This window comes from Ixodes scapularis, unplaced genomic scaffold (genome assembly GCF_016920785.2).
Source record: "Ixodes scapularis isolate PalLabHiFi unplaced genomic scaffold, ASM1692078v2 PGA_scaffold13__105_contigs__length_92229423, whole genome shotgun sequence".
Lineage (NCBI taxonomy): Eukaryota > Metazoa > Arthropoda > Arachnida > Ixodida > Ixodidae > Ixodes > Ixodes scapularis.
The window spans coordinates 53,878,373-54,022,551 of record NW_024609839.1 but is presented as its reverse complement, the minus strand read 5'-3'; the positions used below and the strand labels follow the sequence as shown (position 1 = coordinate 54,022,551).

The 144,179-nt window shown below is 44.8% G+C and overlaps 3 protein-coding genes across 3 annotated transcripts in view; 2 read left to right on the top strand and 1 right to left on the bottom strand.

Annotated features, from left to right (window-relative positions):
* The window catches only part of LOC8035835 (gamma-aminobutyric acid receptor subunit beta), a 246,812-nt gene extending 191,340 nt beyond the window's left edge, over positions 1–55,472 (top strand). The window contains exons 7-12 of the mRNA XM_042289637.1: positions 30,598–30,735; positions 33,845–34,302; positions 42,359–42,436; positions 49,425–49,538; positions 51,393–51,467; positions 55,218–55,472. Coding sequence (XP_042145571.1) covers positions 30,598–30,735; positions 33,845–34,302; positions 42,359–42,436; positions 49,425–49,538; positions 51,393–51,467; positions 55,218–55,472 — 1,118 coding nt within the window. The remainder of the gene's footprint in view (positions 1–30,597; positions 30,736–33,844; positions 34,303–42,358; positions 42,437–49,424; positions 49,539–51,392; positions 51,468–55,217) is intronic.
* Positions 55,473–77,709: 22,237 nt separating this feature from the next.
* Positions 77,710–122,634, bottom strand: LOC8035838 (gamma-aminobutyric acid receptor subunit beta-like). The gene is made up of 9 exons (XM_002411521.5): positions 122,392–122,634; positions 107,270–107,376; positions 105,523–105,590; positions 103,164–103,384; positions 99,639–99,721; positions 92,753–92,887; positions 84,302–84,454; positions 81,954–82,195; positions 77,710–80,813 (listed from the first exon to the last, which is right to left on the bottom strand). Exons 1-9 carry the CDS (start codon positions 122,451–122,453, stop codon positions 80,433–80,435), a joined length of 1,452 nt encoding a protein of 483 aa, XP_002411566.2. The 5' UTR covers positions 122,454–122,634; the 3' UTR covers positions 77,710–80,432.
* Positions 122,635–130,331: 7,697 nt separating this feature from the next.
* The window catches only part of LOC8035839 (gamma-aminobutyric acid receptor subunit alpha-6), a 94,933-nt gene continuing 81,085 nt past the window's right edge, over positions 130,332–144,179 (top strand). The window contains exon 1 of the mRNA XM_042289903.1: positions 130,332–130,726. Coding sequence (XP_042145837.1) covers positions 130,590–130,726 — 137 coding nt within the window. The 5' untranslated portion in view covers positions 130,332–130,589. The remainder of the gene's footprint in view (positions 130,727–144,179) is intronic.

The window sequence follows — 144,179 nt, the reverse complement described above, 5'->3', positions numbered from 1 at the left end:
CGTCGGGTGTCCAGTGTAGCTTGTCGGGTTGGTGCTGCTCTAGCGTGAAACTCAAACAACATTGCCCTCTTTTTTGGTTTTGCTATAGTGTTTTATATTCTCTACCGCGTTATTGTTGGCACAACGAGGCACTGTCTGATATGTTCGGATGATGGCATTCGTAGTCCCTTTGAAAAGATGTATTAACGTGTTCTACGCTTTGCGCTTTATTTTCTTTTTTTTTTCTTTTTTGCACTTAGAAGAACAGGGCTTAAACAAACGGAAAAGACAGACGAGTAGAAGTTAAATTGACTGAAGTGACGAGCAAATACATCGAATGCGTTTTAGAAACGGAGGCAAGGCGCACTTAATTGAGGACAGCCGCTGTGTCAGATGATGATGAAACAAGCAACGAAACGATAAAAAGTAAATGTTTCCGAATGCCCAATAGTACTTAGAATCTGAAATTGGCACGTAGCTTTTACATTATTTGCCGTGAAAAGCAAACCAGAATTACTGCTATCGTTCATTCACCGCGGTCGATGCAGCTGATGTAGCATTTTCTTCCGTGTTTCTTTTAATTATTATTAGGATTGTCACTTGCTTCGCCTGTTTGAATTAATATACAGGGTGTTGTTTTATTTTTTTCATTTTCTATCAAATACAAATTAAAAAAAAAGTCTTGGAAGCTACACAAATGCCGTCTGCGCAAGTGAGTTATATGGTCCGGCGGATGTTATGTTCGAGAGAGAATGCAACTACCAGAGCAGCAAGCAACAAAAATGATCTAATTACGTTGTTTTTTTTCGTTTTTTTTTTTTTTTTTAGTTAGACGTTATGTGGCACATCTTTATATTGAAAAAATGAAGGCAGTCAATATTCCAGGCCCAGCCCAGTTTTTAAAAGTCCTGGATCGAGCGCGCATTTCGAGTTATTCGTTGTCAAATTTTGTTTCGGAAATCTATCGATACCGAAACCAAACGCGCGATGCTCCTTCGCAAGGGCAGCCCTTGTTTGACGCCGGAGGGTCACGTATTAATGTCGAAATTCGCGTCACTTTTACGTCAAAACGCGTGGAAGTATTCGCTTTTTCTGAAATAAATTATGTTCGTGATTTTTTTGTTTTGCTTTTTAAACATAACTCGCCTTAATGATTAAGACGTATTTTAGTGACATTGCCCAGCAAATGAAAGCAACTTGTAGTGACCAATAAGTTGGCTTATCGCTTCAGTTCGCCATCTACGGGACGCAGACTGCAATCAGCGCCGGCGTGCTGTGACGACAAATAGCGACGCAAACTTCGTCATTACCACGTGACCCTCCACCGTCAAACGAGGGTTGCCATTCCGGCGGGCATCGTGCGTTAAGGTTCAGTACCGACACATTTTTAGAACGAAATTTGACTATCAATAACTCCAACTTCGTTCTGGATTCAGGATTTTCAAATAAACTGGGCTGGCCTTCAACATTGATCGACACAGATTCTTCGATTTAAACTTGTGCCCTGAAACGTCTTACTAAAAACAAATTAAAAGACGTTTACAATTGCCTGTAGTGCCGAATCAGAGCGCAGCTCTTGAGGAGGAGGAGGAGAGAGTGCGGAGAGAAGGGTATTCCCCTCCTCCTCTGTACCCTGTCCTCCTCCCCTCCTCTTCCTTCCCCTCCTCTCATTCTCCTCCCCTCCTCCTCCTCCTCTCCCTCCTCTCTCGTGACATCACTCGTGGACCTAGTGACCCCCGTGACGTCACCCGTGAAGGCCTCGTGAGGGTCGTGACCTTCATGAGTGAGAGTCACGTGAAGGTTGTGACCTTCACGTGACCTTCGCAGTAAAGGTCGTGACGTTCGTGACGTCACTCATGACCCTCGTGACGTCATACAGGACGTCCCGTGTAACGCCTTTATGGGAAACGTCCCATAATGCAACGCGCGGTTACGCCGACAGCGACGGCGGCGGCGCTCAAGCCGGAAACGCGCGTCTAAGAGCTGTGCTCTAAAAGTAATTAGTTAATTTTTGTTAATTACTCATCTATTGCATTTTCTCTTGAACATGATGTCTGCCTTTCATGGTTTATTTGTAAAGCGAAGCTGTATATGACTCGTTGGTCGGGCTTTTTCGTGTCCGTCGGCAGAACAGTAGTCAAAAGAATAGTAAACAGAAAACTATCGCGCGCGACTTATCTCTTATCAATGCAGATTGTTGGGCTAGTTTGTACTGAGAATTTGACGTCATGATGGCGCTTAAGACAAGGACAAAAGGAAAACTAGACAACACGGAGCGCTCCGTGTTGTCTAGTCTCCCTTTTGTCCTCGTCTTAAGCGCCATCATGCCGTCAAATATCTCTTATCATGCGGTTTTGACACTTGTTTCAATGAAAAAACCACAAAACAAGGCCAAGACCACGTGATAGATGATAAAAACGTAGCGCTTTCCGCATGCGTTTCGCGGTAAAGATTGCGGTTGCAGAAGCTGCCGCGGTAGCGGCAGCTTACGAAGTCTTTCATATATAAAAACGTTTTGCTTTAGATAATTTCCTTTTCTTCCGTCAATCATTTAGTATAGACCCTTTTGCTGTTTATAAACATGAATTGCCGCTTGCGTCCTAACCGACTTCCGGTCACACCGTCTTTGCAAGCCTGTTGACCTTGCTTATGTCACCAGTGCTAGAAAGCGTAAATGCCACACGGACAACAAAGTTGGAGATTTAACGAGGGCCTTCGGCTGTACAATATTACATCTTGGAGGAGGCAAGTTGGTTTATAAGAATACCCGAAACATTTTATCAGATCTCGCACTGCCTCGTTCTTTTGGCGTTCACCTGGAGAATTGGTGGTCAATCGTTTCATCTACACTTTAAGCAGCGGTGTTAAAGGGATTGTTCGGTCGAATTTTAATTAATTACCATATGAATGCGAATTTTAAATTCGAGAAAACAATTGAATAGTATTTTTATTGCCTCGAGACGCATCGTACGTTTGATATTTAACTTTTATATGCCCTTCTGCGTGAGTAATTGAATTTATACTGCTCCAATCGCATCCTAGCGTAAACGTTGATTTCGTTGGCCACATTGGAGCTCTCACGTCACACAACCCAAATCGAGCATTTCCGTCTCGTCGTTTGTCTCCGAGTGAACGCCGCAGCGTGCTTCGTTTTGTTGTTGCGCTCGACTTGTTTCGTGGAAGGGGGAAATTTTTGTCGCGCGGTTGGGTGCCACAACCGCCAGGCAGCACCTGCGAGCCAAGATGTGACGTTTCACACTTTTCCGTGAGACGTGCAGTGACGAACGAAATGAATCGTCACCGTACGTAAGGACTGGGTTCCCTTCATGGTCGAGATCCCGCTTATGCAGCAATCATCTCACAGAAGAGAGCTACGACCTGAGCTCTAAGCGGACAAAAGACTCATAAGCTGAGGTGGGATGCCTTGCTGCAGTGTTATTAAACTACGTCCACCCACTCCTACCCAAATCAGATCACTCGGTTTGATTATACAGCAAAAACGAAACCAACAGCTAGGCCATCTGGAAACGATTCCAAAAGTTGTATTCAGCACGCATGCAGTAAAACACTGTTTGACTCGCGTGTGAAAATGGAGCGTGGCTACGATTCACCGAGCTCGTCCAAGTCAAGTGACGACATGCATTTGAACGATTCGCCGTTTGCCTTCGACCAGCGGATATCGCCTCCGAAGAAACGGCCCGCAGCCTCATCGCCTGTCCAGTGGAACCGTCGATATGTGTACCGAGATGCCGCTTCGTGCACCTAGGTGCCGCTTCAGAGGCAAAATCTGCATATTTTGCTTTGCAAGCGCTCCTAGTTCGATCGGTGGCCGTCATAGCTGTGTTTGCGCGAAATGGCATACGTTTGCTCGAAGCATATGGCTGTTTTCTGGTAATATCCTGCTAAAATGTGACACTTTTTTTCTTTATTTTGTTTGCAAAAGGTTGGGAACTTGATTAAAAGTAACGTATTTCTGTAGGGTACCGCCTACGATTCAAAACAAAACACAATACATCCATTGACCAACGCTTATTATCCCGACCATCCGACAAACCTTGGAGTTTTGTGACGTCACACAGTAGCTACAGATGTCAGCCATTGACACTGGCGAAATTCGGGGTGCAGTTTCGTACATACGTTCATGAGAGGTTTAAATAATAAGGGGAGATCACTTATCGAAATAAAAATGACGTTTGTCTATATGAAGGCTCTCTCGACGTAACGAGCGCAAAAACTTAAGTAGTTCCGCTTTCGACCGTTCATTCCTCATATAAACCGGAAGTTCTTTGGGACGTCAAAAACTGGAGCACCACCTGGTGGCGTTTGCCATAAAAGGAGTCTATAGTGCAGTGGGCAATTGTTACAAGTGATATCACAGCTTCGCTGTCTAACCCCCTTCACGGCGTAGATTGGAGCCTCAAATTTTTATTAAAGACCCTTATTCGATAAAAAAAATAACAAACACCCTGTATATCAGGAGAATAGGAACAGTGACTAAAAATCGAATAGTGGTGTTGCATTCCTATAGACCTTTTCAGCTTCCGTCGCATGGGCACTGCCATCTTGAAATCAAGTGACGCGGCCGCCATAGAGGGCTTCAACTCGTCGCTTCGCTCTCCCGACCGCGCCTCGGCCAAGGCGTCGCATTCGCGTTTTTCGTCGCATTTCACGGCGATTGCCTTATTGTGTAAAGTTTCGCCCGACGCTTACATTTACAACTGAATCGCACGCCCTTATTATGCGAACGACGACATCGGCTGTTAATTTTGTAACACGTTTTGATTATTTCCACCGTCGGCTTAATGGATACGTGTGAGAACGGAGGAGGTACTGGAATCAGCGTCAACCCTGACGCACATTAAACCCAGTTATTTATGACAACTAAAATTTGCTGAGTGATAGTAGCGGGATAGCCCTCTACCTATAAGGGCTATACCGCCACCTCCGGGCTATACTTCCCTGCTATACCTCCTGGCTATACCAGGAGGTGTAACCAGGAAGTAATATGAGGTATAGCCAGAAGATAAAACGGTATAGCCACTATACCTCCTCGCTACATTTCCTGGATATACATCCTGGCTATACCAGGAGGTATAGCCAGGAAGTAATACGATGTGTAGCTAAGACGTATAGCCAGGAAGGAATCCGATGTGTAGCTAGAAGGTATATCCAGGAGGTAAGGCGGTATAGCCACTATATCTTCTGGTTATACTTCCTGGCTATTCTTCCTGGTTATACCAGGAGGTACATCCAGGAAATAATACGAGGTATAGCCAGGAGGTAAGGCGCCTAGCATTAACTGGTGTGAAGCAAAGTTTCGGAAGAGTAGAGTAGAGTCATTTTCAAGGTACCAAATGTTACGCGTATTCTTCTTTTTCAACCTTAACACGACCAATTTATTTCTATATCCTCGCACCGTGGCAGGAACATTTCCTCGAGGCCCTCCAACATTACTCGCACCGTCATCAAAAACCCCAGCTGTTGGGTCGAGGCGCGATGAAGCAGAGATACGGCGACGCATTAGAAATCTCTCCGGAAGTCGTAACAATGGGAATGTTCCGCGCCCTTCCCTTCGCAGTTTTTCGCGTTTTTCGTTTCCTTTTCCATGCTCAAGGGTGCACTTTAGCGCGCTCTTTTCTAGCGCCCCGTCATTAGTTCTCGAACGCGCAGCGCGTGCCTGTAGACCTCGTAAAATAGCCCATTAAAAACCCGAATTTCGGCGACAAGAATCGCGTACAAAGTGCTATCTCGGTTTCAAACATAATCTTTTTTTTTTCTTTTTTTTGTTAATGGCTCACGTTTCTGTTTTCCGTGGACGTCTGCGTCGCGCGTATCATCCACAGGCTTCCGAAGAAAAATTAAGCGACGTAAAATGTTGCGTGAGTTGGTAAGCTTTTCTCGTCGTTGCGGAGTCGAACATTTCTATATGCGACGCGTTAGATATTAACGTCGAGGCTCGCAGTATTTAAAATAATGGCCATAGCGGGCTCTCTGGTCGTTTCTTCATATGTCTCTCCTCGTTGTTATAACGTCTTGTTTCTAGATGAAATTGCAGCGTAATTAAAGTTGTATATCATTGCAGATTTTTGTTATTAGTAGATTCTGTAACAATTTTGTTTTCAGCCTTGATTTATTTGGGTTTAAAACTATAAACTACAAAATCTATCTGAAACCGAGTTTCACAAAACATCTTCCATTAAGGCATTGGGAAAAACTAATACACTATAGCATTTATTCGTATCAATTTACAGGGTGTTCAATTTTGATACGAACAAACTTTCGAAAAATAAGGGGTGAGAGCTAGACGAATTCTGTCGTCATCATGTATTTATCATATAGGTATTATAATATAATGTACGGTAGAGGTTCAACTGGTGCTAGTGTCGATGGGACTTCCGGTTTCAAACTTAAGCAGGCAGCAACCAGCTCATTTTGTGGTGCTCCGGTGCATTTTGGTCGGAAAACACGCGTGCATTTTGTCTTTTCACCGGAGAATACCAGGAATTACTTCTGTTGCTTGGGTCGTAGCGAATAATTGGAAACTTTAATAACGTTATAAAGGTAAAACCGCTTTAGTTACATTATTTTTCCGATTACCGAGCAATTTCTGACTTCCCAGCGTCCCGGTGCGCGCCATAGAGTCCACATAGTCGTTCCGTATTAAACCGAGTAACACACTGAACGAAAACTCCATTACGTTTTGGAATTAATGAGGGTGTATTAAGTAGTGAGCATTTCGTGAACCAATTAAACAATTTTGTTGGTCACAGACTGGGACTACCTTGTGGTGATGGAATAACACTTCGAAAATGGCGCACTTAAGTTTAAAATCCAGAAAAGGACGAAACTGCCTGTGCATGTGCCTGAGCCGTACCTTGTCGTTTGAGTGGCTGCCTAAACGTCTTATGCGATGTAATTGAACACAAACTAACGACGCACTGGGGTCACTAAAAAACGCTTCCAAAGTCGCGCATTCAAGTTTCGAGTGTTGTAGCTCCACCTAATTTCACGACCGTGGTTTCCCCTGCAGCTAGCCTTATTCGCTTTATCGCCCGAAAACCTTTCTTTGGCATAATTAGCGAAAAACGATTTGCTTTTATTGCTTTCATTATCAGCAGTCTCATGTTTACGTTCCTAAGTGCTGTCATGGTATCACGTGACGGTGTATTGTCACGTGACGTCTGAATGTTGCGTGACGTCACAGTATCACGTGACTCACGGTGTCAGCGTACGTCATCAAGTCGCGTGGTGTCACTGTGCAACGAGACTCGACATTACAAACTCACGCCATGCTCTCGGTAGGCAACAGGTAACGTGATGCGCGGCATGACGTCAGCGGCGTTACGTCAATGGAGAATGTTTTGGGCCAGTGCCGAAAATGGCCCGCGTCGATATGGAGCGCTGTTGACGGCGTAAAACCCGCGAGAGTGTCCCGCTAACTGCTACCCCAGTAAAACAAAACAGAAACCTGTTCTGGAGAATCTACGCCGCCACTTGGCAGACGACGATGCGCACGTGGTGTGAAGTGCTGGCAAAAGATGGCGCAGGGCGATTTGGTTTATGACAGCTGACTGCCAAAAAGAAACCTAATCGGCCTGCGCTCCCTCAACACGGCGTACGCCATCTGTCGGCAGCACTTCTCACTACTTATGTATTGTCTGCAAAGTGGCGGCGTAAATTGCCCAAAAGAAGTAATAATTGTTGTTGTTGCTTTTTGTTTATTTTTTTTTTTTCGTAAAGCAAGTCGATTTTTTTGCTGTAATTTTTTACTATCTGTATTCACCTTTCTAGTAAATCACAGCACGATAAGTTGAGAAATAGAGTTTTGCGGGACGTCTAACGTGCCTTCAAAGCGTTAGCTTACACGCTGTAGTTGACGTAAGAAAAAGTGAACTGCTCACTTATACTAACTCGCAAATTGAACTGTACTAAAAAGAGGGTCGTATTGCCGTAATGACTGGGTGTTGGCATCAAGCCTAAGCACATGCGCTCCCATTAAAAAAGTAAAACCAAGATAAAAAAAAAAAAAAAACATAGTCACACAATCGTGCCGAATAGAAGAAGCCAGTCTTGCTTGCGAAACGGCAAAAAAACAATCCACTGACTCCAGCTCATTTAACCTCCAGGATCAGACACGCGGGCCGCTCGGGGTCAGAATGGTAAAAACGGGCAAGGGGGGGTCTCGACGTGCCATAAACACTGTCGGAGTCGCTTTCGCCACGATTGCACCAGCTCTCCGACTTTGGCTTTGTCCCTTTTCGACGCTTTTATTATTCCGTCGCATTATGCCTTCTCCTCTCTGTCTCCTTTCGACGAAGGAGCGACAAAAGAATGAGAAGAAAATCCAAAACGAGGCCGGACTCCGTCTGTATATTTCGGCGAAAGCCCGCGATCGTTCAAAATGAAAGTAGGCTTAGCGAAAGACCCACGTTTGCCCTTGCTAGGACTTTTTTTGCCTTGGCGGTTTTGTGTGTGTGCGTGTGTGTTCTGTAAGGGGGGATTGGGGGGGGGGGGGCGAGGACGCGCTGCGCGGATTCGGCTTGGCTTGGCCGACTGCTTGGTCGGACGCCATTGGCCGTTTTTGTTTGTGTGTGTACATGTATGAGACGTCAGCCGGGGTAAGAAGGCGGGTCCCCTAGGAAAGGGAGAAAAGAAAAATATTTGGCCGGAGTCCAAGGCTTTGGCGAATTCTGGCCCTTTGTGTCTTATGACCTTCGTGTTTAGCTGGTGACAGCGCCGGTCCGACCCAGTAAGAAGGAAGAAACGGCAGCGTGGAAATATCGGGTGGCCTGTTTTCAGCGAACAGTCCATGTTATGCTGTTTCTTTTCATCTTCTTTTTTTTCTGATCGCGTATGTGCGCGCGGGATTTTTTTTTTTTCTGTAACTAAAGATGTGTGTTAATGGCGAAACGACAGTTACAGTAGTTTGTTATGTTTGTGGGGGAATGAAAGAGACTCCGTACTTCTTTTCATATTCTTTCGTTATCGCAGCAGTGAAATCGGTGCGGTGTATATTGTGTTCAGCAGTAATCTAGTGGTGTCGTCTTCGAATGTGATGGCAATTTCAGCACCTTTGACGATGAGGAAAATAAAAGGGCCAAATAAATGTCGTTTTTATTCTCTTTTTTTTTGGGGGGGGGGGGGGGGGCGACGGAGGTTTTAAAAAGCTGCCTACGATGCGTGAACGAAAAAGGGCCATCAACGCTTCAACACCGCGCAAATAATTTTTTGGTGAGCTAGAAAAAAAAATTCAATGATCCGTGATCACTTGGAGAATATCTATGTTAAGCGTGTATAAATATATATTATACCCGTCGCTAAATAGCTAGGCCATTAGGTGCTCATGAACGCTTTCCGTCATTTTGGGCTTAATCTGAGTTTCTCAAAAGCGCGAACTTCTCGAAAAGTTTAACCGGCTTGCAACATTGCGCGGGAGCGCTGCATTTTTTATACGTTCTAGCACAAAGAGAGGCAGACCGATTTAAGATAATCGGAAATCCTACTATAATGTGTGCTATTTGATTTGGTGCTTATCTGCCATAAGTGTTTTTTTTAGGGTCGTCTTTTGTAGTCCGGTAATTAAACTGTTTTACACTGACTTCTTTTCTAAAAAATATATTAAGGTGTTTTTAGAATTTTATAATATTTTCTGGTGTAACAGAGCAATAACACAAAACGTATCTCGACATACGACAAGCGTCTCTGGCATGTGGACTGCTGCAAACGTTGGAGTCCTACACTACGCTTCGTTGGTGTACACAATACTAAGTATAGGGTGTTTGTGAAAAATCCGAACCCGGCTTTACACACCGCTGAAATAAACTACACATTGCGGAGAGCTCAAACTCCGTCAGAACGTAGTCCCAGCCCTTTGAGCAAGACGCAAAACTTTCATCACCAACCGTTATCTTATACAAAAGTTATAAGTGATTTTTATTACATTTTTTATGGGTAAATGGGGCCCACATGTTTTCGGTTTCCGTTGAAATAGAACTTCATATATCACTAAATCGCTTATTACTTTTGAATAAGATAACGGTTGGTGCTGAAACTTTGATACCCTTCTCGAACGACTGGCGCTATACGTTCTGACAGGGTTTGAGCTCTCCGCGGTGTCTAGTTTATATTTGCGGTGCGGAAGGTTGGGTTCGGATTTCTCGCAAACACCCGGTATATAGTATTCGCAATAGTAATGCAAGCATTACATAGAGCCGTAACTTATTGCTTATTTAGGGTGTGCTCCGCCGCGAGGCAACGCGCTAAATAACTATAGGAAACTTCAGAAGACGCGACGCCGCCAAGTGGAAAATACGTGTCCTTTAGAAACGAGGGGATGCGTGTGCCGAGAGGTGCAGCAAACACGTCCAAGGACCTGGCGGTGAAGATGTGAAGTAGATGACCCGAGATTGAATGCACACTATTGAAATCGTGAGTATAGTGTGAACGAGAAAAGTTACGTTTTGCTCCGCCGTAAGCAACGTTACTAAAACACTCAGTTGGGAAACTCGCCGTCGAAACCGGGGCCGCTGGCGTCCACCGAGACCGAGCTAAATACGACGACAGCGCCACTCTTTATCATTTGTCTGTACTGTGGTCCCCTTGAGCTTTTTGAAAAACTGTTTTTGCGTAAAAACAAACGGAAAAGACTCTTTTTGTATGGAATTTATTGGAGTTTAGTACCAAATGATGGGCGCGTGATGTTTTTATCATCTTCAGTTTGCAAGGTTTTGCGGAACAATTAATATTGTTTTCATGCAACCATGCCTCAGCGCGCCTTTCAGGTAGCACGTCCTGACCTAGGTGCATTTTAACGTCAGTTGTTGAACGCGGCGCGTCCGCCGGGGAGACGGGGGTGGCGCCCCTGTAACCTCTACCGCTGTATCTCTTCTTAAGCCAAAATAGAAGTCACGTGCAGTTCTTCGAGAGGCCGCTGCGGGAGAAATGGTGGCGTTGTGTTCGTCATTAGCTCGGTGCTCGGAGACAGATTGGGGCCACTTGTTCAAAGCTTTCTCTATGGGAGTTTCCCAACTGAGCGTTTTAGTAACGTTGGCCGTAAGCGTTTGATAGAACATTGTTGTCAGATTCAAATATAAACACGCGTTTGAAATGTAGAAAGCTAAAATTATAAAGCGCGACGAATCTTTTCCTTCTTAGTTAGTTCTAATTATGAATCATTTCTATGCCTATATAAATTTTTCAAAATTCAGAAGTTTTCTTTACGCTTGGTCAGTTTTTAATGGAGAACATTCTGAATTCTCAAAAGATAGGCTATAAACATTGTATATTCCCCTGGTTCTTTGGGGGGGGGGGGGGGGGACATTTCCAATTCACGCGTATTTTGTAATTTCTTGCTCATCATTCTTTTATTCTAAACGCGAATTTAATCTGACAATGCTCTAAGTGGTCATTTCCAAAAGATGACGTGTATCTTTGATTTGGCAAATACTGGCAAATCTTCCACCTAGTTCAGAACCGGAAGTGGCTGGGGGCCATTCGCACACTGGAATCACCACGTTTCAACTCACGCGAGAAAGGGCGAATACTTTGTCTCAGCGTGTACGCCGGATGCTGCAGACGCTATGAGCACATGGTACCGACTGAAGTCTTAAAAACGCAAATAACTCTGCCTTTCCCATGCATGATTCGGTGGAGGGGGGGGGGGGGGGGCGTAGCACGATTGCCCCGCGTGCAGAATCCCTGTCGCAAAAGCCCTGCTTCAATAGCCCCACGTTTCAAAAACCCCGCGTTCAATTACCCGTCCCGTATTCCTCCCCATGCCAAACGCCCTGTCCCACGCTCTTCGTGCTTCAACCAGCATTGTTCTGTGCCTTAACCTAATCCGCCAAGGGGCCTACAAAGCGTCTTTAAAGTGAAAGGAACAACAAAATAAGGTTAATTTGAACCGCAGAAAAACTTAAAATGACGTACTATACCCGTTTTCACCTCAAGAACCGTAGTAAAAAAAAGTTCGGCTCCACGCGGAGCATTACTGATTTCCCCCTTTATATTGATAATTAGGACATATGTAGGTGAATTTTTGGACAAGATATAAGTTATCTTATCAAGGCGTGCACTTCTATAACACCAAAAGCATCGCTTTTTCCTCTGATAACCAAATCTAGTGAGAACTACTTCGCGCCGCGTATGAACAATGAGCAAAACTTGGTTTTTTCTTGAGGTGAAAACGGGTATAGTAGCAAATTGCATAAATCTACGTCACCAGCGTTGCACTCCGCAGTAATAGAGGTAAACTCAGGCGTGGAAGTATAAACTTTATCTACCTATAGATGGATTCAAATATTTTAGTTCGACGTAAGATGAACGGAAGTGGTGTTTCGTGCTTAAGTATGGCGCCAGGAGTTGCGGGTTTACAGTTTTGACAGAAGCCATTTCATCGGAACTGTGAATCCGCGCGTGCTTCAGTGTCGACGAAAGCTTTGGTGCAATGCTTATTCATTAAAATGTAACATTAATTTTTTTTTTTTTTTTTTGCCAGTGACTGGCATTATTTCGTGGTTGTTTTCACGTCCGTTGTTTCACGACGTAAATGTCTATAGCGCGCGCCTGAAGAACGGGTAGCTTTATTCAGTTATTTTTTACTTCCCTCCCGGGTATGGCATGATTACGCTACACAAGCTCGCATGCACACTTACTGTCTTTTAGTTAAAAGCAGAATCCTACACCTTCACGCTGAAGACCCGACCACCTGACACGGGGGATTCGCGTCATGGGCTTCTGAAATTGGGGCTTTTGAAAATGGGCAAAATGGGCGGGGAGTTTGCTGCGGGGCATTAGACACGAATCTTCTTTTTTTTTTTTTGACCTCGGGTGTTTTCGTACAACAATCGCACGATTGGTTCAGCGATGAAGGAACAGGTACAGAAACACGAGGAACACCGTTATGGTGCGCTTTCCGCGCTGTATGACTGATTCCACCAGGTCATAGACTCGGCTGCTCGATGAGGGCCGGACAGTTCCAAGCTCGATCATATGTTCGAGCTCGTTATTTGCGACTGTTAAGTTCTCCGGTTAGTGAGCTCTTCGCATGGTCGCCATCTTGGTCCGTGAAATGAGCAATTTTTGCTAGACCGCTTCGTTTTTGGCGACCCGATTTAAATTCGCTGGCGACGGGTAGCTTCATGGAGGCGTTTCGTGTATACCAAGCTTTTGCTATTCACACAACGGCGAAACAAGTGTATGTACATCTTCATACCACCACCACATGCTATGTCGGTGCTTGAAAGCACTAAAAATAATTTTACTGTTTTGAAATTTTTACTATCTCCAAAAAGCTACCCCCCCCCCCCCCCTCCCCCCGTCTAACGTTGGCCCTCGGCCTTCCCAGTGTCGACTCTCTGGTCCCTGCGCTCAAATGAGTTTGAGAACACTGACGGAGGCTATATAGACTGGCCTGAAGGGAAGCCAATGCGCCGCGCCAAGAGCAGCTCCTCCGCAACAACGTGACATAAGGGCCTGGCAGGTATTTCGCGAACCCTTTATTCATTTCCTATTATTTTTACTGTTCATCTATATTTTGTTTTATGCTTATACTTTGTAGGGCGTTTAGGAAGTTAGCAACAACCGAATAAACGTACGGCATCGGCCGGTTTGGTCGGCTGGCATCTGTCACTAAAGCGTTGCTTGCGTAACGGTCGGTCGTGCTACTCAAACTCTTTAGACTATGATCATAAAAGGGAGCTTTTAATGTAGCCCTTCACTCGAATACATCAACTGCCTAACGAGTTTGCTATGCAACCGCCCTTTCATTTTATTAGTGATCGATCTTTTATGGATTGTTTTACGATTTCAATATTTAGTTTACGACCTTGGTTTTTAGTTGCAGAACCGCGGGTAATTTTCATTAAGGAAGAGTTTCTATTTTTTTTTTGAGTGACATTTTTATGAGCGGGAGACGCAGTTTTAGTAATCTGGCTTAAGGGCACCTTGAAGCTCTTCGGCTCCATAATCCTTGGCATGGCGGATATTGTGTCGAAAGTCCTTCTGGGTATGGAACATAACTTTCAATCTCGTACTCTTTCGAAACACTCGGCATTTAAGTGGGCCCGTGGCGAAATGCTTATCTGCGGGTTTGTTCTTCTCTTCATGCCGAAAAAATGACGTGCGGTAGGGTTTGGCTAGTGGAGTGTAATCCACGAAGATACGCTGGAATCATGAACTAGAAACTTCGTGTATCCAAGTTTGTGCTTATATATACCACAGAAGTGAATATAGGGAGTGTGTGACTTTCGGGTTATTAAAACCGACCCTCAACTCCAAGCATTGTCTGATCAAAAAAGATTGGTGGACGAAGCCACAACACTACTGTTAATTCTTTGAAAAAAAAAAAAAGGAAAACGCGCGTCGGATTATTAATGGTTTCTTGTTGCTAAGGGTGCAAGTCGTTTTTTTTTTTGTCACACCTATTTACTTTAAGCGTTTTGTTGTCGCGTATATACACTGGTGGTCGCTAGGCAGGATGAAAACAACAGGAAAGTCTTGCAGCTGTCCAGCTTTTAGCACCATCTTGTGACCTGCGACATTACTTCCACGTCACTGGTGTAGTTCGGGCTGAGGTTTATAAAAGTTCAAAGCCTATAATTAATTTTTTTGTTGTTGATTGCGTAAGACGTTTTTGTTTTTTTTGACCACGTACCAGTTAAAAGAAACAACGGTCAGGCCACCCGCACACGCAACAGCGGAAACCATAATGGGTTTTCTCCGTCTCGGCACAAATTTACGGTATCCAGCGTCCTTGCCACGAATATTTGGAATGAAGTCAGTCAGTCGCGCTTGAGAATGAATCGCCACTTAGGACCGAATTGCTAGCACGGCTCCCTGTGACTTTGTTCCGGGGCTAAAAGGATTCGCCGCTTCGAATAATTTCAAACGGCGTCCGCAGTTTCAATCCCTAGGGGGACGCAACCACGCGTTCAAATCTGTACAGTTTTTTTTCTTTCGGCACATCACTAGGTTTGGAGAGAAGAAGTTATAGGCCGCTTTATTGCTTGACTCGGCAGTTTTTATTATCTTTCGCTCTTTAAAACAAAACAAAAATGCGAGCATGGCCAACGGAAGCGAACTTACAGCACTTGCGAAGTTTCCCTTTGTGTCAGAGGTCCACAGGGAGCGCTTTTTTTTTTCTTTTTTCTTGCTTTACATTTCTGGTTTTGAGAGTCGTCCAGCGCCCTCTGCCGACTTTACGGTCGGTGTAGAGCGGATTCATTTCCTACAAACCGTTCTCTCGAGGATTGAGTCGTACACGCCGGGTTTTCTTCACGACTCCGAGAACTTTCTCGAGTGTTCCGAAGAACAACCCCGCTATGGTAAATCGGGTGATAATCTTCAGCTTTCGCACTCCCACCGGGAGCGAAGAAGGAAGGAAAAAAAAGCGGAAGAGTGGGAGGAATTACGAAAGATGTCGTCGATGTAAGAGCAGTAGAAAAAAAATTGCCTTTAAAAAAAAAAGAACGATCACCCGATGGGACGCCGTGGGACTACACTTAGGCATGGAGGCACGTTGTAAATGTTTCTACGTGGGTTGGGGCCACAAAATGGTCTTTGTCGAATCGCTCTTGCTGTTCCCTCCTCGTCGGGTGCCTTGCTGCTGTCTTTCTAGTTTCGCCGAACAGCCGAACAACAACAAAAACAAACAAATAAACAACGTCGTCGAGGCCCTGTTCGCACGTGGGGCTCCTCTGGACAATCCAAGGATCTTGATGGGTTGTGGCGGAACATAACGGATTTCGTAAATCCTATCTTGTACAGGCAGCGCGATGTATGTGCTGCGAATCCAGATGCTTCCGTTTTATTACCACTTCGCTTTTTGTCACCTCAAGGAGTTTTTTTTTTTCTTTTTTTAGCACAGATGTTACAATGTAGCCAGAATGGGAGCGTAATAAACTGGGGAGCAGTCATTTTGGGATGATACAGTGCTAAGCGTATGAAAGATTGCTGGCGTAAATCTTAAAGCGAAGCTGAAGAGGTCCCTAAACTCGAACAAAGAGTAAAAGGTGTAATGTAGACACTTTAGAAATTATGTATCTTAAGTTTTCTTTCGATTTCAGTAGTAGAAGCATCGTAATAGGTAATTAGAATTTTGACGTAGACCTACCCGTCCGTTGCGCGAGAGCGAAGAGCGAAAAAAAAAAAGCTTAAAAAAAGTGACGTCATTAGCGGGGTCAGGTGAGCCTTGCTCGCCTCTAAGCTGTATCGGGGATGCGGCCGATTACGTCACGACGCTCTGGACCAGTGTTGGCTGTTACGCGTTACATGCAACGGCGTTACCGATGACGCGTTACTTTTTTCAGTGACGTTGTAACTTACTCGTCACATTTTCAAAACAGTGATGGGTAACGAACTTACGTTACTTATTTCAAGTAACGGGTAACGTAGTTACGTTACTCGTTACTTCCTTTGCGACTTTACGTTACGACCTGCAAAAAACTACGCTTAATTGTGTTTCGTGTTTCTATACTTGACCGACAAACAGTTCTTGCTTTCCACTTTCTCCTCGCTTCCTCCCCTCCCTTCTTCTACCCTGTCCACCGTTGCCTCTTTCCTCCTCCCCCATGGCGAGGAGGATCCTCTGCCTTGCAGAATCTCGAGTCTGGTCGTGGGCCTTTAAGTCCAGAAGCAGCCGATGAGCTGATGGGCTTTAAGGCCAGACGCAGCCGACGAGCTGATGGAAACAATCAGACATCGTAAAAAAAAGAATGCACCGCCATGGTGCTCGTCAGACTTGTACACGGTACTGAAAAATAGTAAGGAATTACATTTACAATCGCTCAAGGCTAAATTGTAATTTATTACAATTACAATTACACTTCCATAAAAGTAAGTGTCCGTTACCTGAAAAAGTAATCCATTACTTTCGTGGCGTTACTTTCAACAATATTGTCTTCAATTAAGAAACAAAGGGAAGAGGGTTATTCGAGTTCTTGTTGTTGCCACCTGTTCCATTTACTGAACTTAATTATTTTGTGCAACAAGTGAATCTCCAAAGTCTCCTGAGAGATTTTGCATTATCTCTTACTCAATATGTCGACTGCTACACTGAACACCCTTTGAACTGAGGCACTGGATGGGAGTGCAATGTTGTTCCTCAGGAATGCTTCATGCTCTGCATTGAGCTCTTTGAGCGAAGCAATGGATGTACTATTTACCCGGAAGATAGAGCAAAGCTTCGTCATTGCAGTCGTTGCCTGATATTCGAGAGTTTTAGTAGATCTTTCCGATACCTCCAGTGCCCCCGATAACGATATGATGAATACTCAAAGGCGGCGGCGGAGTATCGGGTATCGTTATTGGAGTCATCGGAACGATCTACTAAAATTCTCATTTGTCGAAATCGCAAAGCTGTGGAAGTCATCATACATCTAGCCAAAACTAGAATAAGAATTGATTTAGGTCCATCTTACTATATCGTCATATATTGCCAGATAATAGCCAAACATAGTTCTAACAGTAAGGTGATAATTAAATATTAAATAAGGTTTGGCTCGACATTCTTCTTCCTTTGGTTGTGGACAGGTCGAGCCTCGGTTGAGACGTTGGTGAATAAAAAAAGGTTTCCAGTGTATAAATATAAGTAGTCGAAAAAAAAAAACTCATAACAACAATTAATTAGAACGTCGGCTAAAACAAGGAAATGTAAACGCAAGTTTGCCGTGTGTACCTTTCTTGGTGCAGTTGAAAAACCCACGGAGCACGAACCGACTGCAATTTACTCCGGTGTTCTCCAGATAGGCGTTCGCTGATGCCACGGGCACCGAAGGGCAGAGTACTAAATAAGCCGCGCTATGGCCCCACTCATGAGTTGCACTCTCTCCTCAAGTTCAGAATATCAAGTCTACGTTATGTTTTATTTGTAAAAAATATCTGCTTGAGATAAGATGCGTCCTGATGGGGTAGAAACAGGAAGGAGAAGAAAGGAAGAGTATTAGCATTTTTGAAATGCTCGGAAAACGCTGGCTCACAAAAAGGGTGACTGAGATGCAAATATCCAGTGGGCCAACCCTAGAAGTTGGACTACAAAAACGTAAGTAGATTTTGAAACATAGTCAGATAAAGTGAAAGAAGCAAAAAAAAAATAACGCATCCTGTTTTCTAAGAGAAGGTGATAAGTGTGCATCGGCGAACGAGGATGCTTGTGGCAATAACACCTTCACATATTACCACATCTCTTTCAGTGGATTTTAGGGTAGACGGAGCGTTGTCTCGTGTTGTGACATTATAAAAATGGTCGTCGTAGTCCAGAAGGACATTGTTAATTATTGTCTGTGCACTTACCTCCTCGTGCTCCTCGAAGAGGCACACAACCCCTTGGTGTCCTCCTCTCCCCGTTTCTTTTTTTTTTTTTTTTTTGTAAAAATGTTTCTTTTTTGTTTGTTTTTTGTCATTGTTGTTAGGGGCTAAAAAATAGATTCATGGTCTTGGTGTTGCAAACAAAGATTTTGCGGAACTGAGGATTGGCAAGCCTTCCTTTGGCGCTGGTCAATTCGCGTGACAGTGTCACTGCGCTCGACTTTACCAAAATAAAGAGAAGCCTACCTTTAGAAAAAAGGGGCCCCCCCCTTTTTTTCTAAAGGTAGGCTTCTCTTTATTTTGGTTGGTCCTGAAAAAAAAAATGTAACGAATTACAAGGAATCAGTTACGTAAAAAAATGTAAGGAAATTACGTTAAAATTACTCTAGAAAATATCTAATGATTTCGTTACTAAATTACTGATAAATGTAAGGAATTACAAGTAATTCCGTTACTAGTAACGGATTACGTACAAGTCTCGTCATGTTTCAGTACGTATCCTATCTTCGTTGTACCCATCATCAACAAAAAAGGCCCAGTCACATGCGCTCTGGACGCTGTTTGACTGGTCCTATTTGCTCGAAGCGTCAGCTGCGTCTGGACTTTAGCTGTAACGAAATAGAATGTGTTATTTGTGGTTTGTCGGTGTCACCCACTCGGAATCGCACTGTCTTGTTTTTAATATTTTTTAGGCACTCTCATTGCACTCATTCCACATGCCTTCGAATTTGGTATATCTTTTCCTCACGCAAAAAAGTCCCACTTATAAAAGATAAAAAAATAACTCAACGCTCACGCCCTGTGTTTCCATATATATATATAAATATTAAAAAAAAAGCTTTCGCCAAAAAAACAAGAAAGAAAGAAAAAAGCTGTTACCGACTATTTTTAAATAAAAGGTAACAGAAGAGTAACGTGAAAGTATGCATGCTAGATACTCGGTCAAGACCGCTTATAACGAAATAGTGGCTACAGCGAAGCGATCACAATTTCCCATTCTCTTTTGCACTTTGTTATAACCGAAGTCAGTTATAACAAAATAGCGGATACAGTGAAGAGATTTCCGATCCTCGTTGACTTCGTTACAACCGTTTTCGACAGTACGTCGTAGATTTGATCTGTTTACACAGCCAGAACCACCTCACGACCGATCTCGTCGGCTCTTGCGAAAATAAGTACACAAGCAGAATCCTGTGCGACGCCGAATTGACTTTTAATTTGGCCGATATTGATTTTGAAAAAAAAAAATATATATATATATATATTCATTTTACGCACGCATGTACATATTCTTGCGTAAACATTGCACTTGCCTCTTGATCCCTTTGCTTTTAGAGTTAACCCAAGGCAACGTTAGGTTTTGAGTCAACTCTAAATTTAGTAGAGACGAAAAGCTACGATCCCAAGCTTTGGACGCGATAAATTTCCCCCGTTAGCAGATTAACCATGGGACTTTGTAAAGTACACTGCGATATTTATAATTGCTCTAGATATATTTCTGATCAAACACGCAAAACTTATTAAGAAAGCTAGCAGACACTTTAATAAATGCGGTCACTGTAGATTGCGAAGAATTTGATCTAAGTTAAGATCAATTAAGTTCCCCTGTTTTTTTTTTAAGCTGTGTGAATACAATAATTCATTTGAAGCTTGCTTTATATGATCATGGTAGACCTTTTTTTTTTTTTTGCTGTACAATAAAAAAATACATTTATACATTTTGTACTACGAAGCTTTCTGGAAACACATAATTTGCGCATGAATGTGAGCTTATGCTCAAAATGATTTTTTTTTTTTGCTAGAGTTTGGGTCGAGACACGTTTTGTGGTGTCAGACGAATTCAACAACAGAGAACGTTATCAAAGGCTTCAGTTGTCTTAAGCTGAGATGAAACTCCTTTAAGTTAAGATATGCCCTCCCTCCCTTGAATGAGCTTTTGTGTATGTTTTTTTTTCTCAATTAATACACATTAAAAAAAACATTCCGGGAAATCTGTTAAACGTGTACGTTGACTAAAGCTATGATAAAATACAAAAAAAAAGACACAATAAAGGAACCTGATATATACCCGAGACTGAGAAAAGCTGACTAAAATAACAAACAAACAACAAAGTCTTTGACGTGTTTTATCAGTCCTAATTCTACCGTGGCCTCGAATGTTCCTGTAATTCGATCGCATACCTTGTTTCTTCTTCAAGGTTCTGGGTTTTTTCAATCACAATCCGTTTTTTTTTTATTTACGCTGTTTTTTTTCTTTAATACCCAGACAAGATAAACGATTTTCACGGTTTGCGCAACACTGTCTATTTCTTTTACGAACGTCAAGGAAATCTAAAACAGAAACCACAATGTATCCACAGCAAAAAAAGAAAAAAAGCAGAGAAGGTTGGGGAAAAATAGATAAAAATGAAACATCGTCCTGTTCAATTTGTGCGCAGATTCGGGTTGCCACCCCTGTCTCCGCTCCCCCATCACTTCCAGAACACAGTTAAAAAAAATAATACCTTAGGTCAAGATATTTTCTAAGCTTACGGTATTTCTCATAGCGGACGTGACAAAGTAAGCGCAGCAGGAATACCGACGTCGCGGCTTAGAGCGTGAAAAGGAAACTGGGGAAAGGTGGGGGCGAGTGTTTCCCCTTTCTTCCCCAAAACTCATAACTTACTGCCCATTCTCACCCTCCATCTCCTCCTCCTCCTATCCCTTTTCTCTCTGTCGTTTTTAAAATCTTGCCAGAATAATAAACAGCGGAGCGACTGCAATATTTTCCTAGTCGACGGGGATGCATAAAGGACCACGTTGAAGGATGCATAATTTTTAGCAGAGCTTGCAGTTTCTTGTTCGTATTCTTCTTCTTTGTATTTCGATATGTTCGTTTATTTTCTGTTTTGCTTTTTTTTTTTGCCTCTATATTTTTCTTTTCAATGCATCTTTCTATCTCGGAGTTGCTTTGATATTTCTTTTTGCGAAACCTCGTCTGTGGATGTTTGTTTTGGAGGCTTTTTGAGCGAGGATAAAAAAAAATGGAGCAACATTATGATGGCAAAATGCGTAATTAAAGAATGTGAAATATTTTTTTTTATTCTGACAGCCTTTTGACAATACGAAACTTCCCCAAAACTTCACAGCCGCTAAGGAATTTCGGTTTCACATAAACGGAAACTAAAATGCGCTTAGAAAAGTCTCTGTTCAAGGAATGCTACGTTTTCGTCGAAAGGGATACGCGCTTTTAGAGCGGAGCTCTTATCTTAGGAGCCCGTTTCCGGCTTGAGCGGCGTCGGCGTCGCCGTCGCCGTAGGCGTAACCGTGAAGTCACGTGACCCCCCAAGGTCACGTGAACCCCCAGGTCACGTGACCCCCCAGGTCACGTGACCCCCCCTCTTGAGAACACGTGACCTTCAGCAGCCTTCCCTCCTCCTCCTCAAGAGCTGCGCTCTAATTCGGCATTACAGGGAGTTGGAAACGGCTTTCATTTTTTTTCCTATCCTGAACTCCGTGATTATTTTGCCTAATGAGCAAACGCACTTTCTTACATCGACGTGCATATTCGCTTGCCTGGAGTTTATGACTTTTATCATATCGGTTTAACTACACATGTGATGACGGAGGTGAACCAAAAAGGGAGAGACATATTTTGGGGGGCTAGCTCACTTGCTCCGCGATACTTAATCTTTTTTTTTAGGTGTCGTATCATCATTTTTACAACATTTAGTGTTCTTGATTAGGCGAATACGTTAGTAGACGGATAGAGAAATTAAAGTAAAGACGCAGGCGAGCTGGCGACGAATCATAGCAGAAAATCCCTGAGACAAGGAGCTACAAAGTACAAAAAGAACACCGTCTCAGACTTATAGACGGATAGACACTGGGGAAGAGGAAGGGGCGAGAGGGCGCTGCGACGTCGGAACACCCAGCTAGGGGGGCAATTATTTATTTATCTATTTATTTTAAAATTCCGCAACCTCCATGAGGTGATCGCAGGAATGCAAAGAAAACATACATGTACATTAAAAAAAAAATAAAGATGTACACACACTACGGAACAAAACTTAGAAAGTCAAGAACAATGCCATATAGTTAAAAAGAAGGGTACAAAACCAATCACATACACTTCAATAGCACACTCACAGGCACCATAACCAGAACACCTACTGTATTTCTAATACAAATCTATCAAAATCGAGATAACAAAATGATCCATTTAAGTTGTTCCAGTTTTCTATCGTTCGAGGAAAAAAATAATATTCAAAAGAGTTAAGGTTGTCTCCGTACGGTACAAGATTTAAAAAAATGCAAGCTGTGAGTGCGTGATTGAGTAACAAAACCAACATATTTTTCCCGATTGAGTGCACAGTTATTATTCATTCTTTTGTGTAGGACCTTAAGTCGTTCTACAGCGCGTCTGGAATCAAGAGGCGTAAGTCCTATGTCAGTCATGGAAGATGTAGGAGGAAACTTGCTGTCATATCCATTACAAATAAATCTAGCTTAATAATGATTTGTGAGTAGACGCTTCGAACGCGTCAAAACGTCGAACGTCGGCGTCCGCCGTTCGAACGCGCTCGTACGGTGAGTAGAAAAGAAGTCAGCTAGCTTTCCGTCTACCTACTAACCGTTCCAACCAGAGCTCGGAGTTCCCACGTCTTTCCAACTCCTGGTTAGCTCAGTTGGTAGGGCGCTCCACTGGAAATGGAGATGTCCGTGTTTCGATACCAGGACCAGGAGGATTTTTTCGGTAACGTGCCAGTCGCCTAGATATGTTTGGAGATGTGTGTTTGTCTTTGTCCCTTTTGTTCCAAGTCTCCAGGGATTATTATTGTCATTCGTTTCCAGCTCGCTTGCACCTTTGCATTAATTGCTTTATGATCATAACTTGGGCGTCTGTGGCATTTATTTCAGGCCGAAATACCGGGTTCAATTTTCTCAACCGATCGGTTGTTATCAGCTGCGTCTACTTTGCGGAAAAGTAGGCGCACTGGACTTTTTCTGTAGATAGAAGGATGGCAAATCAAGTTAACCATGTTGAATATACCTGAGTCTGGGGTAGACAAGAACATAAAAGTCGATGAAACAGAACGGGACAGGACGACGTCGTCCTGTCCCGTTCTGTTTCTTCGACTTTTATGTTCTTGTCTACCCCAGTCTCAGGTATATTCAACATGGTTAACATCCACCAGCTCGCCTTCACCCTTACTATTGTATGGCGAATCAAGGGAAGTAATACAGCGCTCAGCATACTGATACGGATCGCGCGAACTGTGTCTATCTTGTGGGAGTGTTATCCTGGCGGCCGCCAAAGAACTGCTCCATAACGTAGCACTGAAATTGACACTGAACCTATAATACAATATAATATTTAAGCATGTGATGGAATGCCTCGAAACAAATAATATTTTGGGAATTTCAAAGTGCTTCCAATTGCTCGACCAAGTTGATGTGGCTTCCGGGCCTCGCTTGCGAAATGAGCTGCGGGGATGCGACGGAAGTGTTGCTCCTCCGCAAACGGCTCCACCTCTCCGACCGCTGTTCTCCTCGCCACGCGAAAATGCAGCGCATGCGCAATGGCGAGCAATCTGCGCGGGAGGTGACTGCCATTAAGTTGCCAGCGCTTTCCATTGCTTGCTATTGCTTTTTCTTTTAAGTCTAGGCTCTATATATTCGTTACACGGACGGCAGAAACCTGCCATCAAACTTAATGACATCTAAATCAATGCACCGCGGCAAACCTGCGGCCCCTTAGTGCGTGCTACAGTACAGGAGGATGAAAACACCGCCCACTCTCGCCCTCCCACGACTCGGCCCTAACGAAGGAAACTCGTTCGAGTCTCACGAATTAGTTGACTGATTGCCGGAGACTGCAAACAGCGAGTGGTCCGTTTCGTTTGGAGAGCGCTGCTGGAATGGCAGTACCTACTTGGACAGCGTCGCGCTTTTAACCGGACGGCGCTGTCAGTCTCGTTTAAGTCCGAAAGTGCTGTTGACCCTCGTGGAGAAGACAGTCCAGCTTGATTTGGCAGGTAACTCGACCCGGCGAAGAACTTGCGCAACATTAGAAAGTTCTGCGGAAAGTTTAATTGGTTGCTCTCGTGCGAGATCCAGGTTACTTCTCTATAGTAAGTCTTCGAGCAAAACGTTGCTGTAGGCAAGAGTTTACATTTTTCGGGGCCATTGGAATTTATCCAGGCTGAATAACGGCACAAAAACCAGTAATTTTCAAAATGCATATTTGTTTTACATGCCTGGTATGTAAGCATTAGTATACTTTTCTGACTCAACTCTCTTAAGCTACGCAACGCTCGATGGAACACACTTAAAACACCGTGGCGAATCGCTGGGTAGCATTGACAGGCTACCTCAGTGTTACACTTTTTGCCACCAGACGCGGGCAGGCAGGCAACAGTGGCGCCCCCTGTGTATTGCCCTCGGTCTGTATGAGTCGGTGAGGATTGTACGTGATCTGAGCGCCTTGCAAAGCCCGGGGAAACGCAACCATCGTATTTTCGAACGCCTACAGTGGTCGTGAATGTTGCAATATTTCGCTGTATAACTGGTTATTTGCTTCTATTATTCATTCTTTTATAGTATAAACGTTTTTGACTGCTTTTGTTTAAAGAACGCCGTTGGCGACCCTAGCCGTGGTGCGATAACTACCAATGGTGGTTCGTGAGCGGTAGGGGACATTCGCACGAACGCAGAACGTGAAACGGGCCTTTACGAATACGAAATCTCGTCATGATGGCGCGTACGTGATTGTGGAAGCAGAGCTTGATGGTGCTTTGCCGGTGTCGCTCGATAACATCAAACGAGGATGGCGATATTTTACTTAAGAATCATTGCCTTTCTCGAGTATCCTATTGTTTCCTATTCAATGAAAATACAGAACTAACCGACAATAACTCCAAAGAACAAATCAGGACGCTTATTTAAATTTTCCCTGCCCGGTTTGATACTCCCCGAGTCTTTTTTTTTTTTTTTTTTTTTTCTTCTTAATATCCTTCAGCCAATAGGAAAAAAGCGGAAATAACTCTACCTCCGACCAAGGCGTCCCTAGGGGAAAACATGTCATCGGTAGGTTATTTTTGGCCGCTGCACTCAGATTACGTTCGCTCAAGTTTTGCGCCACGGGAAAGCTCGCGGAATTTCTAAGAATCTTAAATCCAGTCGTAATTATGACGGGCACACTAGGGCCGCGCAATTTGTCGCAATTGCTTCCCGACGAGTAGGCGGCGACAACCGCTAGGTGGCAGCGAACAATTACTCTGTATTGCAGAGAATTTCCAACTGCTCGATTGCGGTCACGTGGTTTATGCGCAGCGTTCGCAATACAACCTACAGGTGACGAACGCGTCGGTCCTCTGCGAGCGTCTGTGCTTCTTCGCCTGCTTTCTTCCTGGCCACGGAATAACGCAACGCATGAACACTTGCGACCAATCTCCAATGGAGCCGTCTGCCATTAAAGGGCAAACGCTCCCCGGGGCTTGAGTTGGACCCTCTCTACAATCTAGGCTCCCTATGAATAGTCAGAACCGTAAATAGAGGAAGCTTGGCCAATCATTGGGAAGTATAAGGGTCAAATGAGGAGACGCCATTGAACGAAAGCGGGCTGGGGGTGTTCGAGGGCGTCTTCACTAATTCTAATGTGGCCAACCAGAACCCGAAAATAATACCCTGGAGGTGGTCGCGAGAAACAAAATTATTAAGTGCGTCGGAGCAACTCTCGGTGACTGAAAATATGGTGAACGTGATGCTACAATGACGGTCATCCAAAATCATGGTAGAAAAGCACGACTAGCGGAACGATCGACATAAATCCGTACGCCAGGCAGCGAGGGCCGGGAATCTGCCGTTTGAGCGGTCACACTCCGTCCGAGCAAAACAGAGTTCAAGCGGCACATTCGTTTCTTACATCTTTTTGCATGATCATAATGGAAACATCACGTGCACCCAATTTTCAACCACGAAGAGTTACTACATATAACCCTTATGCTTTTATTAAATATGTGCCTCGCTACCTTTTGCTAGGGGATACTTTTTAGCTTCTGCTTGGCCAAGAGAGCATGCCAAGCAATCTATTTGCGTGAAGTGCACGTCAGCTGCGCTCGCACTTAATAGGGAGTTTTAGTAGATCGTTTTTAAATGCCCGCTAGGGCGCGCGCTTCGCAGCACGCATCAAAGTGGCAGAGCGAGCTCCCGCTACAAATAGCGTGGCCTGAAAACACAATTTACTAAAGCTCTCTAGTAGGAAACGGACTATAGACGACTAAGTAAGTTTGAGAAAAAACAAAAACAAAAAAACAATGAGATGTGCTGCACATCTGATAGTTGAAACGGTTTCAGGTGACGTAAATGAACCGCACTACTTATGACTTATGAACTGCTATTTCTTTTTCTTTTCGTATGAATACAATGTTACTTTCGTAAAATTAAACCAATATGTATCGCCCCCCCTCCTTTGTTTTTCTTTTATCCACGGTTTCGGGTTTTTAAGACTCTGAGATTTGATCTTATTTGGGTGAAACTTGTACTTTGGTACGCAAGCACTGCGTCAAATCGTTGCTATTTATTGCAAAAAAGGTGACGCAAGAGAGCGAGGAGAGACTGCAAAATATCTTATGGGCGTTGTTTTTTTTTTTTTTCAAGATAAATAAAAAAAACTCACATTTCTCGTAACTGGCTTCCCTCCCCCAGAAGTACACCATTTTCGATTTTTGGTTCTTTTTTTTGTACGTCGACCGTCTTCTTGCGCCACCGAAAGATCGTCCTATAAAAATTTCCGACGTGACATTTTTTTTTTCTCAGCACCTGCCATGAATCTTGAGAAAGAAACTGCAGAAACCTAATCGTTTTGTTGAACGATTACCTTCGCAATAGTCGTCTGATTGCAAGTTTCTCAATCTTTTACCTTGTTACCTGTACCGTTTCGTCCATGTCTCAACACTTGCTTGTAACTATAATAGCTTTTAGTAGAACGCTTTGTGTATTATTTTTGTATCATAATAGAGTGTTTTAGGGAACCGTGTTTGCACATCCGATGCCGTGCGATGCACTCTAAAAAAAAAAGGGTGTCAAAGGGTGTATGGTTACATCCTTTGTCCCATATAATACACCCCCAAACTTCAATTCGACACACAGCCCACTACAGTCGAACAGACGGCCTGAAATCTTACGAGGGGCTTGATAGCCGTGTGGTACAACTTATTAAAATAGCTAATGCACGTTTTACTGAGAACGAAAAAAATAATTTGGGTTTTCTTGGCCCTACTGTAAAAGCTCGGTGTTTTCTTTATGTGGTCTTTGATACGTACTTTAGCTATTTAAAATGCTGTACCACTCGGCTATCAAGCCCCTCGTAAAGTTTCGGGCCCAATGTTCGACCGTAGGGCACTGTACGTCGAATTGAAATTCTGGGGTGTATTATATGAGACAAAGTGTAAAAGAATACACCATTTGACACCCTTTTTTCTTGAGAGTGTGGGTCTTCCAGTACGCACTCCGCATATGGGAGTCTTCTGTGGAAGCGCATGCGCAGTTCGTACAGGAGGACGGATCGACCGTATCAGGTGTGCATGATGCATGCCGAGATTCCGGTGTACGATATTCTTCATCTTCTAAACGTTTCTCACCTACAAGCCGAACGAATAGCTTTGCCTAGGCTATTCACTGTTTCGCTTCTTTCGCAGGTGTTGGATTTGTATGTCATTTCTAGCACGTACAAAAAAAAAAATCACACGTCAAAATACCATGAAGACAGTGATATTAGGATCTCTAAAGTTCTTGAGGGAAATAATTATGGGTCAGCTCTGCTTGTTACCCAATCTTGCGTCTTGGGTGAACGCACACGTTACTTGGCTGTTCCGATGGTGGCGTATTTTCGCAATAATTAAACGTAAAAATATATGGCTGTTTTTTTGCTTTTTTTTTTGCGCATATGAAGGTTAGCTTTTATGGAACTTAATTCGTGGCGTAGCCAATGCAAACCAAAAAAACCTGGTCTGATCAAAGCACCCTTTCCTCCATAATCAGAGTTGAATTACTTTGTTATCCAGAGACGGTACTCTGTGAAACCACTATGCAGCTCGCTGCTGGAGAGACTATATGCGGGTCTCTTAACTTTAAGGTTACCGGAGTGTGTGTGTGTGTATATGGGGGGGGGGGGGCATGAACACAGTTAATCCGCAACTGACATGCTTATTGGCAGTAATGGCAATATGTTCTCCCCGATGGCGGAAAAAAGTCTGAGGTAACGGCGCCGCATTTATTGGCGGAATCACCAGTCAGAGTCCGAGCTGCCCTAATAGGCAAGTTCACGGGAATCCAGTGGCAGGTGAGAGTAACAGTGACGTTTAACATCACGTGTACTCTTGCTCAAACCGTGGATGCCTTCAACGCACCAACAACCCCGGCAGTGAAGAGGAGGCGCTTCGGTCTACCGCTAGTCCGCGCGGCTGGTGGCCAAAAGGGGCAACAATGGGAAACCCTAGCCGCCAAGCGATGGGACACGGGCACTGGGTCACAGTTCGGGAAAAAAAAAAGTGAAAGCCGTTTACAAACTCCCTGTAACGCCGAATGGGAGCGCAGCTCTTGAGGAGGAGGAGGGAAGGGAACTGTGGGGAGGGTAGACCCCTCCTCCTCATCCTCCTTTTCCTCCTCCTCCCCTCATTCTTTAATATGCTCCGGGGGGTCACGTGACCTCGGGGGGGGGGGGGGGGTTGAGGGGGGGGTCACGTGACCTCGGGGAGGGGGCCACGTGACCCCTTGGGGGTCACGTGACCTGGGGGGTCACGTGGGGGTCACCTTGGGGGTCACGTGACCTTGAGGTGACCTTGGGAGGGGTTACGTGACCTTGGGAGGGGTCACGTGACCTCAAGGGTCACGTGACCTGGGGTAACCTGGGGGTCACGTGACCTTGGGGTGTCCTTGGGGGGTCACGTGACCTTGGGGTGACCTTGGTTACGCCAACAGCGACGCCGACGGCGACGGCGACGCCGCTCAAGCCGGAAACGGGCGCCTAAGAGTTGCGCTCTAAAAAAGCGCTCGGAGATTTGAGCTTGAGATCGGGTTCAATGATTGCGTCCACGGACCCGGTCGCAGGGTTGCGAATAATTCCCATATGATGGCGACACCTGTCAAACCTAACTTCATTGCCCGGTAGGCATACTAACCAGACTTGTACGTCACGGCTTACAGGTAACGTGTTAGGTGTGTAGTGATTAAAAACACGTCAAGTTACTAGGACCCAGGAACGTGTTAAGTAACTAGGAACATGTAACTCGTTACCGTAACGCGTTATTGTACCTAGCTAGTTTTTTGTAATGAAGTAACGATTTATCTACGTTTTAAGAGAGAAGAAGTAGCGTATTTTTGTTACTTTTTGATGAGGGGCACGTATACAACGCAAGTTCCCAGCAAGTTCTCAGCCCAGCTTGCAGGTATAATGTGCATGACGAGAAAACGGCTAGATATGGGCCAAAAAAAGATGTGCACAAGGTACAGTCGGGAGCAAAAGTTTGCGGGGCACCGGAGCGCGTGCCGAAATGCATCGCCGCGCCGTGCAACGGCGCGCCGCCGCATTAAAAAGCCGCGCTTTGCGCATGCGCGCCCTTCGTGCTGGCAGTGATGTCTCTTTCGCTCGTTTTTTTCCGACTCACTCCTGATAACCGGAGTCGGCGCCAGGGGCGCAAGTTGCCGTTTCTCTGGCTGTCATGCCTATCGCCCTCTTCAGCCGCCACAGCAGCCGCGCTGGGTGACGGAGCGCCTGGTTAACCCCCTCACCTTCCCTACGCGAGCTCCGTGACAAAGCGCGGCAGCTGAAGCAGACGCCCAGCATGACAGCCAGCGAAGCGCTAACTCGCGCCCCTGGCGCCGACTCCTGTTATCAGGAGCACGTCGGAAAGAAACGAGCGAAAGAGGCGTGAATGCGAACACGAAAGGCGCGCATGCGCAAAGCGCGTCTCCTTAATGCGGCGTTGCGCCGTCGGACGGCGCGGCGATGCATTTCGGCACGCGCTCCCGTGCCCCGCAAACTTTTGCTCCCGACTGTACGTCGGCATAGCCAAAGTTATCTCCGAATGAACGCGTTTAAAAAATATTACCACAAATATTGCTAGCGGATGCTGCTTCAGAAAAACGGCACATTTCGAGTAAGCGCAAAACTACGCGTTACCTGCGAGCTGCGGTAACGCGTCCCTTTTGAGTCGCAGTAACCAGTGACGTGGTTTGTTACTTTTGATTGGGTAACGAGTAATGGCGTTTAGTTTCACTAACGTGTACGTGTCTGATACTAACGCATCGACGACCCCCTTCTCTGCCTTGCAGTTGGTTACACAATGAAAGACATCCGGTACCGGTGGTCGGACGGAGACACATCCGTCCGCATCGCCAAAGAAGTGGAGTTGCCGCAGTTCAAGGTCCTTGGACACGTCCAAAAAGCCAAAGAGGTTGCCCTCACGACAGGCAAGTTCAATCAGTCCTCCTCCGACACGCCGCCGCCGCCGCCGCCGCAGCCAATGTCCCTAGCACACGCACACGTCCCGATGACTCCCCTTTTTCTCCCCTCCGTGCCTTCCCTAGATTAGACGTGCGCGTTTCCATCTCTGTGTCTGTATGTGTGAGTCTGAGGAAATATGGGAGGGATTGGTGCTGGTCCGGTTCGCTCGCACAAACCCTGCACCTCCAAGGCGCCGTCTGTATCGATCTCGAGCTCGCCCGCTCGTCTTCGGCTGATTCCCACTTAAGCAGCCGGGAGGGCTCACCTTTGATGAGCTGAGCAAAAGGAATGGAGCGCTCTCTCGCCGAAACTCTGTTTCTCCTTACGACCCTTGTTCGTTTATATGTTTTTATTTTAGTTCATTCGCGTTTGTCGCCTGAGGCTATTTGGCTTCTTTGGGGGGGATAGGAGGGTGTTTGCATTGCAGACTCGCAAGACCTCGCCCGTCAGCGGAAGGAATAGTTGATGAAACAGAAACAAGGACGGCGCGGGGAACGTGGTATCTGACAGTTTCTCTCTACATGATATGGACTGGAGTGGGGTATCTGCTAAATCGAGTTCTGTCAAAAGAGGTTTATGTCGGAAACCAGCAAAGCGTATTTTCAACGTCGCTGGAGAGCTCTTTTGAAGTTGTCCGACTCTCGGGACCGTAATGCGGAATAATTTTACGGCGTCACGTTAGTGCCTTCAGATTCAACGTGGAGTTAGTAACGTAAGATTAAAAATAAGACTTAAAAAACTAGATTCGCTTTAGGAAAGACATTTATTGGGTGCATTCTACGACACGTAGGATGGTGATTATAGTCGCTGAGCGCTTCGGAAGCGCTAGACGTACTGCGTCCGGAGCATTCTATTGATTCCCATCGTTCAATAGCACCCAGAAATTAACCGAGAAGTGCACTGAAGAACAGATCACTGGGCTAAAAGACCTAACTTTTTTTTTAAGGTCAGCTACTGTAGTTTTTTTTTAACTAATGTTATGAAGCAGCGTCAGAAGAAATCGGCAGTCGCTCGGTTTATTTGTTTTTTTCCCCTGTGTTTTTATTCAAATGTGAAGTTGTTTTCCCCCGGCCCCTTCTTTTTTGTAGTGTAGTGAGCAGTCTTCTCAATGAAGCGGTGAAAGTATAACTTTTTTATAGCCCTCAAATGTATATTTGTAAGTTCCCTCTTCTATTTCGGTCACTGCGAGTCTAGCAGCCCCCCCCCCCCCCCCCCCCCCCCCCCGTGTCAAAGTATTATTGGCAAAACGTGTATTTGTGTTTCTTTAGGTGTGTCTGCATGCATCAAGTAGAAGGTGAACAACATTAAATAAGGATTTGATGCGTTTGTTTTGAAGACTGTTTCATATAGAGAGGGATGATTTATTAAACGTTTTTGGTAGGCATTTCTTAGTGTACGTGAACTTAATGTGTTATCGTACGAGTTACGAGAATGTTATTTTATTTTGTTACAAGGGGTTTGAAGTTGATATTGCCTTCTAATTTAAAAAAGCATATGAAGTTGTTGTTGTTTTTGTTTTCATAGTAAATCGGGATTTTAAAATCTTCAGGTTTTTGTGTGCAGGCCAGGTATGAACTAGATATACCGAGTGACGTCATGCTTGGGGCTGTTGGTGCATGCTAAAGTGGTTCAGAGCAGCTTCGAAAACAATTCTCTAGAAAGTCAACTTTGCCAAGTTAGAAGTTTCTGCTTCTAAAGTTTGTGCAGTCACTGCAAGTTCTGCAGTTTCGTCAAGAAACTAACATCTATTAGTGAAACGTTACCTGTCAGTATTGAGCGCGGTTATTTGTCTGAAATTCTTTGAGGCGTTCTTTCTTCCATTTGCTCTTTCCAGCTTCCGGTGGTTTTACGCTGACTTGAGGTCTACTTCAAAAGAAAGTAATATAATTTCGATGCGTGCTTTTCTTTCCAAAATTAGACAAACTAGAGGTATAGTGACGCCTTACTGTACGGTGGCAAAGCTTTGGATAAATGTAACGATCCAAAAATATTAAGAAAAAAATACACCTCAGAAATAACAAGAAGCCGTTGATGGGTCTGCGTAACGCTTTAGAAGCAGTACAGTTAACTGTGTGGACAAGAGTGCCCATTTAATTAGCAACTTTGCTGACGCATGAAAACAAACTGACGGAGTACAGCTGGAGTAACTTCAACCCTAATGGAAGTTTACTAGCGCACTTACTATTTAATCTATTTACCAAAATGCTTCTGAAGACCAGGAGCGTAAATATAGCCATTAATGTTTGCTGGTATCATCTCTGCACTTTGGAGTTGCAGGGCGAGTGCGAGCTGCTGAATATAACAAATTCTAGAGTCCACAAATCCATTTGTGTTCACGAACGCTTAGAGTATCGTCAACAGCAACTTTCAGGTCACATGAGTAGAAGGGCTTTGGGGAAGCCAGAGCATAAAGGTCAAAAGCGAATTGGTGCCTGAAACATGGTAGTTAAGTTGAAAGAGGAGGAGGGGTGCAGATCAGTCATTACTAATCCATCAAGCGTCCCAGTTAGGACTGCATCTCTCCCTCCAGGTAATGTGGTCACTTGATAATTGGCTCTTAAAGTATATCTACAAAATGGATTGCCCTCAGCAAACTCAGCAGCAAACACCTATTCGGGGTGTCTCTAGTGCTCCGCGCTGTTTTGAGGTGTGCATGCGTATTGCTGTTGAAGATGTCCGAACGGAAGTTTTTCGGGCGAACTTACAGTTGCGTATTAGTAGTACCCGCTGAATGTACCGACGAAAACCAGTAAAAGGCAGCACTCGCCATCTAGAGAAAAAAACAACAACAACAAAAAAATGCATGTATCGTTGTCCGCTTCTAGGGCAACTCAACATTTCGAAGCTGAACTTCCAAGCATGTTTGTTCATCTCAGGTGGTGCCTTTCAGCACCTGAACGTCGCGCATCTCATTGGAAGCGCGGTTCTTTCGGCTCAATCGTGCAAACAACTATCACTGTCCAGTAGTTTGCGTCCTTGAGAAGTGGCGGGAGCCTTTGCATGCCACGACCAGTAAAACATGGTTTCCCGCCCTTTTCCTTTCCCGTCCTCTTCCACTCCCTTTGTTGTGTGTAGGAAACTACTCCCGACTGGTGTGCGAAATTCGGTTCGTCCGATCCATGGGTTATTACCTCATCCAGATCTACATCCCTGCCAGTTTGATCGTGGTTATTTCGTGGGTGTCCTTTTGGCTCCACCGTAATGCCACGCCGGCTCGCGTGTCTCTGGGCGTCACCACCGTGCTCACGATGACCACACTCATGTCCAGTACCAACGCAGCCCTGCCTAAAATTTCATACGTCAAGAGTATTGACATCTACCTGGGGACATGTTTCGTAATGGTGTTTGCTTCGCTCCTGGAGTACGCCGCGGTAGGATATCTTGGCAAGAGAATCGCCATGAGAAAAGCTCGCTGTCAACAGCTGGCAAAGCTGGCCGAAGAACACAGACAAAAGCGCATTGCGGCCTCCACCGGCGAGCCCGGTTCAGAACCCTTGCTAGCCAGCCCCGAGGTCCCGGTGGTCAAGACGGTCGTAAGTACACGCCTCCTATATTTTCCCTTTCTCTCCGTCCCCGTGTGGTGCTCTCACGTTTAACCTGGTACTATGCCCTGCAAAGACGTCCACAGCGCTCCGTTTCTCAGTATCAATCCACCCAACCCTACCCTGTGCTTTGTTTGTGTCGTGTTGCTCGACCTGTGACATGTCCTTGCCATTTACGTCATCTCTCTACTCTCGCTCTATTCTGCTTTCCTAAGAGGCCATATCTTTTGGTCCTTGGTTGCTTACTCCTAAAGGTAAGTGGATTCAATCCTATCTTACTACTTACGATCTGTTTGGTTGCCATTTTGCGTTGGCATGGAATCACTTCTGATAGCGGACGCCTTTCTGCAGTAACCGTAAGTGACCCTTGCTTTGATTGTGCCAAGCTGTTTGTATGTTTGATGTTCGCGCAACCGCATCGTCAAGCACGGAATCGTGTTTTACTGGTTCGCCCGTTAGGTTGACTCCTCTGTCTCTTAGGATAAAAGCATTGAATTGTGATCTCGAAATCATGATTGTGAAGACTAGAATCGAATGCGAATCTTCCCTCTGTTCTTTCACCTACCGCTGGAGCGATTGAGCCGAAGGAAATCTGTAAGAGTTTGATTTCTCACCCGCTAGCGCAATTGTCTTGCACAAGGCACAAAAGTATCGTTGCGCGGATTCCAACCAGCCTTGTATGGACTTTGTGCTCGCCAACTCAAATTCGAGCTTTCGGTGCTAGCACGTTGGCGGTGTCAGTGGAAAAGAGCTCAATGCGTGTCTTCTCCCATCCCAATATTCCGCGAACCCATCCTCCCATGTACGTTCTCAAGCGTTCTTTATTCAACGTCATACAAATATCCATCATCTTCGTTTTGATAAGGGACGTTGTTGGTACGGCTCAAAACTCACAAATATTATTTTTTAATGATTATATTCCGCGATGATTCAGTGAGCAGCGCGCTCAAAGATGTATTCCGCTGTCATATTATTATCTTGGTTTTGGAGTTTGCACTTCTGTATAGCACCATATGATAAAATGTTAAATTAACTCGCTTGTGAAAACGTGATAACTTGCTATTTGCCCGCTCTTATTCACAATCCCGACACACCACGACAGATACTAAAGACGTAAAAACCCATTCTGCAGATTACTTACACTGTTGTTGTTTTCTTCATTATCGAGGTACTTGGACCACCCTTGACACGATAGTGCATGACGTCTTCTGCCTGTTGCACGGCACTTACGGCGCTCTTTTTCAGGCAGTGTCACTCGTGCTTGCGGTCGAGTCCTGTGGTTGATCTCTGGTTCCGTGTTCCTCCACTCGTAGGAAACTACTCCCGCTTGGTTTGTGAGATACGGTTCGTACGTTCCATGGGCTATTACCTGATCCAGATGTACATCCCAGCCGGACTCATCGTCGTTACCTCCTGGGTGTCCTTTTGGCTTCACCGTAATGCTAGTCCTGCCCGTGTGGCGCTGGGTGTCCTCACAGTGCTCACGATGACGACGCTCATGTCCAGCACCAACGCAGCGCTACCTAAAATCTCGTACGTGAAGAGCATAGACATCTACCTCGGGACCTGTTTCGTGATGGTGTTTGCCGCCCTCCTGGAATACGCCACGGTGGGATATCTCGGCAAGAGAATCTCCATGAAGAAGGCAGAAATTCAACAGCCTGCCAAACCGGCACAAGAAATTAGACCGAGTGAACTTTTGGGGAGACCAGCTACAGAACCTGCTTCGGAGCCTGCCCCGGTCAGTCCAGAAGAGCCGGTTGTCAATATGGTCGTAAGTACATCTCGCCTCGATGGTTGTCAGTCTATTGTCTCACATGTTAGAGTCAACCTTGGTTTCTTTTTCTGTCTCTTCTGTGACTTCATTGCCTGCACATCTATTTTGTCCTTCGAGGAGGAGACGTATCATTGCCCTGTTACTTCGCCGTTTTTATCCCGGTAACTCGTTTTTAGCTTTATACGTGTGCTCCTCCCTGTGCCACCTTCTTCTGGGGTCCCTCTGGACAACACGTCAACAACCAGGTTTGAAGTTTGGTTTTATTTACTTTCTTGCCGGGCTGTTCTACTTAATCTGCATGTGCCGTTTGCTTTGTACCTCCTAATTCAAGGATCCAACTGGACTCGTCGGCAGTTCAAGGTAAAGTGTACCAGCGTAGGAACCGTGGGCATCATCACAAACACATGAAAGGCAAAAATTCAGAGGCAGAGGCTGCGAGCGTATTACAGCGCTAAACGAATTCAAGCATCTTTGCCGTGGGCGGGCAATTTCGCCTGCTCGCTAAGACGCAATTCTGTGGCACTTCCAGTTTCCGCGTCTTGAGTTTGCGGACAGGCGACATTGCTTGATCCAATTGGACGTGAGTGGAGATCAAAGAGACTGCGCCGCCCTACAAATAACCACGATTCCGGGTAGGATGTCCCAGACCCCAATGCCGCCGACGGCGGGAAAGGAAACTCAATTACCCGATCTGTTCCGTCTAAAAAAATAAAGTGAAACTGAGGGGCCAGAGCTCCGCGCAACTTCATATTTCATTCGGCAAGCTTTCATGTCGAGATAGCATACATAGTCTTCAATCCCCTTCCGTGTTGATGTAGCGCTGTCGCGAGTTCATCTAGCGCTGTCGCGAGTTCATCATTCCCTACAGTTCATAACCGCGTTTGTTCGAACTGAAATTTGTGCCGTTTCCTTTGGTTGGTTCGACCCACTCTTGTGTTTTCCGGCGTGGTGTGTGGTATGCAAAAGCTCCCTTCTCTCCCGTTACTCGCCAGCCTGATTCTTGCTACGCTCATTGCCAGCCCCGAAGCGGCTCTAGTAAAAAGCTTACTACTAACCAGCCGCGGTGTTTCAGGTTAACAAAACTTCAGCGTCATTGCTGCTGCCTGTGTGCCTGCTCAAGTTTGCCGAGTGCTGCCTTGCGCTGAGTGCGTAAATTAGGCGTAGAACACCAGTGGGGTAGGGTTACGCGGTCCTCCAGTGCACCTTGCATGCATCGCCTGTGACGATTCGCGACAACATGTCACCAAATGTGACCCTCAGGCTGCGGCGGTTGGAACTACAACCCAGCTACTCTGTGGCTAAGCGCTCTCTCCTTTTTTTTTTCTTCTTGTCCTCCTTCAGGAAACTACTCTCGCCTGGTTTGTGAAATACGGTTCGCCCGCTCCATGGGCTACTACCTGATCCAGATCTACATCCCGGCCGGCTTGATCGTGGTTATTTCCTGGGTCTCCTTTTGGCTCCACCGTAACGCTAGTCCAGCTCGCGTAGCACTCGGCGTCACCACCGTGCTTACGATGACAACACTCATGTCCAGTACCAACGCAGCCCTACCTAAAATCTCATACGTCAAGAGTATCGACGTCTACCTGGGGACTTGTTTCGTAATGGTGTTTACCGCGCTTCTGGAATACGCCACGGTAGGATATCTCGGCAAGAGAATCACCATGAGGAAAACCCGCTGTCAGCAGCTGGCTAAACTCGCAGAGCAACACAGGCAGAGGTGCGCTGCCGCCTCCAACGAGCCGAGCTCAGAGCCCTTGCTAGCCAGTCCTGAAGTATCCATAGTCAAGACGGTCGTAAGTTCAACCCTTTCTTCATTCTTTTCTTTGCGCTCTGCGGGATGCGTTTCTCTTGTTTCTTTCTTTCTATCTCTGTATAAAATTATCTTATTTATCGCTCTTGCCTACGCCTGTCTCTGCCTCTTTATGCTCGAAGCCTAATGATATGAAGTGAGACAGCCTTGAGGTATCCTGATGACGTGAACTGTTCCAGACTATCTAAGGAAGTGAAAGGGAAGCTTTGTTATGAATAGATGACACCCCTTGATGTCATTAGGATGAGGTAGCTTCTATTTGATGTCATTGGAAGATAAAGAAATCAGCTGAAGTTTTTTCAGTAATGTTATTTACCTTTCTTCCTTTATATGACCTACTGTGTCCTCCAATGACTATTAAGTTTGAGGATTAAGCGTTCCGATCGCATTAAGGCAGATTATAATAAAATATCGTGGCCGATTGCTTTTGGGTATTGATATTGTCGTGTCTTTATTGAAGGAATTTGTAGAGGTGATTAGAAGTTGCAATTTTTTATTGAATTTGTATCATGATCAAATATTAGTCTTGAAAAAAGATATGTTGCTGTTGTGGTTCAACGTAGTGACCGTTGGTTTTAAGTAAACACTCTTAGTAGAATGTAGCATATCCTAATTGCACTCACACTTTACTAGCCCAACCACGTCTGCTACGCAGACGTGTGATTCAGGCCAATTTACATTACAGTCTCTTGGCGGTTTCACGCAACAAAGTAGCAACTGTAAGTGCTGACTCACTTCACATCACGGTACACTTATGCTTTATTTTGTTTTCCTGGAGCATGCCCACATTTGGAATCATAAGCAAACACTTATTTTGAAAAAAGAAACATCGGGACAGCGTCGAGCACATGCTTTGGTAGAGGCACATCAACCATGGTAAGATAAAAAAAAAAAAAAGAGTTGCACGACGTTATAGGAGACACGTCATGGGACGTCTTTGCAGTGCCGTTCTGATTCTTGCATCGACTCTTTTTTTTCTTTCTCAGTTTGTTTTGAGAGCACTTTTTCTGCAGCTTTCTAAAAGCACCAACATCACGTACGGGCATTCATTTGTGTGTCTTCGTGTGTCCGGTTCAAATCCCTGTGGTCTATGCCGACTTAGGGGTCCTCACTTATGCTTAGATTAGGACTGGATGTAATCTTTTTGTGTTTGCAATCCAACTTCGAAGAATCACTTCAGAAATGTAAACTACTAAAGAGGAACTTCCTTTTTCCAGATAAGCTGGTAAGCCGCAAAAGAAATCTATTTAAAATTGAATGAAGCCTGGTCTGGCCGAGTTTTCGGTGCTCCTTAAATTCCTCGTCAGTTTTCACGGAACGCCGAACCTTAAGGAAAATACAATTTCCTTTCGGAAAGCTTTGCGCGGAGATTATGTTTTACTTTCATGTACTTGGGACTCCGGTTTCTAAAGCAAATTGGGTCTAAAAACCTTAGTAAAATAAACACGAAAAAACACGGCTCATTCCGATTTTTAGAAAGAATGTAAAAAGAATAAAACATTATAGAGCCTGAAACATATCACCTATGGTTTGCCAGGTTGGTGGGTTTTTACCTACCAAACCTTAGTTCTTGGAGATCCAAGTTTCCTACGTACATCTTCTTAAGCAATGATTGCCGCTGTAAGACATCGGTGGAATATACTGCACAATGTGCATTACATTTGACGCGGTGCCCGTATTTCTCCAGGCGGTAGAAACGATTGAGTTATCAGAAAGTACTTTGTATTCAGCACCTTTGTGTCTCGCGTTCGATGCGGGTCATTGTGTTTCAGGCTCGGCAATATTCCTACAGATCCACACGACAAGGCTTCGTTCTCTTTGCCTTCTTAGTACCTGTTACGATTATGATTTATATGCTTTGTGAGTGCTCACGCAAGCCTTCTGCACCACCACTCCCGCTTCCTTCACCGCGCCAAACCACTGTTTTTTTTTTTTTTTTTCCTGTAGGCAAAACTGTATGAAGTTTATCTCGCAAGCCGTACTGCATGAATTATGCGTACATCTTGTAAAAGCATAGCTTTCAAACATTATAAACAGCCTAACAGTCTCTAGTGCGTACAGCGATTAGTTGTCAATGTTTTCCCAATATCGAAATAACTATGCGCGCCGGTGCGCTTGTTACATACTACAGTACAATCTTCATAATTTGGTTCCTCGATGCACAAAGTAGGCTTCCGGAAATATACAACTGCTGGTGAAGACCATCGCATTCTTCTCAAAAATAAAGCTAGCATGTTTTGATGATGGACACAAAAAACCTAATATTTTTTATGAAATATTTATCATTGTGAACTAAAGATAAGGAGCTATTAACAAGTAAAATCAGTTTGTTAAGCAGATTCGTTTTAATGTATAATAAGTATGAATCTTTACACCGAGCAGTTTCCAGACCTTTGTGAAATCGTTCATATCGCACAGGCAGAATATCGGAGAGTCACATGCAGGAAGATACAGCATTTTGTTTGCTGCTATTCAATAAATTTACAATCTTAACAAGCGAACATAGTAAACAGGCTACTCATTAGACGCAGAAACGAGGGCGGGTTAAATATGTCATGCTAAGGTCTGACTTCCTGTAGTAAAACAAACAAAAACAAAAAACACGCGCTGAGTTCATTGGGGCTCTAAAGAGTGTAAATAAAATTGAACTAATGTTTAGGAGATTGTCTTTTCCTAGCGATAACTAGATCTCTCTGGTCTAAGTGGCCTAAGTTACATTACGTGCTTCCAGCCATGTTATATTTTGCAGATAGCACGTGAACATGGACCGCAATATTTTTGTAAGAAGATTGTGAGTGCGCAGGCGAGCTGGTGGTAACCAATCATGTCATTTAACACCTAGAGCCTGTGGTGCAGAAAAGAAAAACCTTTTAGTCAAAGGAACAAACAGATCTGTTGCTTCTACTAAAGAGTTTTCCTTCTCTGCACCATAGCTCAGGTGTTAAATGACATAATTATATTTCCGTACTGCGTTTAACATAATTGGGAATAACGCACACAGGCTAAATACGCAAGCAATATTAAATTTAGACGAAGTAATGAGAGTTTTTATTCTATTATCATTTGTTTGTCATCAACTCTGCTTTCACACTGCATTCACCAGTCACGCCTGCCAGAGCACTTCATTGGCATTGTTGTTTTCTACACACCTTGCATTGCACCTGCTAGAGAAGGCTTGAAAGCAATCCACCATAAGCTATTGCGAAATCTGTCATAACTTATATGCTGACGATTTGAACATTGTGTAAAGTGATTCTAGACATACCTGACCGGATTAAACTCACTTTATTTTACATGTGATAGTTGGGAATTGCAGTATACATAGTAGGCAATAACAAAATCCAGATATTACAGGTCTCCATTCTGCTGCAAGGCTCTGTAGCACTGGAAACATTAAAAAAGTATACGCTACACTACAGCAAAGTATCTAGATTGCTTTCTCGCAAAACAGTGTAAAACATTCTACTGTAGGGTTTTGACACTCTCACTGAACAGTTTTTTTTCATGCAAAATCTGCTTTCTTATTTTCACAATAGATTGCTGCGAACGTTTAGGGCATTCATCAAAACAAAATGGCAAGACAAATCTTCAGATGATCTGTTATAGTAGCAGTCAGGTCTTGAAGAGCAGCAAATAGCACGATGTTCACTAGTCATTTTGAGCTTGAATCATCGACGTTGATGAAAATCGCTTTAGGTTTAAAACACACTAAAATTAAGACACCACCTGCGCGAAAGTTTGATCATTCGTTTTGAATACGAGATAATTATAAACAAGCAACGGAACTGTTAATTACACTGTGCGAAAACAAAACGAAGTTTTGGTCGAATTCCAAGCCCATCAGCCGTGATTTCAGCATATACACTAAGAATCCCAAGACAAATATTTTCAATCAAAACCACCAAGGCCACTCGTCACATGCAAAATTAACTTTTTCACCTGACGTATGGCATCTAAACGAGACGCCCTAGTGGTCATTTTTTCTGTTAGTGCATATAAACACTTCAATGTACACTCGTCCGGGTCTCACCGCAAGGCGTCTTGCTGCGCCTTGGTATGGTTAGAAGCTAGAGCCGTCGTTATCTCGCTCAAACCATCTTCCATCTTCCCATGTCAAGGTAAAATATCCAGATTGTATACGCTTTACACAAGAATCCGTATTTCTCACGATGGCAGTGTGTCCAAACCCGAATTTTGTATATCTGGATAATGTATTACTTGCCTAAGTTCGTCCGCTAGCTTCGTCAACAAAAACAGCCGTAAACATTCACTGCGTCGGAACCTCCGCTCACCACGGCGTTAGCAGGAACCAACTTTTAAATATGTATAATCATGTCAAAAGCGGTCCGTTATCCGAGGATTGGAGGAAGCAGAAGGTTTGCTGATGCATGCGTAAACAAAAAAACACACGATGCAAGACCCCGTCGCCGATCCTTGTGGGCGCCGACGATTTTCAGGGTTCCTGTCAAGTTTGTCCTGCTGCGGTGGCATCCCAAGGTCAACCGAGGGAAGCACCACCAACCGGATTTACGATGGTGAGTTGCGACGCCATTGGGGAGCTTTAGGGAACCGTTCCGACTGTTCCGATAGCGATAACCGGTACACTGCCAGCGCCTTTGAGTAGGCATCGTGCCGTTATGGACTATCATTATCGGAGTTATTGGAACCATATACTAAAACTCTCTAATAGTGGCAGGCTTCGAATCGAAGCGAACGTTAGACGTAGGTTGATGGCAAGGACAAGTGGATGGCAAGGGTGTGGCTTCTGCTGTCCATATTCATTGTGGCTGGCTGCGATGCACAATGGCGATGGTCTTTTTCCACTAATACATTCTTTTTATTTTCTTTCTTTTGCTGCTGCTGCTACTGAATCCGGCGTGCGTGCTTAAAGCTTAGCTTTCTTGGCCCTTGCTTTCGGTGTGCACATGCTCCGCTGATGAGATTCGGTTGGAAACCGCTGACCTTAGATTTATTTGAGTTCGGCTAACTTAGAACGGTGCAGTAGCCTGACGAAGTGCTATCTTGTGGTGTTTTGACTCGGCGAAGGTATAGAGAAACTTGTCTATTTGCCTGAAGCTCGTACATACTAAACTGTACAGCCGTCTCTTTGTTCCAGAATGAAAGCCCAAGCGATTCGTAATAACTTAAACCTTGATGCTTGTCTGGGTTCAGGCTCGAATAATTTTATCGAGAGTTCTACAGGGTAGCCAACCCCAAAAGTTTTTTAACCTTACATTGGTTGCCGCCTGCCTAAATTCTAATGTTCCGCAGGAGCATCGCCATGTCTGAGGATAAAAAAAAAACAAAAAAAAAAAAACAGCACATATGTGTCAACTCTGCCCGGAGACACTAGAAAGGCGTGACCCCAAAATTATTATTTATTGTCAAGTGTCCGAGAATTTTTTTTTTTTTTTACATTTTGATTTTATTAATTATTTTCAGCTGAAACTTCTCAAAGGCGAATTTAAATGGAATTTTGGGTACTTTTTCAAAAAGATTGTCAGTAGCGTGAATTTAACGTTTGCCTGGTAAACGTTTTTAGCCATGTTCATTTTAAAGTAATGCACCACTAAGTAGACATCCAAGTGTTGTGACATTTTAAAATGTGTAAATAAACACAAATCTAGATTTTATGCGACTGCTTGATGGCTAAACAACATGATAACTTGTTCATACCTCTATTGTCTAGCGGTATAATTTGTGTTCTAAAACTTGCAGATGAGTTGCTTAAATAAAAAAGAAATACTCTAAATAGCATTGTTGAATACACAAAACTCTCGCTCGTCATTCGGTTAAAAAAATAAAGGTTGTATTTAGTGCAACGCCGCGCAGGTCAAAATTATACTTGGGTGATTTCAGATAAGATCGACCAAAGGATGGCTAGTCGACATTTTCAAATCAACTGATGTTTTTATATGTTATTGTCTAGTGTCTGGTATGAACGAATTCAAACTTAGTTTTGACTAGAAAAAATACTTGGGGACAGGAAAAATCGTAAGGCATGAGGTGGTGGACAGTTGCATTAACGCGCACTGATGGAGGGGGCCCGTTTGAGAGTGAATAACTAAAGCGATAACATTAGGAGAACTCTAATACGTTTTAGGCGCAAACTATGGGTATAGCTTGCTTGTAATATAAAGTAATCATATTTATTTAAAATTTATTTATTTTTCTAAAAATTGACAAACATGCCTGCTCGAACGACAAATGGCAAAATTTGGAGGTCTGTATCTCATGAAATAATTTAATCATTATGATATAATTTGCAGATATTATTCTACTAATATATAGCTAATATTTAAAAAATAACTAAGGTATCTGTGTGATACAATAGTTAGGATATATTAAGTCAAACATGGAAAAAAATCAAACAAAGAAACATTCCGATGCGAATAAAAAAAAAACACCACCCTCGATTTTTTTTAAATTTAGGTAACCTATTATACTCTATTTCGGCATTCATTTCCATTAAAAACATGTTGCATCATTTTATTGAGAAAGAAGATACAACTCCCCAAAGTAGGGTCCTTTTTCAAAGCCTACACTTAGCAGTGTTTTATACAAGAACTGACTCTGAGTTCCAGTTTCATGGAACCAACACACATCTTTTATATATTTTTATTCAGATGAGGCCAATGATAACTAAAGAAACCGTTCACAAACTTAAATTAAGGAGAAACTACTGTGTACAAAGAGGTATCATATTACGGACTAGTGATCCGAGAAAAGATCATGCAGCCATCGGCCACTAGGAACTTTGTTTACTTTATTCTCCTGCGACACTATATGCTATTCCCTCTTCCGCTCTACCTTCATCTCTCTCTCTCTCTCTCTCTCATATATATCCCTGATATATATCCAGAACAAAAACATGTTTAAGCATTTCCTTTCTGCGTGGTAGTGTTCTGTGGCTAGCAAAAATCATTTCCTCGCTAAGCTCACGATTATGGCAAAATAGTTGCCGGAAACCGCAGACGACACTCGTCGCTAGTTCTGGCAAAACGGCCGATACAATCTTTTTTTCGCATTTCCCCGCTCGCTGTCAAGGACAAGGGGGTTCGCTTCAACCAGCAAAACATGGCCGCCGACGCCTGTTTACTGAGCAGTCATGCCTGTCGCCATCTCACTCGCTGGCGTCACGGGCGATAATATCAGGCACAAAGGGGCACACCAACCGGCAGCATTATCCCCAAATACTCGAGCCTCGCGTAAATACATAGAGTGTAAACGCTGTCGCCATGTTATTGTAGTAAGACCGCCCCCCCCCCCCCTCCCCCAACGGGGGACTGCAGTACGCGACGGCGTACTAACACAACGGCGACGATATCGACATCGCGGGCTCCGAATTTTCCCATAGTTCTACTCCACGGGCATTTCTCGAAACGCTTGATATTGTGTACGCCCGCCTGGAAGGATTTCAGGCGCGTAGTTAAGATAAGGCGGTTCTCCGCGGCAAAAGAAAGCAATTTCACAAAAGCTTAAAAGCGCCGGCGACGCGTGTGCGGTGAACGCTTGTAGTTTTGGTGTAGACAGGGTGTGTGTGTTCTCGTTGTTGACACCAGCCGGCGATAAGGCACTGCAGGCGGTAGCTCAGTACAGCAAGGGCTAATCCGAGTGACCATCAACGTAACCCCACCGCCAACCCCTCGCGAACCGGTCGCCGACATGGCTCAGGCTGTGTCATGAACCACGTGGTAGAAGCTCGGGTGCTTTCATATCAGCGCGTGGAGGGACGACAGTGCGATTCCGGAAAGTCTTTTTCGAAGGCCGCTGACCACAATTTTTTGTCTGGAGACTTTCCCTCTTTCTTCCTTTGACGTGGATCAAGCTTTGCCGACAGCCTCAGTTGTGACCTCTCTTTTCAAATGTACGTTTGCAGTGAGTGAGCTCCTCAGCCTCGGACTTGTCACTTGTGCACCCAGTAGTTCTTTCACCTGGCAATTATATGCCATCAGTTGGGGTTTAATTTCTATTATTTATATATACATTATGAAGATGTCCTGGAGCTCCGAACGAGTGTTTTGTGCAGATTACTTTTGCAAACACAAAAAGACTATACCAAAGCAGCGGAATTTTCGAAGTGTTGGCGAGTTGGACCTAAACTCGTTGAAGCAAATTCTTCCGCCTGACTGTTCCACCAAAGTGAGTGCGACGGACTACCTGTGCTACCATTGCTTCATGCACATCACTAAGGATATCTCGATGCGAAGCTCAGAGCAGTGCCCTGACATATTTGTGCCAGCTGAAGAAGCAATTGAAGATCTAAATCGCAGCATACTACCTACAGATGTGTCGCCGCTGAGACAACCAAGCATCGTAAGAAGTCGGGACAGGCCTGCCTATGTCAAGAGAAAGCAGACAGAACTGGAGCAGGTTGCTGTCAAGAATATACGCTCAAGGCTACGTATTGCGTACGACAGGGACGCACCATCGGGGTCGTCCGAACCAACATGCTCCACATGCACTGAGTGGGTGGACAACTTTCGGCAGGCCTTTGAAACCGCCACCTCTCTCCGGGAACGTTGTCAACTGCTTACACTCCTGCCGTCAACACTGACGAAGAATGAGGTTCAAAAGATGATTCCACAGGCCTCAATGTACCTTATCAGTAAATCCCGAAAACTCAAGGAAAAGCATGGCGTGTGGTATGAGCCGGATCCTTACACGAGGTGCAAGGTGAGCCCTGAGAACCTGTCTGCTGCCCTAGAGTACTTCACGAAAGACGAGCTACAATGTTCGCGCCAAAGTCCCAACCAGAAGGACGTCATCTCTGTCATGCTCAACGGAGAGAAAACGTTCGTGCCAAAGCGCTTCATGACACGCTCAATACGAGAGGCCTTCCGTATATACAAAGACAAGCATCCCGATTCCGGCGTTGGGCTAACGAAATTTTATTCGTTGCGCCCTAGATGGGTCCAATGTATTCCACACCAGGAAGTGTGCGTTTGTGTGCGCTGCGCCAATTATTATCTTTGTATTGCCGCTCTAGAGAACGTTACAGGCTCAACATTCAACACTGGTGAAATGAACTCGGCATTTCTGTGCGACCCAGCAACAGAACTGTGCCTTCACGGAGACTGTGATCACTGCCCAAAAGGCCAGTTTCTTACACTCCAGGAACTTGATATCCCGGAGGATGAAGAGATTGTGCTTGCAACATGGGAGTCCGGCGACCTTGTGAAAAAAACTTTGGAACCTGAGACTTTCCTAAAAGTCATCCAAGTGACGGTTGGAAGTTGGGTACTTCACAACCATATCCGGCAAACGCAAGGTAAAGCGATCTACGATGAAAAACAGTGCATGCAACGCGGGAGCATTGTCTTTCATTTTGACTTTGCTGAAAACTGGACCATCGTGCTTCCTGACGAAGTGCAAGCATATCACTGAAAAAAAAAAAACAAGTTTCGATATTTACATGCGTAGTGACGACAAGAAAATCTACAAACAGCTTTGCCATCATCAGTGAGGACCTGTGTCACGACGCCGCTCACGCTTGCTTAGCTCTAGAAAAAGTGAAGGAGTGGGTTGAAGACAACGTTGCGGTATACTCGTACGTGACGTACGTAAGTGACGGCGCCGCCAGTCATTTCAAGAATCGCTACCAGCTTCACCAATTTGCAAAGGACGATTGCCCACAAGCCCAGTGGTTATTTTCTGCATCTGGACATGGGAAAAATGCATGTGACGGAGTTGGCGGACTCGTGAAGCACCAGGCCACGCTGAACAACCTGAGAGAACGTTCAGTAAGCGCAATTCAGACGGCCAGGACAATGGTGAGCGTTCTATCAAAGAAACTGAAAGGCGTGCATCTTGTATATCTGGACGAAAATGAGGTTATTCGGTATCGTGAACAAAAAAAAGAAGAGTGGCTGACGGTGCGCGCCTTCCCTGGCATTCAGTCTTGGCACGCGTGGCGGCTCAGCAAGTCATCAACAGAAGGGACCTGTGACGTATATGTAGCACGGACAGTCGGATCTGCTTGGAAGCAACTTTATTAAATGGGTACAGCGAGGAAAACCTTAGCGTAAAGTGCCGAATTTGATTTCCCAAGGACTGCTCATTTTGAATGCAGGGACATCTTATTTATCACATTTTTCTTCACGGGGTATTTAACCTACTGTTTTTGTTGGTGGTTACTAATAATTTTTATCTGATCACTATAAAAAAAATCCCAAAATGTTATCCTCGAGCAGGATAAAATATATCGGCTTGCCACGATTCATTCATACACCGAGAGCATCGAAGCTGCTCCGGTTAGGCACTATGGCATCCGTCACCTGAAATTGTTTGTAATCGTAAATACACAGCCAACCTAAATATCTTACTATTATATCTTTGTTTTTGTGTGTGGAAGTAAAGTTATTTATTTTACTCTAGATGTAAAATATACCGGAAGGTACAACTTCACACTGCATCATCTTTTCTCAAATCATTAGTCTCTAATATGATACCACTTTGTACGCTTATGTAAAATGCTGTATATAGTTTCTCCTCCCTTTTACTGTGTGACCGATCGCTCTTTTTATCAATGACCTCATCTGAATAAATGTATATAAAAGATTTGTGCAAGTTTCATGAAACTGGAACTCAGAGTCACTTCTTGTATAGGACACTGCTAAGTGTAGGCTTTGAAAAAGGACCCTACTTTGGGGAGTTGTTTCTTCTTTCACAGTGCAATGATGCAACATGTTTTTAATAGAAATGAATGCCGAAATAGAGTATAACAGGGTACCCAAATTTAAAAAAAATCGAAGGTGGTGTTTTTTTTTTATTCGCATTGGAATTTTTCTTTGTTTGATTTTTTTCCCATGTTTGCCTAAATATATTGTAACTATTGTGTCACTCAGATACCTTATTTATTTTTTCAATAATAGTCATATATTAGTAAAATAATGTCTGCAAGTTATGTAATAATGATTAAATTATTTCATGAGATACAGATTTCCAAAGTTTGCCATTTGTCGTTCGAGCAGGCATGTTTGGCAATTTTTAGAAAACTAAATAAATTTTTAATAAATATTATTACTTTATATTACAAGCAAGGTGTACCCATAGTTTGTTTGTAAAAAGTTTTGAAATTCGCCTAATTTTATTGTTTTAATTATTCACTTTCAAACTTTCCCCCTCCATCAGTGCGCGTTATTGCGACTGTCCACCTCTCCCGGCCTTACGATTTCTCTTGTCTCCAAATTTTTTTTCTGGTCAAAACTAAGTGTGGATTCGTTTATACCAGACACTAGGCAATGTCATATAAAAACATCAGTTGATTTAAAAATGTCGACCAGCCACCCTTTGGTCGATCTTATCTGAAATCACCCACTTATAGTTAGTTTCAGTCATTGAGCCTTTTCCGATGAGGTGAAAAAATATATACTTTTTAATGTCTTCGCGAGTTTCTCGTTCATGAGCGTCTACTTAGCGAACCGGTTCGACCTCCCAGTAAGAGCGAAAGCTGGCTGTCGATGCTGGTTCCAGAAGAATCGCACTGATGGCGTCTGTTGTGCCGGTGTCTTTCGTTTTCAGGTTCGCCGAGGCGCGGACCAATGTTGCCCTGGTCTACAGGGCTCATGCCAAGTCTGTCCTGCTGCCGTTGCCTCACAAGCTCAGCAGCAGGCCCCTCCCCCTGGAATACCTATGGTGCGTCTCGCTCTCCTCAGATGGACTCCGGTACTTGGGCCAATGCCATGTAGAAGATAAGGCCTGCCCGTGACGTCATCATCCGTAGGCCCCGACACGCCCTACCCGCAAACACGCCACAAAGCGGGAGACTCGTCCGTCTTGGTGTAGCCACGTGCTAGTGGTGCACTTGTGGTGAGACACTACACGACGCGCTGTCGACTATGCTTACGTAAGCGTGGCGGCTCTGTGGGGGGGAGTCTACTAGCGGTGACGTTTGGGGAAGAAAAGTGCGGGCCTTATCTTCTATGTCTTATTGCTTACGCTCGCGGCCACTCACTCGAAGGAACTGGCGAATTATACGGGAGACAGCGGGATAACTAGGCGGGCTCCTGGAGATATATGCCTAGGGAATCAGTGTTTACTGCCATGGTAATGCCGCTGGGTCATTGCTGTGGTGGGCCTATACGGTCTGTGGGTCGTTAGACACGGCGTGTGGAGCAGAGCGCCAATCGGGAAGAAAGTATTCGCTGTAAAAAAGGACATACACGTTGATATCCTGCGGCTAGAGTATCAGTTAAATGTTCTCATTTCGTCAAACCTGTTGGCTTATTTTTTAGAGGATTGATGTGAAAGTAGGTGGAATTAATGAAGATTCTCACGATTCCTGGTGTTGAAAAAAAGGGGAAACCTAAAGAGGGAATAAAAATGAAAGACGTTTACAACACCCTGCAACGCCGAATCAGAGCGCAGCTCTTAAGGAGGCGGAGGGGAGGGTACTGAGGGGAGGGTATACCCCTCCTCCCTCCTCCTCCTCCTTCACCTCCTTCTTCCTCCCCGCGCGGTACATCATGGGAAATGTCCCATAATGCACCGCACGGCTATGCCGACGGTGACGGCGACGCCGACGCCTCTCAAGCCGGAAACGGGCGCCAGAGAGCTGCTCTCTAAAATATAAATGTCGTTGTCGTTGTTGGGCCGGTGTTTTTAATACACGAGTCCGAATTCTATGGTTTTTGCCACTGAAGGTTTAGCCAAGTTAGCTAACGCGTACAAAATACAGACTAGGCTGGAAATAAGTTTAGAGGATAAAATCTGCTATATCGGTCACCCTATCGAGGAACTAGCACTGCATCAAACGCATCTTAAAGGAGCAGTGAGGAACAATTTGTAATATTACAAACTCTGTCAAGAATGTTAACTCGATGTAGCGATATTTGGATACTCGGGTAATAACGATACTAAAAAAGCGGTTCGACCTAAAAAAAGAAAAAAAAACGTATACTTTATTAGAGAAAAGACATTCCACTCCGCTCATTTCCATGAGACAGCGCGTCTTTAACGCCAAGTTTTCCGCTAGCGGACCTGGCGTGCCGCGTCTGGGTACGCACGTGCATCGCGCTGTTGACGCTGTCGCGCAGTCTCGCGGCGTCGAGGAAGAGGATTACTGCCGGCGTACCGAGACACCGAGATCGTCGAAACAACCGGGACGGCTGTCTCGACTGGCGCTCGACGATAGATGGCACCCGCAAACCCTCCAAATTTAAAAGGGGAAACCCCGAGCCTGCGGCTCATCTATCCATTCGAACTCTGTGATCCGAATTCCGCTAGTGAAGTATTTGAGAACAGCAAGCTAATGGTGACACCGACTACGTCGTGTTCATTGTCACAACGCTGACGTGTTTCCAGTGAAAAGTTATTCCCAGCCACCTCTTTCGACAGGATTCGGATCCTATCGCCACTTCGGGTGCACCGTGCAAAAGTAGTATACTCCGGCATTCTTCCCACTGCAAAACAATCTTTAAAAGTGAAGGTTGCCGACTGGTTCTTGGGACCTGTGCGTAGCTTATGAGTTCCTTTCCATTCCTGTCCTAGAACCACAAACCGAGAGAACCCTACGGTACGATGGTGGTTATGCCCAACAGGAACTGTCACATAGCCGGGTGCCACGTGAGACTGACTTTGAGTGAAATGCACTTCGCTTCCATCTCTCACGAGATCACACGCAGCACCATGTCTTTTTTTTTTTTCTTTTTCAGTGCTTCTGCGCGCACCGCCCACACCGCCGTCACGCTTAGCAAATCCTGACGCTTTGCGCTTCTAAGCCTGGCTTAAAGTGCAAGCTCGGCATTTTGCCTTTTACTTGGGGTGCTCTGCTTTTAACTAAAGAATGCAAAGGGCGCAAGATGCATTTTCTTTATTTACGAGTCTACATGCTCATTCATGCCGTCACATGACGTGATGGAATTACGCCTGTATTCATCCCCACCTACCGATATTTTTTTTTTCCAAAACTATATTCGGCTAGACTCTATTTGTGGGTTTATTTTCTCGCGTAGGAATGATGCACCTTAGTAGTGATGCCGTTATAATGGTAGTGTTGTCAATATATTTTATTGACACTATTAGCATTTACAATAGTGTTCCTACGTAATAAAACATATATGGTGACGATCGTTTTGTCGACTAACCTGCAATTAACTAGCCCAAACGTAGTCATCAAATTGATATTAGACATTTTTTTTCGCCCAACTGCAATCTAGTTCATGTCCGTGTCTTGTGCATGTATGCCCGATAGTAAGGCGACGAAGAGCTGGACATCATAAGTATAATGTTTTGTGTTAATCGGCATCTATTGTAACCTAAAAAGTAAGATGAGCAGAGAGGTTTTTTAATTGTCTCACCCTCAGGGCCAGCATTCTTTCACTTCCGCGAAGTCTTTGTCGCTTCGAGAGCGTTGAGCGTGTACCTGTAGCCAAAGCACGACAGAAAGCAGCGAGCGAATGTTGGAGGCTGAGCATTTGAAATAGACTCCCTGCGCTTCTTCTTTCACTGGTATACAAAAAGTAGCATCTCTCTCTTCTGCTTTTTTTTTTTTTTTTCTGGGGGGAGGGGGGGGGGGGGGGAGGGCGGTTTTTCGGCTTTTGTTTTTATTATAGTTTGTTTGCAAAGAATATTTTAAAAAGAATGCAATTGGCCTAAAACTGACTTGTATCATTCGCGATCTTTGTACGCCGTGCAGAGAAATCCGAGGAAGTAAGCCTAAAAGAAATGACCGTAGAATGTGTAAACAAAGTCTCGTTTGATAGCTTAGAATTCCGCAACACGGTGCTCTCCGAGATAAACAGGGGGAACTTCAATAACAAAAGCAGTAATTTAACAAGCTACCTTTACTTTTCTCTTCTCGGGCATCAAACACCACGCTCCCAGTCGGTGTGCGCGGTCGCCCAACCGAAACAGACAGCGGGAGGATATCTCGCAGGCAGACCGGATTTAGATAGCGGAACAATTTCTTGAACCGTGTTGTGGCAGGCAAACAGCCGCGCGAGCGGCGTTACACAAAGACGGTGAGACGTTTTTTTGTTTGTTTGTTTTTCCCTGGTGGAACAACGAGATGCGAGAAAGTCAACGCGAAACATTTCACGCATCTCGTTTTCCCGGCTTGTTGCACCCACACACGCCGGCCATTCTGCTTCCATCCGGGGGAAACTACTTGGAGATGCGCATCACAAGGAGAACCGGGCACATCCGGGTCCTTTTTATTTATTTTTTGCAGCTAGTTTTTTGTTTATGCTTCACATAATAGAATTTCACTGGCCGGCGCAAACAATTCCATTGCTGACCTGCCCAAATTGACGACCTCATGAATTCGAGAGTAGGGGGAGGCGTCAAAGTTTGGCAGACTTGGAATGGGGTGCGCAGGCATGATTGCTAAACAGGATTTCGTGTTGTTGTTGTTGTTGCGTTTCATTTTATTATTACGTCGGCTCGCTTTCAGTAAAGTGAAGCTAGATAGGTCTCCTTCTTTGCCTTTGAAGGGCGTTTACAGCCAGCTGCAACCTCACTTAAGATAGGCTAAGGTGAGATGCTTTGTTACGCCTGCGCAATTTGGAGCTTTCGAGCGCGACATTATATTTGATAAAATCCTCTTCAACTGGATGTTTCCTCGAGGTTCAAATTAGCGCGCGATATTGTCCCGGGATGTTTTATTGTATATTTATACTTTTCTTTTTGTAAAAGCTTGTGGATTTTTTTTTTTTTTTTTTAACAGCGTTGAGCTGGCAGTTATGTTTGGACCTCGGGTGTTAGTGAGATATCACGTGCCAGGCTCGCTTATAACAATGGCGACAATCTTAGTTAAGTAATGTAGTCAAAATTACAAAGTATACACTCCCCCCACCCCCCGAAAAAAGATATGAATCAATGCAAAGGATTATTATCGTCAAAAAATTACCGTGCTGTATTAGATTATTTTTTTTTTCTTAAAAAATAAACTACGCATTGCCAAATGCTCAAGCCTCGCACAAATGTAGTGCTAGCGGTTCAAGCCAAATGACAGTTTCTGAACTTTCTGCTATATCGTTCAAAAGTTACGTGAGTTTCTGCAAATTTCAATAGAAAAATGGGGCCCATTCATGGCGCAATTCATCTCCATGTATTAGAACGGTCTGTGAACCGCCAATCTTTTTATGTAAATTTTTTTAAAAGGATTTGTATATTTTGAGGAAGATAACAGGTTAGTTCTGAAACTTTGACATCTCGCTCTGATCGCTTGTGGCGGAAAATAAGCGTTCGGCCGTGCGTGATTTTTTTTTTCTTTCTGTAAAAAAGAAATATTTTGTAAATAGTTTGGTGCGGCACCTCGTACAATAGTTACAAGATAAATATAACGTTTCAAGATGCCCCCGATGCTCTAGTAAGATTAATAAGATTAACATAATACATAAATGTGCTTTCGGCCTTGTGTTGCACTGGTCCTGTTTGCGATTTTCGCTTAGAGCAACAGCAGCATGGAGTTAGTGTTTCGTGACATTAAGTCGCATTGTAGCGCTTAAGTTCTGGGATTCTGCCGACTTATAGCATATCAGCGCGGGAGATAATGTTGCACCCGATGCCTGTTTTCACTTCGCGGAAAACACCTTATATCAGGCGACTTTTTTAACAAAATACATTGGCGAAAGTTTGCGAGTTAATAACGTTAAGCGATGACACGCTTGTAATCAAAGCGGGACATTTTGTGCTGCTTTTAACGCATTACGCTCAAAACAAATGCTGCTCCTCCAGCGCTCTAACACAGTGCTTTGTCTTTTTTTTTCTCTCTTAAACCCGTCCTTCCTTCCTCTGTATCCCTTAATACTTGTCTTTTTTTGCCTTGTCATCGCCACATATTATTTGTACCTTTTCCACAACATTGTTTCTCATATAATATGATTTTTCTATGGGATTTTTCCCCTTTAATATGTTTTTGCTCTTCAACTATGTATCACATACATCTTTCGATATTTGATTTCTTCTTATTTGTTTTCAAATACTTGATTTCTTATGTTGTTGTTTCCTCATTCTATGTTCACTTGAATGTCTGCCCTGTATCTTCATAATATACCCTTGCGCCTTACTCCTGCATTTCATTTGCACATTTTGCGCTACCTCTATTCTCCTTACCATTACTCGGTCCCTTTTTATATATTATGCTCATACATTTTCCTCGCCCTTATTCTATTTCTTGGCACGATATTTTGGACCATATTTACGTTATACCTCGCATCAACGCCATCCCTTCCTCGCACGCTCTTTTTGCGCCATCCTTCCGCCTGATCGCTTTTCGTTCCTCCCCGCACTTCTGAATCCTAATCCTCACCTTGAATCCTCCTCTCCTCTCCTGGACCCCTTGCACGTTCCTTTCCGTACCCCCACCAACAGGAAGTACGTCTCAAAATGGTTGACCCCAAAGGATTCAGCAAATCCTCGACTCTGGAGAACACCGTCAACGGCGCGCCGGACATCGAGTCAGCATTTTGCAAGAACCCCAACAAATTATTTGGCGTCAGCCCTTCCGATATCGACAAGTACTCCCGAGTGGTGTTCCCCGTTTGCTTCGTCTGTTTCAACCTCATGTACTGGATCATTTATCTGCACATCAGCGACGTTCTGCCGGACGACGTTAACGACGAATAGTGCACACGGTCCCCATTTCCCCCGCGTTACGCATTCGCCTTTAAAGTTGTCGTCCTTCTTCGTCGGTCCCCTTACCCCCGTTGCGGTGTCTGGAACGCGACTCGGACCGGTGTGTTGAGCGTCCTATTTCGCGTCATCAAATGTGGTCCCAAAGTGCCAACCAATGACGCCATGAAAACCGGAATGTCACGCTGTCGGACGTCGCGATCCTGGTTCATTGGTCGCAGACGTTCCAGCAAAAAAACATAAGCAGACGCGAGTGTCGCCGTCGTCACGGCGTCCCAACTCCTGGCTGCCGAAGCTTCAGGCCCCTGGCCAAGCTGGAGAGTGACCTCTAGGAAAACAGGCGTCTGACACTTCCACCACCTCTGCTGTGACGCCGCCAGGATCGCGGTCGGCGGCAGCATGACACATTGATGACGTCATAAGGCGGAAATTGAGGGACTATTTTCTTTTTGTAAGACGCGGTAAACACACCAGTTGGAGACTCGTTCCAGGCAACATACCCCCGTTGTGGGCAAAGAGATTCCAAAGAGAACCAAGAAGAACTCCCGGATTTTAACAAAACGTCGCAGTATATGAAGCTAAAAACAGCACCAAAACGGTAAACATGTTTTCGGCCACCTCTTTTGGGGTGGCGTCTCCCACTCACAGTTCCCCAAACACTTGTCCACCCCTATCCGTCTCGTAACGCCACTCGGACACTGGGTCTCACTGTTGCAATTTCGCTGCCGTCATCGCTAGTGGACTGCCTTTTTTCTGTCTGCTCGTGTATGGGACTCGCTACGTGACGTCATTACTGTGTCCACTGGCGGGGGGTCTGCCGAACTGAGCCAAGCCTGACTGGCCTTTCGGTTAATGTGGGGTCGTATTTTGTATTGTAGTTCTAAAGGATCAAAGCCTCTTCTCGGTAAGCTATTAGTAAGCTATTAGTAGGCATAATGTACGATTTAACCAAGGAGTATTTAATGCGCTTAATAATGTATTATGAAATGCAACAAACATTCATATCGTAACGGCTCTGATTTCAAAACCAGCCACTTACTGGGAACCTTACCCACTTCATTTTCGACAATTCTCCTGAATATGAAGTGCAATTTGTTTTATATTGAAAGATAAAGGCCGATTTGCTCTTATCAACAGATCGGTACCACCAATCAGTTAGAGCCGGAACAAAACAGCAATGACATCACGTCCCCCAGAGCAACCGACCTCTCTTGTGCACTCGAACACGCCACGTTATATTCGACACATTGCTGGCAACCCTGCATTATGACGAAGTTCCGAGACTGGACAAGCGGGGACCAAGGCGAATGCGAAACAAAGGGATCACAGGACAAGGAGTTCTTTCTTTTTCATCTTTCTATTACCGTGCCCTTTCTCCAGTCTTAAATTTTCGTCGTTTTTCTAGCAGCCCGCAGCTAACTGGCCCTTCGACTGCGTCATGTACAGAGTCTCTCAGTAGGCTCTCTTTTACATCCTGTGGGCGAACCAGAACCCACGCACCACCTGGGCCTTTGCGAAAGCTGAACTGACGCGCTCCGAGTGCACCCTATTTGAGGCAGCCCACCTGCGTACACATATCTGAGGCAGCTTGTAAAAAATATGAACATCAATAAGTCCCTCAAAACCAAAAAGCTGACATTCGTATTTCAGCAGATCAGTCCACCGCGTGCTACCATTCAGCAACATATCTTAAGAGACCTTGTTGTCCCAGTGGCATTCGATTGACAACCCCCCCCCCCCCTCACAAATTCTGTTACTTGACCTTTGAGTTCGAGGTCCGCCAGTTCAAAGCGGGTACTTCGTGAATCTTAGATAAGACTTGGTGACGCTTGCGAACATCATGGTGTGTTTGCTTGGGTTGCGTACTTTATTTTAATTGTTGATTCTTCCAAAGAAACCCCCGTTCGGGTCGATTCCAGCGCGCGCGACATCCACAACCCCTCATCAACACCGCTCATCGTGTGAATGAACCACATCTGTTTCCAGGGAGAAGGATGAATCGTTTTCGTAACAATGTGTGTTTGGGTTTATCTTATGGCCCTCTTTCAATTTTCTTGAATTGTAAAGTAACCTCAGTTCAACGAGACTTCGAATCTTGTCTTGGTGCCTTCACTCCGGAGTGTGGCTGCCGCGTTCAGACATTGTGTTGTCCTCCTTCTCTATAAGCTCATATATGTGTGTATCTCCCATTTCTCGTAGACGCAACAGTCAACGCTATAATGTTCGGAGCCCTGCACGGGTAAACACACACACAAAAAAAAAAACACTTATCGCACAGATTCTTTACAATTGTAGAGCATTGATTCTGCAAACCATCGCTGTTGTGATTGTGGCTTTGTTCGCTAATCTTTGGCGTTATCGCATCGATTTGCGAGTGAGACGACTAGCTGTTTCCTCGTCTCCCGATTGTTCTTGATTTTGGCTCAGTTTACCAAGAATCGCACAGACCAGCCCCCCTTACGCAAGGCTGTAGGATGTTTTCGGCTGTATCTTCTGAGTCGCTCCTCAGTTTGTATCGCTCAGTATGTACAGACAACTCTGAGTTTCAACCGTCTTTGTCAGAGAGGACGTCCTCCGTTCTGCACATGCGCCCCTGTACAATTCTGAAGACAGAGAGCTTCAAAATTTCAGGAGACGCGCCCCCCTTCCGCCTACTGTCGCGCAAGCTAGCCTTAGCACCCCGTCCCGCCGTTAGTGTTATTGTTAGGATGTTAACGCGTTGTCATGAAGCGTTCTTGTGGAGTTGTTTGCATGCGAACTGTGATTTTTGTTTCTCAAGCCTGTTAAACGTGTGTTTTTGTGTTTTATTTTTGTTTTTGTTTTCTGTTTAGCTTTGACATTGGCGCCCGTCCCGACCTCCCAGCGCGAAGTGTCCTAAAGGTCTATTGGCACTTGGATGCTTAGTCGTACTTCGGATTATAGCATATAGATTTACCAAGATGGAGGTCCGAACCAGTTCGATTTTAAAATATTCATATGTTCGTTTACATTTTTTTTAATAATCACCACTCAATGATCCCTTTCAGAATATTGAAATAAGAATTCATTTCTCACGTAAGAACGCATAATAAAATTTCAGCTTACGCTTCAAACTACCGTAACCATACCGGGCAAGTAATAAACAGTACGTCCGCTAGAAATGCCCTCAATGAGGTTTACATGTTCATGTTCTGACTCAAAACTTTTAGAATAAATTTTGTGCAAGCCCACAATTTGATATGCGAGTAAGCAAAATACCTAGCGCACTTCTTTTCTTAACAGAGGCATAACATCAATACATTATGATTTAGATAAGCTATCCTACGAGCTACAGCCATTTTCAAAACTGTTCTTTAACGTAATTTTAAGACAATTCTCAATTAATCATATTGTAGCTTTAAAAGACGAAATTATATTTTTTATTTCGCTATACTTACTGCGGAAATGTGAATAAAAAATCATTGCGTCACAATAAATACAACCTGATTTATTTTAACTCTTGTCTATTAGCTAAAATATATTGATTCACTGCAGAATAATATTATATTATGAATATAATGTCAGAAAGCGCTGAGGAGACCGTCCAAAAGGTCCATATAAAAAAAAAGCCTATATCGTGTTGTGGTCATGTAAATAGTACCTAAGTCTCAAAGAAGAAAACTCAACACATCAAACTCCGATGTTTATAGGTCCCCTATTTAAAACAAAAAAACAAAGCCCTCTGGTACGAATTAACCACGGCGTATTGCGCCGCACAGGGATATGAGCTTCTTCAATTATGATTCCACAGCGACATCATATGAAGACATAATCAAACTTTGTGCTTTTTTTATTAAAAAAAACATTTAATTGCCACTATAATACTTCCACCGAGCCTCCACGTGCATGTTATCCCCATTTAGCTTTTATTGGTGTTGAAACTCTCTGGCGACAACATGTTCGTTGTTTAGGACGACCCGTACCACGTTACAACCGTCTGAGAAAACAGAATCGCTTGGTGTTAGGACAGTAGGCTGTTTCCTGTTTAGCTAAAAACACCGCGGCTTCTTGCAGCGGCGAGTACTACCTCAGATGCAACATTATTTCTTTCGGTACTGAAGTTGTTTTAGTACCACTTGCGACGTATACTTCGTAATCCATTCGTTTTGTTTTCGCTTCTTTGTTTCCTTTTTTTAGGGTTATCTCTTTCGGTAAACTATGAGGTTGCACACAAATGTTATGCGTTGACGCTCCTTCAAGTCAACTTCTTGCACTATGAATGATTCACTCACCCATCACGATAACGAGTCCCTTCTCCCGATTACATTCTAAGGCTTTTGCCTCCACCATCATTTCCCACCCCATCTCGCGAGCCGTGATGAAAACTCCATCGAGACTCTTAGCAAAAAAAAGAAACAGAAGTTATATCCAGGAATGATCCTTTTTGCGTTAGGTTGAAGCAGCAGACATTATGGGGTGACATCGACTCATTCCCCTCTCCAGACGAGGCGACATTGTTTGTTGCAATCTATCTTTGAGGATTCCAGATTAGATTTTTAAAAAAAAAAGAGGAAAGGCCTTTCGCGTCATCCGTTGATTCTCGGGAAGAAGAAGCCTAGCCAGATGAATGGTAGGAAGAGCATGCTTGGTGTCGACAAAAGAAAAAACAAACACGAAAAAGTAGAGATCCCCCTATGGTCCAGCGTGTCTTGTCAATGTCGCTTTTACCCCCTTCTCTGGCCCCAATGTTCGTCGTGTGCATGCGAGCGCGAGTGTGTGTTCTTATAAAATAAAAAAAATAAATGTGTGTGTTTTTGACAAAGGTCGGGAAGACGACGACAAACCGCGTTCATGCAGGAACTTTTTTTGTTGGAGCTGATCCCCGACTAGACTATAAGCCCCCCGTCGTTCGCTTGTATTCACGAGGTTTCCGTTCCCTCAATGTTGTAACGGCAGATACTAACCGCGACCCAGCGCCACGACTCAGTCTAAAATCGCCGTGGCTCTCGCAATTCTCGCAGTTCCCGTGAAATTCGTCCGATAGTTTCTTTTTTTTTTTTTGTATTTCATTTTTAATGTGTGCGCTTATATGCGCTTCGACGTACCAAGGCCCCTGCCCGTGGACGCAAGAGGAGCTATGCCAGTTGTTTCTTCTTTAAGCTAAACCTTACCCACGGGAACGCATGGGACCTATACACTTACGTCTAATATTTTCCTTGGAACTTTCTCTTTAGCCTGCTAAGTCAAATTCATCCAGAAGAAAAAGAAATACATATAAATATATATATATTGTATTTATAACAAAAATAAACCGGTTGGTCGAAGCATAGATAAGCGGATACGTTTCAAGGTATTCTCTCTTCTTTTTTTCTCAGAATGGTTGGGTTCGTATTCAAACTGCACTACTTTTAGCTGATTTATTAAACGAAAGAAATCGAAGTTACACTGAGGAACATCAAAACAAAACACAATGCAGTAGAAGTGAATATAGCTCATTATTAATTATTCTTCACGTTCTCACGCAACGTATTGGAGAAGAAACAAAATTCTCAGAAGTACAGTTACGAAGTTTTTTATTTCTATTTTTGATATTGATGTGATTTAAGTTCGTCCCTCTCATACTCAATCCGACGAAATACTGTTTTATTTTTTCTTCTCAAGTTTAAAGCAGCACATTTGTTTGTACGAGTTTGCTTCTGACTTCAAAAACATCTTTGTTTTTGTGGTTGCACTAAACTAGAATCTGAAAAGGACTAATCTAATCCCAAAGGCCATGATTCCCTTAAGAGATCCCAACATCGGAATCGCACTTCGAGACTCAGAAACTTCCAGGGAATATGAAGCCTAATTCCTTAAAATAAAAGAAGTAAGAAAGAAAAAAAAGAACCGAGGAGCGAGTCTACCTAGGTGGGGTTCCGTTTGCTAAACTTTGAAGCCTCCTTTATCAACTCCAATGTAATAGGTGTAGATCTCCTCTGATATGCCAGCGCAATGTACCTGAATTATTTTTCGCGAATGTTTCCGTAGAGAAGAGTATTTGGTAAACGTGTGCATGATGCGACGCTCTTCCCCCTGCTTCAGATGTTAACGAAGAGAACGAACAAAACAAAAAAGACGCAAAAAATAAAAAAAGAAACGCCTATCTTCTTCGAAACCGGATATAACGAACGAGTACGTATATCGAACGCGGCCGTTCCGTGAGATAACGAACCGAATATTTGCGGAACTATGAAGGAATGTTTTATTCTTTTTTTATTTTATTTTAGTACTCAGTGTGAGCGTCTGTCGAGTTTCCCTTAAATTCGCAACGTACACAGATTAGCTTGTGGCGATTAAGATTGCTTTGGGACCGGTTGAAAACGCAGCTGACCTCACAATCCGACTTTATCGCCGTTACAAAAGCGACCCAGCTGACTGTAAGGGCGACCGAACACCCCTTCGATGTTCTAAATCACTAATCAAACTCCTCAAACGCACGCTCACGCTAGGAACACACAACTATGTTACGGATCATAACTTACTATAAACTGTAAGATCACGCGTGGAAAGATTTTGAACATCGCGTGGACGGTTGTCATTTATTTGAGTAAATATTAAAAAAAAAAAAGTACGTTTAAGAAAGCGTTGGTCGAACCCCGAACGGGTGTCTCTGACATAAAAGAAGAAGAAAAAAAAACAACTTTATGGGTTCAAGACTTCATCCCCCGTCGCTGACAGTGCGTCGTCAATCACATCAAGTCGAGAGACTACATTTAAGTTCCCATTCTCGTCGCAGTGCGGCGCTGCAGGCGCAGGTGCCACTGGAATCGCGATATCGCGAAACGCAATGTGCCATTCCCGCACCGCCCCTTACTTTGCGCGAACACTCTTTTTTGCGCGTTTGCCGCTTGTGAACGCCGTTGTAAAACGAAACTACGAAAGGAAAAGAAAACGGCGGCGGGACGACAGGCTACTCGTAAAGTTTTGACTACGAGCTGTAGCCTCTCCCTGAGCCGTTCACATGGTCGGGTGAGCGTTTGTGACGCAGGATAGTTCAATAAGCAATCTTGGGTTTCGAGTGTATCCCATGGATCACTCGTTTTCCCTTGACAGATAAGCCTCAAAGCCACTGGGCAAAGAACAAAAACACAACAGCAGCAGAAGCAACAACAACAACAAAAAAATCACTCTCTTCTTGATCTCCCGCTCCGTGTACATAAGGGATTTCCTTGTATATATTCACATGTACGTATCAGGAGTAGAATATTTCGTCTTCTTGCTAGGCTCTATAACATTGCGTTTTCTCCGCGTACGTGTGTTCTGGTCAGGTTAAGTTGTCCACAGCGGGCGCTGGTCCTTTTTACATGCATAACGACTTCTCTGTGTATCACACGCATACAGACACGCAGGTATATGTGTAGATACAAAAAAAAAAAAGCAAGCGAAAACTACATGTACATAGCTGCTACCTGTGAGGGCGAGACTAGGTTATTTTCGTCTCCCTCCTGCCGTGCTCGTGAGATGTCTACGACCAAACACACGACGGACATTTTGTTGTGCTGGGTTTATTTTGATCTGCATGCCTAGCGAGAAAAAAAAAAAGTTTTTACTTTTATTTTTTCCGCGAACAATAAACCGCCGACTCGCTGAAACTTCCTCGCAGGACTTCTCGCGTTTAGTCATTGCTGCACGACCTGCGCAGAGCTGAGAATGACTTTTCGTAGAGACTCCGTTTCGTATTTCTGAACGCTCGGGCGGGTGCGTGTGCAACGGCACCCGCCGTGGGCTCCGCTCGCGGCTCAAGTCGCGTCCGGTGGCCCTCGACACGTTACTCCGTCTTCTGATGACGACTGACCGGTGTTTTCCTATAGATGCTACGGCAGTAGACGACTCCTGAAACAAGGTGACAAAGGACTACCGTCTACAATAGTATCTCTCTTCTCTGTCTATCTCTCTGTCCATCGCTGTGTCACGTGATTAAGGATGGTCCCCCTCGCCCTCTTACGTACCCCCGCCATGACCGTGAGTCGCACCCGCAAAGGTGCTGCTAACCACGACAGAAGTATTTGCTCAGAATTGTGCTCGTTTTAGTATCGCCGTGGCGTGGTCCCGGTCTCGACCCTGTACTCATGACACTTGTACAAAGAGGGGACGCTCCAGGCTATCTCGGAAACACTGTATACTCTGCTAGGATCTCGCGTCCCCCGTAGGGATTTGTAACCCGAGTGATCAGTTGTGTCTTCTTATAGGGAATAAAAAAAAAAAAACGAGAAGTAGTCGTTTGAAACCCGCTGTCCAAGCTGGTGTCGCGAGTGATTCTGTCTTTCACCCCGGGTTTTGCTTTTGAGACTTCTGTTTATTCTTCTTGTGCTATCTTTTTTTCCCATCATTCACTCTCTTTTCGTAGTTTTGTTCTTTTATAGTCCGTTTACACCTGGCGAACAGTGACCACCTTTGCACTCAGACATGAAAAAAACACCCTGCTGTCGAACCAGTCACGTTGCAGCTACACTGTATATTCACAAACACATTGGTTGTGTTTGTCGCTGATTGGCGACGCTGAAGCGTTAAAGGATCGCCAACAAAATGTTTTTAACCTGTCTGCGAGATGCGAATTTGACAACTGTTTGCTTGTCAGTTTGTCCTAAAAGCATGTTCACGCTAGACAAATACGCTGGGCTTGAAAACAAAATGTTCCATGTTAATTCAAACTATTTCATGCCAACGGAAGATCTGTTTTTTTAAAGGACACGAAAGGTTTCCCACTGTCTAGTGTGAACAAGCTTTTAGGCAATTTTCCTACTTTCGTATGACAATGCTGAGGTGCACTGTCGCCGAGTACAGAGTTGTGAAAACTAAGGCAAGTTTGAGTGTCTATGATGCAAGCGTTTTGCGGGACATTGTTTTGTTTTAGTGTCACTTGTGGTATGAAGCGTCGGCCTGACGCAAGGACAACAAACATTTTTTACCTCTTGTTTGTCTTTGATGTCGAAGGCATGCCATTGAAACTGTAGTGTGTTCACGCAGTGATGGCATTGATTGTTCCATCCCATGTTGGCCGCAACGTGAAACGTTAAAGTTACGAGATGTTTTAAAGGAATTCATTGAGAGGAAGACGTCACTCTGGGCATCAACCTTGAAACAATATTTATTGTTACTACTTTATTGTTTTGTATGCATATTCTGTTGTCTAGGTGACTTCTGTGTTGTTGAGTGCTCTCTTTTTTACTGGAAGTGGTGATCTCGTGTTGTTGCTTGTATAAACACAAGGGGACACCCAAAGGGAACTCAGTTGTTACTCAGCCACGTTTTTACTTCTTTTTTTTTCGTTTTCAACCCAAGCGATAAAAAATGAATCATGCAAATGGTGCTTCGTTTGGTGTACCTTGCTTTCTGATATTGGTGATTCTTCATCTACAGCGGTACACTGAATGACTGTGTTACTTGCTTAAAATGTACAGCTCGTATTCAACAATATTCTTTTCCCTGACAATTACACATGATCTTATCGTACACCTTTTTTTCCTTCACATTGTCTAAAATCGCACATTCTGCAATAACGTTTGTTTCTACAGAACCTCAAACTCTGCACGTTCTGGAATGCTGGCGCCTTCTCAAACTGCAAAGTATTGTTGTATCCGCGTAAGCATTCTCACTTTTGTATTACTTTTTTTTATTTTTCGGGCGAGAAATCTTTTTTCAAACTCGCCTTTTTCTACTGTGTTTGTCTGCGACTGCATATTTTTTAATTTATATTTTGGTTCGTTTCGTCGAGGTTTTTGACGCATCAACTTCAAGAGTAGGGGTCTTTGTGGCATTGTAACCCACAGCACATGATCAAGTCGGTGCTCTTAGACATTTCTCCTGCGCGCCAGGTGTCGAGTGTTCTACTTAGAAGGATGAACATCCGAACAGACTCATTAAAGACGCATTTAAAGCAACATCTTTTCCCCCTGCTGTGGTTGCCAACCGAACAAATTACACCACGTAGAAATATGGCATGCGTAAGCTTTAGGTTTTTTTGTTTTTTTCTTGCGTAGAAAAAAGTATCATAATTTACCTTGTCCTCGCATATTAGATATTGTCTTAATAATTTCACAAGGGTATCGGGTACACAAATGGTTTTCTGTGTTTTCTTTTTACTGATGAAAAATGCCTGAAACTAAATGCTACCGGAAGATCACGTCAATAAGGACCTCAAGAAAAACTAAAATTGCTTAACAAGCACCCCGAGATTTTGTCTTATCCGATCAGTGTATTACCAAAAGTTTCATGATACCAGTATTAATACCATTTTAGACAGCAATGTTTCTAGGCAAAGAGGTTCACTACGGTGAACTAAAACTCTTTTTAGAAAGCAAAAATTAGAACCTACCGCTCATCCCTACAGTTTCTTGGTAATAAACACCCTAACGTTCAAGAACTCAATTGTATCGTCATAGACGGACGACTATATAATGGTGCAGTTCGTGCATTACTGTCAGGCTTTTTTTTTTTTTTTAATATGTGCTTCTGACTTTATGAATAAGTATTCCAACCCCCACTCCTTAAGATCTTAATATCTCTAGATTGCACCAAGTCTACTTCTTTTACAATAGGCAGCTCAATCTCATATTGGTAATTTCACTGCCCGATCGTTTATCCCGACTTCCTGACTGTAGCATCAACGTACGTGACCAACTCGACTGTAAAAGATTGGCATTTCGACCTCAGATGCACCGCCTCATCACATGACGTCGTAAGCTCACTCTCTTCAGCCATTCTGAGGCGATGCCCAAAAGCAGGCGAAAGCAGCATCTGGGGCCGACGTGCAGGCGCCATCGCCAGGACACGCCGCGATTCTGGGCGTGGTTAGGGGCGTGCCCTTCTATAGGGGCGTGTCCGTGGGTGCAGCTATGAGGTAGGCATGTCCGCGTAAGTCATTCTTTATCAGCCTTTCATTTGTAGCTTGTGGACTTTAAATTAGATTTAGGCAGGAAGTCGCATGCTATTCATGTAGTGGGATTGACAGATAATGTACATAGAAAGTAACCACATGCAATATATATACACACACACTCGCCATTATACTTGCGCGGATAAGACTGTATGGCTACGACTCCTCCCATTGCTGACGTCATTATGTACTCATCAGTATACAAGTAAGCGTAGAACGAGTGCTCGCGTAGACAGAGCTAGTGGCGTTAGCGGTGAGTGACAAGAAATGGTTCATTTGACGAATGTATTTTGCATCCATCTTGCTTTTGAGCGCTTGTAATAAAATACCAGCTCTGAAACTCAAAGAAGGAATTCGGTGTTTTTTGGTCACTGCACTCGTTTTTGCGATGCCCATGAACCAATTTCTATCTTTAAAACCTAAGATTTAGGATGTATGTATGATAATTTTGATCAATTACTCAATCAATCCTCAAGCCATTAAATACAAAGCCATGTATATTTATGCCCATTCAATTTTTAAGAGGCATCTGAACTATGACTCCAGTTTGCCTGTCAAGAGACGATAGAAGCTATTCGAGCCAAATACACTCATAGTAGAGTGTCTCTACAATATCCCGTGGAATGTTGAGGCTCGATTGGTAGACAAAATACAATATGCAGATTAACGAACACTTCCCCCTTAATGAGTGCAACGTACGATGGTGCCACCTTCAAGCTAACACCAGCCTGGGACTTGTGTACTTCCCTCTTTAGTTTTGCATGAGATGCGGGTCGTTTATCGGAAGACAATTCGTAATACGGCAACTCGTAACAGGGTTATTTGTCGCATGGGGCAATTCGTCATAGGACGATTCGTCACTGATGTAATTGGTCGAAAAACCAGAGATAATGTATAACAATCTTGTTTCCCGCGTACTTGCTTTTTTAGCGTTCGGCCGCTTTTGTTATTACTGCGCATGCGCGACACAGCCATCGCATGCGCGGCAGACTGCACATACGCGACTCGGAGAGAATGTTGCTCGTTCACGTGCGAGACACAAACCAGACATGCGCGACACAGATGACATATGCGCGACACAGAAAGAATCTAACTCGTCCACGTGCGCGACACAGACATATTGCACATGTACGACACAGCTACAGACTGCGCAAGCGCGACCGAACAGCTTCACGTGACACCCCCCAATTGCCTAGCAATTTGCCATCCATTTTTTTCTATTAGTGACTGAGAGAGACGCCAAGATTCTGGGGGACGAAAGATAATTATTCAGTGTCTATTAGAAATAAGTAAAAGTCAGTTTCTTTGTGTCGAAAAAAAAAGATTAAATCATGGCAAGAGAATCGCTGGTAATTGTACTCTCTTGGAAGAACTATGCTCGATAAAATTAAGAAATGCTACAAAGATAAGAAATATATCTGTTAATAGTTCGACGAATTATCACAGTGACGAACTGCCCTATTGACGAATCGCCCTTTGAGACGAATGACCCTGCCACAAGTTGACGTGTGTACAATCCACCAAAATACGACCGAGCGCGGAACGGACTCAATATGAGTGCAGCGTCAGTATTTAGCAGGGATTTGTGTTCAATCAATAAGGATAGAAGTTGTTCGTCAGCGTTCAGCTGAGAGTTGGGTGAGTCACTGCGTTGGAAGAAAACCGGTGCGCAGATATTTTATGGAAAAGCGGTCCTACAGTCGTTTTGCATCCTCCATCCCTTCAGCATCAGGCTTACAAAAGAAAATTCTGAGAGCTACAACCACGGAGCCTAGAACGCATCTTCGACTAATGTGTTTAGCGCCCTATCCCGCCCATGCATACAAAGTGGTCCCCAAGTAACAACAAATGACGTCACAGAAGCAGAAGTGTCATGCTGTCGAATCTCGCGATCCTTTCGGTTGGCCGTAGAAATTTAGGCAAAAGGCACGAGAGAACGCAAGGGTCGATGTCGACACGGCGTTCCGACTCCTGACTGCCGAAGCTTCCTTAGACTATCTGGCTGAAGAGCTAGCTGCAGCAGAACAGTTGTCTACCAAATCCACCAGAACCGCGACCGGTGACAACAAGGCACGCGTAAGACGTCATCAGGCGGGAATTGAAGGACCACCTTTTATGACACACTCAAAACACATCAGAGACGTGTTCCAGGCACCCCAGCCGCAAGTGTGAACTGGAAATAAAAGGAAAAAGAGAGGCTTAACATGTTTTGATATTCTTTAGGATAGCTCACTTTCACGGACCTGAGGGTATTTGGAATAAATAAAGAAATATCTGGGCATCAGGTACAAGGTCAAGGGGAAGAAGATGGTGGTGTCCGATGCTCTCCTGCTGGTCGGCCTCCCACACGTAAGCAAAAAGTAAGTCCAGGCTCGCTTTACAAGTGCAAGGAAAGTTAAGACACTCTAATGACTATGTAGTGACGAAAGCGCGCATCTAGTCCATACGACTTCGCTATGATAAACTTTACTTCATTCAAAACGTGTAGTGTTTTTATTAAAAATAAGGAAATTTTTTTCCAGATGTGTTTTCTTAAACGAGAATTTATTCTGACATAATAAATCAAACGCTTTATGTTGTTATTAGCATTTAGGGTATATCCGGCAATTATTGTTCTAAATATACCCAAGAGCGGCAATCTGCAAAGATGTCATGTTTGTCGCGTGTTTAAGTCCCTCTACCGAGTTGCTTCGATTGTTTGCGAAAAAGCAACAATCCACGGCTTTTGATGACGAAGGTAGAGTGGTACATAACTAGTTCCACAATAAGCTATCATCATTCCATCAAAACAGGAGTAACATACAATGTTTTACGAAAGAGTCACACGTATATTATTTCATAAACAATCGTATGCAATGCAAACGCGCTCCTTAAAAAAACAGGAAGAGCATCTTTAATAGCTCTTTCAACTGTCGCTAGAAGGATTCTGTATGCTTTAGAAACCTAACCACACTCTCTAGTTCCGCTTCCATCATCCAGGAGACAATATCTCCGGTAGTAACCATTGCACGCCCGGCAGGATGTACGCAATGGGCGCCATGGTTGCGCGCGATTCTGTCGAGCTCCTTTCGAGAGCGAATTTACAGATTGTATATTGCGCTGCTATGCCCGGAACGCTTCTTTGACTGGCGTGTTTAACGTCATACCTTTACTGCCCATCAGTTGAAAATGGTCAGAAAGTGTCAGCAAATAACTTCAGGGAAGCCGACGTGCCATGTTGTCGGATGTCGCGATCCTGGTGGTTGGTCGTAGAAGTTCTGGCAAAAAGTACGAGCGAACCCAAGTGTCGCTGTCGTTGCAGCCTTTCAACTTCTGGCTGCCGACGCCAGCTGGGAATTGGAACTTTCAAGATGGAGAGCTTCCTGTAGCAGGACAGGCGTCTGTGCCGCATCAGCCTCCGCAGTTTGGAGAGGTGGATGCGACAGACGCGTGCCTGCACGTGGATCGCGGCATGCAACAACGTGGACACTTTTGTGACGTCATCAGGTGGAAGCCGAGGGACCACATTTGGGAGCACGCGAAACACACTATAGTCCCTTGCAACTCAAGAAGTTAGGAAGAGGGAAAGGAAGGCCGGGGTGGACGAAGCAGACGGAACGCTGGAGGAAAGAGGAGGTTTCCCCTTTCCACCCCAGCGTTCCGTCTGCCTCTTCCTTCCCACCCTCCTTTCCCTCGCCCTACCGTCCTGATCTGTAACTTACTATTCGCGACTCCAACTAACTATAGGTGGCGCCACTCATATTCCAAGATGGCGGGTTTAGTGAGGGTCAGAGATGCGTGCCGCTGTTGAGCCTGTCTAGTGTGCTGGCTTCACTGAGCGACATAAATTATTTCTGCTAATACGAGGAAGCTAATGTTTTATGAGCGTAGGTCACCTCTTTAACCTGAAAACAAAAACGGTGTTCAGCGTATTAATTACGGAAGGATGCGCGTTTTAATTCTGGAGCGAAACCGAAACTTACCTCTATTTTGGATTTAATTTCTCGACAGAGGTCTTAATTTCGGATTCTTTCATGACTCAAGATGTGTCTCACATCGTAATTATTTACTTAGAAAAGTTGTTCGCGGAAAATTTATTTTGTGACATACTGTTCGATCCAGGCTGATATTTGTCGTTGTTGAAAAAATCAGTGCTGATATCTGTGCGTTCTCGATGCCTTTGTCTCGTTCAGATAATTGTCATGGGAAATAATGACAATTATCCCAGCACACGAATAAGAAAGTAATTCCAATTTTACAATATGTCCACGAAACGCATAAACTAATAAACGCTGCTCTCACTGCAACAGCCCAAGACGAAATCCGAGTCAGACAGCTGAAGTCTGTGTGTGTGTTTTTATAGCACCGCGTGACGCGTAGGACTTCATATTACATCCAGCGTTTAATTGTATGTCTATCTCGATAACTATGCCAGAGTTTTTCATATGCTAAAAAGAAAACAGAATTATACCTTTCTGGAAAGACTATTATGGTTAAATAGAGTATTCCGTGACCTTGGCGTTAATTAGAGGCATGCATCGCCGCGATTTGTATTATAATAATAATATTAAAATTCACATATTTGAATAAGTAATTATTCAAGCTCTAATATAATTTGTTGCTTATGATCTAATTTTAAACGCGCGAAGAAATATGACAATGAAAACTGTGCTAATTATCATCACTGGTTCCAATTGCTGCATTTTAATTACAAATAAAATAAAAATAGTCTAAAATCAATGAAAACATTCTAGCTAATGTGAGAAATCAATGTAAAATTACATTAATTGTGGGTAAAGTATATTGTGCTATCAAAGTCGCGACTTTTGACAATCGGTGAAACCTCCAAAGTCGCCGCCAATATACTTCCAGACCAAATGCCCAAAAGTTAAAAAAAAACCTTTTTATTTTTATTTTTTAATTTTATTTCGGGTTACCCCGCAGCGCCCGAAGGCATTATTGCAGGGGGGGGGGGGGGAGGTACATAGTTCTGAGAGTAGAAATACACACGTGCATATGTACCAAAAAAACAAGAAATAACGCAAGCTCACAGGAAAACACACTCAATCAAAAGCAAGCCGAGAATATGATGAAAGAAACATCGGTGACTCGCATTCCATGTATTTTTTAATTACTAGTTTTTCATAACATTTATTTACTTTTGTATTTGCTCGCCGTCGTTTTGCCAATCTCAGCCTTCCCAGTTCGAAGGAACGCCTACCTGCTTGCACGTCTGCTCACTGCAGCACGTTTCGTTGGCGTTGGAAACCGGTGAAGCAGTAGTGAGTTTTAATATTGCGTATACGAGCGAACTCAAGTCCTGTGTGTTTGCGTTAGCTTTGCGCGTTCCACACTGCGCGTGCGCGGAGCCCGAAATTGCGGTCTTTGATGGCGCATTGCGATGAGGCACACGCGCAACGTGGGGCACGCAACTCTAACGCAAACGCACACCGCTTGCTTTTGCTTCTATGCGCAACACTAAAACTCTCCAGTAAGGTACAATCCCATACTGGCTGCAGCACTACGTTGGAACAGTGAAGAGTGTTGTTTGCATTCGGAAACGACATTTCGCGAGCCATGATCGCAAGCAGTTCCGCCATGCCCGCTGAGCAGGAGAATCGGGGGACCCTCACTAGAGCGCTTCCCGTTTCCGCCGCGGGAGGGCGAGCGTCGAGCTGGAGACGCGAATAGTCGGAGACGCGTTCCAGGCACCATACTTTCGTCCCAACAAAGTCATCGCTCTCAGCTGAGGACAACTAAGTTCCTCTGGTTTGGCCTCCCCGTAGAGATCACGGAAGGCGCGAAGGTTGCGGAGACATCGGCATTCAATGAATATGAACCTTCGATAATGAGCTCATCCAGTGAATATAGTTAGAACGAATAAGGCATTGTTATATATCGTATAAAAAACAAATATATATATATATATATATATATATATATATATATGGAAGGCGGGGGAGCCGTCATGATCGTGGAAACCCATCCGAAGAACAATACACATTCTTGTTTTTGTTCTACGCACAAAGAATCGCCTTTAATTCAACTAGGTACACATAGCAGAGCGCGTTGGATAGAGTACAGTTCACACTGAAAGAATAAAAACACAGAAAATACGCGAGGGACAGACACACACAGTTCTTTCAACGAGCAACTACATTTAAATGATGCTTAAAAATAGCAGAAAGAACAGCAAAAAAAAAAAATAACAGCACCATAAATACCTTCTAGTATTTTCGCCTTCACTTAATTTCTCCGTATCCAAGGTGGTTCATCATAGTGTAATGGGCATCATTTAAATGTAGTTGCTCGTTGAAAGAACTGTGTGTGCCTGTCCCTCATGTATTTTCTGTGTTTTTATTCTTTGAGTGTGAACTGTAATTCAACTAACACAGCGACTTCGAATAACTGTCGTTAAGTAAGCTTGGAGTAAATCATATCACTTTATTTTGCATTGATATTAAAATTAATCTCGTGAACTCCCTTCATAAAGGCCACCGATGTTTCGCTGGGAGACTTAGCGGAACGTCAGGTGTCACGCTCAGGCTTCATATAAACCTTTTTTTTAAAGTTTTCTCTACCACTTCGAGAGCAGTGTAAAGTGTCTTCCAGTGGCCCTTCGACCTCCAATCATAGTCGACGGTACCGACTACCACGCCCAGATGTCTCATCTAGCATGCTCGTCGGGTACGGGTATGTATCTGCTTTGCTATATCCGAAGTTGAAATAGTGAAAACTTTATATACCCCAGTAAGTATGTGATAGCCTGGCAAGTCACTGACTTTATAAGAAACGCGGGACGTGGCTTATGTTCACGTTCCGTGTTTCTTAAGTTGTCCCTGACTGTATTATTTATCAATTGTTTATTGACTGGTTGTTCAATTTTTACTGGCATCTCATTGGCGTGACCAGACAGTATTCTTAATAGCTTGACGCGTTAAGATGTACACGAGAAATTGTGCCTGAATTGCCGGAGAAAAAGTGCTCTGCTTGAAAAAAACAGATCTTGTTCCCAACGTCACGAAATGGGATACCACGAAACCTGCGTTTCTATTCGCAACTCCAGCCCGCCTCTCGCCCTCTCGTGGACGAACGAAGAGCTAGAGGAGCGGGAACGGCGGCGGAGACGGCGGGCGGGGACTGTCGGCCTTCGTGCCGCTGTTACCGCATGCTTTTGGTCGACGTGTTTGTGCAACATGCCGTTTTAACGCAAAAAGCGAGTGCGTTAACAAGGAATTGTAGTGTCCCCCTTCGAAACTTTTAAAAATTGGCATGCTGATTTTCTTGACGCACTTCAACATCTCTTTCCCCTGGGGTATGCTCCTACAATTACCGAATTGTATTTGTGGCCATAATAATTACTTTTTGGCACATAGACCAGCGCCAGCGATCAGGCGCTCGCGAAACTCTGGACAAGCTAACCCCGTCCATTCTGCCATCTTTGAATTACCGCCTCGCCATCCATTGGGCGTCGTAGTCGCGTATACCAACGGAGGGTATGCATCATGTGTGCCAGTAAGCAGTAGATTACAAGATGATAGTCACCGGCACCGCTGCTCTCTTCTGTGGCTTTGCACTTTGTGGGCGGAGCTTGTCCTGCATATCTTATGTTCCAAAAGAGCACGGATTACTGTAAGCATGTACATTGCCCGGAACATCTCACATATCCCCCAAAACCAAAATAAAGTGCGCTTTTTAGAGTTTGGACGCGAGCGCTAGGTGGTGTTCCATTGGACGCTGTTGTTCAATGAACAAAGCTGGAAAAGAACAGCGTAGGAATTTTTAAGAGAGAATGGTGGGCGGGCGAACTTCATGCGTTATGCTTCCTCGTTAGCAACGTGAAATACACGAAATCGCTAACGACTCATTTCAGTAGCTAACGACTTTTGAAGATAAAAGGGAAGGTGGAGGGAGTTCTTTTGCAAAGTGAGCATGGCTAATTCAGAATGTAGCTGACCCAAGTGAGATGTGAAGCAGAAGTATGCACATTTAGGCTTCGTTTTGCTAATTGACAAGTTACGTACATTGTAGACATGGTAAGCTGCATATGAATCGACGACATACGAAGTTGCGAAATGGAGCGGTGTTGGTTGTTGACCAAAGCATTTCTGCTCCTCGGCGGACAAAAAAAAAAAAAAAAGCAAGAAGAACAAACTTAAAAGAAGGTGCCTTCCTTAGTTTTTATCGTAAGGTTGTACTAGTCTCGACATCTCTCAGTAGCCAAGGTCTAATTGAAAAGTCACAGTCATTGACGAATTGCATTAACCCTTTGAAGTTAGTCACCGTGCATGTACGGTGGCGATTACATATTTCAAAGTGCCCCAATGAGCACAACACCGCGCGCACTGCGAGAAGTATTGCTATTTATAATGTGTTCGGTGAAATACAGGCGTTACATTCGCACGGTGTTCCGCTTTGCTAGGGCTATTCATAGTTTTGAGTTCAAACATACTGCGGACGTGTTACGCACTTGATGTTCGCGTCGCATGTCTGCTACTCTGACGGTAGTGGCAATCGCAGCGTCGGCTCTTCCAAATCCAACATTTATCACTTCTCGGACTTAATTTAAAGAATGAGAGCTTACTATCCAATGGAGAAGCTCTTTAAGGTACCTACGGTTTTGAATCTCATACCGCCGGAATGTCTCGGAAGTGGACGGGCAAAAATAAAACCTAAAGCATGAAAGGTAACACCTTGCGCCTTCAATACAACTTCTTGATGCTTCTTAATTTAATCAGCTTGCAGGGACTGCAATTTACGAGAACTTGCTAGATAACTCTTAAAAAGAAAGCTCGTGCATTGATCCTTGATTTATACTAATTTTCTTTTAGAAAAAAAAATCCAACCACTAAAAAAACATTATTTGAAAAAAACAAAGTGAATGTCAAATGGGTACAGAAGCACCTAGAGATGCACCTAGACGTCCTGTCGTCTTCGTGTCTTTATTGTCCTTGTTGTGTTGCGCTTTTTAACCTTTTAAATCAGTATGAACCAACTCGCCCAAACACAAGTTTTAATTCACCTAGAACACTTTAAGTGACGCACTAGCTTTTCTGGTTGTCGTCAGGGTTGTGGCGACATCTAGAGAGTGCCCGTGAAAGTTGTTGAATTGGTGGGAACTCATATACTAGCCTGGACTGGACAAGCGGCGACCTCTGTCTTCAGCAAGCGCCAACTTTTTCCAGACGGGAGCACAAATACCTACACTACGCCTTTGTCAGAAATACGAAATCCAGGTGCAAGCAACGTTGCTAGGTCAACTCAGGTACGGTGCTCGCGCAGGAATGTACCCTCTTGTCCACCTCAACTCTGCCTCCCGCCGCTTCAAGCACCATCTAGAGGCTGCGTTTCAAAGCTTTGGATTCCATAAAGTACGGTGAAGCGCCATCTACACGCCGTGCTTCAAGGCCTGTGAATTCCGTGGAGTGCAGTGTTGTTACTATTGCAGTCATCCAGAAGCCCGTGGCAACGTCGAACAATGGGAGGCTTACCTTGGGGAAGGGAAAGGGGAGTTTTGCTCGAAGAGACAGGTTTTGGGAGTAGATCTATGATTGAGTGAATTTAGTCACCTTGGATGCAAGTTAGGAACGAGTCAAACAAACACCACCGCGAATTAGCCGCGGCATTAAGCCGCTCCGCGGATCAAATAGGAAAGCAGCAGACATGACTACTTGCGTCACGTCAACGCGACGTGTTCCTGCCTCGGTAGCGAACTATTTTCGCACCACGGGGGAACACTGACTGGTGGTAATGAGGGTGTGAAAGCAGCTTCGGACGCACTCGTAGATTGTATCTGACAATAATGTAATAAAAGTGACAATAATGTGCGTCGCAAACGTAGGGGATCAATTTCTATGTGCGTGGCTAATTTGAGTTGGTAAAATAGAAAAAAAATGTTGATAACTTGTTCAGAATGACTGGACCAAGTGCAATGAAAGTGAGGAACATTCACCGTAAAAGTAGTGGTCTCCGACATTTTGTTAAAGGCAAAATATTGGTGGTCATCTGACAAAATATTGGCGGCCATCCATTTTTATCAGCTGTTCACTATGCGCTAAATACCCACCACTGAGTATACCTACAAAAATATCTCATCACAATACCTTAAAAAAAAAAAAAAAACTAATTGTGAAGTTTACGCGTACGCCTCGAATATCTGGCTGCCGCTTTACTGGCAACAATGAGCAGGGACGCTCGTGACGCCAAATGCATTCGAGAGCAGACGACGCTTCCTCCTCTACTGCGTTGTGCATTGTAGTAATAGTGAGCGCATGTAGAATTGCGGTTTTTGTCTGGTTTAGGCTGCTGGCGGCATGCGGTGGAGGGTGGTGAGAATTGGTAATGTGCTGTGGGGTGCAATAACACCACGAAGAAATGCTGCAGAGTGACATCCTATCGTTTTTTTTTTTTTTTTTTGACCGAAAAGTTTCTGCGACCGAAGAGGGTTCAAGCAGTCCGACGCGAAGAATGCTGGCTCCTTGTGTTCGCGTCATGCTATAAACCAGTTTTCACCGTGCTAGCAAACAAAGCCTTTCATACCCCTCTGCTTCCGAAGCGGCGACTGGGTCCTTATGTCGGCGGATAGCGAACGCAGACACCTCGAATGGTCCCATTGCAGGCGATGCCGGCGGGTCAGATGCGAATGGTGAATCGTCTGAAACCTCGTGCTGAAAATTTTATAACATTTGCTGGTCATTGCTTGACAGAGACAAGTCCGATAAATTATAGTTCATTAATTCCCACGGACGATCGCGACGGCCCTCTTGCTGCTTCTGACGCTGGGCGACACAAGCTGAAGCTCTCCACGTGCTGATATTCACACATCTGACGCCACAGCAAGATGGCGGACCAGTAAATTTGTAGCTTAGTTTCGGTTTCGGTTTTATTGTATTTCTGCTAGTGTTTGGCCGAAGTTTGGCCGAATCGAAAATTCGGCGCCAAATCTTGGGATTCGGCAGAGCCGAACTTTTGTCAAAATGTTTTTAGAGTCGGCAAACTTTCGGCAAAAATTCGGCAATAATACATTGTTGCCAGAGTTAAATTTGATATTTATTTTTTTTGGCGAAAAATTTTTTTTTTTTAACTTTATGCCACATGTAATTGACATTGACACAGTTATTACTAGATAAGGTGATATTCTACAATATAATTGTATGTGTAGGTGTTGTTTTTGTGTGTTTACTGGCAATTGTACAGTGAATTCTCGCAGAAGTGGCTTGACAACAAGGTTGTGTAGCAGCGGATGCAGTCACCATTCACGCTACGAGAGTTTCGGTTTTGAGGCCTCATCAGCGCAAACCTGCAAGTGCGTTTAAATTGTTAAAATAAAGGCTGCTGCAGGGGAAAAGTGAAGTCAGTGGCACCGGAAGTGTATTGTTGAAATATAAATCTTTATTGAACCGTGGCCATTTCATATATAGGACACAATTCGTCTGCACTATCCAGAGAACAGTAATAATACTCAGAATTTTAAACGCTACAATATACTCATCGAAAACATTTCAACATATGTCAACTACTCTGCAATGCAATGCTCAAGTTTCGATACGAGAACAACCGGGTGTAAAATACGATTACAAACAGCGTTGTAAAATACCAGCGAAGAGTCTTGGCGCTTGCCAACGTCGAGTTAGCAACCGCTCACGTTGTATCAGCTCTGCTATAGCAGTTACGGCTTAGAATAAAATGTTGGAATGTTTCGTCGGTCCCAAAAAATGTGCGACTCTTATCCTCAAAAAAAAAAAAAAAAAAAAAAAAAAAGATCGGTTTAGTTTTAACTGCATTTGTGTCGCCTTAATCTCGGTATGAGGGATATGGTTATAATCCGGAATACCCGCGACAATGCTCACATTTTGGGAACCATAAGCTATCCTAATCTGTATAGACATATATAACAAGCTTTTCCCAGTATCACCCGTTGTCCTCTCGGTTAGAGGAAGCCAATGTCAGAGGTCTAAATATCTTTCCCTGATACGCTGGCACTTAGCCTCCTCCAAGGTCTGTTCCGTACACTACTACAGAAAGAGTACCAATAGCTCGCAAGGGTGTGGGGAGCACAAGCTTTGGTGCATAACTCCAGAAAAGTATATTTGTTTGGCGAGCCATTGGGCACAAAATGTATTTTGAAAGATGCACACCTTTCAGTCCTTTTAAGAGTTCATCACAGAACCGATAAAGTTCAACATTTCTTGCAGTTGAAACGTTCGCCCGTAGGGCACAAACTCACGCCTGACCACTCATACAAAACGAAGATGCGCTTTAAGCTCATTGAGACGTGCAATTAAAATTCAACCCTGCTCAGATTCGAGAGCACTGTATTCATTGTTCAGTGACCGGACTACTCTCCAGTGGTTACATATTCAAGCCTTATTGGTGCAATTATAAAGCCCAGGCGTCGTCCTTCAAAATATTGTCGTTTACAGTACTGACAGCGACGGAAAAAAATACTTTCCAACACGCTGCAGGACAGTGCTGTTGCTATGTTTCTCCGTACACGTCTGTGAACCTTGTCTCCTCCTAATATAATTTAAACCAGCCTGAGAAAATATCTTTGTAAAAACACCTTTCGCACGTCCGTCAATGCAGCATCTTCTAGACCTCACCGATACTCAAATCCTGTCAACGTTTGGTCCACGTAGGTCTTCTTCGCTTAATGTTCCCTTTCATAACACGCTCCATCACAGCTTCTGTTTTTTGTTTTTTTTTTTTCTTTGTTTTTTACAGTCGTGCTATTAGCTAACGCTTGACACCCATCATAACAGTAGTAAATTCACAGATTTACCCGATTATAATGTCTTAAATTTGTTTTAGGAGGAAAACCCGTGTGTATACTTTCGCACACAGCCCCCTCCCTCTCCTAAGGTCTCATCAAGGCAATCTTAAAATAGCCTAGCAAACCAAGAAAGTAAATTTTAACTCGTGCGCCGATCAACACGAAGCCCACTGTGGGACAATTCGTAGCGTGTCACGGGCTCCCAAAATCGAATTATCCGCTCATATAATCCTTCCGAGGTCCTGCTAGTTTTATGAAAAACTTTCATGGATTGCGTTGACTGCTGCGAAAGTTTACGCGCGGGTCTTGTGCAAAAAGTGATCGACCTCTTTTCGGGTTGATTCGGTACTCTGTATTTTTCTATAGTCTCGCACGGGAAACGCTACTATTGTCTTGGTGGGTCGTACAAGCATAAGAATTACGTTGTCATAAGACTGAGAAGTAAATGCATCCTGATACAGAGGACGGAAGTGACGTAGTGTGCTACCGGCTTTTAACCGATTCTATTGGCCCGTAGCCTTCCCTGCCTTCCTACACGCTTAAAAATCTCCTTGGGTATGCCGCTTAGCAATGCACTTCGAGAGTGTAACAAACTGAATGTTGGGTGATATGTTTCAAGAACTTCGTGAACCCTGACAATGAGTTTGTTACTGGATGCAAAAAGAAACTTCTTATCGCAGGTGCATAGATCACTACAATGATCAAGATCCGAGATCCAAAATCACAAATTATGATTGGCAGTATGCGTGCATTGCAGGACTGTATACGCAGGTATATCTACTTAAGTCTATTAAATTTGGGTGCGGAACAAATTTCTAGTGACATACCCCCTTAGAGCCGAAGCCGGCTCATCCCATTATCAGAAAGTAACTAGTGTAATCACAGCATTGCCTAATCAAGGACAACGAGGGAACAATCGCCAAGCACAGATAGTAAACGTATTAGCCACTCTCCTCCCATTTTAGGTGATGGTTACCATAGAAGGTGTGACATCTCTATAAAGGTCTCTCCAGCTTTGATACTTTGGCCCCATCTGCCGCCCACGACAACGTCAGTTTGAACTAGGGCAAATCTTATACCTTGGTGAATCGCTTCTTTGGCCCAGTTCGTAACGCAAGTAGGCATCGCCAGTCAGAGTTCATTTCCTGATACAAACCTGTTCCTGAGACATTCTTCAGTATTCCACGCACAGAGTTTCGTCAGCGACACCTTTCGTTAGATACCGCGGCATCCTGCGAAACCTTCATGAAAGATCACATCGTCTTCAGCAATGGTGACTTTTTTCAGGCAGTCCACCAGACGCCATGTCCTCAGCCTCATAGCGGTATCCTCACATGAGATAGAAACACCAGTAGATGGCATTGAAGATGAGGTACGATATCGGGAAGATGACTCTCGAGTACTTGTCTATTTTGTTGACGTCCTTGATACGTGGCATTGAAGCCCGGATGGCGCTGGCACCACGCTTGAGGGTCTGAAAGACCTTGGGTCTCCTCTGGCCATAGTCTCCTGTCCTGGCTGCCCTGCCTCGGTAGCAGGCGCCGGACGGGAGGCTCCTTGGGTTGTATGGGAAGCGACCCGTCATGCGGAAGGACGGTGGGAACTTTATCTCGTTGTCGCTGCCCGGGTTGGACATGGGCCTGTGGCGGTTGCGCAGGCAAGGTATGGGAGACAGGCGGACGTCGTGAAGCTCGATGATCTCTTCGTTGTTCTGAAAGACAGTTAACGCTATGTTTTGTAACGGCTGATGTAACTTTCAACGCGACACTGTGCGACACACGAGTGTCTGAGGTGAAGAGCGTCTCCGGAAAAAGGCATCTTTGGTCAGCACGTTTTTAAATATTGATCCTTTGTACATTTATTCGAAGGTTGTTCCAAAAGCCTTAGAGACGAATTCGTAATTTTCTGAAGGGAAAAATACCACAGTTACATGGGTGCCGTAAACCGCAGTTAAGTCATCCCTAACTGCAGTTAGGCCTTACTACAGTTAAAACACTAAAATCTCGGACTGCTATTTTAGAAGAATGAGAGAGTGCGCAGGTAGAGCTTTGATGGACGCTCAAGTTGCGCCTGCGCAACTTGAGCGTCCATCAAAGCTCTACATGCGCACCACAGTGATAGAGCAGGTGCAGGAACTATTTATGGCGTCCCCCTCATTTATCTCTCTAGCAGTCTTATCTCTAACTGGGCACAAAGATAAGACTGTCAGACAGATAATTGAGGCGGACGCCATAAATACTTCCGGCACGTGTTGTATCAGTGTGGCTTTAATTGACTTGGCGGAAAAAGAGTGTGTACTTGCGGTTCGTGGCGGGGCCACGGATTGATTGAGGTACGGTGCGGTGACGCAGTGTGTATCTACGCTGAGGCTCTTGAATTAAATCAGTTGAAAGTTAGCCCTCTATGGTGTCTGTTCTTCCTCTGTCCGTGTCTTAAAGCGCAATCATGTTTTCTCACGTACAAAACCAACTCGTCCAACAATCAGCACGTGTCCGTATATATGGGGTATTAGTGTAATAGAGAATGATACGTTTATTTGACTGTGGAGGCATTGCACTTTAGCGTGATATTGGTGGAACACTGTGCATTGATGAATTTATCTTGAAGTCCTAATAGTCTAGAAAAAAAGCTCTAATCGGTTGGTCATTAAAAAAAAAATTCAGACATATATGCTGTCAAGGAATGTTAAGATATCTAAACAGAGACTTCTAAAACGTAAATCTGAATAAAGCAGATTTTTGTTTTCGACAATCAATCTACTATGGACATCGCTGCGCTGACGGCCTCATATTCACGCCAAGGTACACCTAAAATAACACAAACTTCCACAACCAGTAATACGGATACTTACAGGATAGAGCGGCTCGCTCTTTGGCGGAGGCGGAACCTTTGTGTCCTTTGTTTTCTTTGTTTTTTTCTTGGCTCTTGCTCCCCAGTAGGTATAATTCACCGCGGCGTACTCCAGCAGAGCGGCGAACACAAAAACGAAGCACATGACCAAATAGATGTCAATGGCTTTAACGTATGATATTCTTGGCAATGAAGACCGGACGCCCGTGCTGATTGTGGTCATCGTCAGCACAGTTGTAATTCCTACAACAAACAAAAACAAAAGAAGCACTTATCGAACAAAGTTCCGTTCATATCGTAATTATGATGGCCTTACATATACAACCACAGTTGTAGTTTTAAGCATCGCACGTACAGTACCAGAGTTTCAGTTATTTCTTAATTATATGTCTTTTCAGTATTGAGTTATGTAAATCTGAATACTGGTTAATTTTTTAGTGTTTTACATTGAAATGTAACAGGCCTCAAATATATTAAAAACGTTTTTAGATTGAGAGTTTTTTTTTTTACAGAAACCTAACATAAACCTTAAAGTAGCAGTCAACGTCTCGCTAAAAAAAAATGAGCTTCTTCAAATACAGTTTTACAACGTTAAAGCACTCAACCGGGCTACCTATTCTAAATATATTTTGCGTGCCGTTTTCTTTACAGCGAAGCGGTTTATGGCTAGGGTTTCATGGATTTTTCGTGTACGTCAGCATAGAGTGCCTGTAGAGGCTGCCTGCGGGAGCCAGGGTTGCGCGTCTCTTCACCACGCGCCGCCGCGCCGCTATTCGCCGAGATCCGATTACGTGAAGAGCAGACTCAAATGCCGGGCAGGAAAGTAGACATTGCGTTCCTCTGCTTTTCAGCGCGCCGTGCGCCTGGAAGGCGCGGCGCCGCTGTTCGCCCAATTCAGTCACGTCAGGAGCTGACTCCGCATGCCGTGCAAGAAAGCCAGCGCTACAGGATAACCGCGCAACTCTGGCTCCCGTAGGGAGACTATACAGGAAATATACTTCAACAGAAATCGCAGCGCCCCCTCTTTGTCGTCGTTCGAATCGCTTATGTGTCTAATTATAATGCAATTAAATGCAAAGGTGCAAGCGAGCTGGACAAGAATGACGAAAATAATCCATGGAGAAGGGGAACAAGGGGACAAAGGACGAACATAAATCTTTAAACATAACTGGGTGACTAGTGCGCGACCGAAAAAATCCGCCGGGTCCCAGTATCGAACCAGAGACCTCAATTTTTAATGAAGCGCGCTACCAACTGAGCTAACCAGGAGTTGGATGTCAGTAAAGCAAGCGGGTTTTATCAGCTGCCAGACGCATCCACGCTAGAAACTCAGTAGGCAGAGCGCTCCACTGGAAAGGGAGAGGTCCCTGGTTCGACAGCAGGACCAGGCGGATTTTTTCGGTCGCGCACCAGTCAACTAGTTGTGTCTGGAGATTTGTGTTTTTTTTTGTTGTTTTTTTTGTCCCCCTTGTTCCCCTTCTCCAGGGATTATTTTTGTCATTCCGTGCCTAGTTCCTTCTGCGTGCCCGGGCTGGCGGTCCCGTCAAGTGGTCTATGCCTAGGGCTCCGTTGAGTTTTGTGCTTATCGAAGCAGGAACCAACACTGCCTGTGTTCACGAGAGTAGAAAGGCACCACTGGTGGGGACTTCTCATAGAAGGCTTCCCGTGGGCGTGAGCTGACGGTGTTTCAATCTAGACGCATTCACCCTAGAAACTTTGTTTGATGTTGGTCGCCTATTGGTATTGCTCCTGAAACAATGCTGAAATCGATCGGAAGCCATATTTTTCGTGTACCTCAACAAAAACTCGCACGGCCCTCTCTTTGTCGCCGTTCCAAGCTCTTTCGTGCCTAGTTCCTTCCCCTCCCCCGGGGGTGGCAGTCCCGTCGCGCGTGTCTACTTTCCGCCGGGTGGTCGTCCTGTCGCGCGTGTCTAGCAACGTGCCTACGAAGAGCAACGGCTGGAACGGCAACGAGAATGTCAGCGGCGGCGGTGGGCGGCAAACACCGTCTGTGTCATGTGCTAAGCAGCTTCGCTGGTCGTCGACCTTCACAGAGTGGAACGGCTTGTAAGTTTTATCCTACATAGACGCGGCATAGAAATACTTCCCTGGCGTCTCTCGTAACTTTAAAATTCCCCACAATGTTGACAACTCTCCTGACCACGTAAAAAGGGCTGCGCAGTTTGAAATCACTTGTCATGTATTTAGAAATATTTTTTTATTCCACTTAAGTGACTACGTTAAACGGCTCGACCAGCGTAAGTAATAGGATAAGATCTCAATTTCAACGTATTTAGAAAGATAGCTATCTTAATTATAAGTTGGGTTTCGTATAAGCGTTCGACGTACCTAGGGCAACCCTGGCGGAGGTCGCCTCGTGGTTGATCCAAAATGAAACCCACGACAGCATCACGATGAGAATGGAAGGAAGATAGGTCTGGAAGATGAAGTACCCAATGTTCCTCTTGAGCTCGAAACTCAAGGACAGCCTTTGGTACGTTCCTGCAAGAATACAACAGATTTGGTATATCTTAAAGGGATACTACAACAAAACTTCGGCGCTTATGTCTTGTTCTATAAGTGTTCAAAAGAGCAGTATCACATCGGACAAACTAAAATTATGTTAAAAATACACAAAAATGAATTTTAAAACAAATGAAACAATTAACAAAGACCACCTGGTTTGCTAAGGCCTCGTTTGTAATGCCCGTCTAGGAACCTTGACAGGCAGTGACGATAACTGTCTCGCCTATCACAATACAAGCCTTTAACCTGACGTTATCCCTGCAGCTCTTCGGCCAGCACAACAGAAGAGGGGAGGGAGGAACTCCCCACTTAACGGGACTCTCTTTTGTGTGTCCCAGATATCGCTATTCTCCCTTTACATTATTATAGAAGTTTAACCCGTCACTCAAAATTCATACAAAAGCAGCTTTGCGGTTAGTTGCGCTGGCCCGATCGCTGGCGTGCTTCTACCTCTTCGGTGGCTGGAACAGATAGGGCATCTTGACGACGTCAGCCTCGCAAGGGGCACCCTTGGGTAGCGTTTTTAAGCAATGATTGCTGTATTACATCTCCGACACCCCAATGTTTCACCTTTCTGCCAAAATATAACCCACAACGCGACTGAAAAGAGCAATCTTAGTAACGTTTGAATTTCAGCGCAATTAACCATTTTTAGTGGTCAAATTTCATAAAGGTGGTTGAGACCCGAAAATGGCTCCACAGGAGGAAATAGTAACCTTGTATTTCTACTGTTGTGATTTTACAAAGACGTCTTTCCATCTCAACTCAGCTCAACAAAGATGCCATCAAAAAATCTTCTAAAAAAAGGCACTTAAGTGCTCCTTTAATACTGAAGCTAGGCTCAGAGAAAATCAAACTGTTTCTGTCCTCGCGTTCTGTCCATCCTTCCTTGACCTTCGTCGTCCTCTTCTCTGAGCGGCGAAGAATCGTTCGTACACAAAACAACATCGCCTAAACTTTGAGAGGACGCTGGCCGAGCGGGCTAGAGCACACCAGCTCGGAGCACATGGAGCAAACGCTGGAGCTGTAGAACCCAGGAATCTTGGGTTCAATCCTCACCTGTACCTGTTTCGATCTGGATGAGCATCGTACCAGCGTCCGGTCATGAATCACTACTGCGTGGTGCACGTTAAAGACCCATAGGCTACCAGTCGTACTGCACTCGCTAAATTTCTCACGTACAGTTGGCCACAATGTCGCCATGATCAGGCAGACACACTTTCCACTGTATAAACAACTAATTACTCATCAATTTTATTCATTAGTCAACCTACCGAGGCGAATTACACAATAATATGCAAACAAAAATTCAAGAAGCCGCTCCAAGTAATGGGACTATCGGCAAAGTATCGAAAGGTGCCCATAGATTCAATATAGTCGGAACATTTCAGGAAATAGCATTGTACATAGAAGCTCATTGAACGCTTTGTTAAGGGCCATATCATACATAAATTGTGGCTTTAAATTACATTGGAATAAATAATATTAGCGAAGAGCTAAAGATTAAATATTGCATTATATTTTGCTTCGGTTTCGGTATTCGTGATTTCACTTCAAATTTATTACAAATAGTAATATTGAATTTACTCACTTTATTATAAAACTCATATTTTATTAGGAGAAATCTCTGTTGTCTGAGAATAACTAATCAAAAGGACGTATGTCCGGTAAGAGATAACCGAGGAATTTTAAGGATTCACTTTCTATCCATACACTGTAATAAGCTGTTCCCAAAAAAACAAAATCGATATGCCTACTGTATTTTGAAAACGTTGATTTTATTTACGTTTCGTTACATTTTGTACGAAACACTGATTTTGTTTTATTTGCATCGTATGAATAGTATGGGACACGTTTTCTTTAAGTGTATGCCATCAATTTCGCCGTAGTACGGATTGTGTTGGAATGATGACCGCATGGACAAGTTTAATTATATTGCCGGGCGCGCACGTAGCCAAGTAGGCAGCGCGCCCATGGCCGAATGGTTATCGTGCTCGGCTCCCACGCAAAGGGCCGAACGTTCGATGTCTTGGAGCGAACGCACCGTTTCGTTATTTCTGTAAATGCCGCGTTCTAGTGTGCTCCAAAATTACGTTGCTTATTGGAAGTTCGAATGTTCTACGCACCGAACCTTCTACGCAGATTGTTCCAGAAGCCCACCCGTGGCGAGCCAGATTCAGTCTCGCCCCAGCGCTCAATCCTGATGTTACGCTGCCATCGATGCCTGCGACGCTAGCCTTTTTCTATTTTGTTTTGGGACCACGTTCGCCCCGTTAAATGTTTAATTTGCTTTAGTTTTCGCCACCTAATCAATTGCTATTAGTGACATTTTGGTGGAGGTGCGGGGAAGATATCGAAGCCCGAACAAGCCGCCGTTCCAAAGGGCAATCCCCGGAATTCGGTCCCCTGTCACAGAAGCTGATGAAGAAGACTGCGGCGATGACCACACAACCCGCGGTTGTCTTACCCGTCGCTGCACGCGCGCCCTCGTGCTTCCACGGTGAGTCTTACGAAGACTTCAAGGACTGGCTACAGCAGTACGAGCGAGTGGCCCAGCACAACCGAAGGACGGACGAACATCACCTGCCGAGTCTTTGCATTGCGCTCGAGACTTCCTTGACCTCGTAGACCACGTGCAAGGATGTGCTGAAACGGACATTCACCAACCAATATCGACGGTAGAGGACCGAGACCTTCTTGGAATGAGGACCACGAGCACAAACGAGAATATCACCAGTTTCGTCGAGGATGTCCTGCACCTGATCACTCGCGCCGACCCTCAAGCCACCGACGAAAAGAAGCGGCGGATCCTGATTCAAGATGTGAAGGATGACATCTTCGGTGGTTTTTTTCGCAACCCCCCATCAAACGTCGATTATTTCGTCACGGAGACTATTTCGTCACGTCACGGAGTTGTACGGGAAGAGCTGCTTTAGGACGGGCGATCCGCTGCAGATCGCCCGTCCTAGAATAACGTTCGCCGAAGTCGTCCGAGAGGAGGTTCACCGAGCCTTCTAACCTGAAGTTCCCATCAACATGACGACGACGGAGGAACCGACGTTCAGCTACGCCGCCATGGCCTGACGACCACCGCAAGCTAACCGCCTAGATACGGCAAAGCCTCAACGAGACCCTCCGATAACGCAGTATCCGCGAAGCCAGGAAGGGCAAGCCCAGTACGTCCGCCCGGGCCGATCGACGCCCGATGTGCTACCACTGCGGGGAAGCCGACCTAATCTACCGCGTTGCCCCTACCGGCAAACAGGGCTGCGCGGCTTCCACCCGAAAGACCCACGCCCACGCTACAGTGAGCGACCGCGGGAGATGAAAGAGCACCTTCGTCTACCTCAGACTTCCCCGCCTGCACTTCGCCGAGGGTGCCGGTCGCCGTCACCACGACGTCCAGCTTCGCCGATGCACCGGTCCCGTCGCTCAAACCACCGGAGAACACCTAATTACGCCGACTGGAATGTGCACTGCACAAGTTGATGAGACATGCCCCGTGAAGTTTGTTGTTCTACAAGACTGCGCGAGGGGCATTATCCTCGCAATGAATTTTCTATGCGAATACGCCTCCATCATCGATCTGGGAGCAGACATGTTGACGGTATGAAAGCCTGTCCCATCAAAGGAGGAACCCAACGCGACGTCATCCGCGGTTCGAGGTCTTGTAAACCACATGAACTTACAGCCGCGGTCGAATGTTTTCGTGCCCTTCGGGACCAATGACGCTACCAGCGGCGACGTTTAGCTTAAGGGAAGCGTCCAGTTTCTTCTAGAAAGAGAAATCGGTGTCGTAAAAGGAATAACGGAAGTTGAATACGGGCGCGTGGGATGGTCCTGGTTACAAATTTCCTCCAAGAGCCGCAGATTCTTACGAAAGGTATTGCCGTGGGCCACATCGACGAACTCTGGAACTAAGCCGCGATCGCTGCACTTTCGGAAGAGCTACTTCAACGCAGCACGAGAGAACGCCGTCTTCGGAACATGACGTTGACCCGGAGCTTCCAGCGACTGAACGAAGACGGCTGCTTGACATTCTGAGCAAGTTTGGTGAGATTTGCCACTACGTCAAAGGTGCGACAAACAACGGTAGCGAATCACCTCATCGTTATTGACGACGACGCGCTCTCTGTTCACCAGTCGCCAAACCGAGTCTCCTTGAAGGAAATAGAGGTGATACGAAATCAAGTCCAGGAAATGCTCAATGACAACATCATTCAACCTCCAAGTAGTCCCTAGGCGTCCCTAGTCGTCCTTGCAAAAAGGTCGGCACCCTGAGATTCTGCGTAGACTATCGTCGACTGAACGCTGTGACTAAAAAGGACGGCTATCAACTCCCTTGCATCGACGATATGTTAGACCCGCTGCGCCACCCCCGATATTTTTCGTCGATGGACCTGAAGAGTGGCTACTGGCAGATCGAAGTCGGCGAACGGGACAGAGAGAATATAGCTTCTGTCACGCCGGATGAACTGTACGAGTTCAAGGTGATGCCCTTGGGACTATGTACGGCACCAGCCACCTTCCAGCGGGTCATGGACACAGTGCTGGCAGGTCTTAAATGGCAGAGCTGTTTTGTCTACCTCGACGGGGTCGTAGTGTTTTTACGGATTTCGACGAACACCTGAGACGACTTCGGGCCATGATTCAAGATATCAAGGCCGCCAGCCTGTCACTCAAGCCTACAAAGCGTTCGTTCGCTTATGGTGAACTAGAGTTCTTTGGCCTCGTCGGGGGAGCAGTGAAGATGTATGCCCTAACCCCGAGAAGACGCGCACCGTAGCCGCATTTACGTCGCCATCTGACAAGAATGCCGTAAGAAAATATCTCGGACTCTGCCTACTGCAGGCTGTCCAAGAAACCGGAGCGGAAAGCAGCAAGCGGTGAGGAAGCGGTGAATCCACCAACGCGATTTAAAATCGCGGTTGTGTACTACATCCATGGAGTGACCCACAGGCTAAAATATATCGCAGGCAGGCAAGATATTCAGCTGGTTGTTCGGCACCTAACAAAGCTTACACCATATGCTGCAGGTTTAACAAAGGCGGTGATCAACAGCGGATGGGTGACATAATGCCCCTGAATAAAAAAGATAGCGACATCATCTCCCTCCTCCTCTGACTCGCACAACTTTTATCTATATGTTTTGATCTTTTACACCCGCGCGTCGACTGCAGCGCCGCCTGGTTTGGCCCAAGATACCAGACGGCCTTCCTATACCTGAGTCAGAGCGCAGTAAATGGCATACAGGCACACAGGCTAAAAGCGCACTGCCACGGTCTACCAGCCTCCAGGAAGGTGCTCAAAGAAAGACGATGAAAGCAGTGACGTTGCACAGACGGCGTTACTTGATTGGCGACATGACCTCATAGCACACACTGCACTCTAACAGCCTAGGCATTCCTCCTCCCTCCGCCTCTGACGCACACACCTTTTATCTTTATGTTTTGCTTTTTTACACCCGGGCGTCGACGGTAGCGCCGTCTGGGTTGACCCAAGATAGCCGGCAGCATTCTTCAAAGGATGTCGCGACGTTTCCCTATAAAGGGGCTTTAATGTGACACAACCCATAGAACAGACCATATGCCCATGCGGAAAGGGGGTCGTCTATCATATTCCTCTCTTTTGCGAGAAGAGCTACATCGGCCAAACTGGCGATGTATAAACGAAAGAGCAAGGGAGCACGCAGCGTCAGTGCAAAGTACATCAGCGGGACGTTTGTCAGCCCATTGCCGGAGCTGTGGATAAGGTGCAGAGCTCATTAGCATAACCATCCTTCATAGGAACAAGAACTCCTTCGCGCCTTAAGGGCTACCCCATTCAGACGACCGTAAAGGTACCTTTAGCCACGGCGGGACTGGAAGCGAGCGCTTCCAGTCCGGCCGTGCTTTAGCTAAGGGACCTTTATTCTCTGCGGCCAATCAATTAACCATCTTCCGCGCGTGGCGTGTGCTCGCGACCAAAGAGCACGGGCTGATTCGCCATAGCAGAGGTACCTATGTTAAAGGTACCTTTAAGTTGACCGTGTGAATGGGGTACTAACCTTTGAAAAAACAGGAGAAGATTGTGTAAGCACCTCGTCAATTACGGTTCGCAAAAAGTAATAGCGGTCTTTGTGGTTTGCCACACCCCAGTGAGTGGTAGGCCAAAAGGATTTTTTAAACATATTTAATCTGCCGTAGGACGAAGAGGAAAGGGCCTTCTTTGTCCTACGCGCCTGACGGAACCCAGCTTTCTTCACGCCGCCGGCTGTGACCCGAGGTGGTTCACGTCAGGCACGTAGCCAGGGGGGCGGCCCACGGGGCCCGCTCCCCCCCCCCCCCCCCCCCCGATATCTTCCATTTTGCTGGGGCCTCCTCTCCCCCCTCCCCCTCATACAGCATTTTGTCATGGGCCGCCCCCCCCCCCCCCCCCACACACACACACACTCGATAGAACTGTGGACGTTTTGTGTTCTAGGTTACTTTACAATAGACCATTACTTATTTATATTTTGTTGCATTGGGGCGATATAGTTTTTAAAGGGGGAGTAATGCCGCACGTGCAGCTAGCCAAGTAGGCAGCGTGCCTATGGCCGAATGGTTAGGTTAGGTTCTGGTGTATTAGATAATTATGTTTCTTATTCGAGGTTCGGATGTTCTACGCGCCGAACCTTCTACGCCGACTGTTGCAGAAGCTCACGCCTGTATATTAGGGGCCCCGCGTGGCGAGCCGTAGTCAGTCTCGCCCCAGCGCTCGATCCTGCTGCTACGCCATGTCGATGCCTGCGACGCTAGCCTTTTGTTATTTTGTTTTGGGTACAAGTTCGCATCATTAAACGTTTAGCTTGCTTTAGTTTTCGTCGCCTCATCAATTGTCACTTGTGACAGTAAGTTGTATCTGATTATTTTGTAACAAGAACAGGTGTTTAGATCCTCCATTATCAGTCATTCGCAACTTAAATATGTATGTCTCAGATAAAAAGTTGTCTATCTGCTGTGTGAATAAATTGAATTCAAAACGTACAGCCTTTCCACTCTCGTGAAGAAGAAAGACCAGCGGAGCTGTACTCGAAACACTGCGTGATTCTTCTTCGTCGTCGTCTGTTTTTCGCGCTGTTTCCTACGATGAATTCCCACCAACGCGCCCAACTATCCATTCTTCTTTTATAGCTGGAAAGGTTGCCGCCATCAACGAGCGACGGCGAAACCATACTGGTTCTGTGCTTGCCGCCGTCGCTTATAGATGGCGGTAGCTGTCCAGGTAGACTTGTGTCGACATACATGGACACGATCCTGGGGAACCTAGCCCTTAACAGCTTCGCTGTAAAAAATGTTGTCCAGAATTTTTATACTTTATTTTATTTCTTTAAACAAATGTCATGTTTTCTGGTGGCACGCACTGTGAAAAGTAAATTCGACGTCGATGACCATACTCACACCAACAACGTAAAAATATGAATAACTATATTACTTTTGATCGGTTAGCTGTTAATGCACCGTGTTGGCTGGACCAGAGTCCTTCAATATGCTACTGGTCACTAAGGTTCCAGGTAATGCAATGGGAGAGCTTGGTAAGCGACCATGCGTGGCACTGACATCGACAAGGGTGCTAGGAGCCGCCAATCTAGTCAGCACTGCTGGGAGCCTGGCAAGCAGAAACTCTGTCGGAATTTTGAACCCTCAATTAAAAAGCCACCAATACATCGCAATAACGTGTGATAACGTTAATCTAAGCACCTTCGGATCTGTTCACGGTACACTCAATGAACTGCTTAATCTTACATGCCTGCAACGATCGCCAAAACACTATACTTTTTTATTCCTTACTATTTTCTAGATATAACTTTTGAATACCCCCTCGCCGTCATAATTGAACGCCACGAATATCATCATATAGTATAGTCACTGCGAAGCACTATTCTCCGTTGACGGACTCTTTTTCACTTGCAAAAACATTAGTTTTTTTGAAAAAAAAAAAAGCGAAAAAATCTTACTTATAGGTTTTGTTTAAGAGATCAAACAAAAATGACCCATGCTTGCATACAGTGATCAATACATTCGCAGCAAAATGTTGGTGTACAAGAAATAGTTCCTTTTAACTACTTGTAATTGCGAATTTGCGGTGACTCACTTAGGGTGGAGCTGTCAAACAAAAATGCCCCCCTTCCGGACAATGACGCACTTAGCGGAACTTTTTGGCATTGTATTCAACTCTGGCGCAAGTTTCGTAATCAGGAGTGTATTGGAGGACACTAATTGGACGTACAAGTTTGATATGAACAACACTCACCCGTTGCCAATTTTTCTTTTCTGTCCGTGGTCTCGTAGCGCATGATGGAAAATTGTGGTAGCTCAGACTGTTCTACGCCCACCACGGGTTCGGGGTCTTTCCAAAACATGACCACGTCGGAGACGGTGTAGCCATCTGTCGAAGCCACAAATGAGGAGTTAGCAGTTATCCCTAAGGGCGAGCATCCATCTCTCCGATTAGTATGTTTCGTGCTGCAAACAAATTTCCGGAATGAAAGGTCGTAGCTAGTCAGCTGATATATGCATACATACGACACTCGAAACACTTCAAAATTCCAATATTCTCTTTGTTTTTCTAAACAAGACATCTGATTAATAATGAACCTGCTCAAAAAAAGGGTGATCTAAAACAATACTTAAAAATTTACACATCAGGCTTTTAGCTTGTGCAATTACGTCTTTATTAGTGAGTTATCAAGTTTATATGTAATTTAGATTTGTTTGAGCGCTGCTTTTAATAGTATGTGTCTATCTAATATTGTCACGGGTGGTGACCAAACAAAAAACAGGAAATAAACAGAAAGAAATAAACGTTTAATGTGGCGACCTTGTGCCAAAAATAAAGAAGGAAACAGAAGAAAGCAGAGCGTCGCGGGCGTCGAAGTCGGCGTGTCAGCAGAATCGAGCGCTAGGGCGAGACTGACTCGACAAGGTCGCGGGCGGCCTCTTATCTAGAGTGCGCCGCTATCTCGAAGATTCGGCGAAAGCGGTTCGAGCGTCGCGTGATCGGGGCGAGAATGAACACGCACTTTCTAGAAAACAAAAGCAGGGATAAATGATAGAAGTTACGTGTGGTACATGAATAAACGGGAACTTTCTGGAGGACCGTGACCGAGCGTTGCTTTCTCAGCCTTGCGCGCGGCATTACTCCCCCCTTTAAAAGTGCATCGCTCCGATGCAGTGTAAAACAAATCAAAATAAAAAAGAACGATAAACTAAAGAGTCTTTTGGAGCACAAAAGGTCCACAGTCCTATCGAGCGTAGTACGGCTTCAGGCGCACGACGTGGACGACCTCAGGTCGTGGTGGGCGGCGTGACGATTTTCGTGTTCCGTCGGGCATCACCTCGTAGTTCAGCTCGCCGAGGCGACGAAGTACCTTGTATGGTCCAAAGTACCGTTTCAGCAGTTTCTCACTGAGGCCGCGGCGACGGATGGGCGTCCATACCCACACCCTATCTCCGGGCTGGAAGTGGACGTCCCTGCGACGAAGGTTGTAGCGGCCGGCGTCGACGCGTTGCTGGTCTTGAATCAGGAGTCGGGCGAGCTGGCGAACTTCTTCGGCGCGTTGAGCAACCGCCTGGGCGTAGTCGCTCTCGTTGTCAGATGGCTCATGGGGCAGCATGGCGTCCAGCATGGTCGTTACCTTCCGACCATGTACCAGCTGGAAAGGGGTGAATCCAGTGGTCTCTTGAACCGCCGTATTGTAGGCGAACGTGACGTAGGGCAGCACCTCGTCCCACGTCTTGTGCTCTACGTCGACGTACATAGAGATCATATCGGCGATTGTCTTGTTGAGTCGCTCGGTCAGTCCGTTGGTCTGCGGGTGGTATGCAGTGGTTCGACGATGGCCGGTGCCACTGAGACGAAGGATCTCTTGCGTCAGCTGGACCATGAACGAAGATCCGCGATCTGTAATCAGAACCTCGGGAGCGCCGTGCCGGAGGACGATGGACTCGATGAAAAACTTGGCGACTTCCACAGCAGTCCCTGAAGGAAGAGCTTTCGTTTCGGCGTACCGCGTGAGATAATCTGTGGCGACGATGATCCAGCGGTTCCCCGACGTCGAAGGCGGAAAAGGACCAAGTAGATCCATTCCGATCTGCTGGAAGGGTGTAGTTGGGGGAGAAATGGGCTGCAGAAGTCCGGCCGGCCTCGTCGGCGGTTTCTTGCGTCGCTGGCACTCGTGGCATGATCGTGTGTATAGGTGGACGGTCTTGGGGAGCTTCGGCCAGTAATACTTTTCACGAATACGGGCCAGTGTCCGGCTGTAACCAAGGTGTCCGGATGTCGGGTCGTCGTGGCAGGCTTGGAAGATCTCCTCTCGAAGGTCACTCGGGATTACCAGCAACCAAGGTGTGTTGTTGTTGCCGAAGTTCTCTTTGTAGAGTACACCTTGTCGGATGGCGAAGGTCGGCAGTACTCGTGAGAAGACACGTGGCACGGTACTCCTGCCCCCTTCCAGGTGCTCGATTAATGCGCGCAGCTCAGGATCGTCCCGTTGACGTCGTGCCATATCGTCGGTGTTCACTGCTCCTAGAAAGCACTCGTCGTCATTGTTGTCGCTGCAGCCGGAAGGGGTTTCGACGGGGGCTCTGGACAGGCAGTCGGCGTCGCTGTGCTTGCGGCCTGACTTATAGACCACTGTCATGTTGAACTCTTGTAGTCGAAGACTCCATCGAGCGAGGCGTCCTGACGGGTCCTTCAGCTTCGCAAGCCAGCAGAGCGAGTGGTGGTCCTTGACTACACGGAACAGGCTGCCGTACAAGTACGGACGAAACTTCGTTATTGCCCAGACGACCGCAAGGCATTCTTTCTCAGTTGTGGAGTAATTTTTCTCCGCCTTGGACAATGTCCGACTTGCGTAGGCGATGACTCGCTCGATGCCTTCTTGCACTTGGACTAGTACTGCGCCCAGTCCCGCGTTACTTGCGTCCGTGTGAATTTCTGTTTCCGCATCCTGGTCGAAATGTCCAAGCACAGGAGGAATCTGCAGTCGTCGTTTCAGTTCGTCGAATGCCTGCTGTTGCTCCTCGGCCCATTCGAACTTCTTGGCGTCCTTCGTGAGATTCGTAAGTGGTGCGGAAATCCTTGCGAAATCCCGAACGAAGCGTCGATAATAGGCACAAAGTCCAAGGAATCTTCGCACGGCCTTCTTATCTGTCGGCGCTGGAAATGCCGCGACGGCGCGAGTCTTCTCGGAGTCTGGGCGGACGCCTTCGTTACTAACCACGTGGCCAAGGAACTTCAGTTCGTCATAGGCGAACCGGCACTTTGACGGCTTGAGTGTGAGTCCGGCGGTCTGAATGGCTTGAAGAACAGCTCGGAGTTGTCTCAAGTGCTCGTCGAAGTCAGCTGAAAATACTACGACGTCGTCAAGGTAGACGAGACAACTCTGCCACTTCAGCCCTGCCAGTACGGTGTCCATGACACGCTGGAAAGTTGCTGGCGCTGTGCATAGTCCGCAGGGCATCACCTTGAACTCGTACAGTCCATCCGGCGTGACGAAGGCTGTCTTCTCTCGGTCCCGTTCGTCGACCTCGATTTGCCAGTAGCCGCTCTTCAGGTCCATCGATGAAAAGTATCGAGAGTGGCGCAGCCGGTCTAGAGTGTCGTCGATGCGGGGGAGTGGGTAGACGTCTTTCTTCGTAACCGTGTTGAGCTGCCGGTAGTCCACGCAGAACCGAAGAGTTCCGTCCTTCTTCTTAACCAGCACGACTGGAGAGGCCCATGGACTGCTTGAAGGTTGGATTATGTCGTCATTCAGCATCTCTTGAACTTGCTGATGGATCACCTCCCTTTCCTTAGCGGAGACTCTGTACGGCGATCGATGCACAGGGCGCGCGTCGTCCTCAGTAACGATGCGGTGCTTGGCAACCGCGGTCTGGCGCACCTTCGACGACGTCGCAAAGCAGTCGCGGTATTCGGCGAGGAGGTTAACCAGCTGACGCCGTTCAGGGTCCGGAAGCTTAGGGTCAATGTCGAGCTGCGCTGGCGACGCACTGTCTTGCTGGGGCGGCGAGGATTCGTCAGTGATCGCAGTGATTTCGGCGGGGTTTCGGAGTTTCTCGACGTGGCCCACGGCTGCACCTTTCGTGAGGTGTTGCGTTTCGTTTCGGAAGTTCGTCACGAGGGCCACAGTCCGCCCATCCTGAAGTTCAGCTACTCCCCTTGCGACGCCTATGCCTCTTCCCAGGAGCAATTGAAGGCTTCCCTCGAGAAGAACTTCGCCACAGGAAGCTTCATCGATCCCGACAAGTACGAAAACACTCGACCGCGGTGGTAGGTTTACGTGGTTTGCGAGGACTCGGACCGTGGGTGACGTCGCTTCGGGTTCCTCCGCTGGTGGAGCAGGTTTTCGTAGCGTCAGCCGGTTTGTTCCGAGGTCGATGACGGCGCCATACTCGCAGAGAAAGTCCATTCCGAGGATAACGTCCCTCGAACAGTCTTGCAGAACGACGAACTTGACAGGGCACGTTTCACCGTGGATCTCGACGCGAGCAGTGCATCTCCCGACTGGTGTGATGAGATGTCCTCCGGCGGTTCGTATTTGGGGTCCTTCCCACGGCGTCATGACTTTTCGAAGGCGGCGGGAGAGCCTCCCACTCAAGACTGAGTAGTCTGCTCCGGTGTCCACGAGTGCCGATGCGTCGTGACCGTCGATGACGACGTTTAGGTTGTTGGACACCGTTGCAGGGGCGTCGTAGCGATGCGTGGCGTCGGGAGAGTGGGAGCGCTCCGGCGTTCTTGGAGGCTCTTTACGTCGGTCGTCTTCGGCAACTCCAGCTCCAGGGGTTGCCGCGCCTAGTTTCCCCGGCGAGGAGCGAGGGGCGACAGGCTTTCACGTCGGGGTCGGTGCATCGGCGAAGCTGGACGTCGTGGCGATGGCGACCGGAACTCTCGGCGGGACGCAGGCTCGGGGGACTGGGGTCGTCGCAGGTACTCGTCGATCTCCCGAGGGCGTTCACCACACCGGGGGCGCGGGTCGTTTGGGTGGAATCCGCGCAGCCCGAGTCGTCGGTATGGGCATCGGCGGTACACATGGTCGGCTTCCCCGCAGTGGTAGCAGAGCGGGCGTCGGTCGGCCGTTCGCCACACGTCGGTCTTCCTCGACGAGGGTTGCTCCGGGCGAACGTCGTGGACTTGTCCTTCCTGGCGTCGAGGATACTGTGGCATCGGAGGGTCTCGTCGGGGTGGCGCCGTGGTCTGGCGGTTAGCTTGCGGCGATCTTCGGGCCATGGCGGCGTAGCTCAAAGTAGGCTCCTCTGGCGTCGTCGTTTTGATCGGAATCTCAGGTTGGAAGGCTCGGTGGACTTCCTCTCGGACGACCTCGGCGAGCGACAGGGAGGACGAGCGATCCGTAGCGGGGAGCATCTTGCGGATTTCTTCCCGGACGACTTCACGGATGATGTCACGGATGCCTGGGAGGTCGGTACCAAGGTCGTATCCGGATGTCGCCAGAGTAGTCACGCCAGGGTGCCGCTCGTAGTGTCTGGCGCGTGCTAGTAGCGCACGCTCCATATTCGTCGCCTCCGTGACGAACCCGTCGACAGTTGTCGGAGGATTGCGAATGAGACCTCCGAATATCTCGCTTTTGACACCCCTCATCAGGTGTCGCAGCTTCTTCTCCTCTGTAGCCTGAGGATCGGCGCGGGCGCTCAGGCGAAGAACATCCTCAACGAAGCTGGTGATGCTTTCATTCAGACCTTGGGTCCTTGTTCGAAGGATGTCTTCGGCCCTCTCGCGTCGGTGTTGGCTGGTAAACGTCTTCACTAGCTCTTGCTTGCACACCTCCCACGAGGTTAAAGAAGCCTCGTGGTTCTCCAGCCAGTACCTTGCAGTACCTTCCAGCGAGAAGTAAAGGTTCTGCAAGCAGTGCTCAGCTGACCACCCGTTATGTCGGGCCACACGTTCATAATGTTGCAGCCAGTCCTCGATGTCCTCGTGGGTGTCTCCGTGGAAAGGCGTCGGAGTTTTGGGCGCGACGGGCAGGTATACGACGCTGGCGGTGGACGGGTTCTGGGACGACTGGCTGTCCATCGTTGGCCTCGTTGGCTGCTTAGTCTTGGGCGGTAGAGGTCCGAATTCCGGGTGTAGACCTTGGGTGCGACGACTGAACCGGATCTCGGAAGTGCTTTCGTCGGTTCTTCGTGGGCTAGGCGTCGGACTTGCACTGTGGGCCCTCGGAGGGGTACGCGGCAGGGGCATGCGGTACCCCGCACCTCCACCAAATGTCACGGGTGGTGACCAAACAAAAAACGGGAAATAAACAGAAAGAAATAAACGTTTAATGTGGCGAACTTGTGCCAAAAATAAAGAAGGAAACAGAAGAAAGCAGAGCGTCGCGGGCGTCGAAGTCGGCGTGTCAGCAGAATCGAGCGCTAAGGCGAGACTGACTCGACAAGGTCGCGGGCGGCCTCTTATCTAGAGTGCGCCGCTATCTCGAAGATTCGGCGAAAGCGGTTCGAGCGTCGCGTGATCGGGGCGAGAATGAACACGCACTTTCTAGAAAACAAAAGCAGGGATAAATGATAGAAGTTACGTGTGGTACATGAATAAACGGGAACTTTCTGGAGGACCGTGACCGAGCGTTGCTTTCTCAGCCTTGCGCGCGGCAATATTCAAATCGAGCGGTAAACACTATGTTGTTTTATTTGGAAAATACACCATGGGATAAAACGTCAAGCTGATATTTAGATGGTAACTAAACAGTTAATAATAAAAAATTAAAAAGGAGGGAGTCAAAATCGAATATGAAGAAGTTTCTCTTTTCTGGTTTTGTTATTGAACGCGCTCTTGTACACTCACCTCACCCCTAAGCTGCCAGTGCTAAGGGAAGCTACGCGCTCGCTGGACCACTCGAACGCCTCCGTTTGATCGCCTGACCTTGCTCTTTGTTCGTGGGTAGGAGCGAGAGAGTTATCACGTGGCGAAAGATTAAAGTGCGACTGTCCAGCATGCAAGTAACTTTCCACCGCACTGTTAGCGTAGTTTGACGTGAGCGTGTTGGTGAAGATAAATAAAATCAGAAAGAACAAACATAGGGACGGACAGAACAGCACCTATTTCGTGCTCTTCCGCCCGTCCCTAAGTTTATTCTTTCTGTTTCTATGTGTTAGGGTAGTAAAGCATTTGAATTGTGACTTACAGCTTTCGATTTCGACGGTGCAGTTTTGCGAGTCCAGAGGATAGTAGTGCAAGTCCATCATGCAGGCCAGCGTGGTCGTGAACCTAAAGGAGTGAAGGTGCACGTGCTTGATAAAAAAAAAAAAACTGGTTGTCTTATATGTTTTTTTTTTTTAATAAAGTGACATTTTAGTGAGAGGAAAACACACAAGCTTTGTAGGAAGAGTGCTAAGCAGATATCGATGTGTCGGGATCTCTTCTATATTGGTTTTATAACAAAGATTCCGGCTTTCACTTAAAAAAAAATCTTTATAATTGCGAATCTACACATTAAATAGATGAGTCACTAAAAGGGTGAGAACGGCACTGATGAGATTCAGTTTATTCCAAGCTTTGACAACGTTTCGGCGCCTCGTGCATCTTAAATGCAAATGCACTGCAAAAGGGGAAGGCACGAAGCGCGTGCTGGAGACCCGGAGTTCGAAAGACACGCCCTGCAGTTCTTACTCTGTCAGTCACTATAGTAGAATTGTTCGATCTGCCTACACTTCCTGCAATGACTCCCCTCGATGCGCACCACCAGAGTCAATTCACGGGTCAGACCCACGTTAAAGCACGTGTTCTGTACGTATCCGCACTGCGTTATGGGGTATGCAATCTAACGGCATGCTCCGTGAACGGCCCACAACTCCATCAGAAAAGCTAAACTCCCTTTCCGTTTCTTTTTTTTTTTTCGAACACAACAGCGAGATGTGATGAATCTGAGATGGGGGAAAGGCGATGTGACTGGCCCACCGGCCCACCGATGGAACTGTCTCTGTCCACGTGCTCGGTGCGTGGACTCGCACGGGAGTCGGGCGACGCCGCGATGCCCGACTCCCGAGCCACGCAATCCTTGCCGAAACCTTGACCTTCTCTCCACTCCGCTCGTGAACGTGATTGGTAGCATGCGGTTGTTTTGTCATGGAACACGTCACGTGTTCTATGTCGTTCTTTGCCCTGCCCCTTCATAACACACGACACGTGTCGTGGCGAGGAGTGAAGTCTCTCCGGCTTTGCTGTCAATTTGCTCCGGCTCACCACGGCCGCAGCGCAAGTTTGCGTTCCCCTTTAGACTTTCGTGCAGTGGTGTAAGCTGGTGCGAGTAAATAAAACGCGCCTGGTGTATCATTTAAACCTGTCACGTAAGTTGAAGTTGACGAAAAACAGACTGATATTCAGTGGAAATCAATTCTACGTTCTTGGAACCCATTGTCAACGCAAATGTAGATTTCATGTTGTTTACTCGATGTAAGAATGATTCTTTTGCACGGATCGCCTAATAGGTAATACTAGGGTTTATAATTTAATGCTAGGTAGAAATAAAATACTGTTTTGCCTCAAAAGCCAAGGAACAACTTCAATTTTTTGAAGGGCAGAACATAATTTGGCTGCTCTTCTTTCAAGTAGAGGTGAAATCGAAGAAGAGAAAAACAATGAAAAAAGAGACGTAGCTTGCGCACTTCCGCGCGGTGTTTGTTGAGAGGGGAAGGTATATTTGAGAGCAGAGAAGGGGAATGGAATGGAAACAGACAGTTGTGGCAGAGAGGGAAAGTGTAAAAAGTGGAAATAATATGAAGCGTGCCATAGTGTTAAAAAAAATACCTCACACCCCAACAATTTTTGAACAACGTTGTTGGATGTTAGGACACCACTCACACGTGTTTCTCTTTACGGGGACCCTTATTTGTTTATAAAAACAAACAAATTTCACCGAAACCAGAAATATGCTACATGGACTGTGACATCACTTACACAAGGAAATACCTGGAGTCCCTTGGGATAGTTCACTCCAGAGACAAGGCATCCACCGTTCATTAACACCATCGCGCCTTCAATGTCTGTGTGCTCACAGTAAATTACGTTTCTCGGATTTCATCATTTGCTTATTGAAGAGATCCAACAAAAGGCCTATATTTTCTTTTTCTAATGTTGACGTTCAAAGCTAATTGGTAGATCTTGGTCGAATCAAACAGCGTGTAAAAACAAGACGTGCCGTTGGACAAATTATGGTTGGGTCGACTGTGTTTTGCCCATTTATTTCCCGCTGTTTGGTTTCGTATTATTTTTGAAATATTCTAATATATGTCTTGTTATTTCTTCTCACTTAGGGTAAACAATATCTGATGTCCGCATTGAGGCGCTATTCTCGAGCGAAAGTTTCTTGTGGAAAGAAACCGAATTTTGTTTCTCTAGAACCTGTTCTAGAGTCATTGAGCACAAAAGGGGTATTTTTCAAACGTCTGGCATACAGCACGCGCGCGTCGCCTTTCATCGTGCTTTGCCCGCGCGTGCATGCTCGAGGCCTATGAGACTTTGATGCGAAAGAGGAAATAAAAAGCTCGCGATGGAAGAAAAGCAACTTAATTACCTCTCTGTAAAAAGATACAAAGAAAATACCGACACGCGTAAGTGCCTAATCAGAAGCTATTTTAATAACAGTCAACAAGCGTTAATGATAGACGGTGACAGGATAAACCTTTGATGCACAAAAATTTACTTGAAAATCCAGAGGCCTACAAAGCCTCACGTGGTTTTACAATGCACAAAATAACAAAAATTTGATATCAAAAAAGAAAAAAGTTACGTTTTTTTTTTTTTTGTAAACATGTTTTTGAAATGATGCTCGCGAGCAACACTGGACATTTGCAGCACTACTTCATGTCGAACAACTGAAAGCAGTTACGACGCGGAAAAAGGAGCGTGTGCGTCTCAAAGTTTGCGCAGTAGAGAAAGGTGTAGCCGGATTGGAATATTTGCACCTGTTGTCCTTTTTCAGTGTTTAGAGCCGAACGGTACACGCCGCTACACCTCACATCCACTGTCGACTTTGGTTTTAGTGGCCGAGTGATTAGTAATAAAGATGCCTTCTTTGACCCTTCACTGCTAAGCCCAGGCATTCCTGCCCAAGTGCGATAGAGGGTGCTAGATTTATTGAGGTGCACACCATACCATAGCCTCCTCTATACTCACAAAGCCTGGCAGTTCGGCAACGGAGCCATAGGATGCCCGGTCGCAGATTTGGAACTCCAGGATCTGGTAGCACAGAGCATCAAAGAGCCCTTTCTTGGGAAACCTGGACGTCACCGCGCAGCTTTTGCAGCGGCGAGGACCCGAAACACACTTGTTCGCCCGGGATAAGTGTGTTTCGGCGACTCGCCGTATCGGAGTGCAAGTCACGTTGCTCTTCTCTCATCCGTTGTCTGCCGCTCCACCTTTTCCAATTCGGCGGCCGCTTTTCGTGGCGATCTGCCAGGCTTTGTCAGTATGTAGGAGGCTATGGTCATACACGATGGGGATCAGGGAGTTAAGAACCCGATCGATGCTCCACCTCCAGCACGCGCTCGATGCCTTCCACCGTGCTTTGGTTATGTGTGCCACAAAGTGTTATGAAAGCCAGAATGCTCGAGGCTGGGGAAGCAGGGCGTCGACAGGGTCTTCAACCTCTTGCCGGCTACAGGCGTGATTGCCCGGTGTGCGCTCTGCATGATGAAGGTGTGCGCATCACCTCATGCCGTAGGTGATGTGTCCGTCCGACTGTAGCCGCACCATCTTGTTCTTCTCGGTGACGTCGTGCAGGAAGGAGTTCTTGTCGTTGGCGAAGAACGTGTCCGGCACCCAGATCTTCTCGGCGAAGTCTCCGGACAGCGTGAGCTCGTACTTCTCCTTGCTGAAGGTGAGCCGCTCGTCCCGCCAGTACTGGTTCAGGTACAGCGTAATCGTGTAGTCCTGCCAGACAGGGGAGGCGCCGAAAGGCAGAAATGTACAAGATGTCCCGCCCAGAAAAGGAAAAAAAAATACGCTGTCTTTTTTTTTTTCTTTTTTTTTGCCTTTCTGAACTTGACATTAAGAAAATGGCGGCCGACATATGACTTTCAGATACATGGGGCTCTACGGCGCCGGTAACCAAAAACAGGTGGAAACGAACTCCATTTTCCTTTTTTTTTAATTTTCAGAAAATGCTAAAGCTTCGGCAAATTATTCGGAGTGCTAGCGCAACATTTTGACGGAGTATGAGCGTTCGACATTGCGAAATTATCATTGAAATATATATCTATGTATATTTTTTTTTTGGGGGGGGGGAGGGGTGAGGGGGGTGAGGGGGGTGAGGGGGAGGGGCGCGCTGTAGACCTTGCAGTCATAAGCGTTCTCGGCTCTTTTTTATCTATTCTTAAGGCCAGGTTCCTCTTTCTATTCACTAAACAAAACGGCATCATGTTGCGTTTACTCAAAAATTATTAGTGCCCACGGCGCTCGGACTATGTCGGTTTAGTCATTTACAACTAATGCAAAAAAAACAAAAAAACGCGTGTGCAGTCATTTGCAATTTAAAACAGAGATGGTGCGGCGAGCCTTCAGTATTTCACTATCGCTCTCCGAACAATGTGGTTGTGCCGCTAGCCAATAAAAAAGCCCAAGGAGAAATCATGAATTGAACTCAGTGAACATGTTAGGCCATTCCTTGTATTTCCTACGATGCCCGTAACCGTGGATTTTTTTTTTTTTGAAGAGTGCACGCAATCCCGTAATTACTGTGCCAATCATTCGTGGCCGCCAAATTTTAGATATGCACATTGGACATGTATAGGACACGATTGCTGCATTCAGTGTTCGCGTCGACTTGCAACCAATCATTGACTTTGTGCTGAAATCGATGTCCAATGGTGCGTGATTAAACTTTGTAAGGAGTTTGACGTTTTTCGCTATCACGGTAGCCTCTTCTGGTATACTTATCGACTAATTGTGTCCACGGTGTTTCGCAAAACACCGCTGAAACCTTTTTTACTGCCAGTCAATGATTACAACGTTGAACAGAAACAAATAAATAAAAAAGCGCATCAACACCAGCGAGACATCAAGATTAAAATTATTGGCATCAATGTTATTTACATCACATGTTCAATACACAGAAAGGACAGTACATAAACACACAAGACAAGATCAGATTATTAACCTAATATAGTAAGATATACACAATAAACGAGATTCAAGCACACGGTGCAGGAAAGTATTGCGAGTTATTCAGCTACAATAGGAATATACGATGCGGCTTTTCCGTGGACATGCTGAACGTACTCCTCTTACTACATATCAGTGTTTATGTAATAGCGCAAACATGTGACCAATGCTAAGAGGTTCACGCCTGTCATCGTCATGTCTTCCGTTAGAATCAACTCCGATGCGTCCTTCGATTTTTTTGCATTTACTTCAACCCAGCGTTGAACACGAAGTTCTCCCGTCTCAATTGTTCAGACTCCTCAGTGGCTTTCCTATAGGCCACAATGGGCAGCGCCGCTGAAAGTACAACACCGGGAGATCAATGGGCGCATGACAATAACTTGTTTGCTTAACTCCAGTTTGGATCACGCATTCGTGTTAATTAAACTTACATTCTAGGCTTTGTTCTTTCTCGTATGGTGCTTTAGCGAGTATTTTAATAGAAAATCACACTCCTGCCTGAGTCTCAATAGTACGTTTATGGTTCCTCCCTTTCTGACATTCGAGAAAACCATAGCAAGCGAACTTATACGCAAAAGAAAAATATTTTCGGTCGTTCATGAAGCCCACAGGTCCGACGAAATGCGTGAATAAATCAAGTAATGACTTCACCAGGTAGCATTTCAAACTAAGTTCGTCTCAAACTGATGGTTCTAATTTTTTCAAAGAATGTGTTTTTAGTTTCAAAGACCCAGCTGTCAGGTGCTTTTTTTTTTAAATTAAATCTTGCTTGTTTAAATTAGAATCAAACCGAACGTTTGCACAAATTAATTTTCATCTGTCGCTTGATTTTTTTTTTTTTTTTTATTGGCATAGCGTAGTAGAGCGAAATAATCTCACCAGCTTTTATGGCATGGAGTGAAACTTACCATATTGACTTCAGAGATGCTATCGAAACTTGCAATATTGATGTCCATTCCTATAAAAAGTGGTTTCCCTGCAAAGACAGCAATATAAGCAGTTACGTTTTAAAAGTGGATTTAAATTGCACTCCCAGGCTTATAAATAAAGTTCTGCCCTCTCGGGGTTCATTTTTTCTTCGAATTATCGCGCGTTCATTCCGTGGTGTATATTTCCCCACGAGATTAAACGCTTTGCAATATACCTTTCCCCCCTTTCTTTTTTTTTTTCTTTGGGGGGGGGGGGGGATAATTGAGGTTTATCGGAGTTTATGTCAAAGAAGATATACTACGGGCATCGGATTCACCAAGCGCCATTGAACACCTTCGTGTTCAAAGCACAGTAAAGAAAGGTCCCTGTACTAATACCAGAAAGGAACGAGATAAGGTATGTTGTTTCCAAGAAACCACATATCTTATCCAAGCAGCTTTTCAGCTTTACACATAGTTCAGTGGGGGCTGTTTTCCGGGTCAACACGAAGAAAAAGCTGCAAATAAAAATTATCTTCCCATGAAGCTTGGATCTAATGCCAGTCCCAATTCGTTGATTTTCGGTTTTTCTTATTCTTGATGAAACTGGTTCGGGAGTTAATTTTTTAGCTTTATCTGTATTCGTCAAGAAACACGGAACACTGCCTATCTCCATAAAAACTAAAATGTATATGTAGTGAGGTGAGGAACTCTAGAAATAAAATAGTCACTTAATGTAGTTGTTTGTCAACAGAATAACATACCGTTCGGCTTGTTAGTCTCAACTGCAACCTCCTGATATTTCAAATGCAACCCACCAATTCCTCGCATAGCCCCACGGAATAGCTCTGCATTTTGAATTCGGAAATTAGACAGGCCGCATTTAAAAAATAAAATTAGTTTAACAACATGTTTTCATAAACTTTAAGTACATTTCCCAACATGCTTTGATTGGGGTTTTCGCTAACATTTTGGTCAACGGAAAATAACATAAACGCTAAAGCGACGAGCCGCAATTATGTCAAGTGTTTGTAGCTAACTTAAATTACTCTGAGATCAACTCAGTCTGATCGATGTAGAGTAGGGCAGCCTAAGCCAACAAAAGAACAGCTAGTGTGAAGTGATCAATGCTTCGTTCTTCACGCTGGTTCGTTATAAACGGCTTTCTTGAAAAATATTTGCTTCATGAACGTATAATGCATTCTCGTGGTAAACGTCAACGCAATACCTTTAATGACTCATACAGATTAAGAGCGTTTCCAGACCCATGTGAATGTCTCCTTTTTTATTTTACACAAGTTGTGTAGATTGTTTAGTGTGTATTATTTTGGGCCCTACATCATTGTTTGAAACCAAATGTGTCATACGCTCTGAGACATTCATGTTTAATTGATTTCATAATGTTACAGCGAGCAGACGACACACTCTGTCGTCTGCTTGCTGCGCACATCGGGAGATGGCGCAACAAGTTACAACTGCCGCTGACTCAATTGTCTGTGAACAGCATTGACCCTGGCAAGTTCTTTGGTCTCGTTTCTGATGAGGATGGCACTACGCCTTGACATTTAAGCAGGTAATACGCTCCACCTACATGCACATCTGGTGCAAGTTTGAGACTTATATGTGCAGGCGTCGAAATGTTAGGGTAGTTTTACAGCGTCAAGATTCACAGTGAACGCCTTATAGGAACCAACGCGACACAGTAATTTTTCGGGAAAGTTTCTATAAGAGCTTGCCTCGTACTCACCTCCAAAGTTCGGCCTCAAGCGAATGTCGTACCCTTCCAATATGTTCTTCAGGATGTCCGTGATGTTTTCCAACTGCTCCGGTGGCTGATGATTGTATTGGCAGGAACTGTAAAATGTAACATACGAAAGTGAATAACCATTTAATGTTTGCTTCGCGACGTGTTTAGAAGCGTTCATACGGGAGGTTTGGTTTCACGCACGGTTTTTGGGGGTGCATAAACACATAAAATTTGGCTGCCTTGTCGCGGTGAATGAATCACAAGATTCATTAGGAATCAGTACAGTTAAATACTGCACAAACTAACTTAACAGTGAACGGCCTTTTTTATAGGTAATATTTTTTATCACTTCACTTTTACGCTACCTCACGCCACTTTATTTATGCATTGTTTAAGCTTGTTATACATTATTGTAACTTCAGATTCCTGGTTTTGTGATTGGTTATCTTGCGTTTTTTTCCGGGTCAAGCAGCAATCGCATTGGCTGTGCAGCGGTAATAAGATGCATGGAACTCGCCACCCCCTGCACTTCATAAGCTGCCAGCTATTACAAAAGGAGTTTCTCATAATTTTATAAACATTTCTTGGAACATGATTTGGACATACTGAAAAAAAATAAAGCAGATAATAACGCGTTTTTGGACAATGATTGCTGGATGATGCCAAGCAGTGCCTGTGAAATGCAAGCGGCGCATTTTTTCCCCGCCAACTTGCAGTGGCGGCAAAGCGTGACAAAATAGATTTTTGTTTTTTTTACCCCTTAATGTGCAAAGCATTCAAACGCGGCGAGCTCCATTCATCAGCAAAGCAAGAAGGGAAGGCAAACGTGGTGACTTTATGGTTCGTACTTGGCGGCATCTCGTATGAAGCGTCGGGGAAAAAAAAACAGTTACGCGCCGTGACTTGCGAAACTTGTGCGCCTCGCCCAGCGCGGCCCAGCAGCGCGTGTGTGAGTGTCTGTAACAGCCCTGAAAAAGTTTGCGTGTAATTGCTGAACAGAAGTCGCCTAACCCAATACTAGCTTGAATAATCAGCGCCTGTGAACAACCTAACTTCACATGATGTCCTCACACTGGAATGGCTCCAACCAGGGTAAATATGTAATTTAAAAAAAACACATTAACTTGATTTATTTCATTTAAATATGATTTATTTTATTTAATAAAATATGATTGATTTAAATCAAATTTATTTGACTCGAATCAAATATATATTTTTATTTAAATCAGCGTAGCTTACGATTTGTGACGGTTTACAACTACATGCATTTTTAAACATTCCTAGCAAAACGAATTCATATGTATAAGAAATGACTTTGTCTAATAAACGCATTTGATCTATTAAGATCTTATAAGAGCATAGAGCAACCATATAAAAACATATATTAACAACATACGATTTTATAAGAAGTTATAAGAAACTTCCTATCAGTTCCTTATAGCTTCTTATATAATCGCCTATCGATCTTGTATGTTCTTTTATTGTTCTTTCGTGCTCTCATCAGATCTTATTTGATCATACGCCTTTATTGGACAAAGATATTTTTTACACATATAAGATTTTTTACTAGAGATAGCCGATTGATTTATGAACTCGTTCGAACACCGATAGCCATTAGAAAGAAAACAATACGGGCGATTACATGTTAAGTATAGTTTAAATAACAATGGTCTATCGATATAACCCCAGCCATACTAAAACAAAAGCAGCTATACTTGTCCGGTTGGCTTAGTATCCTTTTTTGCTTTTTTACGAGTTCTGATTCGCACGCAAATGATACATCATTACCTTGCTAGTTTTCCTGTTTCCTTCACATTCTCAATTACTAGCAATGGGGCGTTAAGTTACTGACGAACTAAATGCGAGGTTGAAAGGAAGCTCAATGATCCAACTTGCTAAAATGAGCGATGCTTTTTTGCTCGTGTTTAGCCTTATATACATCTTTCTTGCTCCGTGCTTATTTAATTTTAATACGAGCCAAAAGCGCGTAGAAAGCATCAAATGATAGACAAACGGTAAATAAATGCTTTTCTTGGGAATTCGTTTTATCGAAAATGTTTTATTGAAAACATCGTAGAGTATTAAATCGGCCAGAACTAAATTACGATTAAGATAGTCTCGCTTTTTACTCTCCACCCTGGCCGACAACTCAGCGATTGAGCCCGATTCCGAGCTCTACGTATTTACAGGTCAGGACGCCCGGGCGAATGCTGTCGAAACACTCGTGTTCAATCCGTGTGTACGCTTTACTCCACCCTAATGACATCGAAAAATTCTAATACAAAGGCTTACTTCATTTTAAGTTAAGTTACCTGATCCCGTCGTCCTACATTTGATGAATTCGCCAGATTATCCGATGTAGTCACATTGCTTCTTTTTGCGCCCATTCCATGTTGTTAGTCCAGATAGCATGCTGGTTGCGGGAACCTTTGCAATTCCTCCATTCTTTTCCCATAGACCTCAAGCGTTAACTACGCCGCAGCATCATTCTTTGATGCCGGCACCATCTATTGATTCTTTCTCGCACAAATCGGTGGTAACTAAATTGTCACCACATGCACAACCTCTACGATAAATATATTCACTGCAGGTGGCTTCTTGCAGAGTCGCCGTTTATTTCATGTCAGAGCCACCCATTGCCTTTTTTTTTTTTGCATAATCTGCTTGATTTAAAAGATATATAACAAAGCATTAGTGCTGCATTTTTGACATTATCTAAAGAAGGCCGCAGCTGGGTAGCACATAATGGACATCACAGCTACGTCAGCGCGCGGATATGACTCCTGTTCTCATTGATCAAACACGAGCCTCAGACGAGCTCTGGCGCAGCACCCGTGTGTGAAGGCCCCTTCACACGCTTGCAACCGAGAAGGACCGGCTGAGACAAGACCAGTTTTTAAGCCTCTTGCGACGGCCTAAGACCGGATGCGTTGCTGTGGAGCAGGTCCTACGCGCTCACGTAAGAGGCTTAAATACCGGTCTCGTCTCAGCCGGTCCTACTCGGTTGCAAGTGTGTGAACGGGCGTTAACCTGTTCCCTCGTTTGGCCTTTCTTATGTGAAGCTGGGAAATCGGCATTGATATTTCGCTACCTTGAAGGTGTGTCTGGGTTGTTACATTGTCTCATTGCAGCACAACACGTATCCCCAAGTTTTAATGCTGAAAACCTTAAGCACATTACGTAACGCTACACCAAAGTGAATCTTAAATTTGAGTGCAACACACGTTACCAGCCAATGGCGAAAAAACAGGTTTCTCGCAATGCGCTAGATCGTGACATTTTTCGTGTTTCCATGGGTGCGTTACCACCAGCTAGTCCAATCAAGTGCAAATAATGCGTCCTGACATCGCAGTTTTAGTTTGCGAGTTTGTATTTGGGTTTCGGCTTGCTTTTGACCCCGCTGGGACTTAAGATTAATCGGAGTTGGAAATTGTCTTGCGGGTAACCATACTTCGTCTCACCTACGATGACCTAGGGCTCGAAGAAAGGCTTGCATCCGCATTGAAAAAGAGAACGCGCGAGAAATTCTGATGGGTAGAGTATGAAGGGCACTAATCTCACGCATATGGTTCTCTGTTGTGATAGCGCGCTATTTTACATTGGTTAAGTATATGTACGTGGCATTTAGTTTCCTAATCATTCATGTCATATTTCGTAAACATGTCAATTGTTTGAAGAACTTGGAGAGCGCGCAGGCAAAACTATCGTAAAGTGGTTTCGCCTTAACCATAACAGTCCAATCTAATCCAATCTTTCTGTACGTACCTGGATCGGCATGTGGTCCGTACATACGCTCCGGTGTCGAACAGTCGGTCCGATTCATCTTCATTTCTTAATGACCACTGGTTCTGATCCCAGGTTCTAGTCGCCACATCGTTTCTATACGTTATTTAATCCCTTCAGTAGTCTTCAGTAGGAGCCGCCGCGAGAGCTCGATAAGCAGACGAAGAACTCGCCTCCGCATGACGTGTCTTCGTGCACTGACAGGCTCGGGATTGGACCCGGCGACCAGTGGCATTGGGCTTCAGTTCACCGTAGGATGAGACGCGGTTTTGCAGTGACGCTAAGCGGTAGTAAAGCAAGTGAAATCCCCCAATGTGCTTGGTCCCGGAAGCCAGTGGCAAACGCGAGTGCTGTAAGGGTGCCCTGTCTGAGGCAGCGTGTTCTTGCAGTGTTTTAGGCCTGAAACCCGCCGAGCGGACTTACTGTTCAGGATGGTATGGGAAATATTTCCACAAGTTAGATGTCATCCTGAAAGAAAACCATTAACAGCGATGACAACGCTCGAGTATACTGCGCATATTTAGTTGGTAAACTATAGAAAAAAAATTGTAGTATGCAGTGGAGAATAGTTTCCCGGACCAAGCCTCAAGGGGCTTGCCGTGTGAGAAGCCTTATCAAATACCGCTGAGACCAATACAGGAAACTCAACCAAAAATATATGGGGTTGGCGGGAACACAGAAGTGGTTCCATTTCTGGGCCAAAAATTCGGTACCGAAAATCAAATTAATATCTGTCCTGTGCTCCACTGTCTTCCCCCTTACACTATCGTTAAAAAAGTAAATAGTAGTGCGGCACAAAGAGAGCGATACACTGGCGATGTTCTATAAAATGGCGAAAAGTTGACGAAACACTTGGCTATGGCCCTCTTGTACTAAATAATGTGTTCCAGAAAGTCCCTATGGAAATCAGCCAACCTTGTTTTATATGAACCATGTGTAGCTAAATGCATATTTCAGGCAGGCACGTATAAGTTAGTCGAAAAAGGTAGTTAATTTAAGTTACTGAGTATTCACGCCAAAAGTAATTGGAGTAGAGTAGAAATTACGCATTTGTAATAGTAATTGAGTAAACTACTAACTACTGTAAAAAGTAGCGAGTTACTTCTGAGGTTACTTCCAAAGTTACTTTTTTATATTTTTGTGGTAGCAAATGAACAGCAATTTTGATCTGTGAACAGCCTTGCGAGCCTAAAATAAATGCAGTCATTTCATGGCTTGCGTTTTCACCCAAATAGTTTATTTGCTCGCAGAAGCAATTGACTTTTAAAGTTTTCATCGAAAATTTTTCCCTTTTTCCTCCAAAAGACGTCCCCAGCCAAGCTAAAAAGACGTTCCATCGACGCGCTGCCGGGCACTGAATGGAACGGCAGCGTTGAATTTCAGAAACAGACTGTGAAGGGTCGGGTAAGCGAGCGTCGGCATCTTCGGTGTCCATGACAAGCGTGTGAGGTTTTCCTCGGCTAGAGGAGGGTCCTTTTTGAACAAATTCTCCTCCTTTTTTCTTCTTTTTTTTCTTCGGCAAGTTGAGATTGTTGGCCGCTGAGCGAGTGCGTCTGACCGTCAAGGACTCAAGTCTCGTGCCACGACGATGATATCATCCGGACGACTGCGCGTCTCGTTGCAGTGCTAGTGCTACGCTACTGAAAAAAAATGTTTTGGTTTAACAGAAAATGAAACGAAGATGAAACGCCGCTGACGCCGGGTCCAACACACGCATCTCCCAAGGGTGACTCGCAATCCTCGCCGGCGACTACGGTATCCTGACGCGCCTGACACGCCCCACAAGTAAATCGTTTTCAACAAAGAGGAGGTCTCCCTGGCGTGGAAGGTCAGAAAGACGCGAAGGATTACGTGAAGAAGCGCCGTCGCTCGTACAGTTGCAACTCGAAGCGGAAACGTGCTCCCATGAATGGATTATCCGTGTCTGCGTTTGCGCGCAGAGGAGTTCGGCTTTGCAAGGGAGTATGCGGTGACGTCGAGGCGACCATGAAAACAGGCGCCTAGCTGCGAGTTCATTCCAGTGGCGTCTCCCGTGGAACCCCTCAACCGTTCGAGCCAGAAGGCAAGCAACATGAAAACCACAACAACCCTCGGAGTGTCCCCGTCTCTCACGGTTGTAGCTGGAGGCGCGGCGCCTGCGTGCATTACCAGATTAGGTCAATACCCGACCAAAGCTTGTTAAGCATCTCTTCCTGCGTTCGTGCGTGGCCGGTCTAATGTTTTGGCTGCTCGTCGCCACTTTGGTCCAGGGACGCCTGTGATTGTAAATATATCAGCTTGAACTTTAGAAATAACTAGAACACAAAGACAGAAGGACAGGATATGACACACAGCTGACTACCAACGATGTTTTAGTGTAAACTTCTGTGATGCAGTTTCTACGACTGCCGAGTATAAGTGCGTGGGAACGGAATGTGAGGGGGACCCTTGTTCGGGAATGCCACCTCATTTGCCGGCGTCTTATTTATTTCTGCTCTCAAACGTATGTGATGAGCAAAATTAGCACTAGATTTTAAATGTGATTAAAATCTTGAGCAGAAGTTAGCTAAAAAAACGTAGTTAAAGTAAACTACTCACTACCCAAATAACACTGCAATGAAAAGTTACCAAGTTACGTGGAAAAGTAGTTAAACTACAGTAGTTTGAGTAGAGTAGCTGAACTACGTCCAAGTATAATTTCAGGCTATTAGTCATTATTTCTCGTTATTTTACTATATATATTTCAGGACAACTTCAAGTCGTCATTGTCAGCTAAAATTTAACTATGTTGGGTTATTCAAGCTCTTTTGGGTGAGATTGGCTTCAATTGAATTTTATTGGTTTTTCGGAACTATTCTTGACCAGATCAGTTTAATTTGACTATGAAGAACTGTCAGCAACTATTGTTCACACTTCTGAACCATTGATGTTTCAGGGATGGGATTAACTTCAAGTGGATATTATTATTATGTTCTGAACTGATTACAAGACGTTTGATGGTGGGAAAAGAATGCTTGGTAACGGATTCATTGAGAAGCAGGCAAAAAAACACTCGACCTACTCTGTTTAAGACTACCTGCACAACCTGAAAGTCTGTACCATTTGTGACTTCACACCACCGGATCGCGCGCGAAAATTTGAATTCTGGTTTCGGCATCATCTTCATTTACGGTTTTTTTAATTACTATTTTGAATTTCAAGAAAATAAATAGCATACCGTAAAGTCTAAAGTCCGCGTAGTCAGAAAATGCAATTTATTGCTTCAATTGGCAATGGGCAGTTGGCCAAATCCGCTTGAAATGGCTATGCATGGCTATCAGCGACTATTATTGGCAATTTATGCATTGGAGTGTGTATGGATTTGATTGACTTCAACTGGCTATTATTGAATATAGGCCTATATTCTTGAATTGGTTGCATTGAAATGTTTATTATTGACTATAGGCACTTATTCCTGACCTGGTTGGCTTGAATTGGCTACAAATGACTATAAGTGATCAGTAATGATAATTATTAGCTATCTCGGTGTCTACCAACGTTACTAAAACACTCAGTTGGGAAACTCGCCGTCGAAACCTGGGCCACTGGCGTCCACCGAGACCGAGCTAAATGGGACAACAGCGCCACTCTTTATCGTTTGTCTGTACTGTGGTCCCCTTGAGCTTTTTGAAAGCCTGTTTTTGCGTAAAAACAAACGGAAAAGACTCTTTTTGTATGGAATTTATTCGAGTTTAATACCAAATGATGGGCGCGTGATGTTTTTATCATCTTTAGTTCGCAAGGTTTTGCGGAACAATTAATATTGTTTTCATACAACCATGCCTCAGCGGGCCTTTCAGGTAGCACGTCCTGACCTAGGTGCATTTTAACGTCAGTAGTTGAACGCGGCGCGTCCGCCGGGGAGACGGGGGTGGCACCCCTGTAACCTCCACCGCTGTATCTGTTCTTAAGCCAAAATAGAAGTCACGTGCAGTTCTTCGAGAGGCCGCTGCGGGAGAAATGCTGGCGTTGTGTTCGTCATTAGCTCGGTGCTCGGAGACAGATTGGGGCCACTTTTTCAAAGCTGTCTCTATGGTAGTTTCCCAACTGAGTGTTTTAGTAACGTTGGTGTCTACCAACATGAATGGCTTCATGCTGATTTTTTTTGGCTATCGGCATCTATTTTTAGCAGATTGGCTTCAAATGGCTACGAATGACTATTCGTGAATAAAGTTGACAATTCTGTGCTATTTCGGTGTTTATGGATGAAAATGACTTCAAATGGCTATTATTGGCTATAATCATCTTTTTATTAGATTGGCTTGAAATGGCTCTACATGTCTATCAGCAACTATTATTTACAATTTATGGAATTCTAGTATGTATAGATCTCAATGACTTCAACTTGATGTTATTGGCTATATGCACTTAGCGCTAGAAATAGCGCTAAGTGACTAGTATTGATAATTATTAGGCACTTCTTTGTCTACAAACATCAATGGCTTCATGTGGCTTTTTTTGGCTATTGGCATCCATTTTTTACCGGATTGGCTTCAAATGGGTACCAATGGCTATTCGTGAAGATAGTTGAATATTATGTGCTGTTTCAGTGTTTGTGGAGGAAAATGACTTCAGGTGGCTTTTATTTGCTATAAGCATTCTTTTTTATTAGATTGGCTTAATATGGCTACACAGGGCTATTTTTAACAAGTAATGATAATTATGTGCTGTTTCTATGTTTACGAACTGGAATAAGTTCCAGTGGCTATTGTTGGCTAGTATCATGTAGCAGTCAATATGGTAACCCCTAGGAGTCAATAACACCGACAGAGACGACGACGAAACTCGTTGGCACAATCGCGACGGCACGTGAATTAAACGAAACGTTTTACCTAAGCTCGGAGTCGGTCGCCCCATTTCTTCCCTACTCAACGAAGAACGCGCTACATAGCATATATTTTATAACAGATTGGATTTAAGTGGCTACCAATAACTATTTGTGAGTATACTTGACAATTTTGCACTTCTTCAATGTCTACGAATGAGTATTGCTTCAAGAGCTATTTTGGTTTTAAAAAATGTTGGGTCTTTGCATTTATTTTTTCGGCTTATATTGCTTCAAGCTGGCTATTAATGACTATCATTGACAGTGATATGCTCTTTGAATATTTTAAATGTGATTGAAGTATTTATTTTTGACCTTTGGCTGCTGCTTCTTGCGAGATCGGCTTGAAATGGCTATATGTGCCTAATTGTGATTAATTTTGACACTTTTTACAGTTGATTTGCTTACAGATTTGATGAACTTAAACTGGGTTTGACTGGCCATAAGCACCTATTCCTGACCTGGCTGTCTTGAATTGGCTATAAAAGACCGTTGGTGGTTATTAGCTGCCATGTTCTGTTATTCTATACTTATGGCATATAATGGCTTCAAGTGGCAGTTCTTCTCTTTAGCATCTGTTATGAAAAAAGATCCGCTCAAAATGTTCCAGGATGACTATTAGTGGCTATCATAAACAATACTGGTTACCAATGCCTAAATAATTGGCGTTGTGTCGATATTTATACGGTGTGTAGTTGGACAGTCATTTTTAAAGTTGCGACGAGTCACTTGCTGCAGATGAGAGATTTAGCCAGTGCAGTCCTACCACTAGACTGGGGTCTTTAACGTGCACGACGCAGTAGGGACATACGACCGCACGCCGGTGCGATGCTCATCCAGATCAAAACGGGCAGGGTTGAGGATGGAGCCCAGGATCCCTGAGTTCTGCAGCGCAAGCTTCCGCTCCGCGTGTTCCGAGCTGGTTTGCGCTAGCCCACTCGGCCTCCGATCCCCCCTACCGATGCCTAACAATAGCCATTGCTAGCCATTTGAAACCAATATCTGAAAAATACGGTGCTAATAGCCAACAATAACCACTTGAAGTCATTCCCATTTTTATACAGAGAAATAACATATATTTACTAATAATAATCACTAAAAGCCATATGCAGTCATTTCAAACCGATCTTATTAAAACAAATAGATGATCATAGCCAATAATAGCCGCTTGAGGTCATTGTCATGCATAAACATTGATATAGCACATATTTAATTATACCTACCAGTAGCCATTGATAGTCATTTGAAGGAAGTCTAAGTAAAAAAGACAAGCTACTGGCCAATATTAGTAAATTGAAGCAATAATTAAACACAAAAATTGCTCATAACTACCAACCTTAGACACTAATAGCCATTTGTAGCCATTTCAAGCCAATCTAATAAAGAATAAATGCACACAGCCAATAATAGCTACTTGTAGCCAGTTTCATTATTAAACACTCAACTAGCACTGAATTGTCAATTATACTCGCTAATTGCCATTGCTAGCCATTTGAAGTCAATCTGGTAAGAAATAGATGCTAATAGTCAACAATAGCCACTAAAAGCCATTCCAGTTAGTAAGCACAAAAATCCCTCGTAACTATCAACACTAGTCACTACTAGCGATTTGTAGTAATTTCAAACCAATCTAGTAAAAAATAAATGCTTATAGCCAATAATAGCCACTTCCATTTATTCATTTATTGACCCTTACAAACTCCATTTGGGGCATCACAGAAAGAGGGGGCGGGGACAGTACCGGGAGGCATACATGTAGAACTTTTATACTTATAAAAAATAAAACAGAAATAAGATATGGTCAGACAGTGCCCACACACGAAGACATGACCAGTTTCATTCATAAACACTGAAATAGTACAGAATTGTTAAATATAGTTGCTAATAGCCATTGCTAGCCATTTGAAGCCAGTCTGGTCAGAAATAGATGCTAATAGCCAACAATAGCTACTTAAAACCATCCCAGTTAGTAAACACAAAAATCGCTCATAACTATCAACACTAGTCACGTATAGCCTTTTGTAGGCATATCAAGTCAATTTAATAAAAAAGGCTTAAAGCCAATATTTGCCACTTGCGACCATTTGCATCCAAAAACACTGAAATAGAACAGAATTGTCAGTTGTACTCACTAATGACCATTGCTAGGCATTTGAAGCTAATCTGGTCAGAAATAGATGCTAAGAGCCAGCAATGGCCACCTAATCATTCTCTGTAGTAAACGCAAAAATCGTCCAAACTATCAAAACTAGTCACTAACAGTAACAGCTATTTAAATCATATTTATCTAAAATTTTATACATACCAATAATAGCCATTTGAAGCCATACTCATTTTTAGGCAACGAAATAGCGCAGCATTATAATTATCTCATCAATATCCATCAGTAGCCATCTCAAGTCAGTCTGGTCAAAAATAAATACAAATAGCCAACAATATCATCTTAAACCATTTCACTTCGTAAATATAAAGATAGCTCTATGAATAGCTAGCTACTATAATAGTCAGTCGTAGCCATATGAAGCCTTTCTAGTCAAACATAAGTGCTTATAGCCAATCACAGCCACTTGAAACCATTTTGATTCATACACTCAGACAGCCAATAATTGCTATTACACTGACAAATAGCCATGAGTAACCATAGAAGCCAATCTGGTCAGGAATTGATTCTAATAACCAACCATAGCCACCTGACGCCGTTCCAGTTTATCAACAAATAGCTCAAAGTTTTCAATGCTCATTATTAATATTTGTAGCAATAACTAGCAAGTATAAATATAGAAGTGGAGGTTGATAGCCAATACTAGCCAGTTGAAGCCATACTCATTTATCAGCACAGAAATAGATAACAGTCAATTATCTCATCAATAGACATTGATAGCCCTTTAAGGTCAATCTGGTCAAGGAGATGCCAATAGCCAACAAAAGCTACTTAAAGTCGTTCACACGTGTAAACAAAAGAAGAATCACATAATTATCAATACTAACTACTTCTAGTCATTTAGAGCCCCCTCAAGTCGATCTCATCAAAAATTTATGCTTATTGCCAATCGTGGTCATTTGGAGGCAATGACATGTTTCAGTAGCAATAAAACAAATAAATCAACAAGTTCAGAAAAGGTTAATAATTATTTAGATTGTACAAAATTGTTACTCAAATTCTGACTGGTCTATCCAGCACAGTGCATTTTCACATCTAAAGACCAAGACGTCCTATATCGCGAGCTTATGCTCCATCGAAATGCTCTATCGAAAAAAAGAAAAAAAAATATTTCATAGGCTATCAAATTTTTTATTGAGTCAGACACACTTGATTCACTTCCGGGGAAAGTGGCGAGTTGTCCACTCCTTATCACCAGGAAATCTTTTTACTTCCGTTTCCCATTTCACCCCGGAGTTTCCTGGATTAGTCTCAACGGTATTTGGCCTTATCCCTGACAAATCGGCTTTTACCCAATTCAGCCTTAATCATACAATTGATCAAACTTCATTCTATGTTGATGAAGCTTGAAATATAGGAGAACAAGCATTTCTCAACAACTTGGAATCTCGTTAATGTGTTTTTTTTCTTGTTAGTACTTCTGCACCACTATATCTAGAAATCTACCCTACATACTTGCACAAAAGCTCGCCGGGTAAAAACTTAGGTAAAAAAGGAGTAACTTCATCTCTCTGATCACTTATTCATTGCCCAAAGAATGAATTACTCTCATTTACTGAACTCTCTCGAAGGGCGGCATTAAGATGGTTTATTTTGACAGGACCGCTCTATGACAGTAGTTTTTATGCTAGAACCCCATTGACGTCATGTTTAAAGTAAAGGGGTACATTCGTTTGTATAAAAAGAAAGAACAAACTTCACGACACCCCTAGGCCCAACACGTTCTATATGTAGAAGAACTTGTAGTTGGGCTAGTTGGTAAACGTTGGTGTTCTTGTTACAAGGCGCAGACGTTCTATATGCAAGACCTTTGTCCACTTTCCCCCATGCTGCGTATTTAAAATAGTTTTAATACACTCGTTCACTATCTTTGATAGTGAACGCTCGTTTAAAAATGCCCTAAGCATTCAGCTTTATTGGGATCAATGTTTTTGTGTTTGGTTTTTTGTACAGAGTGACATTTGTGTGTACCAGCATTCAGGCTTCGGCTGTTCCTGGACACAAGAAATAAAAAAATAAAGAATAAAGAAGAAGGCCTGTATAAACAAGAAACAATCTGTCACCCTCAAAGAACGAATATTTTCTCCGCTTTCCCTGATTATTCCAGAAATTTCAAGGTGCCCCTAAAACGAATCGGCTATTTTTGTAAAATAAACCTACAAACTTAAATCACTAAAATATAGTTTGCCGCCAAATATTTTTGGTTTGATTATTTCTTCTTTAACTCTTACATCTGCATCGCAGACTAGCCTATACAAGAATTGTAGTCTTTTTTTTTTTTTGTATTTTCTGTTCTGGGGAAACATCTCGGTAGTACGTTTTTCCAATTTGTACCAAATAATTATAGCTGGAATAGTTGAACTTTTCTTGCTTCTAGTATTCTAAATAACATTAATACAATATTCAATCCGTTTAGAATTGACATTAAAAATGATCGTGTTTACCTTATACGTGGAAGCTCATCATGCGAACTTCATCAAACATAAACCTAAGCTGGTGTAATCGGATCAGGCGCTCAAAAGAAGCATGCGCGTAATCCATAATCAATGACGGTGAGGAACAAAATACCAGATTTTTCACGTAAAATTCTTTCACAAGTGAGGATAAAAATTATTCGCCATCATTGCTGATCCATACAAAAGCAACAAGAACAATATCGAAAGCAAGACAACCAACCTTCGCAAGTGATTTCCAGATAATACATTACAACTTTTTTTTTAAGTGCAACGATTCATTATTACCTTCAAACCTTTACAGAACATTTGATATACCGATTATAATTAGGGTTTTGTCTTTTTATATATATCGGAAAAATCCGAAAATTAACCCCCGCACCGGTTTTATCGAAACCGAGAAAAACCGAAGAACTCCGAATTTAAGCTTTCTTTCAGTAAGAACAACAAAAAAAATGCGAGTCCAGCAAGAAGGCACTTCAGCTGCAGCTTTATTTTCTGTTCACCTTGAACAGAAAAAATTAACTGACCACGGGGCTTCCACTTTCTTGGGGCACCATAACCCTTATCTCGATTTGTTTTCTTATCTGTACTCGGGTGATTTCCCAAGTATTCGGGTCTCGCGCCTGTTTCCTAGAAGGTGGGGCATCCTACGTCAGTGTTTTGGTTTCTTCGACATAACTTACACAAGCCGCGACAAACGCCGGCGTTCTGTCCGACACCGAAAATTGACACTGAAAAACACCGAATCAGTTGAGGAAAGAATAAACAAGGAACGAACAACCCTGAACTTAAAAAGAAATAAAGCTTGAAAACACAAAACCTTAAATAGAGCCAGGAAATTGTTGCTGGTTCTCAATAGCATTCGCTTAACACATCATTTTAAGCTGCAAAGAACGATTGTAATTGTTTACGTAGGAAAGAATGGCCGCGGGTTAAAGGCTACAGACTCCGTCTGTAAAGCGTGCTTTGCCTGCAGCGCACCCGTGCGTAGGGGGAAGCTGTCACACACGTGACTAGCACGTAACATTCACATTACTTGAAGCCAATGATGATGGAGTATGCAGAAATCATGCACTATACATGGGGATCGAATACCCAAAACATTGCCCTAAAACTTAAGCCACAAAATATCTTACACAAGGAGCCCTACTAACATATTCAGTTTATTTATCGTCTAGCGCTTGTTAGGTGTTGAATGAAATTATCAAAGAAGTCATAACTGTGTGTCGTTAATAGCAACGAACTACTCATCCCTTGGTGACAAACCACCTTTGTAGACTTTTTAATGTTTTGAAATGCTTTGCTGCTTCTTTTATAAAGCAAGCTATCTGTTTGATTTTCGAAATAATCACCCAATAAACTAATGAAAGCGCGAAAACAGCCGTGGCAAGAAACAAAATATATAATTAATGACCTTCCCAGCTTCTTTGTTTTTTACTTTCATTTCCACATGTTTCCACGCATGCCCTTAGAAAGAACGAAGATTTCGCTATTTTTATTATTATTAGAGCTCAACATGCGCTAATCTCTACGAATAGCGCAGGTACGATACTTCCCTCAACAAAACTAGCTCGCCGCTAAATTTTAATCCAAAAACGACCCAGCAGTCTGCTCGGCCTCCATTCCAGTCAGCGAGCATTGCTCCAGGTTAGCGAGTAAACACCTAACACCATCGCAACGATGAGTCACAACGACCGCACGCTCGGGCTGTCACAAGCCCAAAAGGCTTAGGCAAAGAATCGCTGCCGTGTCACATCTGGCACACAGGGTTGACTGCAACGTCGTCCAAACACAAAACAGAACCAAAACAGCGGCAGAGGTCGCGCCGTCGGCGAGGAGGAGAAGGAGGCCCCTCGAGAAACCAGCGGGGTGGACTTACCCTAATCCGAACGCCAGGTAAAAGACGAAACATTTCGGGACCAAGTTGGTAATCCCAAGCATTGCAGAGGAACTGTGTTTTTTCGTCGGTGAGACCGGTTGGGCTGGTCGGGTGACGCTTTCCGTTGCAGCGGAGTCGGGGTGGTGGCGGAGGGGTTATATTTGCTCGAGGAGTCTCGAGGAATGAAAGCAGCGTCCTGGAGCCCCCGTGTCGGGTTGCGGCTCCTCGCCCGAAAGTCTGAACGAGGGAGACGAGGATGGGGCACGGAGCGCGCATGCGCGAAACGTGACGTGCTGTGACGTCGCGGATCGCGCTGCGGTGGGTTGTGTGTCGCTGCCGATAGATGGCACCCGATGTCGGAGTGTGTGTTTTTGGGAGGGGGGTAGGGGGAGAAAAGGCTGGGAACGGGTTGCGCTGCACACGACGTCCCATAAAAGAGGAGAAACGAAAAGCACAGATTGGATACGACTGCTGTGTTCGAGTTCGGCGAGGCCTCGTGTCTTCAGCCGTTGAATACAAGTTTCAGCCGAACACGCGTGTCCATTCTACGACTTTCATTGGACTTGTTTAGGTGATGCAGGAAATTCAGCAGCACGACTTTGGTTCTCTAGCAGGTGTTACCCAGACCGCTTTTGGTGACCGCAATATCTTCGGGCTCTAGAAATATTTCGTTTGTCAACTTTTTCTTAAGTGTAGCCATTTGCGCTCTACTCGAACGTTTCTTCTTTAAACTTTTTTGCTGTGCTAAACAAGCATACTATTATTGGTTCCGAAAAGTACTAAGCAATTGGTTGTTTTCGTTCCCACTGGGTGCAAAGCTCCCTAAACACAAGGATATAAGACAGATGTGTAAAACAATAAAAACAAAAACTAGCATTTCACCAACAATAACAGGACTAAAGCAATTGTTTTCTATTTTTTTTGCCTGCCACAGTAATTGTTTTACCCTTCAGATTTACAGTGTCATATTTATCATAAACAGAATTGCACAACTTTATCTACATCGTAAAACATAACTCATGTTTGTGATGATCCATACTATGAATTACAGCATTGCTGTCTGATGTATTGATGCCACAGTACAAAGTTGCAGACCGTGCTCTGCGCTTAATGAAAATGCTCGAGTTTTCCAGAAGACGCACATGCCTTCAAGCGTGTCTAATAAAACAATATAAAAATCCAATTCTAGTGCAAAAAAAAACAAAAAAGAAAAACATCGCAGATGTTTTAAGCTTTACCAGATTGTAACGCTATAGAGGTCCGAACCAGACCCCAAAGTTTCCGAGCTTGTAGGTGTTCAAAGATTATAGGCGAGTTTCGGAAATTTCCAATGAGCAAATCTGACCCGTTTCTGCCTGTAGACGCCATTCGCCTTTATGTATTCTTTTGCATCGTCGGCGCCATTTTCTCATTGAAGATTTCCGAAAATCACTTTTTACTTTTGACGATATATCCGACAAGCCCCGAAACTTTGGCATTCGGTCCGGACCACTAGCGCCACATTCGGCCGTAGGCTAAGTGTTCAACTACTCCTACTTTATTTCTTGGGTAAATCTACAGCATGTAAACTAATTAACACTTTGAAGGCAACTTAGATGATTCGCAATACTCGGTTTCTTAACGTATTGTGCTGAGATCTATTACAAAGGTGCAAGCAGGTGGTGGAAGTCTACAGAGCAAAAATCATAAAATAAACTTTCATTGTTAAAACAAAAAGAGCCCTGTTCTGGTTGATCTACGCCGCTACTTCGCAGACGACGCACACGTAATGAAAAGTGCACCGGTCGAGCCGGTTTAGGATAGCAAACGGTCCCGCAAAAGAACTCGAATTACCCGGCGCTCCATCGACTCGGTGTGCGCCATCTGTTGGCAGCACTTCTCATAATGCGTGCATCGTCTGCGAATTGGCGGCGTAGATTGCACAGAACATGATTTTTTCCCCTTTGAAAGAGAAGCGTATTCCTTGGTCTTTTTCACTGTAAACTTCCACCACCTGCTGCACCTTCGTAGGAAATTGTAGCACGACAGGCTAAGAAACCGATTTTTGTGGCCCGTCTAAATTGCCTTACAAGCGTGAGTTCACATGCTGTATAACACGGCAAACTTTATTCCCAGACGCCCGATACAATGTATAACCGCATCTTTTAACAAGGGGTTGCGCGGGCAACGAAATTTTAAGATTTGAATTCGATATAGGTCTCATGACAGTGCGAAGAACGCCGACGGATGTCAACAAGAGTAGGTACAGCTCAGCACGCGGCAAGTAGAAACGTAAACTCACAAACTTTCGGAGACGAACACAGCCAGGATACAGTATACCTATAGTAAAGTAGTTATTTGAGCTAGTTGGCACTTCAACACGATAAAACAGTGGTCAAAACACGGAGGAAAAGAAAATTACAGGTAGTACAGGGTTCTTTCGTTCTACCTGTCCTTTTCCCTTCCTCGGTGTTCTGTGCGCTGTTTTATCATGCTGGTGTTCTCAAATTACCGAGTTTTTTCGGCTGTTTTTGTCATGGTCACACGAGACGTGCACAATTACATTGCAAACAACCTCCATGGTTTGCTTTGCTTCCCGTCTTAAATTAAGGCTTTCTACCAGATACCAATCAACCACGGGGGTTCTCTCGCGGAACCGTGCGTTCTTCTTTGTTTCTTTTCATTTGTTAATGGTACTGCCATAAAACATCCGCACCCACCTTTATTGTTCCGACCAAAAAGTGAAGAAACACCGGGGTAAAAACTCTGAACTATTTCGGAGCCATCGAGCATGTCCACTTCATTGCACCATCCCTGCGGTTCGTCTCTCTCATTTTTATTATTATATATGTTATTGTTTTTGTGTGTGTGTTCTTTTTTTTTTAAATTAGAACGATCAGGAACGCCCACCAGACACAATTCTCGTCTTTGCACTCGCTCAACCGTAACATAAAGGACCCTGTTATAATTATTTTTTTTTTTCGTGAATTACGGTTCAGATGCGGTGGCGGTGGCGCGATCCTCCACCATGCTGCGTGTGTTGTTTTAAAAACTTTGACTCTCGATCGACCTATTTTGCTTTATCAGCGTCCCCCAGAATCCGGTTAGAAAACAGAATTTTGATTTGTAGCGGATCATTTATTAATATTTCGGCTCGCCTTCCGATAGCACTTTTTTTTTTTGGTTTGGGCTTTTGTATTGTTCTTTTGTCCTTGTTTTTTTTTTTTTTTTTTCAATGAAAATAAACACGATAAAGGTTCTGGAGGTGACATGCGGGACGCAAGGTAAATCACCCTTTTCTGCGTTTGTTTTGTTACATCACGTTTTTGTCACGTGTATATACTATACGCAACCCTAGCACGCTTAATTTCGCGTGCGATATTTTTTTTCCCGTATCAGATTGTAGACAAGAAAATACAATGAATATCACTTGCACGTACAGTGTATAGTAAAAAGGTGCATTGTGGAGACACGAAATATACTACCGAAGTAGCTCATTAACCACGGGAAGACGCAAACGCAGCGTGGTTTCTTATTCTTTGCATTTCAAAAATATGTATTTAATTTACATAACACCCGATGCGCCGTTAATGCATTATCCATGCTAGGGGGGGGGGGGGGGGGGGGGTTACATAAAACAATGCGTATAATGAATTGTTTTTCAAGATATACACATAACAACAATGATAAATAAATTTTTACACTTGAACAATACTCCGTATTCTTTAGTAAAAAAACAGCAACTTCCAAAATTAAAACTAACTTTTCATAACAAATTTCACCATCCCCTTGTCTTGACGAAGTATGAGAAAGTAAGAAAAAAGCAATTAATATGGTAACGGCATTCTCCTACTTTTCTTTGAATGGTCCAGTATTGAAGACGCGCGGTGCGATTCTGAATTGCACACGTAAAGAAAGAAAGAAAGAAAGAGAGCTTTTCTTATAGTATGACGACTCCCGATTGGGCTACTTGCCGGGTACTGTCTTCCTGTGATTCGGGATTTTTCATTATCTTAATTATCTTAAGTAAAATCTATAAGATTAGCGTCAACAAAGGCTGATTGAATCAAACAAAAAAACAGCCGTAAACCTCAAGGAACCTTTAGTTTCAACTGCTTCAACTAAGGTGAGTATAAATCTGTGGCAGTTAATTGGACATTGAGTTTCGTTGCAACTTTCAAAACATATTATTCCATTACTATTGTATCGAGATTTCGAGGGTTTTTAGAATGTAAGTGGGTTCCACTTTGGAAGACAACATTTAAGGTCAAAACGTGAGTCAAATATTTGAGCGACATTGCCGAGTTTTGTTTTGTAGGTTCGGTGTCTTATCTGAGGCATTGGTTTCTATAGGCTTCATAAATATTAATCTTAAAATGATATGCAAAACACACGTTGTCAATCGTGTTCTGGGTTAATTTATTAATTTAGGTTTTCATTGTCAATTAAAGTTGTTTTAAACTTTAACGGGGACCGTTTCTTCTCTACATTTAGCACGAAAACCTCAATTCGCGTGTACTCATACGCGAATTAAGTCTTCCCGTTAATTTTAGAGGGAGAATTACATGTTACCGTTTTCTATTACACTTTCGATGCACACTTTCGTTGTCCACTTCCGTCACACATTATCCGAACATTTTGTTTTACTCTGAGTCATATACACATTTTGTGTCAAATGAACATGCTCTTACAAGCTTTCAGTTTAGAAACTAGCTCCGCTCGATAAGTAAGCTTAGCTGCCCCAGATTCCGAAAATGAAATAAATAGAACTTGCGCACTGATGTGAAAAAATCAACGACCCTACGTAATATGCATCAGCGAGGTAAAATATATTGATGCATTCTTGCTGTAAATATGATCACAAACCGGAAGCGAAGCTCCCGCTGTAGGATGTCGTGACCGACGTGGGTCCCCATGATGAACCGGGCTCGACTGGAGTCCAGATCCGGACGGAGCTCCGGGAAGGAATCTCAGCAGTCGACGATAACGATAATTACAACTCTCCTTTATTTACACATGTACACGTCAGGAAAACATTGAGCTCTACCTTTACAGCTGCTATCAGCAGCTTTAAGCTTTGATCTAGGTGAGCTCCTTAGTAGTGGTAGTCCGCTCCCTTTAAAGCCTTTCGGTCGCCATGTTGTCGGGTGGCAGCCAATCGCGGCGGTGCACCAGTTTCCATCACCTACGCCTTCTCGGAAGAATCCTCTGTCCAGGTGACGTCACACGTTCATGGACACCGCACCGAAGAGATCGTCTGTCTCGGTGGCGTCATGCGTTCATGTCTTGGGACAGGCTGGACGAGATACTGGCGTAATGTTTGCAGCGTCTGAGACCCGCTGGGTTGACCCTTGCCTAGATCTGTCGACCTAAGTTCCAGGAACGTCAGACATCCGGCTAGTTCGACGCCTCCAAGCAACGTTAGTTCGGCGGTGAAAGATGAGACGACGAGCCAAGGCCGCCGAGGGCCCATCGCCGCCGCCGTTTCCGATTGAAACAAAAGAGACAACACTGATTTATGTCATCATTGACACAAGGCACCTACTTGGTACAGACGGTCATGTAACGTACCACGTAAGAGGGCGCAGCATAGATTGCATTCGACGTCATCCACCCCTATGTGGCCTCCGCGCCTGTGTTGAATGGAACCGGGTAACCGTCCTCAGCAGATATTTTAGGCATTTGTAGAAGGGTAAATTAAGTTATTTTGTTTAAGCAATCCTAAGTTCCATATGCAAAAAACAAATCAAACAAATTAAGCAATAGTTTTTTAGACAATGGGAGTGAAGTCCGCCAGATTATGGCGGCCTTCTTACCTACTGGAGATGAGAATTTCGACAATGCAGTAAGATTGCTAGCTTGGTGCCTTTAGCGTGCAACCCACAGTAGTGATACACGACTTCACGCCGGTACGATGTTCATCGAGATCGAAAAGGGGCAGAGGTGGGGATAGAACCGAGGATACCTGGCTTTTGCAGCGTGAGTTACATAGGACTAACCGCGTTTATAACACTCGACGAAAGAATAAGAGATGAAAAAGACAAAGAGGGTAACCTTAGAAGTTAAAAGGATCCAACGATATATTTCAGGCTTTTAAGCTTCTTGCCTACCAGCCATCGAAGCTAGCCATCGGATATGACGCCTTTGCACATATGTGCAGACCATGGCCACTAAAAAAGGTACGCTTCATTGCAACGATTCTTTCAGTCACATCATTTCATAAAATGTTGCCAGTTATCTGACGATCTATCGGAAACTGTAAGGAACGCCTAGACCGCCACACAGCAGAAACGATCTCGCCTGAGCCTCCCGACACCGTATCTAAAGATCGGGAAGTCAAATTTTCGAGTTGTAACCATCCCCAATGGACCCGTTTCGAAAGTCCATCAGGCAATATTGCAGAAAGCCATTTCTTAGTTTTGGTTTCTAGACTAGGTGGCGCAAGCTACCGCCCGTCATGAAGGGTACAGCAGTTAGCATCTAACCAGCATTCATCCTTTCATCCATTCGTCAATCCATTGGGCACAAGGTGCGGGATTGGATCCGATATCACGCCAAACGCCAAAGCAGCCCTTCGTGGCAAACACATGCTCAGAGCCCGTGCCCAAACAATGGCCGGATCGGGTAATTAGCGCAGTACCATAGCCTCCTCTATACTCACAAAGCCTGGCAGTTCGACGAAGGAGCCATAGAGTGCCTGGTCACAGATTTGTAGCGCGAGGGTCTTGTAGCACAGAACATTTCTCGGGGAGTCTGGTTTTCAGCGCACCTCTTTTGCAGCGGCGAGGACCCGAAACATGATTTTCGAAATCGACGAGAAAAGAAGCGACAGCCCGAGGTACACGAGAAGCACGAGCGGACATTCCATCGCTTGGGACAAGAGTGTTTCGGTGTTTCGCCGCAGCGGGGCGCCCGTTACGTGACTCTTGTCTGCCGCTCAACCTTTTCCCTTTCGGCGGCCGCGTCACGTGACGATCTGCCAGGCTTTGTCAGTATAGAGGAGGCTATGGCAATAACTACGAGACGGTGCGCACGTCTGAAAAGGGTGTATTGCACCAAAATGGCAGCGGCCACAAAATGATCATAGATTAAAGTGCCGATATTCTAAGCGTACCTCCTTTAATAACCTCAGTGTAAAAAAAAAAAAAAAAAAAAAAAAAGAAATTATGTTTTTGAGGCGAACGAGACGGTGTGCCAAGGCATGGCGTGTTGACAACATGGCGCGCATCAGGTGTTTGAACGCGTGTCCTGTGAATCAAAACCAGACCGAGGAACCCAATTCTCAGTTTAAATGAACTGGAAAAGTAACCAAGCAAAACGATCTCGCCCATACCACCCACTAAATTAGCAGATTTCGGTGATTTTGTGAGCGTTGCTTGGTGGCCACTTTAATGGTTTTACGAAGGAATTTCGATCGTAGTATTCAAGCTTACAGTCTTCCTCAATGGCACTTAGGAAGAAAAAAAACTCAATTTATTAATTTTTATAACAAGACTTTAGCTCAGTTTTCTTCGGTGTGAAATCGTGTTCGCGAGTTCACGAGCCTACGCCAATCTCACTTTCCTTCCAAGACCATCACCGCCCCCCGCTCAAAGCTGTTGCAATTCACTGTTTCACTTCGTACAAAATCCCAACCCAGCGTGTCCTTTTCACAGCACAGCGCGAGCATGTTCGTCGTTTCTCAAAGGGTGCACAAAGCACGCGCCGCACGCACAAACCCCGAGAAACGGCACCCGCCAGAAGCCGCGGCAGGCCAGCGCCAACGCGAAGACCTTCCGCGACCGTGCCTCCCTCGGAACCTACAGCTTCGTTGCACCGCCGCAAGGTGCGCTCCCAACCTCCCTCCGCCTTCCTCTTCCCTCGGCACTCTCGCAGACGCGAAAGAAGCAATCAAAGCGAAAAGCGCACGCGCGCGCGCAAAAACTCTGCACCGCTACTTTTTTCTCAGGCCAGAGGATTTCAAACCGTCGCGGCCCAGAGCGCGGAGTGGGGGGGCTTTTGCTTTGGTGCTCGAGGCCGCTAGTTTCCGAGTGGCTCGTCGTTTGGGAAACGCGACGCTGAAACTCTGTGGTGTGGTTGTCGTTTTTGTTGCTGTTGTCGCGGTCGTCGGTTTGTCGGCCTGGTCTGAACCGTAACCATGAACGAGAGGTAGCGAAGGACGGCGGTGGTCGCTGAGCGGGACACGATGCTCGGATGCCGGTGCCGGGACCTGGGACATCATGAGGCCCAGGGGAGTCGGATACGCGACGTCGTCCTGGCTCGGTCTCTTCAGCGGGCACTGTCGTCGACAGCGACGCGGGGCTGCGTCGCTCGTGAAGGCAGCCTTCGTCGGCGTGCTGGCCGCGACACTGCTCAGGTTTGTCACACGTTCGTAGAATGCCTTTGCAGAATTAGTTTTGCACCGTGGATTGCAGTGACCCAGGGCTCCTTGAGGATGTGTCAATATAAGGGCGGAATAGTTCTAAACCTGTTTGCTGGATTCTCGCAGCGTCCACGGTGGCTTTTCTTTTTTTAGTTTGCTCGCGTCCAGCACGTTGGATACTTTATCCTTCATTGAATACAGGTATGTATTACGCAGCGAAAAAATCTAAGCGTGTTCTTTTTGTTCTAACAAAGTTTCGATCATCGCGGTTACAGTAACACTGATACCATAGAGTTAACTGAAACAGAACAGCCATCGACCCGTCAATTATGTGATCGTATCTATTATAGTAGAAACAAAATGCTTGGTTCGAGTTTGCTTTGCCCTTTACTTGATTTAGGATTACACTCTTTATGAACTACCTTATGAAAGGATTTTTTTTAAACAATGACCCAGATTTTTTAGCCACTAAATATATATTCTCGCCAAACCCAGTTAAAACTTGGAGTAGGCTAAAAACTATACTTCTAGCAGAAACACCCTGACCCAAAAATGCCAGTCATGTCGTATTACACCTGAGACTGCGGTGGAAGAAATCGGAAGAACTTTCAGGAGAAGGTACAGACACAGAGAACGTCTCAATTGAGACGTTCTCTGTGTCTGTTCCTTCTACTGAAAGTTCTTCGGATTTCTTCCACCGCAGTCTCAGGTGTAATACGACATGATTAGCTACCACCAGCTCGCCTGCACTCTCACCGTCTTTTCACCAAAAATGCCGTCGTTTTCTTACTATCATCACCATTAGTAGGGGTAACTATGGTCATCTGTGTTCATCACACTTACCTATTATCGTCGACAATGTCCCGCACATGAAGTTCACCATGTTTCATCGTGTTCAGCCAAAACATTCTCCACTGCGTGGTCAGTTTTTTTTTTTTTTCTTTTTTAATGAATGAATGAAGGTACGCCACAGGCTACGAAAATATCATCATCTCCACTTTCGCCATACTTTTAGGCGCAACTAACAGTGACATCGTACACCTTCTCCAGTGCAGAAAACATTTCTCGGGATCGCGCGTCGCTCCGACTTAATAGGTGGCCTAAATATCCTCAGGTGATTAAGGCGATGCTTTATGAGCCAGTCGTTGATTAAATTCACATCTTTGCGACCCTATAATATATTCATGCGGCTTTATCTTTGGTGCACATTGTCCCGACAATATGGTAGCATTACTTCACATATTTTCTTTACTTCTTTATTTAAGACCACATTATCACTGAAACTTTCAGTTGCTGTGGCGGAAACTTAAAGAACTTGTAATTGGTTTCGAGTCATCTTACTTTCTGTTGCCGTAGTACTAACAGTTCAATCGCTTTGTTTAAATACAAGTTCCCCAATTTAAATAAATTACAGAGATCCTATTTATTTGCTCGAGGTACTTTCTAAGCTTCTTTGTAAGCGACTGTGAGACTGTAAAATGATTATCACATTCCACAAGTGAGTCAACGGACCTTAGTGCCAGGTAAAATACGCGTTTGCGCACAATTAAATTATGCAATCGCGTGGGCGTGCGTGCGCATGGATTTTTCATCAAACAGTCTCGTGCAAAAAAAAAGTATTAATGCGAAAAACTCCATGTTCAAAACATGCTGTATTCTCAAAACCTTCCGACATAATTCGATGAAGGTTTTATTAAAAGGTCGTCACACTTTTATAACTTATGCTGAGTCCCGAAAGTGCACAGGAACAAGAAGAGCAAGACTGACCTTAAGAATCTGAACTAACCTATGCATAACCTTAACATCCAAAAACTACTGTATTTATAAGACTCATGATTGCCTCTCCTTCTAGGGCGTAATAGAAACAAGTTTCTTCTTTTTTTTTTTTTCCTCGCCTTTATAATTTAGTTCTTTCAGAAGTTTATGAGAAAATCCGAGTGTTTGGTTAAACTTCAGTCTGTATGCAGCACGGACAAAGCTTAGCCAGTGTCGGCGTTTCTGTGGACTCACGAGTCCGGAACCGAGCATCACGACTGCGTGAAATGGAGAACACGACCAAGTTCCTGAATAAGAAGTAGGCATGGCGGCGGCAAGCTTTTGCTTTTCTCTTCGTTCGGGCGGGAAGCCGGGCTAATCTTAACCCCGTCAGTTGCGCCCGCTTCTGCCCCGCGGTGGGCTCCTGCGCCTCGCAGAACGTCCGAATGGGAGACAAAATGCTCTTCGCCGTCGTTACCAACAAGCTGACATCCTGCCGGAGGCGACGGATTCACGCGGCATGCCTAAAACGCGCCTTCGACTAATGTCTTTACCGCGTCCTAAAAAAAAATGGTCCTTCGATTTCCGCTTGATGATGTCACGAGGGTGTCCACGTTGTCGCCGCGGTCGCGATCCTGACGGTGTCACAGCTGGAGCAATGGGTGTGTCACAGACGTTTGTATTTTGATGCGGGTCGCTCTCCTGCTCGCGGCAGTCCGCGGAAGTCCCATCACCCAGGCGTCGGGACACCGTGACGACAGCGACACTCATGCGTGTTTGCTCGTACTTTTTGCCCAAAACTCGCACGGTCACTTTTTTCCACCAGGACCGCGACATCATCCGGGAGCATAACACTCGGCTTTTTGTGGCGTCATTTGTTGCCACTTTGACACTGTTTTCACTTTTGATGCGTGGGCGGATTTGGACACTATACACAAAAGTCGGATGTGGGTTCCAGGCACTGCCGTTCCCGCAAACGGTTTTTCGACCTGGTTTACGAAACCTACAAACTACAAAGTGTACCCGGAAAGAAAAAAAAAAATTCGACTGCGTCCTTTTTGTTTTTGCTGTTTGCAACTAAAATAAACTACGCATCGCCGATAGGCCGCCTCCACCCAAAATGTAGCGCTATCGATCCGAACCACATGCCGAAATTTCAGAACCCACCGTAATCTTGCGAAATTGTTATAAAACTTAAATTACGATTTTTTCGCCATGATTAAAATGGTGTCCAACGAAGCCCGCAAATACACGGGGCTGAATGGCGCAAACTATACCGAACGAGTCCGATTGTCCAATTGAAAGATAAAATTTAAAGAAAAAAATCTCTTATAACTTTTTTAACGAGACAGTGGTGAGTTCGGAAAGTTTGCCAACTGGTCCAGACCGCTAGCGATATATTTGGACAGAACCGGAGCGTTCAGCAACGCGTAATCTACTTTTAAAATAAAAACAAATTAAACAAAAGGTATAACTTTGTTTATTTCGGGTACACGCTTTATTCTTGTTGTCGCCGGAATATTTCTTTGGAAAGAAACCTCAATACCATTTTCTCGCCTTCACCTGCCAAGAATGTACGGTTCACTCTATTCAGTTTTGTTAGACCACCGCTACCAGCACGAATCGTTGGAAGTCATTCTCCATGCGCGACAAACCCCACGCAGGTCTGCGCGAGCAGAGCCCGAGACAGCAAGAACTGTCTACTGCACTGTAGCATGACGTTACTATACGGGGTGTTTCTAAGAGCGGCACGCGGGTTTAAATCGACTACAAAATTGGGTTTCTTAACCTATCGTGCTACGAGGTTCTGCAGCGTTTCCCCACAGGTGGTGCATTTTTTCTATAAACTTTGCAAAGAGCGAGCCTACCTCAGGAAAAGGTAAAAAAAAGAAAGAAAAAGCCTTAACTCCTATGGAAACGTACCGAAGTCAGCGGTATTCAAACAATAGGGCGCGCCCTAATGATTGAAGACCGGTGGCTTTGCTGGGTTTCCATAGGAGTTAAAACATTTACTTTTTTTAATTTTTCCTGAAATAAGGTTGATTTTATAGGGAAAATGCACCACCTGTCGGCAACGCTGCACAACATTGTAGCGTGGTAGATTAAAAAACCGAATTTCGCGGTAGATATAAAAGCCTGACCGCTATTAGAGACACCCCATAGATCAAGGTCAGTTGTCAAGGTTTCTAGAAAGCCTGCCGCCTTTTCGACGGACGAAGGCGACGAAGCCGGTAGAACGATATATTGTCACGAATTACAAGTGATGAGGCGATAATAACTAGAGAAACTAAACGTTTAATGGGGCGAACTTGTGCCCAAAAATAAAAAAGAGAACAGAAGAAAACAGCAGAGCTTCGCGGGCGTCGATGTCGGCGAAACCGCAGGATCGAGCGCTGGGGCGAGACTGACTCGACAAGGTCGCGGGCAGCTGCTTATCTACAGTGCGTCTCTATCTCGAAAGTTAGGCAAAGAAGGCTCGAGCGTCGCGCGCTCGGGGCGAGGATTAACTGGCACTTTCGAGAACAAGCAAGCAGGGCGAAAGTTACGACTGGTGCAAGAATGAACGCGAACCTTCTAGAAGTCCGTGACCGAACGTTGCTTTCTCGACCCTGCGGGCGGCAATATGAACATTGCTTCCAGTGGAAAAGAATTCTATTTTGTTTCTTCTTCGTTTTTGTTTTCTTGTGGTAAACATAAGGTTTGTGCAAACGTTTGCGCAAAAAGAGCATCGTTCGAAAATGGTCCTTCTTCAAAGTCCTTGCGTGTTGATTGGACAGAACAACTATATATATAGTCAAGCTGCGATGGTTTACTTTCCACGCGTCTTCCGACATTATCAGCACCGATGTTTTTGTTTAGCGTTTTTAAAGGTGCCGGTTCTACGGGGTCTTTTTGATGAGTCAATTTGTTTCTCGTTAAGCTCCGCTCCACGAGCCTGTATACTATACATAGAAATGCGGGAGAAGGGTTACTATAGGCAACCTGCAATGCTGTTTGGTTTGGCGCCATCTAGCGACTGAAGCAAGAAATATTGGGTACCCCTGGGAGTGGCGGCTGCATTGTTCAAACGTGAGGTTTTGGCTGGTGGCGCCGCTTAGCCTAGTGTCTGAAGCAAGAAATACTGGGTATCCCAGGAAGCCGTGATCGCGTAACGTGCCAGCAGAGCGGAAGCTACGGCTCTGGCGGGCCAATCGGAACGTGACTGCGTATCACCGGAGCGCGCCTCAACTCCGAAGAAGTATCAGGCTTTTCGCTGCGTCATGCTCCAATATGTGTGCGTTGCGCTCGTATACGTCGCGCATTTCGAAGCCTTCGGCACGCAATGTGGGCCCTATCGTTCACCCTTTGCCAACTTTCAAGGAGAGAGGGTATAACCGTGCGCTCTCACCCTGCTAGCGCCGCCTGGCCGTTGCCGGCTGGCTGTACTGTCAGTTTGTTGCGTGTTATTCAGCAGCATTTGTCTGCTGGGTACCGTACTAGAAAGAAACACGGCATTCCATGCGATGCTTGTCTGAGTTGCGTATACGTACGTTGTGATGAGTTATGTTTTTACATTAAAGGGTTTCTTGGGCCCCATCGCTTTGAAAAGACCATGTGCATTTCGAACTGCTACATTGGTAAATTGTATGTGTTTATGCTTCTGCGCAGCATAAACACTCGCTAACGCACACCCTCCGCAATAATAAAAAAAAATAGTTTATTTTGTCTCTATAACCTAGGCGCGGTCTGTCTTTAAGATGGGGCAACACTGGTTTACGCCGTATTTAGTCCCTCCGGGGTCCATAGGCTCTGGCACCACTATTAGTCCCCTGGAAGGCTAAGGGGGAGGGAGCAACTTTTGCGCCTCTCCCGTTAATCATGCAAAGTTGAACCTCCAGGACTAACCTTTGCACCATTGCATTTAGGCCACTGGGACTAAATGTTGCTCCCTTACCTTATTTATTACTACATTGCACCCTTATAGACCATGATGGCGCAAACCAACGTTAAATTCAAAAATGCCAGAAACAAAATATTATTTCTGGGATACATTTTTTTTTACGCTGATTAAGTTCCCACTTGAACAGCGCTTATTTCACAATTTTACACGTACTATACATTTAACATAGACAAGGAATTATAACATAAATGACACACCACGCGACGACACGCTAACCGAAACTTTTTTTTCTTTATTGCCGGTGAAGCCAAATTGAAAACGCACACAGTCATTGACAAATGTACAATTTCTTTAAGAGCGAATCAGCCACTTAGCAGTGGGTTCCAGCGCATTAAAATCTTCTTAAGCACACCAACTCATCTAGTATTGGCGACCAATCAGGGGGCTCAAGGTGTGCACGGTGTACCTCGCAGTTGTATGCCACGCTTTCAATATAAATTTTCTCCTGCTGTTTTGGTATTCACATCAGCATTATTAACGCTCATTATTGTCCTCCACAGACTGCTGAGGCCGAGAAGCATAAACATATTGTAGGGGACTCTCCCCTCGTATTTCAGGGGCGAAAATCGAATGCGGTGGCGCAGTTAAAGGTATAACCTTCTTCAGCATGAGCTGAACAATGTCACAATGAAACATGGCGTCCCAACAATCAAGAAATCAATAAATCAATCATTTAATTTTTCTTTCACCAGAAAAGATGGTTGCTGGGACAAAAAGCTGCAACAAGTGCTGCTTGACAAGGACCCACCTCCAAGACGGCAGCGCGCGTACAAGACATCGTTCACAAAGTAAAACTCAAGTGAAAACATTCTTCAAGTTTAGAAGGGGACAAAAAGAAAACAATCACAAGATTCCAATGTAACATATAACATCAATTGACACAGTACACAGGGGTGTGATTGCTGCGCCAATTGCGCCAAACTGCGCCAAGGAGTTAACCCTGCTACATCCTGCTACATTTTGCCAAAATATGGGTAATCTGCGCCAAGCCTGCACCGAAAAAAAATTCCGCTCGCCTTTCAAATTGAAACTAAACTGAGCACCGTATTGAGTTTGCGTGTGTTATGTGGCGCAAGCAGCCAACCGACACAAGTAGTGTGCATCAATCGTCCATCCGGTCCTTCATGGTTTTCCCGCCATCTTGCGTTTCGCGCTCTCGTCATCCCGTGGGTCTCGTCTCGCATATTTTTTTATTTTAAATATTTTCAACAATAGACGCGGGTGTGTGCGGAGGCTCCGACGCTATAGCGTACCGGGTACCAGCCATGCCGTCATGCTGTGAAACGAAACCGCGTTTTTGCGCGGCGGGTGTTACTTTGTGAACTGAAGCACTCGCTCCTGAAAGCAACAGTCGTGAGGAAACTATATGTGGTCCCTGCCTTCTAGTCACCGTAGTCGCGCGACGTCGGGTGTTGCCGTCCCCACGTCGCTGCAGATATGACGCTTTCTAAAATTAAACTAAGTACCACCGCATGTTTATCAACATTCCTGGCCTTCTTTTATTCATACATTAGTACAAAAATCCCTCTTCAACTAAAAGACTGCTGTGTAGAACATTGATTACCTAGGTTTCTCTCGGTAGGCTTTCTTTCGAGAGGGATTTCGGTACGTGAAAAATCTGCTGCGAAAGAAAGTTGGTGAAGAGAAGTGAGCTAAAACAAAGAAGGCAATGTATGCACGCTGAACCCGCAGAGCGCGCTTGTTTGTCTCAAGTTCAGTCGTTGCAAAAAGCGCTCTAAGAACTTTTCGACCCTGGTTGCGATGTGTTGCATCGATGCGTTCTGGTTCTTTTTTGCTTTTTTTTATGTGTTTAGCTTGTACCTTGATTGCCTGCCTGACAAGAGCGCGCGGCTGGCATGTTTTTCGTCGTACGCTCGACAGTTTCATTTTGCATACAATTTCGGCAATCAGTTTGCGACGGAGCGGAGTGTCATGGTTTCGATTTCGATCGAACAGCCGTTGTCTCCACTCGCGCGACGATGAACGCGCAACTGGAAGCCGGCTGAAGTTGCCTTCACGTGTTTGTGAACTTGATTGCACGACAGAGGCACCAGCCGGGACACTTGCAATCCATTTTTTTTTTTGTTTTTTATTTTAGACGAAAATTTGGTACGCAGGGAACCAGTAAAACGGTTGCAAGCGGTTTTTCGGATTTGCTCGGCAACGCCTACGGCACTGTACACTTGTTGGATGTCTCAGCATAAAAAGCACAAGCAGGAACTTCCGTGACAACACGTCACATTAGAACACTACAGAAGTCAAAACACAAAGTGCCCTTCATTTGTACAGCCCTTAAAATGAATATTTTTTTATTTTTTATTTTTTTTTAAGAATATCTGCTCCCCAAAAGCCACTTTTGCTGCTCCGAAACGCTGTCTTGGCTGCTCCAAAAGTCACTTTTACTGCTCGAAAACACTGTCTTGGATGCTACAAAAGCCACATTTGCTGCTCCAGAACACTGTTTTGGCTGCTGCGAAAGGTGCTGCAAAATGGCTTAGGCCAATCACATCACTGAGTACACATACAACACGAAGCCTGAAGTTCACAACGTCGACAGTATCATCATTAAAGCTTCAAATGGTAAGCTATGGCTAAAATCTGCTTAAACAGTCTGCTTGTTCAAGAAAGATGGAAGTATGTATGTAATCGATATGCCAGTCCATAGTGTGTGTGTGCGTGTGTGGGGGGGGGGGAGGGGGTAAACTCCACTCTTCACTTCGCCGTGTGTTATAAAAGCTGGTATTTTTTATTAAATTTGCTAATGGTAGAAAACAACTATGTTAATCTTTTGTGTTGTTTTATAAGATACTAGAAGGCGGTACTAATGTCGGTGTGCTATTCTGACAACTTTAAGACGGGCAAAAAGAGCATCTGTATGGTAAAAAATAAAAATAGGACACATTTGCAACCACTCTTAGAGCTTCTTTCCTTTCTTTTTTTTTTTTTTTTTTTCAGAGTTAGAAGTTTGTTTATATGGCGAATGGTAGTGGCACGCCATACCAGGTGTCAATATTGAAAATATGACTGCACGTGGCTGTGAAAATGTATTAACTTAACAAATGGGGTGAAAACTGTAAAGTATCGGGATAGAGTACCATCAGCTTTTCTGGCTTTTTTATGTGTGTATTGTACGCGCTCATTTCATGATAAATTATCTGAAAAGATTACATATAATATCTTAACTGACTTTACTATCTCGATTACTTCGCCGGCTATGGGGATATTTCGGTTTCTTGCAGAAATTTGTGTTTCTTGCAGAATACGTACGTGCTGTATCGTCTCTGTTTCTTTTGCACAGGATACAGTTCATTGACCACAGTGCGAAAATACCTTTCTCTTCTATCCAACTTTTTACAGAGAGTACGCCGGAGAGCTTACTAAAGAAAAATGATTAAACTGAAAATTAGATTGGCATTTTCTTCACCCTCTTAACACATCTATCCCTGGACATTCTCAGCATAATCACCTATAGGGAGGTATCAGCAACAGTACATCTATTAAATAGTTTTACAGTCGTTTTCGGGTAACTAAACTGAAATAATGTAAGAAAAAACTCACCTTGAGTATTTTTGAAAGAAAGCACAACTTCACGCAAATAACCTTGTACACTGGAACGTATTTGTTTACTAGATGACACCACAAACTCAGAGAGTGCATACTGCAATCGCACTTGCATAAAAGTACAAAAAAAATATTTCCGATTATATAAAAACATAAACCTCTCGACACTTTGTTGTCGAAATAAGTGGGACAGTCTTAGACCGCAATTACCAACAGATCGGAACAAATCCGGAGCGCAAGTTCGTCAGCATCTTGCACAGAGGTTTCGACGATGTCAAAACGCCGAGCTCTTATTGGCTGGTTGGCCATCTTTCTATCCTCTTAAACAAAGCCAATTCGAGCTCGGCGTCGTTCTGACGTCACCGCTATTCCTGCCCAAGAAGCAGACGATTTGCTCTACGCATTGGTACGAGCAGTACGCTCCCAGCTCCGATTCCAGACGAAAACTGCAAAAACTTTGTGCAGTCTCTGCACGCTGAGGCGCGGCATGCGCAGCCCTTGCAAAATGTACCAAATGTTCGCAGTTAACAATAAATTACAAACGGTAGTGCGTGCCAATATGGAGAAGTCCCTACCCCTCCAGCTCTCCGCTTTGGCCTTAGCCCTCCCCGTCTTTTCACTCCATAGTTGGTCGCTGTCCCGGTAGTGCTCGACTGGCACCCCGAGGTACTTCGCAGGTAAATCTGTCCGCTGAACATTCACAAGATTATCGGGTGCGGCGGCCCAATTACCGTGCCAGAGACCTACGTTTCTGCCCCAGTTGATAGCACCACCCGTTTTCTTACAGGAGGAGGAAGCACTGCTGATTGCCTCACGAAAGCTGTCTTGGTCGACACAAAGAACAGCAACGTCGTTTGAATAAGGAAGGACCTTTACTTCGCAAGAGTGTAACTTAAGCCATGTATAGTATAATTGTTAGTCAGTTTTAAACAAAAGGGTTCGAAATAAATCACAAACAGCAAGGGCGACAGTGGACACACCTTGTCTTAAAGAAGATCGGACCTGTACACTTTCACGGACGTTCTTATTTACAATGATTGTCAAGTCAAAAAGTCAAGTCACAACGTGCTTTATTCGTAAACAAGATGTTAATTCATTATACTTATTCAGACGGGGGTCCCAATGTCCTTTGAAGGGACATCGAACATTTTGCGTACACCATTTTTAACCCGTCTAAAATAACAGACCCTACACTAGCATGCTCCAAATTACAAAAAGAACCTCAAAACGACACACGATCGAATTCCTTCTCCATGTCTAGCTGCAACATACCAACTGGTCCCTCAAAGGCATCGTAATTTTTTTGGGAGGACAGTGATTTCCTTACACTTCCCCTAAATTGGGGAGGGGGGGGGGGGGGGGGGGGGGTAAGGGTGTACACCCCCTTGTTTTACTGAAGGCACCCACTTAATTCGCATTAATTCCTCTATTCTCAATGGCCCTCCTAACCTCTCCTTCTAAAAATCTAGTCACCCCCCCCCCCCCCCCCTTTTAATTTCAATTCCTGGGGAAACCCCTGTTGTATAATGCACTTTACTATATGTATGCTGGTAAAAATAGTGCGACCTTTAATACCGCAGGTCTTATGCGGTCCCACAAGGCCTTTTATAACGCTTTGCAAACGTCTACCGAGGACTTTTGTGTAAATTTTGTAGCCGACATTAGTCTTATTGGCCTGTAAGAGGAAACAGACAATACGTAAAACACTTTGATTTCGCGGCCCCTATTTTTCGCCAATCGGTCACAGACGACATACTCACGGCTACAAAAGTACGTGAATTCCAGACGCCTGCATTGAAACTCTTAAGGATCGAAATTTTCGCGCGCCCTTAAATTTCGCGAATTTTTCTATTTGCGAAATTGGCGAAAATTAAGGGCTCGCGAACATTAAGGGCATCACAGTAGCTTGACAGGGTCATCGACGTTTGGAACAAGGACAACATGGCTCTCCAAGAAAAAATGCGGTAACTTCTTTATGCAATACGCTTCCGAGAGCACTTCATACAAAGCGTCCGTCGCCTCCCTTTTTAGCATTCTATAAAATTCGGCACTGAGACCATCCGGCCCGGGCGTTTTGCCCGCAGCTAATTCGTCTATGGCATCTTCGACCTCGGGGACGCTGATCCGCGATTCTAAACTTTCTCCAACATCCTCTTCAAGCGTGCGCATAAGCGACAAAAACTCGGCGTCAAAACCGTAACCTTTCGGTACGCTGTGACCCGTCAAGACGTTATAATGTTCAAGGAACGCTCGCTCGATCGTTTTCTTATCGCGAATTATCGTATTTCCGTAGCGTATATCTTTTATCCTGTTTCGTTGTGCATACCTTTTCTCGTCGCTCAACGCTCGCTTCGACGGTTTTTCACCCATCCATAGCCTCTGGGACCGCGCACGCACAATAACCCCTCCATAACTTTCACAGTCGATTACTTCAAGCTTGTTCTTGGTATCTCTTATCTCTTGTACAAACTCACCCGGTTTCGTGCTTTCTTCGATTAAAAACAAATTCAATTGACGGCGTAGCTCTCTCTTTTCTTTTTGATAGTTAAGGGTGCTGCTGTTTTCAATTGCGTTAATTTTTACTTCCTTCGAAAGTTCCCAGCTAGCACCCCACATTGCCGTCTCGTCCTCGCAAAATTTCCTAATTAAATCATCTACATTATTTTTAGAAGCTTCCTCCTTCATGTGGCTATAGTTCATTTTTCAAAGTGACCATTCTAATCTTGACTTCTTAAATGTCTTACCGAGGGTGAACATAAATAACGCATCATCGCTAAAAGAAACAGGTTGAATGGAGTAATTGTCGCACAGCAGGACAAGACTAAGCGAAACGTAGGCCCTGTCAAGTCGAGCATGACTACGGCCCTGAAAGTATATGAATTGAACGCTACTTTAGCGATGAGGTTTGCGATGTCCTCTAACCCATTTTCAGCGGCAATATCATTCAAATAAAGAGCACTTGAGTCGCGCACCCAGGTTTCATTAGCACGATCCTTTAATGCGCAGACGCAATTGAAATCACCAAAATAAATAACAACTGTTTTACCCTTAGGGAACTCACTCGGTCCTTCAAAGGTGTTTTTACGTTCACGCTTGCTAGTCAGGGCATAAGCACACATAACGCGCCAGTCTATTCCTGAAAAAAATATCAAATCGCAGAATATAAGACGGCCAGGCGCACACAGATCCATGGCCGTCTCAATGACGCCTAGAGACCGGCGGAAAAAGAAAAAAAACAACACCAGAAGTTCCAATTAATAGCGCGTGAGACGCAAACATGGAAAAGAGTACGAAACGGTTGCACCATGCTCTAGGCTGCTGTAGACTTTCGATCTCTGTTTCCTGCATGGCCACGGTGTGAGTCTCGTTCTCGAGTAATAGCCGACTGAGTTGATATTGCCGGCACCTGGCAGCAAGCCCACGGACGTTGATCGTTTTCGACACGTAAAGGCGCTTCTAACATCGCCGCCATTCAGAGAGAGAGGGACCTCATGGTGCTTACCTCGGGTCGTGTGCACATCTCTTCCGACTCGGCGTGGTGTTGGCTTCTGCACTTTGCTTGCACAGATTTCGAGATTCCGAGGCTTGCACAGACTCCGGGGCTCTGCACAGACTCCAAGATTGTGGAACTTTTCGGAGTCTGTGCTCTTTTTCGTCGTTGTGGAACACCGCATCCAGATGGGGCCCGCTTTTGACGGCGGCTCTTTCTGCTCCTATTCCGTGGGACCTACGACGTTTTCCTCCCGCGTCCTTTTCGCCGTAGAGCTACCCTCCATTTTCTCTACGTCGTCCATGGGGACGTCGACTGCCGGCTGCCTGTTGACAGCATTGCAGACGGCGCCCTCCGCACCGGACGGTGTAGGCGCCTTCGCAGCCAACAACTCCTGCTGCACAGTGTGCACCATCTCGTCCGCATTTGGCGTCACATCGTTCGTGCTTGTCCCCGCCTCGCTCTCGGTCACAGAGAGAGCGTTTGCTACAGGGCTTGTTTTAACTGCAAAGCCCACGACAGCCTCCTCGGCGTCGTCTTCGTCCATAAAATGCCCGAATTCCTCCGGACCTCCCGCAGGCGCTGCAGCTGCCGCGTACGTTCGGACGCAGTGAGCGCCCTCGTGGCCGACGGCAGGCGTTGCAGCGTGGGACACGACACTCCTTGCAGGTGTGCCCCGTCTGCCGGCACCGTAGACAAAG

Coding starts and splice junctions, on each gene's coding strand:
- LOC8035838 (XM_002411521.5), bottom strand. CDS start 122,453: ATGCTTGGGATTACCAACTTGGTCCCGAAATGTTTCGTCTTTTACCTG. Junction 107,377..122,391: donor TACCTGGCGTTCGGATTAGG/GTAAGTCCACCC, acceptor TACATTTTACAG/TTCCTGCCAATACAATCATC. Junction 80,814..81,953: donor AGAGCGAGCCGCTCTATCCT/GTAAGTATCCGT, acceptor ACTGTCTTTCAG/AACAACGAAGAGATCATCGA.